The sequence below is a fragment of the Lampetra fluviatilis genome, chromosome 63 (assembly GCF_964198595.1).
Source record: "Lampetra fluviatilis chromosome 63, kcLamFluv1.1, whole genome shotgun sequence".
Classification (NCBI taxonomy): domain Eukaryota; kingdom Metazoa; phylum Chordata; class Hyperoartia; order Petromyzontiformes; family Petromyzontidae; genus Lampetra; species Lampetra fluviatilis.
In genome coordinates, this window is record NC_136337.1 from 7,401,419 (window position 1) to 7,544,570 (window position 143,152).

The 143,152-nt window shown below is 52.8% G+C and overlaps 5 protein-coding genes and 1 long non-coding RNA gene across 10 annotated transcripts; 4 read left to right on the forward strand and 2 right to left on the reverse strand.

Moving 5' to 3' along the window:
- Positions 1 to 12,811: 12,811 nt before the first annotated feature.
- Positions 12,812 to 41,593, forward strand: SLC7A9 (solute carrier family 7 member 9). Of its 3 annotated transcripts, none has more exons than XM_078881999.1 (13): positions 12,812 to 12,913; positions 13,763 to 14,119; positions 18,944 to 19,091; positions 25,668 to 25,910; positions 27,692 to 27,817; positions 30,748 to 30,847; positions 35,504 to 35,548; positions 36,404 to 36,527; positions 36,679 to 36,782; positions 37,621 to 37,717; positions 38,203 to 38,352; positions 38,859 to 39,027; positions 39,769 to 41,593. In XM_078881999.1, exons 2-13 carry the CDS (start codon positions 13,985 to 13,987, stop codon positions 39,831 to 39,833), a joined length of 1,506 nt encoding a protein of 501 aa, XP_078738125.1. In that variant the 5' UTR covers positions 12,812 to 12,913; positions 13,763 to 13,984; the 3' UTR covers positions 39,834 to 41,593. The 3 variants fall into 3 exon arrangements, with proteins under 3 accessions (XP_078738125.1, XP_078738128.1, XP_078738126.1); XM_078882002.1 differs by having other exon boundaries at positions 39,725 to 39,794; XM_078882000.1 differs by having other exon boundaries at positions 12,825 to 12,913; positions 13,817 to 14,119.
- Positions 41,594 to 45,323: 3,730 nt separating this feature from the next.
- Positions 45,324 to 65,621, forward strand: LOC144951709 (72 kDa type IV collagenase-like). The gene is made up of 14 exons (XM_078882032.1): positions 45,324 to 45,599; positions 49,287 to 49,517; positions 51,858 to 52,096; positions 53,425 to 53,576; positions 54,474 to 54,599; positions 54,934 to 55,107; positions 56,274 to 56,447; positions 56,884 to 57,057; positions 57,898 to 58,053; positions 58,212 to 58,368; positions 59,190 to 59,326; positions 60,351 to 60,510; positions 61,713 to 61,816; positions 63,309 to 65,621. Exons 2-14 carry the CDS (start codon positions 49,374 to 49,376, stop codon positions 63,410 to 63,412), a joined length of 2,001 nt encoding a protein of 666 aa, XP_078738158.1. The 5' UTR covers positions 45,324 to 45,599; positions 49,287 to 49,373; the 3' UTR covers positions 63,413 to 65,621.
- A 2,651-nt stretch (positions 65,622 to 68,272) lies between these two features.
- On the reverse strand, positions 68,273 to 83,931 carry MMP2 (matrix metallopeptidase 2). Its single transcript, XM_078881898.1, has 13 exons — positions 83,436 to 83,931; positions 82,794 to 83,026; positions 81,525 to 81,673; positions 80,644 to 80,772; positions 80,178 to 80,351; positions 79,225 to 79,398; positions 77,901 to 78,074; positions 76,882 to 77,037; positions 75,613 to 75,775; positions 75,217 to 75,353; positions 74,593 to 74,752; positions 73,754 to 73,857; positions 68,273 to 71,782 (listed from the first exon to the last, which is right to left on the reverse strand). The coding sequence occupies exons 1-13, from the start codon at positions 83,682 to 83,684 to the stop codon at positions 71,679 to 71,681; spliced, it is 2,106 nt and encodes a 701-aa protein (XP_078738024.1). The 5' UTR covers positions 83,685 to 83,931; the 3' UTR covers positions 68,273 to 71,678.
- A 9,659-nt stretch (positions 83,932 to 93,590) lies between these two features.
- LOC144951736 (dipeptidase 1-like) lies at positions 93,591 to 109,906 on the forward strand. 2 transcript variants are annotated; one of them, XM_078882074.1, is made up of 10 exons: positions 93,591 to 93,822; positions 94,710 to 94,839; positions 95,539 to 95,671; positions 100,655 to 100,805; positions 104,719 to 104,791; positions 105,623 to 105,799; positions 106,563 to 106,647; positions 107,178 to 107,253; positions 107,741 to 107,831; positions 109,594 to 109,906. In XM_078882074.1, the coding sequence occupies exons 1-10, from the start codon at positions 93,689 to 93,691 to the stop codon at positions 109,786 to 109,788; spliced, it is 1,245 nt and encodes a 414-aa protein (XP_078738200.1). In that variant the 5' UTR covers positions 93,591 to 93,688; the 3' UTR covers positions 109,789 to 109,906. The 2 variants fall into 2 exon arrangements, with proteins under 2 accessions (XP_078738200.1, XP_078738199.1); XM_078882073.1 differs by having other exon boundaries at positions 93,597 to 93,822; positions 107,741 to 107,876.
- Positions 107,757 to 115,823, reverse strand: LOC144951738 (uncharacterized). Its single transcript, XR_013640527.1, has 3 exons — positions 115,736 to 115,823; positions 109,610 to 109,812; positions 107,757 to 107,834 (listed from the first exon to the last, which is right to left on the reverse strand). It is a non-coding gene; the product is annotated as an uncharacterized LOC144951738 (long non-coding RNA).
- On the forward strand, positions 115,767 to 142,457 carry DPY19L3 (dpy-19 like C-mannosyltransferase 3). 2 transcript variants are annotated; one of them, XM_078882070.1, is made up of 20 exons: positions 115,767 to 115,911; positions 118,982 to 119,189; positions 121,195 to 121,356; positions 122,555 to 122,688; positions 123,382 to 123,472; positions 124,278 to 124,399; positions 125,550 to 125,695; positions 127,042 to 127,165; positions 128,283 to 128,417; positions 129,771 to 129,902; positions 130,903 to 131,004; positions 132,286 to 132,359; positions 132,945 to 133,103; positions 134,231 to 134,353; positions 134,921 to 135,029; positions 135,535 to 135,591; positions 136,414 to 136,496; positions 137,097 to 137,229; positions 138,345 to 138,503; positions 139,766 to 142,457. In XM_078882070.1, exons 3-20 carry the CDS (start codon positions 121,251 to 121,253, stop codon positions 140,030 to 140,032), a joined length of 2,256 nt encoding a protein of 751 aa, XP_078738196.1. In that variant the 5' UTR covers positions 115,767 to 115,911; positions 118,982 to 119,189; positions 121,195 to 121,250; the 3' UTR covers positions 140,033 to 142,457. The 2 variants fall into 2 exon arrangements, with proteins under 2 accessions (XP_078738196.1, XP_078738197.1); XM_078882071.1 differs by having other exon boundaries at positions 115,773 to 115,911; positions 118,993 to 119,189.
- The last annotated feature ends 695 nt before the right edge of the window (positions 142,458 to 143,152 follow it).

Consider the following 143,152-nt stretch of genomic DNA (forward strand, 5'->3'; position numbering starts at 1 on the left):
AAATGTAGATTAAAGACGGTTTTATGAGGACCGATGTGTCACGCTGCAGCGGCATAACCGCCAATATAAACATTTGTTCTGCTGATAAAATCGCACGCGCGCTCTCGCTTTCGTGTCGTCACGTGGCCAAAGTGTGTCCACTGAGAACCCAGGCGCACATCAACGCCCCTGGGTTCATCACCCCGAGTTACAGAATGTGGCCTTTGGAAAGTGACACTCCAGAGCTGCTCCTGATAACTTCCAAGACAAGCCTCGAAGCCTGATAGCAGAAGAAACTCAAACGCACGCGTTCGTGGCGACGCTGTGCGTGGCCTTAGAAGGGAAAAATAAACATACGACGGTTTGGGCAGTAGCCTTTTTCAGAGCATATGAAGGGTTCATACTCTTTGTTCTTTCGGTAAAGTCACGTAGGTATAACATGAAATTAAAATTAATAAAAAATAAAATAATATTAATTTGTATTAAAGTCACGTAAAATTAATAAAAATAATATATATTTTATTAAAATTAATAAAAATAAAAAAAATATTAATTTTTATTCATTTTAATTTCATTTTTTACCTACGTGACTTTACCGAAATAACTAAGAGTATGAATCCTTGCAGTCACGAAAGCTTCAAATCTAGAATCATATGAAGGGTTCTTTGCCCGAAATTGCCGACGACATTTCAACTGTGGAGGCCACAAACACGCGCAGAGCTCTGATTGGTGAATGCGGCAGCAGCGACATCGAGAATCTCGATTTAGCCTGCAAGAGGAATCCGATGAGCTATGAAGCTCTTTGTCACAGCTGCTCAGCAGGGGGCACGGCGTCTCTTCTTCTCACGTGACCTGTGACGGCTCGCGCGCGCGCGCGTGCGTGCGCGTGTTTCGGGTTGTACTGCGTGTCCGACGTTTCGCGTTCACGTGCTGGGAGCTGCATTCAGGAGCTGTAGGTCATAGAAAGCGGTCGCCTGTTGCTGCTGAAGAAGCATTCCCCTCCCCCCTCCAAACGCGTGTCGCGAAACGTCGGACACAGTACCGAACAACACGCGGCTGTTTGCTGCAGTGGAACAAATGGGATCATCAACAGCGGAACCCTGCGCACTTGTTCCCCCGTTGAACTTCGTTCGCACCGTACGCAGCCAACCACGGGCTAATCGGAGGTGCGGGAGGACAGCTCTGCAAACAATGTCGTCGTCGGTGTCAGGGCTTTAAAGTCGAGAAGCGAGGGCGAACTTTGACTCGCACGTTATCTACAGCGACGCGGCGTAACGGCTCATAAAATGTGAAGGTCGCATTTCAACACCCATCGTGGCCCGCTTCGTGCGTTCCGCAGCGGGGTCCCTCACGCCCCCCCCCCCAAAGAAGAGATCGTTGGTACACTCCAATCTGCAGTCATCGCATAAGCAGGCAGGCGGCAGTGGCCAGGCTGTACCATGCGGTGTGAGGGGGTTGTATGGGAGGGCACAGGGACACGAGGAGAAAGCGGTAACTTTGAGACGCCAAATGTTCTATCGCTATTCACAAACCCGACCATAACCCCGCACTGTGACAATGGAATCACTGATGACGTGCATCACTGATGATGTGAATCACTGTGTGCCCAGCTAATAGTTCAGCCCATCATCCCTCCGGGGTCGATAACATTGCAACTCTCCTTCGTCGAGTTGTGGCTGTGCCGTCGAGTGACTTCGCCCCTCGCCATGGGAGTGTGGAATGTTCACCGCTGGACTTCGGGCTGGAAGCAGGAGATTGGCACCGCCCTCGGCTATCACTTGCGCAGTGACTCACTTTGTGTTCGACTCGCTCAGAGCCGTTCAGAGCACTGAGGGCGTGGGCTCCAGTGTCGGGTGAAGCGAGTGCGGGGCCTGTCACATGATGTTTTAAAGGGGCCCTAAATAAATAAAAACACGTAAACATTAAAACACAGATTTGTTTTACTTGCATAGTAAAGTCATTGGATTTTGTCATTTGCTATACAACCAGATAATACGAGAAATCGACAACCTTAAACGCCCAGTCGTTCGTAAAGTTGAAGGCATTGTAGTACTATGGTAATAGAGCAAGTGCAGAATCACTGAACCGAAAATGACAGCTTGAAAGCATTTAGTGTGGGGCCCGTAACTACTACACATGTAGCTACTACACATGTAGCTACTGCACATGTAGCTACTGCAACACGTGTAGTAGCTACTACACGTGTTGTAGCTACATGTGTAGTAGCTACTACTACACGTGTAGTAGTAGCTACACGTGTTGTAGTAGCTACATGTGTAGTAGCTACATGTGTAGTAGCTACATGTGTAGTAGCTACTACTACACGTGTTGTAGTAGCTACTACACGTGTAGCTACTACTACACGTGTTGTAGTAGCTACTGCACGTGTAGCTACTGTAGTAGTAGTTATTACTACACGTGTAGCCACTGCACGTGCAGGAGGATGTGGTGGTGGGGGGCGACTCAGAGACGCCAGGTGGATGTGGTGGTGGGGGGCGACTCAGAGACGCCAGGTGGATGTGGTGGTGGGGGGCGACTCAGAGACGCCAGGTGGATGTGGTGGTGGGGGGCGACTCAGAGACGCCAGGTGGATGTGGTGGTGGGGGGCGACTCAGAGACGCCAGGTGGATGTGGTGGTGGGGGGCGACTCAGAGACGCCAGGTGGATGTGGTGGTGGGGGGCGACTCAGAGACGCCAGGTGGATGTGGTGGTGGGGGGCGACTCAGAGACGCCAGGTGGATGTGGTGGTGGGGGGCGACTCAAAGACGCCAGGTGGATGTGGTGGTGGGGGGCGACTCAGAGACGCCAGTTGGATGTGGTGGTGGGGGCGACTCAGAGACGCCAGGTGGATGTGGTGGTGGGGGGCGACTCAGAGACGCCAGTTGGATGTGGTGGTGGGGGGCGACTCAGAGACGCCAGGTGGATGTGGTGGTGGGGGGCGACTCAGAGACGCCAGGTGGATGTGGTGGTGGGGGGCGACTCAGAGACGCCAGGTGGATGTGGTGGTGGGGGGCTACTCAGAGACGCCAGGTGGATGTGGTGGTGGGGGGCGACTCAGAGACACCAGGTGGATGTGGCGGAGGAGCGATGCTCACAACAACGAGCGGAGCGCCGGGTGGCTAAAGCACAGCAAGTTGGCACAGTAGGGGCACAGGTGGTGCATCAGCCAGTCACCTCAGTCATCTCAGCCACCACAAACACCACCGACCAGGCGAAGGTGATGAAATGGTCTGGTGATGTGTCAGGCCGGCTTCATGATGTATCGAAGGTAATACGCGGACAGGAAACCGGGGGGGGGGCGGCGGGGGGAATGTCCTCAGAAACAAAACAAACAACTTGGTTAAAAGCGGAGACAAAGAAAGGCTTCTTGAAGTGAACGGTGGCCCTGAATCACGAGAGAAGAGATCTATTTATATTATAAACGTTTAGCTATCGCTCGCGCGGGCGGTACAAACCCTGCGAGTGAGAACGTCAACTTATCTGCACTTACCCAAGACAAACACAGAGAAGATAACTAAACAAACGCAGAGGCCTGGACCTGTACGCGTGTATGTTGAACTTCTTTTGCACCGTACCTAGCCAATCGCGCTAATCAGAGGGGGGGGGGGGACAACACACTTAATCTAAGTTGTCTTGTGGTTGTTGTTGTTGTTGTTTGACTTGCATCCCACTGGGATTTTTGCACACAGCGTTGGTGTACGGTGCTTTTTCTGCAATATTTTGATGTCTTTTCTTGGATTTTCTGTTTGCACTTAGTCACATATTCACTTTAAGATGTTTTCTTGTTCATGTTTTTGTTTTTTGTTTGTTGCGGTTGCACCCGATTCAAGAGCCAAATGGCTCACAGGGCTATACCTAATAAATGAACTTGAACTTAACACAACAAGCACTTCTAAAGAAATGAGTTTGCAATCTAGACGATGGTTTCACAGTCGCATAGCCCCAGTGTAGAATAAAAATAATACAAATATTATTTATTTATTTATTGTGTCTTTGATTGAAATAGTCGGAGAGCCCCGTGCACCCCGCGCAGGGCTACTTGTACACAAACACCGCAGCAGGGACACGGGAAACAAACGAATGATAACACATTCTGACTCAAATAAACAACACAGGCGATAGAATTAACCGCGTCTATTTCGTTCATTTCCCCTCCTCAGTTATTCTTCAACGGCACCGTTTGGCCGTTGCGCATTTTGTCGTCACCAGGATATTCCGTAGTCACCCATTCCCTGCCATATTTAGTCTATTACCTTAACGCTCAATTATGTTGTTTCACATGTAAGTTTTAAAATAAATCGGCTGCCCGCAATGTGGGCAGGAAGCCAACGAGTCGCCGCACGCAGCCCCAGAGCCGCAAGTTGCTGACCCCCCCCCCTTGCTCCGGCGGCTTCCTAACATCGGAAGGGAAGAGAGCGTTCCAGACGGCCACAGCAGCAGCAGCTTGTTGTGTTCAGCGGTGGAAGCGGCTCAGGACGAGCTGGGAGACGCCGAAGGAACGAATCTCGCGAATGTCTTCAGCGCTCCGCTCTGTCATCTTCGCGCCCTGTTTGTCGAAGCGGCAGTTTTATACAATTTATACATTTTGTTATTTGACCAGCTAAGGCCCACTGAGCTATACAGCTCTTTTGTCAGAAGCGACCTGGCCACAAACGATAGCTCAACAAAGTCGCTTATCATCGCACCTCCAATGAGCATGGATGGCTACGTACGGTGCAAAAGAAGTTCAACATACATACTACACACAATACGCTATACACTACACTATACATTGCAATACACTGCACTATGTATAGTGCAATACGCTCCTATACACTACTGTAAGTTCTACATACAGTGCATACACAAAGCAGCAGCAAAATACTCTAAACGCGTCTCTAGATGCGGAGGAGGACCCGGAGACAAATCCACGCGACCACGTGGGAGAGAGGGACACGCAAACTACAAATATATAGCAGCAGCAGGCGTCAGGGTCGGGATCGGACCCACGACCTCCTGCTAACCAGGCGAGGTAGTTAACATCTCCTAGCCACCGTGATGATGAGAGAGAGACACGCAAACTCCAAATATACAGCAGGTGTCAGGATCGGGATCGAAGCCACGACCTCCTCCACACTAGGTGAGGTAGTTAACATCTCCCAGCCACCATGATGATAATGAGAGAGAGACACGCAAACTCCAAATATACAGCAGCAGGCATCAGGGTCGGGAACAAAGCCACGACCTCCTGCGTACCAGGCGAGGTAGTCAACATCTCCTAGCCACCGTGATGATGATGTGAGAGAGACACGCAAACTCCAAATATACAGCAGCAGGCATCAGGGTCGGGATCGAACCCACGACCTTCTGCACACCAGGCGAGGTCGTCAACATCTCCCAGCCACCGTGATGATGATGAGAGAGCGACACGCAAACTCCAAATATACAGCAGCAGGCGTCAGGGTCGGGATCAAACCCACGACCTCCTGCACACCAGGCGAGGTAGTTAACATCTCCTAGCCACCGTGATGATGATGATGAGAGAGAGACACGCAAACTCCAAATATACAGCAGGCGTCAGGGTCGGGATCGAACCCACGACCTCCTGCACACTAGGCGAGGTAGTTAACATCTCCCAGCCACCGTGATGATGATGAGAGAGAGACACGCAAACTCCAAATATACAGCAGGTGTCAGGATCGGGATCGAAGCTACGACCTCCTGCACACCAGGCGAGGTAGTCAACATCTCCCAGCCACCGTGGCGCCCAATGCGAGTTTCACTTGCGGTGGGCCGAGAGCCCGAGGAGCGAACCACGCGGCTTTTCGCCGTCATCCTGGGACGCGAAGCCTCTCCTCCGCGTGCTTGCCGGAGAGACTCAAATCATTCGGCGGCTTGGACGGAGGCCCTCCTCCTCCTCCTCGTTCCCCGGACCACCGCCTCCCGCGCTCGTGCGCGCTGCGATCCACCAACAGGGCGGTGTCGTGCCCTCCTCGCCGCCACCGTCCCGTCCCGAGACGCTCAATGTGTTTTTAAACAGTCGACATCATCCATTCAGCGTGAAGGTTGTGTTGTGTGATCCACGCGTTCCTCTGTTTTTCGGTGGAACCTCAAGAATGTTTCCCTCCACGCGTCCGTCCTCTTGGGTACGCGCCTGTATGTGCGTATTTAGAACTTCTTTCGCACCGTACCTAGCCAGCCGCGCTAATCGGAGGTGCCGAGGGTGGAATACCAACAAACTAAACACAACAAGAGTTCTAAGGGAATGTTTACACTATGAGACATCTCCTTTACCAGTGGCAAAATATAGCAGTAGGTTTTTACCCTTTAAACTGGTACAAAACTGACACCTTTATACAAGGCATCATGTTTGCAATAACCACAGCACAAGCAGTCATCTGGTCCAACACCAATGGAGACTAGGCTCTAAGAAAAGCTGTATCAGGTGTGGACCAATCAACTTCAAGGACAGTGCATATTATTATCATTATCAGAGTTGTTTATTTTTGTTTGCATTTTGACTGCTTGTGTTGTGGTTATTGCAAACATGATGCCTTGTATTTTTCGATGTAAAGCTTTCGTGACTGCAGGGATTCATCTTCTTGGTTCTTTCGGTAAAGTCACGTAGAAGGGAAGTAATACAATAATAAAAATAAAACATAATAAAATAATTCTCACTAGTGAGAATTATTTTATTTTATTAGTCCAACTCTCGTGCGCTGCTCCCCGAGAGCCCGAGGCGTGAGCTGCGCTGGGCTCTCCGCTGCCATCCTGAACACAAAACACTCGGCCACGTTTCCTGCCTAGAGAGAGGACAAACAACACAGCAACAACAACAACAACGTCACCCCACTGCACCGTCACCACCGTCAACTCCTGAGATCAATTAATTACCGTGCAACTATTAATGACTGACTACCTCAATTAGGGGTGGAAGTTGGCCGGAACAGGCCGGGACACCGCGGTTATAACCCGGTGTCTCGGCAGGAGCTGGGGACAAGCGTGGTGGCAGGCCACGTGCGTGCGTTGAACTTTGTTCGCACCGTACGTAGCCAACCGCGCTAATCGGAGGTAACGGGGGAAGGGCAACACACTAAACACAAACAAGCAGTTCTAAATACATTAGTTTTAAATGTATTACGGTGGTGTCTTGTAGGGTATTGTAGTGTATAGGGTAGCGTAGTGTATAGTGTATTGTAGTGTATAGGGTATTGTAGTGTATAGAGTAGTGTAGTGTATAGTGTATTGTAGTGTATAGGGTAGTGTAGTGTATATAGTGTATTGTAGTGTATAGGGTGGTGTATAGTGTATTGTAATGTATAGGGTAGTGTAGTGTATAGTAGTGAATAGTGTATTGTAGTGTATAGGGTAGTGTATAGTAGTGTATAGTGTATTGTAGTGTATAGTAGTGTATAGTGTATTGTAGTGTAGTGTATAGGGTAGTGTATAGTAGTGTATAGTGTGTTGTAGTGTACAGTGGAGTACATACGTATGTTGAACTGATTTCGCACCATGGGATCGTGTTTTTGCAAGTATCAAAGGATGAAAAATAAGAATAGGTTTTATCCTTTCTGGCAATAAAACAGGTGTTTTCATGGTCACTACGAGTATTTGTGGTTAACGCGGACTTTATTGCTTGTGTAATATAGTAATTACGGCGGGAGACCACTTGACGGGTAGCACACTTTTATTAACACCCACTTAGCCACAATAACACGTGTAGCCAACTACAGCCTACGCTACGCGTTCCACCCGGCTACACACACACGGGCTCTCCGGCCCCGTAGCTTCCAGCGGAACTCACAGACCCACCCCGGCTGGGGTATGGGTCCCGACCACTGGGTCCCACAGCCGGCCCTCACAAGGACGTCCGGCCCCGGGTCCCACGGTCTCGCCTCTGAACCACACAGGGTCCCGGCCCTTACAAGGACAGCGGGGCTAGGGGCCTCAGGGCCCTATCTCTTCCTCCTCCGTCTTCTGTCTTCACTGGTTACCAACTCCCCGAGTGCTGCTGCACATCGCCCTAAATAGTCCTCCGCTCCAGGGGGCGGGGCCTATGCGGACCGCGATGTGGACATCTGCCTGCGGACCGCGATGTAGCCACACCCGACACGCTCTCACACGATCCCCCCTGCCAGCGCGTACCGCCACTACACTTGCAAAATGTTTCTATTTGGTGTTTGAACATCTTTACACCTCCTGTTTTATTGCCAGAAAGGGTAAAACCTCATTATTTTTCATTCCTTTTCACCGTCTGTATCCAACCAGTACAACCGTGCTCATCGCAGGTGCGATAGAAAAACAACAAACTAAACACAACAAGCACTTCTAAAGAAATTCGTTTTCAATCTAGATTATTTAAAAGTGTAAAGCTCCAGCGGCTCCCTGATATCAGAAGGAAGAGAGCGTTCCAGATGGCCGCAGAAGCAGCGCATTTGAAAGTGCAGCGCGATGCGGTGGTTGAAAAGGTCCGCCAATAGACCGCGACTCACCCGTTTCCCGTCCAAGGGCGGGCGTATTGCAGTCAATCTGAGACTTGCAAGCGAAAAGCAGAGCGCGACGTGATGTTCATTGCATCAATTCGTGTGCAATGTGTAAGGGAGCGGTGAGACAGACATATTTCATGTAAAGGTTATAATCCCTTGTTCATCGTGACGTCCTTTTTACTTTGATGTCTCAACAGCGTTACGGAGATCACGTGACGTGAGGGTTCTGCCTTTGTGGTGAGGGTTGTGAGTTGACGCCGAGGAGGGGGGAGGAGGCGCCTCGCCTCCCCCCCCACGTGGAGTGACGTCACCCGCTAATTATTAATGGGGAGGGTCTATTTGGAGGACGTCACCTGTTCATGATTATTGAGGGGGGCTGTTCGATGTGGAGTGACGTCACCTGTTCATGATTATTAATGAGGGGGGGGGGGTCTATGTGGAGGACGTCAGCTGTTCATGATTATTAATGAGGGGGGCTGGCCGATGTGGAGTGACGTCACGTGCGGGACACACAGACATTCTTGGCTCATTATAGTAGTAAATATACCGGAACAAACATCCCGTAATATACCGTAACAAATAGACGTAACATTGCTTCCTTGTTTCATTAAACAGCTGAGACTGACAACATCGTTTAATTAGTCAAGGCGACCCTCCGCCGTCCACCTTTGTGGGCACGCTCAGTTGGAACGCTCCAGATCTACGAGTTTCCCCAGGAAGTTATTCCCATTTCCAGCCCTGGCTATGCTCACAATAATTCGACTCCGGGGAGGTTGTGTGTGGGGAGTAGAAAGTTCGTCCAGGATACCATTACTAAAATAAACTATTCACTCTTTTCATTTTGTTTTACCAGGTAAGGCCCACTGAGCTATACGGTTCTTTTTCAGAAGCGATTCTGGCCACAAATGACAGCCCAACCAAGTGGCTTACCGCGTGGACATTTATAGCAGCAGCCAAAATACTCGAAACGCGTGGCGATGTTAAATGTGGAGAGAAAATTCGAAGGACCCGGAGACAAATCCACGCGACAATGGTGAGAGAGAGACGCAGACTCCAAATATACAGCAGCAGGCGTCAGGATGGAGATCGAACCTACGACCTCCGGCATACCAGGCGAGGTAGTCAACATCTTCTCGTCACCGTGGCGCCCCTGTCATCCCACTCACTCCCCGAACTAACCCACCTCGCTACACTCCCACTCACCCACCCACCTCGCTACACTCCCACCCACTCACCCACATCGCTACACTCCCACCCACTCACCCACTCACCTCGCTACACTCCCACTCATCCACCCACATCGCTACACTCCCACCCACTCACCCACTCACCTCGCTACACTCCCACCCACTCACCCACATCGCTACACTCCCACCCACTCACCCACTCACCTCGCTACACTCCCACTCATCCACCCACATCGCTACACTCCCACCCACTCACCCACTCACCTCGCTACACTCCCACTCACCCACCCACATCGCTACACTCCCACCCACTCACCCACTCACTTCGCTCCACTCCCACTCACTCACCCACCCACTCACTCACCCACCCACCTACCCAGCCATCTACCCTACGATCCACGAATCCGCGCGCCTCCCACCCGCTCGCCCGGGTGGAGTGGGAGAGCAACCGCGGCTCCGTCGCTGAGTAGTGGCCGGCACTGCCGACTCGGAGCGCCGCTGTCGGAGAGTTCGCAGCTCGGCGCCGCGGGGCTTCAAACTCCACGCTGGGCCGGCTCGTCCACCGCAGCGCAGCCGACTCGAGCTCCGCTCTCCAGCTGCCCTTCGGCTGCCCCTGGCTACAGCCGGCTGCCCCCCCCCCCCGATCTTCAAGGAGCCCCGGCAAGCGAGATGACGACGACGACGACGCCCCAGTGAGTGGTGCCACGCCACGACGCTGGAGGAGGCACCTTCACCACTGGCCGCCGCACGCAAGGACCTCAATTGTCTGCGCGACAAACTCGACGCGTCCAGTCAACAACAACGTGGCCTTGAAATGAAGAAGAGGCGATGCGGCGACATGTCGTGCCATGAAGGGCTATTGCCTGTAGCGTCGACCGTTATGAGTTTCCCTTTGAGGGCGGCAGTGATGTTGACGAACGCGTGGCGTGTTCTCGTGGCTTGTGCAGAGAGGCAGGCGTCCCCCTCCCACCCCCTAGGTCTCACCGTTACGCGGTCAAGAAGAAACGGAAGCAATCTTAAAATCGCGCGTGGGCGAACGCGCGTCCTCACCGCATGCCGACGTCACACACACGCGTATTGAGTAAATCCAGAACTAAAATTATTAAATAAAATACTTACATCTTGACTTAAAGCTTTAGTAACTGCAGGAATTCGTACTCTTTGTGTCTTTCGGTAAAGTCACGGATATATAAAAATAAATATGAAATGTCTTATTTGATTATTTTTCTATCTAGCTATAAATGCCACATGATGACGATAAGCCACTTCGTTGAGCTATCATTTGTGGCCAGTCTGTTCTGCCATAACGCTGCGTGTTGTTTTCTTGAAGCGAATTTGGATAAAACGCGATCGATGTATTTGGGAACACATTTTCACAACGCGGATGCGAATTGCAGACAACGCGATTAGCCCAATGCCTGGGGTCCCCCCCCGACTCCTGGGCCCCCCCCCCCGACTCCTGGGGCCCCCTACGATGCCAGGGCCCCCTCCGGCCCGTCGGGGGGCCGTGCAGTTGCACCGCCCGTGCACTCCACATCTCCGCCACTGCTTTGTCATTCTCAGACTGGAAGGGAGTGGGGGGGGGGCAGGGAGAGAGAGCAAAGCCTTTGGCTGCTTAATAATTAATTAGGACCAATTAAGCCGGAGGTCGGCCACACATGCGCGTTTATCAGTGCAAAGTTCGGGTGACAGGAGCACAGATGCACATTGAAGAGTTTTCATTATTGATTTATTTTCTAAATGCCCCCTCTCCCTTGCACAACCAGCGATTCGTCTAGATGGGTCAAAGCAATGGTTAACCTGTTTGAGACAGCGCGTGTCATGAAGGCGGGCAATACCTTCGCAGATACGCAGCAAGCAGCGTGAGGTGACGATCGCCCTTCTCGCGCGCCTCGCCAGTGGCAGTGCGGCAGGCTCAGGATCAGGACAGCTTCTCGATTTGACCATTGTCTACGTTGTGATCGCGCACACTCGAACCTCAAAGTATCGAATCTTGTTGGGACTTGAAACCAGAGTGGAGAGGAATGAATGAGGACAATAGACTAACACTGCCCATAGACTCAACACTACCCATAGACTCAACACTGCCCTTAGACTAACACTGCACCTCCGATTGGCACGGATGTCTACGTACGGTGCGAAAGAAGTTCACGGTACAGTACGTACACACGCACGAGCTCTTCTCGCGGCATCGCATGCATTATAGGTGACATCAGCGCAGCGATTATTTGCCGAGGCAATAAAACTATAAAGAACAGGTTGGTTTTCTGCTGAGACAATACATTTTGTACGTGGCTAGGCAGATACGCCACGGAGATGTTTCTGTCGAGTTCATTGGTCGCTATATTTTTCGAGTTACGTCTCAGATGACTCTGCGTGGAATGAGAAGCCCGCACAGGCTTCAGAGAGGAGGAACGTCCTTCTTTGCCTCTACGATTGGTAGCTCGCCAGCGATGTCTCATGCGAGCCCCACTCCGCTGGTGAGGCACTGGCGGGTCGAGGCCGGTGCAGGGTTGTGGTCGTCTTCAAGCAGTGCTGCTGGGGTGAAGCACTGCCAGGGCAGCGATGCTTTTAGTTTTGTGTGGAGATCGACGTGTGAAAGAGACACACAGTCTGCTTGTTTATCATACAAATAACAGCAAACTACAGTGTGCCCTCGTTATTCGCGAGGGGTACGTTACGAAAATGCCTCGCGAAGAGCAACTTTTGCGGATGAGAATATTGGCCTACGAAAACCTATCCTGTTGAATGAATGACCTTAAATACGTAAACAAGCTATTCAATACGTGAACATCATCATAATAACACGCTGGTTATTTTAAACAAAACTAAATATTAAAATATTAATTAATAGTTTATAAATGAACTTACCTTAAATTTCGATTTAAAGCTTTCGTGACTGCAGGGATTCATCTTCTTGGTTCTTTCTCTCTGCTGTACAATCGCCTTATCTCATCCCCTTCTCGCATCACGCTCTCTCTCATCGCTTTATCTCATCGCTTAATCTCTCTCGCTCGATACAACACGATACTGCAGATGGTGTAGAGTTCAGATGCCATTCGCGGATAGCCAAAACAGCGGACGGCAAGTTCGCGAATAAAGAGGGAACGCCGTATCTCGTTCCGCCCCCAACCACCCCACACCCCCGACCCCTATAAAACCTGCACTCGGATAATCCTCCTCGCAGGAGTAGGTCGGTGGTTGTCAGCAAGGTGATCACCGTTCGGGCTGCCAGACTTTAGACTCGTGCAAAGAACAGAAAAACACAAGTCTCTCTCTCAGGTACGTTTACTCTGCGCGATACTCCTCTTAGATCACGGCTCACCGCCGCTTTGTGTAGATTACAAGCCTCGTTTGAAGTGGAAAGGTTTTAAGAGCTCGATCAATGTTGGCACAGAGCTGTTGGGTCGCAGCGCTGAACCGGCAACCGCTTGAGATGCCGAAGCCAGGTTCCAAGCCTCCTGTGGCGAAAACTTGGCTCTGGAGTGCAGAGAGTTGATGGGGTGGAGCCCGGTCACCAACAACGGCACAACAACAATAACAACAACAAACCACCGTGTTAAGTATGGCTCTCCGCTGAATTTGGGCTTCGTTCTAGCTCCAAGAATGAACCAATATCGGTGTGGCTGCCGTGCGACTCGCGTGCACTCTGGGTTGCAGAGCGGGCGGGAAATGCGTGGCTCCAGGACTAAATGGACCAGAGGTCACTTGAACGGGGGTCTCAGAGGTAGCTCTGCAGTGTCCGCTTCCTCGGGCCGTTATCGACCCGTGTGTAGAGTCGCACTGATCCTGCGAGGAATCCGAACGGGGTCATGGTTAGTTTCGTGGCGTGACGCAGATCGCACGATCGCGATTAAATTGAGAGGGCAAAAAAGAATGTATAGCGCTGAAAACTCATTTCTTTAGAACAAATTTTTGTTTTTAGTTTGATATCCTTCCCCCGCACCTCCGATGAGCGCGGGTTGGCTACGTACGGTGCGAAAGAAGTTCAACGTACAGTACTTACATTACATGTGTGACCAATGAACACAGTGCAAATGAGTCCACAGGGCGAATAATGATTAACCCCTTTGCTGTCTTGCTTCTGGGTCGTTACTCGATTTTCATAAAACGCGGCGACAACAAACGCAGCAAGGGCGGTGCCACGATCAGGACAAAGTGTCCGCCGCGCCTGACGTGCTGCAGATCCCTCGCGACGCGGCCCGAGTCCAGCCTGCCGGCTAACAGCGAAACCGCCGCCGCCGCCACAACTGCTGCTGCTGCTGCCGCCGCCAATTGAACCGGGAGCTGGTGGCGATCGGCACCGAGAGAGAGAGAGGTGGAAGCCAGAGCCCGGGACACTCCGCAGGCGCCATGAAGGACTCACTGAAGCGGCGGCACGCGGCCGACTCGAACGGGGCGACCCCGGGGAGCGGCCCCTCCCGAGGCTCCATCAGCTCGAAGAGCAGCAGCGGAGGGGGCAGCAACACCATGCGACTCAAGCAAGAGGTGAGCGCGGCTGCACCCACCCGCTACTGCCCCTCGAGTGTATGCGGGCTGCGCCAGCAATGGTTACCACCTATTATTACACTTTTGTATTTTACCGGGTAAGATCCATTGAGCTCTGTCGCTCTTTTTCAGAAGCGACGCTGCCTATCGCACTTAACTAAAGTCCAACGAAGTGGCTTTTCATCACGTGGGCATCGATAGCGGCCGTCAAATCACTCTAAATGCGCGACGTTGTTGATTCTAAACGTGTAAGGGAAAAACCCGGAGGGGCCTCGATAAAAAAAAATCCACGCGACCAAGGGGAGAGGGAGACACGCAAACTCCAAATATACAGCAGCAGGCGTCAGGGTTGGGATCGAACCCACGACCTCCTGCACACCATGCGAGGTAGTCAACATCTCCTAGCCACCGTGATGATGATGAGAGAGACACGCAAATTCCAAATGTACAGCAGCAGGTGTCAGGGTCGGGATTGAGCCCACGACCTCCTGCACACCAGGCGAGGTAGTCAACATCTCCTGGCCACCGCCACGGTGTTCATTGTAATAAGGTCGCATTCATCACACACAAAGTGCTCGACACAAATGAACCACCACAACAGCTCGCCGATCTCGTCAGGATGGCATGCACTTCCGTCACGCGAACCCCGCGGTCATCATCGCAGCAGCAGCGGCGGCTTTTGGCTGTCAACCATCGAACAGACGAGGCGGCGGCGGCGGGCACCGCATCGCGTCTCTTTGCCAGAACGGGCGAAGCGTGTTTCTGTTATCATCATCGTGGTGCCGGCACAAAGTGTCCCAGAGATACACCGTTGGTACTATCGTGTGTGTGTGTGTCCTGTTTGTTGCCGTGGCGTTCTTACCCCGTGTCCCCACTGGACATCTGTGACGAAAGAGGTTCATATCTCATCGGATTCCTCCTGCAGTATAAATACATAATCTGACTGCGATCGGTATGCTTCGGTGCAACTCTGGAAGCCTGAAGCGATGCATCCCTTTCTAGCAGGGTGCCGTACAGCCGCTTTAAAAAAAAAATCCACTCCGCCACACAGGGACTTGCAGGGCCCTCAAGCCCGATGCCGCAGGGGACTTTACAAACACTCAGCGCTCCGCACAAACGGCCCGGTAGCCTTGGCACTGCTTCGTGTCGTTCCCCCGCACCTCCGATTCGCACGGTTGGCTCCGTCCGGCTCGAGAGAAGTTCAAGTTCGACATACGTGGTTTGGCTGCTGCTACTATAAATGTCCACGTGATCAACCACTTTCATTGAGCTGCTATTCGTGATGGCCAGGTCGCTTCTGAAAAAGAACTCCACAGCTCAGTGGGCCTCACAGCTGGTAAAATACAACTCGTTGTATAGAGTGGTGGCCCTCTCCACTATAGGGCACCGGTGGCCCTGCCCATTCACAGAAACTATGGGAATGGGATGCAGGCCACTGCTGCAAACAAGAAGACCTTCTGTGTCCAACAAGGAGCCCGTAGGGTGAAAGGATTGGCAGTTGATTCTCTTCAGATTCTTCCAGTCTGAATCAAGGTTCTGATTCAAACAAGCTCGACTCTGCCGATGGGACACCGTGTGTCGAAACCATTTTTGAATCAATGCTGCTGAAATGAGACACTCCCAGAAGGCCGTGCGGCTGATGGGTTGTGGAAGGAATCTCCAGGAAACTTGATTCCTACTCTGTATAAACCGCTTGTTTTCATCTTCTGCTAAATTGTACAGAAAAATGAATGTCTCTTTCATACATCTCTCCACATAATATATTTTAAAAATAAATAATTGCTTACACAACCCATTGGCCTTCTGCAAGTGCACACATCAGCAAAACATCACCGTCAGTGGTTCAGTCGGAGCAACCTCTGGACCCGTTTCGATACGCAGTGTCTCATCAGCAGAGTCAGCCCTTCTGATTGATAATAAATAAAGATCGGATTGGCAGTGCCGGGTGAAGCTCTGTAGCATGATGTTATAAAGGGGCCCTAAATAAAAAAACACGTAAATATTAACTTGCATAGTAAAGTAATTGTATTTTTTCATTTGCTATACAGCCAGATACTACGACAAATCGCGAAACTTAAACACCCAGTCGTTCGTAAAAGTTGAAGGCAGCATAGTACTATCGTAATAGAGCAAGTGCAGAATCATTGAACCGGATGGATAGCTTGAAAGCATTTAGTGCGGGGCCCTTGAAAGTGCGGGGCTCGTAGCATACGTAGCTACTTTTGCTGCTAGGATAATCCGGCACTGCGGATTGGACTTAATTGAGAAGAGTTAAATTAGTTGTTGTTTATTTGACAAGAGCCGTTGCTTTGACCTTTTTATCTCGTGCATCGAGTGGCCACTCAGCCTGCGCATGGTGAAGAGAAGCTCCCCTTGTCTGGGATTTCTCCATCCCCTCCATTCATCACTGTTGGTGTAAAAGTCATCAGTCTGAGGATCTCATTCTGCTCCGTTCACATCTCCAGTTCGCTCGGCATCTCATCCTCTTCTCTGCCTCTGTGCCTCTGTGTTGCGTGTCGCAGCTCTGTCGAGCAAACCGGTCAAGATTTCGCGATTGTCTGTAAACTCGCATTGTTTGAATTTAACGGCAAATGAATGCAAACGGGAGGTGTGACCTTGGAAATAAGAAACCCGAATCTTGAGAGACACCCCAGCGAGTATTTTTAGAATTGTCGCTCAGATGTCACTTGACTAAAACGACGTTTAACCTCTCGGCATCTAATTCTAAATAAAGATTACAGAGCAAATTCATCGTCACTTCTTCTAAACTAAAAACTAGTGTTTATATATTTTAAAACATAAAGATTATTAATTGTTTTAATCTTACCAGATAAGGCCCACTGAGATATACAGCTCTTTTTCAGACGTCACTTGGGCGCAAACGATAGCTCAACGAAGTGGCTTGTCACGTGGCAATGTCGAGCAGTAGCCAGCGACTCTGAACGCGCGACGTTGATTCTAAATGTGGAGGGGAAAACCCAGAGGACCCGGAGAAAAATCCACGAAACCACCTGGAGAGAGAGACACGCAAACTCCAACTATGTAGGCGTCAGGGTCGGGATCAAACCCACGACCTCCTGTATAAAAGGTGAGGTAGTTAATATCTCGCCACCGTGGCGCCCCTTATCTCATGTCAATGTTGCTATTTGCACCGTTGTAGCTCTGGTGAAAGCGTGTCTTGGGTCTTGTCTCCTGCACACCGCGCGTGCAACATACACACTCACACACACTCACACACACTCACACACATTCTCACACACACACTCACACACTCTCATACAAACTCTCACACACACTCACACACTCTCACACACACTCACACCCACTCACACACAACACACGCAACACAACAACCGCCTTTCGCCACTAAGTGGCGATGACGTCACCACGACGCTTGTGCCAGGCCATGTGCACCTTGAGGCCACGTGAAGTGTCGAACGCCCGCTGGCAGGAGGTCACGGGGCAGACCCAGGTGCCACGGGTCGACTGACTGAGATGACCGAGATAACTGGCTGATGCACCACCTGTGCCCCCTACTGTGCCAACTTGCTGTGCTTTATCCACCCGGCGCTCCGCTCGTTGTTGTGAGCGTCGCTCCTCTGCCCTCCGTTGTTGTTGGAGGGCGACTGCCTCCAACTGCCCAGTAGCGTCTTTCACGAGCCTCCTCCATAGAGGCCGATCTTAACACCACTGGTACCAGTCATCGGCAAGTCCACTCAGCTCCACGTCCTCCTGTACAACATCACTCCATCTCTTCTCTAGCCCGTGCCGCGCCCGTTTAGCCCCCTCGATCCGGACGAACAAAAGCTGTTTAGGCATGCGGTGGCTGGGCATGCGGGCTACATGACCCAGCCAACGCAGCCTTGCCTGCCGGAGAAGCTCACCGATGGGACTTTTCCCACACACACACTCTTACACACACACTCACACGAGTCTCACTCATTCCCTGTCGTTGCCCAGAACAACAACTACAATTCCGTGGCTTCATGACTCTGCTCGCTCCTTCTCCCATCTTAGCCACAATTCGATGCCGAGTTGTCGATCCTTCAAGACCACTTCCTTTGCGATTGCATTCGACACGTGCTCTCCTTGCGTACTCGCTGCAATAGTCCCCACCCGACGTCCGTTTCACATTTCCGTCACTTAACTTTTGCAACCGAACACACTCGCACCGCGGGGAATTCGTTCAGAGTTGAAAATCGTTTCGCGTTCGCGCGAAACGTTTTCAGATCCTTACGCGACGCGAGTTCTTTTTGCACCCAACTTCTGAACGTTTCACCGCTGCCAATTGATCACGTCTGGCTTTCCTCGTTTTGGCCACCCAGGTCACGCATGCGAATGAGTTCCATCGCTCTCACCATGGCCGGAGTTAGCGGGGGGCTGGGGGGCACGGGGGGCGGTGCCCCACCCCCGTTCCTTCCTCAAACTGGACACCTTTATTAATTTATATTCAGCGGAACGAGATGCGGTGGTGCCTCGTTATTCGCGAACTTGCCGTCCGCGGTTTTGGCTGTCCGCGAATCGCGTCTGGAATGCGACACGATCTGCAGTGTTGTGGCTCGAGCGAGAGAGAGATGAAGCGACGAGATGAAGAAGTGATGAGAGAGAATGCGATGCGAGGTGATGAGATGTTATTTGCTCATTTCCTGTGGTTTACAATTAAGATGAAGCACTCATTAATGACGTGCACCCGCGATTCATAGTGTGAGGAACAAAGCAAACCCCTGCCGCCCCCATCCCCAAATACAGAAGTCAAACTCCGCCTACGGCTCTCGCCCTGGCCAAGAAACAGAATGACAAAGACGACTTCTCGATTGCCAACAGGTGGGCCTGATGAGCGGCATCAGCCTGATCGTGGGCACGATGATCGGCTCGGGGATCTTCATCTCGCCCAAGTCGGTGCTCGACAACGTCGGTGCCGTGGGGCCCAGCCTCATCATCTGGATGGCGTGCGGAGTCCTCGCCACTCTCGGTACCCGCCACACCAACAACGTCGCAGTGACGCACTGAGACTCCACGCGTCTTAATTCTGTCACCCCCCCCCACATACTCATTTTCAAAACTGATCTTTTTGTTATTTTACCAGCTATGTGACTCTTTTTCAGAAGCGACGTGGCGATTACAAATGATAGCTCAACGAAGTGGCTTGTCACGTGGAAATTTATAGTAGGCAAAAACTGTTAAGGGCACTTCGATACGAAATGTTAAAGGAAAAATCGGAGGAACCAGAGAAAAATCCACGCTACCACGGGGAGAACTCGCAAACTCCAAATATACAGCAGGCGTCAGGGTCGGGATCGAACACGGCGAGGTAATTAATATCTTGCCACCGTGGCAGCCCTGAACAATAACGTTTTAAACGTGACGATCTTGTTGGGTTTGCAGAGAGTTCACATTTGGAGTTTGTGTGTGTCTCTCTCTCCACGTGGCCGCGTTGATTTTTCTCTGTGTCCTCCGGTTTTTCCCTCCACATTTAGAATCGCCATCACATGTTCAGAGTATTTGGCTACTATACATTTCCACGTGATAAGCCACTTCGTTGAGCTGTCATTTGTGGCCAAGTCGCATCCGACAGAGAGACATGCAGCTCAGTGGGCCTTTCCTGGTGAAATGAGCATTGTTTAGTTTGTTTCCCGAGCATTGCACAACGTTCTCATTTCGAGTTGAATCAACCTCGGCGAGGCATCGGAGGGGTTTGGGCAATCGCCACTCATTGTAGCTGTTGCCAAGAAATGAAATCAGCTCACCGGCTTCGTAGCACAGTGCACGAACCACTGTGCCACTGCTCGGCCCAATACAAAGATCCCCCGTATAGCCTTAACAGACTGTTGGGGCAAGTGCTGTTAACAATCAACTATGAAGGCCGGCATGGCACACGAGGGGTGGGTGACCAGCACCACGCCTCGCCGCATTTGTCTCCCTATTGGCGATGCTTACTACACACCGCAACAGGTACTCATTTGAGGCTGAGTCGACCCAGGACCAGTTCAGACAATCGTCACTGATGTTTGCCGTGAGCGAGAATCAAACTTCGGTTGTTGGGTCAATAGCGCAGCGCGCTAATGTCTACACCTACCGCTCTTTGTCCACCCAATACACCTCGACATGCACACACACATACTCAGTGTTAACAAATTGTCGGGATTAGCTAAATCCCAGTTGACTCATTATAGTAATGTGATCCTTTGTCGCCTGTGGCCAGCCTCTTTGATTTCCTGAGTGGGGATTATGCAAACACAGGAAGCCCATGACACCCCATTGTTGGCATTGTTTGGCCAGAGATTGTGGGCCATAACGGCTTGTTCAGTGGGATTCAAGCAAAAATAATAACGGGAAAGAGAGATAATGGCCATTCGTGGATTCCGAAACGTTTCCCAAGGTGTGTGCGCGTTTGTCCTCACGGGAAGTATTCAATTATCCACCACAACGTGAGGTTCGGTTACGAGCCGCATAGCCAGACGACGTCTGGTTATGCGGATGAACTCGCGAGGTGACGTCACACACACACGATTATGTCATCAACACTTTGACTGGCAAAGAAATTACTTTTAGCGCTGATTTTTTTTTATTTTGTCACTCAGGTATTGGCCAACCCTTCGATCAAAGTAGCAGGTCTCCTAGAGGGCAAGCGACTCGTAGCAAATTGACCACATCCACAATGTTTATTATTCACATTGGATCATGCTTACGAGAGGTATGCTGGTGCCCCTTACAGACAGACAGGCAGATGGACAGAGTGGAGCTAATACATTCCTGGGAATGATCAGTTCAAGTCAGGAGGGGGGTGGGGGGGGGGTTACGCTCCTGGAAGACACGACTTAAACCGATACGACGTTTACCCAATCAGCTACTTCCGACAAGAGTAAGGGGGGCTACATTCCAGCTCTCCCGTGTGTCAAGTCTTCATTAATGGGAGCGGGAGGGGGGAGCGGGGGGGGTAGCAGGTACAGAGATAAAGCCTCTTGGCTGTGCTGCGCCCAGCCAGTGAAAGATCTGAGTCCGGGTGGCGGGCGCCAGCGAGCAAACGGACCTCGGACCCAGCGCCGTGGGGACGCGGCAACTCCTCGACGCGCCGCTGCAAGATGCCCTCCCTCCCCCGGAGGTGGCGCTCTGATTGTTGTGGTTGACCTTGGACGGAGTCACGGGGCCACGGTGGGCCCATGTCACGGGGTCGAGGTCGGCCCATGTCACAGGGTTGGCTTGTGTCACGGGGTCGGCCTGTGTCACGGGGTCGGCCTGTGTCACGGGGTCGGCCTGTGTCACGGGGCCAAGGTGGGCCCATGTCACAGGGTCGAGGTCGTCCGCCTCTCTTGTAGGCTCCTCTAATCCAGACCTTCACGACGCCTGCTGTAGATTTGGAGGTTTTTGTCTTCTCTCTCTCCCCGTGGTGGTGCGGATTTTTTTCTGGGTCCCGTTTTTTCCTTCACATTTAGAAACAACATCACGCGTTTAGATTATTTAGAATATTTTGCTGCTACAAATTTCCACGTGATAAGCCACTTCGTTGAGCTACCATTTGTGTGGCCAGGCCTTACCTGGTAAAATATTTAGTTTAGTGATTTGTTTACCTTTCCTAGACTTTGCACTGCTATCGTGTTTTTGTATTGTTTGTTGTTGTTGTAACTTTCTGCTCTGCCCCAACTGGACATCTGTGAAAAAGAGCATTACAGCTCATCAGATTCCTCCTGCAGTATAAATATCGACTCTGATTCTTATTAACGTGGCCCAAATCTCAAATGCGATGAGGCGTTCAAGAACCTCTTTTGACCCTCCCCAAGCAATTCCTAAGAATCATAAATCTTTAGTGCTCATACGACCGACTTAGTAATGACCCACTTACGTCTCTTCCCGTTATGTTTACTGCGCACGCAAACTTTGTAACGCGTCGAATGCCAAAGCTGTCCCCGTGCATCTGCCCCATCCATCTGTCCACCCGTATCGATGTGACCACGAGATGACTGTCGTAAATATGATCCAATGTCAATAAAATCTGATTTAAAAATAGCATTTCTGTTTTGGGTTAACATCGGCCAAAGTGACCAGGGTTTGCCCAAAACTCACCGATTAAAAACTAAAAAAAAGTTCCGAGTGGTTAAGCCGTTGTGGCAGGACCTGCTTATCCCGCATAGGCCTCGTCAGCCACCAGCGTGCCTGCAGAAGACGTGGATGTCCTTCCTAGATCTTCGTTCGCGAAGCCAAGCCATAAATCATGAATAACGTCATAACGCGCCACTCACCCGTGACGTCATGCGCCGCGTGACGTCACATCACCCTGTGACTCTTTAATCACATCTGTAATAATCCTTCTTGAGACGGCTTCGGAATCAGTCCTTTTTATTTCCACTTCCACAATTACACTTTACTCACACACTCTCCGTTGCTGGCAGACAACGGAGAGAGGGCAGACTTCACACCAAGTCCCCACCGCGCACGTGGCACCCAGAGCCCCCGTACGCGCGTGACTCCTGCTCTTGTCGTTCCCAAGTCTGCTCTCGATCGTTCTCTCTCTCTCTCTCTTAATCCCTTCGTCACGTGGTACCCCCCAGCCAATCTTCCATAGACAGCGTTCACCGTTCCCGATGGTTCCCTGTCAATCCCGGGACCACGCCTCTGATCCGGCTCCCCATTAGCTGAGGCCCCGATTGGCCAGGCCAATCACCCCTGCTGACATGCCGAGATCACGCCGAGGCCATGCTCCCTGGCTCATCCCTTATTGGCTACAAAGCAGGACCGGCAAGCCAATCCCCACGTGAACCCTCTATGGCTGTTATTACACATCCATGCGAGCACAACCAAGACGCGGCTCCTCGGGAGCGTCGCGCCATCCTGGAACGTGCCCGCTTCTCCTCCCTCGTTGAGGTCGGAGAAGTCTTCAGTGGTTTCTCGCTCAATCGAAGGCGCGGGGTGGCAGTCATCACCTTTTTCTTCTTGGTTCTTTCGGTAAAGTCACGTAGCAGGGAAATAATAAAATAATACAAATAAAACATAATAAAATAATTCTCACGACGTTTCGGCCACAACGCAAGCAGCCGTCCTCAGGTGAAGAACAGGTCTGTCGGGAAGACAGCGTCTGAATGAAACACCACCAGGCTTGGAGCGTATATTTAGGCTGGGTTGGAGGGGGAAGAGCGCCTTAACAAAATAATTTGCATATCAAGAGGAATTTAGCATATTTATGGGAAATGCAGATATGGGATTAGTCACTACTTGTAGAATGCGTAGGAGGACAAAAATCATCACCTTTGTCGCAGCCCTGAGCCCAGCCGAGATTTTTTCCACGGAGCAACTAACGTTGACCCCCCCCCCCCCCCCCCCGGAGGGAGGAATGGCTCGGCTGACCACCGACCAGGATTTTAACTCGTGGTCCGTCAACTTCGAGCTCTGTGCTCGATCATTGCACACCACCTGGCCTATCAGCATCATCAGCCATGGTCAATCCGCTGCTGAATGAAGGCCTCCCTAAGGCACCACAATCTCTCACAATCCTTGCATGTAATAATCACACTATTCCACTATTATGTTTGTTATTATGCTACGTTTCCGCTCTCGGGAGTCAAGGCACGATGGAAGTGCACAATGGGAGCTCTTGCGGTGGGGGCGGGGGGGGGGGCAGTGAATCTCCCCATGTTATAAAAAAGCCCCACAGAAGCAGATATCAGGGAACTAATTCTTACATCTATTCAAACGACCTCTGAATCACACGAGGGAGTCTTGAAACTCAAGTCAGAATTTCCGAGGTGAACATACTACTTGGAAGACTTGATAATATCTAAATATGTATTTGTGCAACTATTGGTGAACAGGCTGAGAACCCGGGTTTAGTTACGGTCACCCAGAACCCAGATTTAAACATCGGATCTCAAACGCTGTCAGTTCAACTGCTCCGACTTCACGAGAATAATCAAGCAGCACAGTATCTCACGAGCATTGATGGTGTGCTGCGGACTTTGTACACTCACGCTCGAAGATAAACGTGCCATTAATAGACGACAATGTGAGAACAAGCACCCTGACATTAGCAAGTACACATCATATCAAGTACCGATAGAACAGACAGAGACGTGACCTGCCGGTTAATACGGCCATAAAAAAGGGTGCATCGACCTGTTCCTTCTTCTCAAATGGCTGGGGGCGCCGCGGTGACGAGGAGATGTTGACTACCTCGCCTGGTCCACAGGAGGTCGTGGGTTCGATCCCGACCCTGACGCCTGCTGGCTGCTGTATATTTGGAGTCTCTCTCTCCCCGTGGTCGCGTGGATTTTTCTCCGGGTCCTCCGGTTTTCCTCTCCACATTTATAATCGACGTCAGAGTGTTTGGCTGCTGCTCTACATTTCCACGTGATAAGCCACTTTGTTGAGCTCTCATTTGTGACCAGGTCACTTCTGAATTGGAGCTATATAGCTCCGCGGGCCTTACCTGGGGAAAAATATAATTAGTTTAAGTGAACATGCGATCTCCATAACAAAGACAAAGATCCCCTGTATAGCCTGTAACAGACTGGTGGGGCAAGTGCTGCTTGCGAGCACCTATGAAGGCCAGCACAGAACACGAGGGGTGGGTGGTCAGCACCACGCCTTTGTCTCCCCTAGCGGCGATGTTTACACACCGCACCAGGTACTAATTTGAGGCTGAGTCGATCTCAGGGAGGCCCAGGACCGGTTCAGATAATCGTCACTGGTGTTGGCCATGATCGGGAATCGAACTCGGGTGGCCGGGTTACCGCTCCACTACTGCTCGCCCCATGTGCACACACTCACACACATTGTGCGTGAACTCATTTGCCTTCACAATGAGGATTCAGTGCAATATTTGGAGCTCGACTGGGGGAAGGGAAGACGAGAGATGATAGGAGATGACACCTCAAGGGAGGAGCCAATTCCACCGTTCTAAGAGGCCTGATAAGATTGGGATGGTCCGCTAATCACCGTGACACTAAATCGGGGTTAGGAGAGTGCGCCGAGTTCGCACACACGCTCGGCTCAGCGGGGCAGCATCTCAGCTGAAAAAGAGAGATAGCAGCCTCATATCATGATCACGTGGGTTACAACAAGGGACAGATTTAGGTTTTATTCCCCCGCCACCACCCCTCGTGAAAGCACAACAACAGACGCGCGTGCGTGATTGTGCGTCATCATCGTGAAGCAAACAGCGCCGGTTGTTGTCGCCAAGTTTTTTGGCAAAACGTTGATGAATTTGGCCGGTTTTGCTCGAGGGGAAAAATCCCGAATGGGAACGCAACTTTAGAGGAACATTTCAAATTGGATCGTCGCCACGACAGCTGTCGTCGATTCTCCGTTACGCGCAGACGGACGGACGGAGCTCACGCGTCATCGCTTTTGTCCTCCGTTGGAAATGCGCTACAAAGCGAATTGGAAACATGGCAGTGTATGAAACCCACCCCCCGTGAATCTGCCCCTTCGTCTCGGGAGTTTGGTTTAGGGAGAGGGCATTGTCACTGACCGCCCATCCGTCCGTCCCTCTGCGTTGTCTGTCCGTGTCCGCGTCTGTCCGCCCGTCTGTCCGTGCGCACGTGCCGCTGCCGCGTAGGCGCGCTGGCGTACGCCGAGCTGGGCACGATGATCACCAAGTCGGGCGCCGAGTACCCGTACCTGCTGGAGGCGTTCGGGCCCATCCCGGCGTTCCTCTACTCGTGGGCGTCCGTCATCGTGCTCAAGCCGTCCTCCTTCGCCATCATCTGCCTCAGCTTCGCCGAGTACACGTCCGCGCCTTTCTACCCGGGCTGCGAGCCGCCAATGCTCGTCAAGAAGTGCCTGGCCGCTGCTGCCATCTGTAAGTTGCATGACGACAAACCACGGTGGCTAGGAGATGTTAACTCCCTCGCCTGGTATGCAGGAGGTCCTGGGTTCCATCCCGACCCCGACACCTGCTGCTGTATATTTGGATTTTGCGTGTCTCTCTCCCCGTGGTCGCGTGGGTTTTTCTCCGGGTCTTAGTCAGCTATCGCTGACTGAGCAAAGTACGAATGTGTATGTACGTTGAACTTCTTTCGCACCGTACATAGCCAACCATGGCAATCAGAGCAGCAGCCACAGCCACCGATGTACATTGTTCAGCCAATACCCAGAACACGATCACGGAATCACTTGTGAGTTGAGGGTTCACGATTCTCGATTGGTGTTGAGGACATACGTTACTATAGTAACGACTCTTTTGTAACATTTTATTGTACGGCACAAGGACAGCTTTCACTGCGCTGTTTTAGCTGTCCCCATGCCACGGATTAGTGCGGGTGGCTACGCACGGTGCAAAAGACGTTCAACATAATATGTACTCCACTATAGACAACAACACACCACACTACTAAACAAGACACCACGATCCTGAAGTGAAAACTCTTCACAACCGCTTTACGCGTTTAGTTTGTTGCCCTTCCCCCGCACCTCCGACAAGCACGGTTGCCTACGTACGGCGCGAACGAAGTTCAACATGCGCACGCACGTGGGTGCAATCGCCGTGAATACACCGCGTGCTCGTGACTTGACGGCACGACCGGCAGAGTCGTCACAATCGCACCGCCCTCGTTGGCGATTGGGCGACCGGGTATAGCAACTTTCCTCCGCTAATTGTAACTGCGAGTGTCCACCAATGGACGTCGTGCGCTGACCGGCGTCACCAGTCGAACCACTTGCTTTTGTTTCAATGTGAAGCTTCTTTCGTGACTGCAGGGATTCATCTTCTTGGTTCTTTCGGTAAAGTCATCACGTAGAAGGGAAATAATAAAATAATAAAAATAAAACAAAATTAAATTTAGATTGAAAGCTTTCGTGACTGCAGGGATTCATCTTCTCGGTTCTTTCGGTAAAGTCACGTAGAAGGGAAATGATAAAATAATAAAAATAAAACATTATAAAATTATTCTCACGACGTTTCGGCCACAACGCAAGCAGCCGTCCTCAGGCGAAGACCAGGTCTGTCGGGGAGACAGCGTCTTCACCTAAGGACGGCTGCTTGCGTTGTGGCCGAAACGTCGTGAGAATAATTTTATAATGTTTTATTTTATTATTTTATTATTTCCCTTCTACGTGACTTTACCGAAAGAACCAAGAAGATGAATCCCTGCAGTCACGAAAGCTTTCAATCTAAATTTTTTCACCTTCATAGCGCAGTTTTTTTTAATACAGTCGATCCCCGACTTACGAACGTCCGACGTATGAACATCCGCACTTATGAACGAGCTTCTGTAAAAACTGGCACTTGCGAATCGAACCGCGGGACTATTTGGTTCGGCAAATGTACAAATGCGCAATATTTCTTCTCACATATGAGCTGAACGATGGTTCCCCTTTCTTGTTGAACCGTACCACATCTTATAACACTGATCGTACGTGCATTTAAATACGGTACATTGTCGTGTTCCGACTTACGGACGGCTCTCAGGTACGGCCGCCGTTCGTCCGCTCTGGTCTGATTCTGCCGCCACTGTGTCGCCCCCCCCCATGCCCCCCCATGCCCCCACCGCCCCCCCCCATGCCCCCCCCCCATGCCCCCCCCCCATGCCCCCACCGCCCCCCCCATGCCCCCCCCCCATGCCCCCCCCCTACACCACCCAGTGCTCATCTGCATCATCAACTCGATGAGCGTGAAACTGGCCTCGTACGTCCAGAACTTCTTCACGGTCGCCAAGCTGCTGATCGTGGTGGTCATCATCGTCACCGGCATCGTGCTGCTCGCCCAGGGTGAGCGCTCCACAGGGCTGCACGGGGGCCGCACGACGCCGACAAACGCAACGTGGCCGAGATTTAAAAACTACGATGAAACTTGTTTTGTTTTTACCTTACCAGGTAGGGCCCACTTACTGTAGGTTTTGTTCAGAAGCGACCTGCCTATCACAAATGTTAACTCAAAGGTGCGGCTTATCGTCACGTGGCACTTTCCAGCTGTCACATTATCTCAACGCGTGGTGACGTTGATTCTAAATGTGGAGGGGAAAACCGGAGGACCCGGAGAAAGTCCACGCGACCACAATGAGATAACACGCATACTCAGATATACAGCAGCAGGCGTAAGGGTCGGGATCGAACCCATGACCTCCTGCATACCTGCATTCCAGGCGAGAGAGTTAACATCTCCTAGTCACCGTGATGATGAGAGAGAAACATGCAAACTCCAAAGATACAGCAGCAGGCGTCAGTCAGGAGCGAACCCACGACCTCCTGTATACCAGGCGAGGGAGTTAACATCTCGCCCTGTTATTTGTGAGCTGAGCTCTTTAAACCCACGTGCTTAAAGAGTCAAAAGAAATGGCTTTGTGTCCTTTCCCTTCGGCTAGATCTCCTCTCCACTTCTACCCCCCGGCCTCTCCCCCCACGGTGTTTACCCACCACCCCCGCCCCCTGCCCCCAGCCTCAAGTCAACCAGTTCATTCCCCCAACTCCACCCCCCACAATTGGGAACGTTGCCAAATCGGGGTTCGCTATCTGCTCGGGGAGATACTTGATCGGTATCCCAGGTGCAGCGGTGTGCGCCGCTAATTTTAAGCCGAATCTTTATGTCCGTGCCATTAAAGATAATGTTGCGGGTGAGCGTGGTGGGAGGGAGACACTCGGATTTTAGTGCCTCGTAATTTCCTGGATGACCGCGGTGCGACGTTTCACAACAACGACGAACGTCCATAGACATGCAAGATCCCCTCCAGCCACGCACTCTCCCGCCTCTCCCCTCTCATCTCACAGAGGGATACTGGGCTGTCGTAGACCTGTGTATATGCGTAAATGGGTATCTCGCAGAGGGAGATGATAGGTTGAGAGGGGAGAGGCAGGAGAGTGCGTAGAGGGGAGTAGAGCGAAATGAGAGGGGAGAGGCAGGAGAGTGCGTGGAGGGGAGTCGAGTGAAATGAGAGGGGAGAGGCAGGAGAGTGCGTGGATGGATTGTAGTATTGGGGTGATGACACCCCAGACACCACCGAAGATTGTACATTATTACAAACTAAAAACTAAACATTTATTTTACCAAATTAGGCCGATTGAGTTATAGAGGCTCTTTTTCAGAAGCGACATTGCCACAAATGATAGCTCAACTAAGTGGCTTATCACGTTGACATTTATCACAGCCAAATACTCAAAATGCATGTTGATTCTAAATGTGGAGGGGAACCCGGAGGACCTGGAGAAAAGTCCACGTGACAGGGGGGAGAGAGTGAGAGACTCCACAAATACAGCAGGCGTCAGGGTCGGGATCGAACCCACGATCTCCTGCAAACCTGGCGAGGTAGTTGACATCTCCTAGCCACCGCGGCACCTTTATTATAACAAGCGGTGGGTGACGCCTCGGCAAGATAGAAATGATGGTGCCCATTGTATCGGCTCTGGAGGGCCACGCAATGAAAGCGGTACGAACTTGTAATCTGACCCGCAGATAAAGCGCACGTTGATTGGAGATGTGCCGGCCAGTGCCACAGCCTTGAGGAGTTCGTCGTAAAGAGTCTTGTAGGGTGGGGGTGGGCAGCGGCCCCCGGCATCACGCGGTGACACCGTGATCCCGGTGGTTTACAGCGCAATAATGGCGGCGGTGGCACGCGGTCTAAAAAGAAAACGGACACGGGGTCAGCACGCCCGCACAGACACACACGGCACGCACGGCATGCACGGCACGCACGGACATACACGGACACACACAGCACACTCGCTCACACAGACACACACGAACACACTCGCTCACACGGACACACACACACTTGTGCGTGCAACGACTGAGATATAGATCAACAGTGGAGCCGTTAGCAGTGTGCTTGACAATGTGGTGTTAGTGAGCATCTCCTTCGAGCACAGTTGGCTGCGCACGGTGCGATAGAAGCATCAAAATCTGAATATGTATTGAGACATAAACACACATCGCACCTGAGAGGCTGGGTGGCCAGCACCACACCCAGCCGCCTTTATCTCCCCCCGGTGCTCGCCGAGCTGCATTGGCTTCCGGTTGCTGAACTAATGCCTTATAAGGTCATGCTCATTACACACAAAGTGCTTGCCACAAATGAACCACAATGCCTTGCTGATCTTGTCAAGGAGCATAAACTACCATCACGCCAACTCCGGTCATCAGCGCAGTGGTGGCTTTTGGCAAACCATCAAACAAAGACGGTCACCCAATTGCGCACTTTCATAAGCGCTTCTGCGGCCGTCTGGAACGCTCTTTCGATATTAGGAAGCCACTGGAGCTATCGACTTTTAAATCGTCGTCTAGATTGACAAACTCATTTCTTGAGAACGGATTTTAGTGTTTGGTTGTTTGTTCTTCCCCCATACCTCTGATTTACACGGTTGGCTACGTACGGTGAAAAAGAAGTTCAACATACAACATACGTACTACATACAACGTACATACTGCCACCGCTACCACGCTCTGCGAACGAGCAGTTCACTCAGGAAAGTGGCCAAGTTGAACAGCGCGTCCATTCACCGTCGTGACCGAAATCCAATTTGCCCGAAGTAAACATTCGACTTACGGAACTTGGCTCGCCCTCTTGTCGACCCGCTGCTGGGGTCCGTCGCGGGGGTCCTTGTTGGACCATACTTCACCACGCTGGGCGTCGCGGAGGGGGCTCGCCGGTCGTTTCGTTATCTTCAAGAGGCTCCCGGTCCTTCCCCCCCCCCCCCCCCCACCACAGGACACACGACGAACCTCCAGAACAGCTTTGAAGGACAGCAGTTGTCGTTCGGCTCAATCGGGGTCGCCTTCTACAATGGCCTGTGGGCCTACGACGGCTGGTGAGTGAGCCCCTCGTGGCGGGGAAGTCCGTCGCCCGCTTGGGCAGCCACGGTGGTGGCAGTGGCAACGCACGTGCCTGGCTGGCTAGGAGATGTTAACCACCTCGCTTGGTATGCAGGAGGTCGTGGGTTCGATGGCGACTCTGACTGCCGGTATATTTGGAGTTGCCGTGTCTCTCTCGTTCTCTCTCCCCGTGGCCGCGGGGACTTTTCTCCGGGTCCTCCGGTTTTTTCCCTCCACGTTGAGAATGAACATCAGGCGTTTAGAGTCTTTGGCTGCTAGAAATTTCCGCACGATAAGTCGCCAATTGGTTGAGCTGTCATTTGTGGCCGGGTCCCTTCTGAAAAAGAGCTACATAGCTCAAGTGGGCCTTACCTGGTAGAATGAAAATAGTTTCGTTGCGGAGTTTCGTTTCTGTACATTCTCTCCACCGTTTTACAGAGTGTGACGGAGTGTGTGGCACTGAGCAGTAGGGAGCGGTGGTGCAGCGGTTAGCGCTCTGCGCTACGAACCCAGCATCCCCGAGTTCGATTCCCGCTCACGGCCAACAACCAGTGACGATTACCTGAACCGCTCCTGGGCCTCCCCTAGGTCGACTCAGCCTCAAACAAGTACCTGGTGCGATGTGTAAAAACATCGCCACTAGTGAGACAAAGGCAGCCGGGCGAGGTGCTGGCCACCCACCCCCTCGTGTGTCGTGCTACTCACTAATAGCACTTGCCCCAAAAATCTGTGAAGCCTATAAGGGGGATATTTGTCTTTGTTTGTGTGTCAGTGGGCATAAAGTATCGGCTGTAAGAGCCGGTTAATAGCCGGTTAACAGTCGGTTAAAGGCAATACGGGAATCTATTCGTTGTCGGTGACCGAGTGCGTGATGGAGTGGACTTTGTATGTTCTCCCTCTGTTCTGGGTTCTCACCTTTCCTCCCAACGTTAACAAAACAACACGGCGTAACTGCTGATAAATATTAATAGATGTTTACCCTCTCTGGCACTAAAGCAGTTGTGTTAAGATGTTCAAACACCAAATAGATTAAACCTCTAGTAAGGAATCAAGTTCGCATTAGGCCACACGTACTTGTGGTGAGCATGCAAACAGAAAGGGTAAACACCTATTCTCATTATTCTTATGTTTCATACTTTGATACGAGCAAACAGGCATCCCGTGACATCGCCGCTCTCCGCGAGCTCTCGATGCCGTGACGCGTGTGGCATGGTCCTTGTGCTGTCCGCCACTGGGCGGTGTCCTCTGGTCTGACACTGGTGGTGAGACGAGGCCTCGAAGACGGCTGCTGATGTCTCTGGTGTAGACAAGTCAGTCTCAGGGACAATGACCAGCACTCACGAGTTGGCCGATACCACCTTGGCATGTGAAGGACCGCAGAGCTTAGGCCAGGGGTGGGGAACCTTTTTTCTGCCAAGGGCCATTTGGATATTTATATATCATCTTTCGCGGGCCATACAACATTATCAACTTAAAAATTAGCCCGTTATATTTGGTCAAACATTTAATTGACTCGCCCCTAATGCGATGACTGGAACTGCTTCTCTTTGGTGAGGTGTGTGATGTTAGCTGGTATTGATGATGTCGCTACTCGCAACTGCTTTTGCAGGTTTGCTCCTAGATTTATTGAATTTCGAGTCCCGCCTGCGGTTGCCTTGGCAGGGCCAGACCAAATGATTTCGTGGGTCTTATACGGCCCGCGGGCCTTATACGGCCCACGGGCCGGACGTTCCCCACCCCTGGCTTAGGCAATTGCTGCGTCTGCTCACCGCGTGGCTGCTGCTGCTGCCTTTGTGCTCATCTGTGACTCATCCTCGCACCTCTCAGTTGGCTCCCATCCTTCAGGCGCCGCGGTGGCCAGGAGATGTCATCTCCCTCGCCTGGTGTGCAGGAGGTCGTGGATTGGACCCCAACCCTGACGCCTGCTGCTGTATATTTGTAGCTTGCGTGTCTCTCTCCCCCGTGGTCGCGTAGATTGTTCTCCAGGTCCTCCGGTTTTCCCCTCCACATTTCGAATCAACGCCACGCGTTTTGAATATTTGGCTGCTATATGTTTCCATACGATGATGATGATGATGTTTGGCTGCGACTATAAATTGCCACGTGATAAGCCACTTGGTTGGGCTATCATTTGTGATCAAAAAGAGCTCCACAGCTCCGTGTTGGTGATGTTTGACGGTGTGGTGTTTGACGGTGTGATGTTTGACGGTGTGGTGTTTGACGGTGTGGTGTTTGACGGTGTGGTGTTTGACGGTGTGGTGTTTGACGGTGTGGTGTTTGACGGTGTGGTGTTTGACGGTGTGATGTTTGACGGTGTGGTGTTTGACGGTGTGATGTTTGACGGTGTGATGTTTGACGGTGTGGTGTTTGACGGTGTGGTGTTTGACGGTGTGGTGTTTGACGGTGTGATGTTTGACGGTGCGATGTTTGACGGTGCGGTGTTTGACGGTGTGGTATTTGACGGTGTGGTGTTTGACGGTGCGATGTTTGACGGTGCGATGTTTGACGGTGCGATGTTTGACGGTGTGGTGTTTGACGGTGCGATGTTTGACGGTGCGGTGTTTGACGGTGTGGTGTTTGACGGTGTGGTGTTTGACGGTGTGGTGTTTGACGGTGTGGTGTTTGACGGTGTGGTGTTTGACGGTGTGATGTTTGACGGTGCGGTGTTTGACGGTGCGGTGTTTGACGGTGCGGTGTTTGACGGTGCGGTGTTTGACGGTGCGGTGTTTGACGGTGTGGTGTTTGACGGTGTGATGTTTGACGGTGTGGTGTTTGACGGTGCGGTGTTTGACGGTGTGGTGTTTGACGGTGCGCTGTTTGACGGTGCGGTGTTTGACGGTGTGGTGTTTGACGGTGCGGTGTTTGACGGTGTGGTGTTTGACGGTGTGGTGTTTGACGGTGTGGTGTTTGACGGTGTGGTGTTTGACAGTGCGGTGTTTGACGGTGTGGTGTTTGACGGTGTGATGTTTGACGGTGTGGTGTTTGACGGTGTGGTGTTTGACGGTGCGATGTTTGACGGTGCGATGTTTGACGGTGTGGTGTTTGACGGTGCGATGTTTGACGGTGCGGTGTTTGACGGTGTGGTGTTTGACGGTGTGGTGTTTGACGGTGTGGTGTTTGACGGTGTGGTGTTTAACGGTGTGGTGTTTGACGGTGTGGTGTTTGACGGTGTGATGTTTGACGGTGCGGTGTTTGACGGTGCGGTGTTTGACGGTGCGGTGTTTGACGGTGTGGTGTTTGACGGTGCGATGTTTGACGGTGTGATGTTTGACGGTGTGGTGTTTGACGGTGCGGTGTTTGACGGTGCGGTGTTTGACGGTGCGGTGTTTGACGGTGCGGTGTTTGACGGTGCGGTGTTTGACGGTGCGATGTTTGACGGTGTGATGTTTGACGGTGTGGTGTTTGACGGTGCGGTGTTTGACGGTGTGGTGTTTGACGGTGCGCTGTTTGACGGTGCGGTGTTTGACGGTGTGGTGTTTGACGGTGCGGTGTTTGACGGTGTGGTGTTTGACGGTGTGGTGTTTGACGGTGTGGTGTTTGACGGTGTGGTGTTTGACGGTGCGGTGTTTGACGGTGTGGTGTTTGACGGTGTGATGTTTGACGGTGTGGTGTTTGACGGTGTGGTGTTTGACGGTGCGCTGTTTGACGGTGCGGTGTTTGACGGTGTGGTGTTTGACGGTGTGGTGTTTGACGGTGCGATGTTTGACGGTGCGGTGTTTGACGGTGTGGTGTTTGACGGTGTGGTGTTTGACGGTGTGATGTTTGACGGTGTGGTGTTTGACGGTGCGGTGTTTGACGGTGCGGTGTTTGACGGTGTGATGTTTGACGGTGTGATGTTTGACGGTGTGGTGTTTGACGGTGCGGTGTTTGACGGTGTGGTGTTTGACGGTGTGGTGTTTGACGGTGTGATGTTTGACGGTGTGGTGTTTGACGGTGTGGTGTTTGACGGTGCGATGTTTGACGGTGCGGTGTTTGACGGTGCAATGTTTGACGGTGCGGTGTTTGACGGTGTGGTGTTTGACGGTGCGGTGTTTGACGGTGTGGTGTTTGACGGTGCGGTGTTTGACGGTGTGGTGTTTGACGGTGTGGTGTTTGACGGTGTGATGTTTGACGGTATGGTGTTTGACGGTGTGGTGTTTGACGGTGCGGTGTTTGACGGTGTGGTGTTTGACGGTGTGATGTTTGACGGTGCGGTGTTTGACGGTGCGGTGTTTGACGGTGTGGTGTTTGACGGTGCGCTGTTTGACGGTGCGCTGTTTGACGGTGTGGTGTTTGACGGTGCGGTGTTTGACGGTGCGCTGTTTGACGGTGCGCTGTTTGACGGTGTGGTGTTTGACGGTGTGGTGTTTGACGGTGCGCTGTTTGACGGTGCGCTGTTTGACGGTGTGGTGTTTGACGGTGCGGTGTTTGACGGTGTGGTGTTTGACGGTGTGGTGCACGTCGCCGCCTCTCGTGGACACAGGAAACATCACAGGCGACCACAATGACAACGACGACAAAGCACTTGAATCGTTACTTTAAAACAAAACGTCGATTGTCACACGGGCGGTTCCTCGCGCGCGAATCGCGGAGAGCTCGGAGATTGGGCACACGAAGTCTTTGCCCCGCTGTCTGTTGACGCCAAAAACACAAAACCTGCGTCTGTCCCACAGGAACCAGCTGAACTTCGTGACCGAGGAGCTGAAGAATCCCTTCCGGTAACAAAACATGCGGTTGCTTTGTCTTCTTCTCATTCTGGTGCTGGTGATTGAAAGTCGCTGGCGGATTGTACTCCCAGAGAGTTCCTCCTGTGCGCGGTGATGCGGTGATGTGTGGGGACCAACATCCACGGGGCTTAGCCGCCAACTTACCGCGCATGAATACATTGCGGATAATCTCCGCAAGAAAATGCAGAGTACCGGGAAACCGTCCCACGGTGAGCAGCGGGTGTCTGTACTGAAGAGGGGAGAACAGCTTGATGATCATAGTCGTCTTTCGTGGACCCAACGGCGTCTGCGGAGAATAGGTATCATGCGTAACATGGTAACGGATAAGAGGAGTTTCTCCTGTATTCTACGTCGGTCGTATAGAATAGCGACATTTACAGGCGTAGACTGCGTTTATATTACCAGTAAGGCACATTCTAGGATGTGGATCGGGATCGAACCCGCGACCTCCTGTGTATCAGGCGAGGTAGTTAACATCTCCTAGCCACCGTGGTGCCCACGTCAATGCTATCGTGTGTGTGTGGGTGTGTGGGTGGTAGCGTAGCGGTTTTCATGTTGCTTTAGAACCCGGCGACCCCAGTTCAATTCCCACTCTCATGGCCAACACCAGTGACGATGAAATCTGAATTAGTCATTGGCCTCCCCTAGGTCGACTCGAGCCTCAAATGGGTCCCGGGTGCGCTGTGTAACCACCGGGGAGACAAAGGCAGCCGGGCGTGGTGCCGGCCACCCACCCCCTCGTGCGCCGTGCCGGCCTTCATAGCCTCTGCTCGCTAACAGCACTTGCCCCAGCAGCCTGTTGACGCTATCCGGGGGAATCTCTGTCCGCCGTGGTGTGCGCCGCAGAAACCTGCCTCTGTCCATCATCATCGGCATCCCGTTCGTCACCGTGTGCTACATCCTCATGAACATCGCCTACCTCACCACCATGACGGCCACCGAGCTGCTGCAGTCGCCCGCCGTCGCCGTCGTGAGTGCCCCCCCCCCACCACCCCCACCGCCGTCCCCCCTTCCTGCTGCACCACCCCCACCACCACCACCCTCACCTCGGCCCAGGCACACACGTGGACACAACGCTCGTGACCCCGATTCTCCACCACCGCCGCCCGGTCTGTCACCAGACGTTTGGGGACCGCACGCTGGGGGTCATGACCTGGATCGTGCCGCTGGCGGTCGCCTTCTCCACGTTCGGCGCTGCCAACGGATCGTGCTTCACGGCCGGACGGTAACGTCACAACCGCCACCACCACCACCACCGCCACCACCGCCACCACCACCACCGCCACCACCACCACCGCCACCGCCACCACCACCACCGCCACCACCACCACCGCCACCGCCACCACCACCACCGCCACCACCACCACCACCACCGCCAGCACCGCCACCGCCACCACCGCCACCACCACCACCGCCACCACCACCACCGCCACCACCACCACCGCCACCGTCACCACCACCACCGCCACCACCACCACCACCACTGCCACCGCCGCCACCACCACCACCGCCACCACCACCGCCACCACCACCACCGCCACCACCACCACCGCCACCACCACCGCCACCACCACCACCACCACCGCCACCACCACCACCGCCACCACCACCGCCACCACCACCACTGCCACCGCCGCCACCACCACCACCGCCACCACCACCGCCACCACCACCACCGCCACCGCCACCACCACCACCACTGCCACCACCACCACCGCCACCACAAGAATCAGAATTTCTATTGATTCTGGGAAAGCATACGAAGAGCTGTGAAGCTCTTTTTCAAAACCGCCACTCGCCAACGCAGCCACCGCCTGCACCACGCACCACCCACCGCCTGCACCACACACCACCCACCGCCTGCACCACGCACCACCCACCGCCTGCACCACGCAGCCACCCACGGGATGCACCACAGATGCCAGCAAGCAGGCAAACACGTGCACCACACTAACGATGCCGGACTCAACGGTGATTATTCATAATTACGGGAACGTAACGCTAGCACCACTTTGCCCAAATACACTGAAGAGGCTACACGGGGGATCTTTGTCTTCGTGTAGGCTGACCTACGTGGCGGCGCGCGAGGGTCACATGCTCGAGGTTCTGTCGTTCATCAACGTGCGGCGCCTCACCCCGTCGCCCGCCATCCTCTTCAACGTGAGTCCTGGCTACGCGTATGTGTGTGTGTCTGTGTGTGTGTCTGTGTGTGTCTGTGTGTCTGTGTGTGTCTGTGTGTCTGTGTCTGTGTGTGTGTCTGTGTGTGTATCTGTGTGTGTGTCTGTGTGTGTATCTGTGTGTGTGTGTGTCTGTGTGTGTCTGTGTGTGTGTGTCTGTGTGTGTGTGTCTGTGTGTGGGGGGGAGTGGTATTGGTGGTGGTTAGCGCTATCCTGTGCCATGAACCCGGCGACGGGATTTCTATTCCCGCTCACGGCCAACACCGGTGCCGATTATGTGAACCGGTCCTGGGCCTGCCCTAAGTCGAGTACCTGGTGCGGTGTGTAAACATTGCCGCCACTGGGGAGACAAAGGCGGCCGGGGCGTGGCTCAGGCCACACCACGTCCACGTGCTTGCATCTCTGTTTTTCTCTCTCGAACTTCGTCGCTTCTCGCTCACTCCTCTCTCTCTCTCTTGTCACCAACAGGGCATCCTGACGATCATTTACATCATCCCGGCGGACATCAACACGCTCATCAACTTCTTCAGCTTCGCCGTGTGGATCTTCTACGGCCTCACCATGCTGGCCTTCATCGTGATGCGCTTCACTCGCAAGGAGCTTCATCGGCCCGTCAGGGCGAGTGCTGCCAGGGCCCCCACCACTCCCCACCACTCACCACCGATCACCACCGCTCACCACCGCTCACCACTGCTACACCAAGCTCCTCAGCACTCTCCACCGCTCCGCACAGCGCCGCTCATGGTCTTTCTCCCCGTGGTCGCGTGGATTTCTCCCCGGGTGTTCCGGGTTTTCCCTCCGCATTTAGAATCAACTTCGCCACGCGTTTAGAACATTTGGCTGCTGCTGTAAATTTCCACGCGATAAGCCACTTTGCTGAGCTATTATTTGCGACAGCCAGGCCGCTTCTGAAATAGAGCTACAAAGCTCAGTGGGCCTTACCTGGTAAAATAAAAAATAGTTGTAGTTTTAAAAGACCCCCACAATGGCCCGGCTGCTTTGTCTCTCGCGAACCAGATGAGTCCTCCCCCCCCGCCCCCCCAAGTAAATCTGGACACGTGATTTGAAGGACTCGCTCCGAAATCGCGGTGCGATTTCTAAATTCTGTCGCGGTCCGCGCGCAGGTCCCCGTGGTGATCCCGGCGCTGGTGATGGTCGTGTCCGTGTACCTCGTGTTCGCACCCATCATCGACCTGCCCGAGTGGGAGTACCTCTACTGCGCCATCTTCATCCTGGGCGGTCTCATCTTCTACCTGCCCTTCGTCCACTTCAAGCTGAAGATCGGATTCATTTGTGAGTTTGGAGCAGGCAGAGTGCGGGGGTGGGGGAGGGGAGGTACGGAAGGGCCGAGCAGCGGGCACTTGAATGCTGATCGCACCTCCGCGTCCTTGATCGAACAATGCGTCCTATTCGTGAAATATGAGTGCGTTACAAAATTGTGTGTGGTGCCACGGTGGCTATGAGTTGTTAACTACCTCGCCTGGTAACACGGAGATCGCGGGTTCGATCCCGACCCTGACGTCTGTTGTATATTTGTTTTTTTCCTCCACATTTAGAACCAATATCACGCGTTTAGAGCATTTGGTTGCTATACCTTTCCAAATGATAAGCCACTTCGTTGAGCTATCATTTGTGGCCAGGTTGCTTCTGAAAAAGAGCTACTCAGCTCAGTGGGCTTTCACTGGTAAAATAAAAAATAGTTGGGGAAATGTATAGCAGCAGCCAAATACTCTGAACGCGTGATGTTGATTCTAAATGTGGAGGGAGAAACCGGAGGACCTGGAGATAAAATCCACGCGTCCACGAGAAGAGAGACGCCGACTCCAAATATACATCAGGGTCGGGATCGAACCCACATCCTCCTGTATACCAGGCGAGGGAGTTAACATCTCGCCACCATGGTGATCTACTTGTGGCGTACCCACCTAATTGTGGCGATTATGGTGGTCACGTGTGGTGGGATAGATTAACCCTCCGGCCGCCGCTGCAGGCTACACAGGAGACCTCTGCCTCTGCCCTATCTCTTCCCCGCAGCAACGCTGACCAAGCACATGCAGCTGCTGTTGGAGGTGTCCCCCCCGGAGCAGTCTCCCGAGTGAGCAGCGCGACACCGCAGCGGCCTCCGCTGCCTCCACGGCCGCCCCCCAACGCCGTCGCCGCCGCTTGGAGCAGGGCCCACCGGCCACCACGACCACCGCCCACCCACCACGACCACCGCCCACCCACCACGACCACCGCCCACCCACCACGACCACCGCCCACCGGCCACCACGACCACCGCCCACCCACCACGACCACCGCCCCACCCACCACGACCACCGCCCACCCACCACGACCACCGCCCACCGGCCACCACGACCACCGCCCACCCACCACGACCACCGCCCACCCACCACGACCACCGCCCACCCACCACGACCACCGCCCACCCACCACGACCACCGCCCACCGGCCACCACGACCACCGCCCACCCACCACGACCACCGCCCACCCACCACGACCACCGCCCACCCACCACGACCACCGCCCACCCACCACGACCACCGCCCACCGGCCACCACGACCACCGCCCACCCACCACGACCACCGCCCACCGGCCACCACGACCACCGCCCACCCACCACGACCGCCGCCCACCGGCCACCACGACCACCGCCCACCCACCACGACCGCTCGGGCCGCCGCCTGTGCTGATTTTCCGAGGAGCGTCCGTCTTCTTTTTGAGGCAGCTGCTGTCCCAGGAAATCTGTAAATCTTCCTGGGACGTTAAAGTACTGTTCTTCTTCAGTGACGTGACAACAGCAATATGAGTAATACACCACTGCGAGACGATGCCTTTGCGTGTGGTTCTCCACTCTTCCGCTACTGTGGGATATTCTTCTTCTGCTGCCCATGATTAGTCCTAGTTTTGCTTGTACCTCAGAGGAGGTGACACGTGGGCCACACCGACTCCACCAGCCGTGGCTTCACCTGGTTTACATTTTGCGACGCCGCGCCGAAACAATGGAAATCAGCTTCCGGGTGTGCGTGCACCATTTAAAAAAAAAATATTAATCTACTTTGTTTGTTTGACCAGGAAAGGCCCACTGAGCTACGTAGCTCTTTTTTAGAAGCGACCTGGCTATCACTAATGATAGCTCAACGAAAGTGGCTTATCGCGTGGACATTTATAGCAGCCAGATACTCTAAACGCGTGACGTTGATTCTAAACGTGGAGGGAAACCCCGGAAGGCCCGGGGAAAAATCTACGCGTCCACGGGAAGAGAGACGCAGACTCCAAATTTCCATCAGGGTCGGGATGGAACCCACAACCTCCTATATACCAGGCGAGGAAGTTAACAGCTCCTAGGCACGTGGCGTCCCGGAATAAAATCACGCAAATTGCCACGATTCCAAGCTGTGCCTCGTTTAGCTTAAAGGTGACGGCTCAGTAAACATACCACAACATTGGCCCAACAATGTTCCACGTTTGTGTGGGGGAGTGCCTGCTCCTTTCACGCACGATGCCCCACAGAGCCTCACATCGTCACGAATGGTTTAACGATTGCCTACGGTGGCAATGATGGCGAGTTAAAATGACACAATCCGTAATTTTTCACGTGCATCGTTCTCCAAATGTAATGTTATTTTATTTGTTTCCGCAGAGGGCAGCATTTCAAAGTACACAGTCGAGCTCAAAATGCGTTGTGGAATATGGGGTGTTGCACAACGTTGGGCTAGCGAACGAGATCCGGGTGATATTTAAAAGTTGAATTTGTCCCCGGAAGCAAGAGAAAAGACTTTGTACGATGTTGATAAAAAAAAATGTATATGTATACAGTAACATGTGTGAATACAGTACGCAATACAATAAAAACAGCCGCTGGATACACCTCAATATTTCCAAACGGTGTTTTCGGTCTTTTTTTTCTTCGTCCATGCCTGGATCTGAATGGAGGATCTCAGTGGTGGCCACTCTCTGATGCGCTCCGCTGAGGCCGCTGCTGTTGACCCACGGCGAGGAATTGAGGTGTGGCGTGCCGTCGGCAGCGGCTTTTCATCTCAAAGTTGTTGGAATGTGAAACCATGCGAGCACTTGGCCAGAGCACTGAAGTACAGTGGTTTCGTTCTTGCAAATTATACGTACGTGTGTATGTTGAACTTATTTCGCACCGTACGTATCCAACTGCTTTCAACGGATGTGCAGGGGAAAGACAACAAACTAACCACAGAAATCAGTTCTAAAGAAATGAGTTCGTCATTCTCGATGATTTACACATTCCTGCGGAGGGAGCTGGTAGGAACGTTGGGTTGCTCGGTCAATGGCCAGGGCCAACGGCGGCGTGGTGTATTCTGCAAATATGCCAGATTGTGAGGGCGGGCACAAGCCGGCGTGAGTAGGTTAAACGTTGAGTTTTATAAGGGCACCACGGGGTGACCAGCCCCTCCCCACCCAGCTCCACCCCTCCCCACCCAGCCCCTCCCCACCCACCCACCCCCTCCCACACCTACCCACCCTCCCCTCTCCACCCAGCCCCACCCCCACCCTTCTCACCCAGCCCCACCCTCCCCACCCAGCCCCTTCCCACACTCCCCACCCAGCCCCTCCCCACCCTCCCCTCTCCACCCAGCCCCACCCCTCCCATTTTTGGATGCACGACGGACGGACGGACACAATAATCCCCTGTGGGCTGGTGTAACCAGGAGGTTCCTACCAGTAAAAAGTGCAACGCTCCAATGGCTTCCTCCTCGTGCGGGAAGGAAGAGCGCGAGCTGACGGTCTCAGCTCGCGCGCCAATGACTCACACGGAGCCTCGGGGGGTACCGCCGACTGAGTTGCGATGACATCGGAGTCTCAAGTGCTCAGAGTCCACCGGCCCAGCTGGGTAAGCAGTGACTGCACGATAGAAGTACCGTATTGTCATGATGTCTTGCACTTCATACGGATAAATTAGAGCTCTGTGAAGCTAAAGTAGATTGGCTCGACTGTCGTGTTATAACGTCGCACTCAGTGCACACAAAGCGCTGGCCACAAATGAGCCACAACACCGCGCTGATCTCTTCCAGGAACATGAACCACCATCACGCAAACTCCATCACCCTCACAGCAGCAGCAGCAGCGGCGGCAGCAGCTTCTGGCTCACCGTCGGACAAAGACGGCGGTCACTGCATCGCGTGGCGCTTTCAGATGCGTTTTTGCGGCCGTCTGGAACGCGCTTCCTTCTGATATCAGGAAGCCACTGGAGCGATGCACTTTTAAATAATTTAGATTGAAATCTCATTTCTTTAGAACTTCGTTTTGTGTTTAGTTTGATGTCCTACTCCCGCACCTCCGATTAGCACGGTTGGCTACGTACGGCGCGAAAGAAGTTCAACACACATACATGTGGCGATCTATCTCGTAGCAGACTGTGCGAGAATGTGTGCGCCCTCGTGTGCAAAGATAACGAGGTCAAGTTAAGTCCCGGGTTCTTATTAAAAAGTGCTTTGAGCATCTCTTGCCCAGCCGTATCGTAGCACCCGGGGTGATACGCACTGCTTGATGAGAGCTAAGAATGGGAAGTAATTCAACTTTTGACGAGACGAAAAGGAATCAAGGGGGACTAGAGGGCCTGCGAAAGGGTGTTTTGGCCAACTCTTGCACGCTGGCCAGCAATCGTGGAAAGGTCGGAGTTACCCACACTTTACCCACCCCCCCACACGTGACCTGCCCATCAAGTGTGGTGTACACCACGATTCTATACAGCTGGATGGACAAGAGGCAGGGGGGGAGATTTGCTCAATGTGCGTTTTTATTTCAACTGCCAACACCAGGGAACCAGGTGCAGTGCGCTAACCATGACAGCATGGCAACACCACAACGCCTCAATACCTCATCCATCAGCCATGGTCAACCCACTGCTGCATGAAGGTCTCCCCCAAGCCGCCGCAACACCACGTGCGTTGGATTTCTTTCGCACCGTACGTAGCCAACCGCGCGAATCGGAGGTGCGATGGAGCACGACCGTGAAAGCGATCGTCGCTTTCACTAAATAAAAATAAATAAATAATACTCCCAAAACAACAACAACAACAACGGTATCAGAGCGGCGCTGTGTCACGGAGGCGCTCTTGAATGTTTTCCAGATTAAACATTTATTTCGGATGTCGAAATCTTTCCTCCCCAGAATAAAACAGTGGCGGCGGCGGTGGCTGTTGGATGGGGGCCAAACCCGCGCAGCCCGAAACTCGAAACCCCGCGCCGACAACAGCGAACGCTCTGAGCGCGGCCACGGCGGATGTTTGTTCGCCCCCCCCACCCCCCGCGGCTCTGTGCCCTCGTTTGTCACGTCGCAGACAGAGGGGGGAGGGGTAGAGGAGGCGATCTTCTTATTTTGGTACGGCAGATGTCGATGCGGAGCACCAACTGCAATGTCAAATTTGTACAATAAAATAGACTTTGTATTTTACCAGGTAAGGCCCACCCACTGAGCTGTACTGCTCTTCATCACAAGCGACCTGCCTATCACAAATGATAGCTCAACGAAGTGGCTTATAATCAACGTGGACATTTATAGCAGCAGCAGCAGCAGCCAAATAGTACCTTAAACGCGTGATGTCGATTCTAAATGTGGAGGGGAAAACCGGAGGACCGGGAGAAAACTCCACGCGTCAGGGTCAGGATCTAACCCACAACCTCCTGTATACTAGGGGAGGTTATCAACATCTCCTAGCCACCGTGATGATGATGAGAGAGACACGCAAACTTCAAATATACAGCAGTAGGCGTCAGGGTCAGGATCTAACCCACAACCTCCTGTATACTAGGGGAGGTTATCAACATCTCCTAGCCACCGTGATGATGAGAGAGAGACACGCAAACTACAAATACACAGCAGCAGGCGTCAGGATCAAACCCACGACCTGTACACCAGGCGAGGTAGTCAACATCTAGCCACCGTGATGATGAGAGAGAGACACGCAAACTACAAATACACAGCAGCAGGCGTCAGGATCAAACCCACGACCTGTACACCAGGCGAGGTAGTTAACATCTCGACACATTGAGGTGGGCAAGCCAGATAACCGCGTCAGGAGCAGCGGAGTGTATCATCATCATCGTCGTCGTCGTCGCTCTGATGTCTGCTTCGTATTTGTGGCTCGGGGCATTGCGTCGCTGGACGTTGCACGGCCTCTGCTCTGGATGACCTCAGTCGCACCGCTGCTACTGGAGGGTTTACACTTTCAATCTGTGCACCAGGGTATCCGCATCGACTGCTGCGATGGTGGATGCGGTTCAGGGGTGCACCGTGAGCTTCGTGGAAGATCAAAACCCAGGGATCTTCTGCGTTGGGTCTGTCACACCAGGGCGGTGTTTGCGAGTTCTTGTGAACTCCATTCAGCTCTCCAAGCTGCACCGGGGGTTGTGAACTCAAGTGCGAAAGAAGAACACTTCAAGGTCCGCACAGACGGATTCACAAACCCACGCGCACCGCTGCCATTGCCATCTCGCAGCTCGTGGCAAAACGCACAAGAGGGCTGGGAGACATCGTGCGGTTGAAGAAAAAAATAAAATCAACACGCTGAGCCGTGACCGTCCAACTGCACGTGACGCCGGGTCACAGAGGGAGAGATCGCGCATGTGCCGCCCACGTGGGAACGCTCAGCCGCCCCGTGCCAGGCGACTGCAGAGTCGGCGTCTCACGGAGCCCTTCGTCTGAAGCCCTTCCCCTGAAGCCTTCCCCTGGAGCCCTTCCCCTGGAGCCCTTCCACTGAAGCCCTTCCCCTGGAGCCCTTCCCCAGGCGCCTCCTCGCAGGGGGACGGAGTCGACAGATTCCGCTCGCCGCCCACAGTCCCCGCCAGCCGCAGCCCGGGGGCAGAGCGACTCGCGCGGCGCCACAGGCGGTGAGGAGCTCCTCACGTGGCTCACCACCCTCACCACCCTCACCACAGCCACCCTCACCACCCTCACCACCCTCACCACAGCCACCCTCACCACCCTCACCACCCTCACCACAGCCACCCTCACCACCCTCACCACAGCCACCCTCACCACCCTCACCACCCTCACCACATCCACCCTCACCACCCTCACCACAGCCACCCTCACCACCCTCACCACCCTCACCACAGCCACCCTCACCACCCTCACCACCCTCACCACAGCCACCCTCACCACCCTCACCACCCTCACCACAGCCACCCTCACCACCCTCACCACCCTCACCACAGCCACCCTCACCACCCTCACCACCCTCACCACAGCCACCCTCACCACCCTCACCACCCTCACCACAGCCACCCTCACCACCCTCACCACCCTCACCACAGCCACCCTCACCACCCTCACCACCCTCACCACAGCCACCCTCACCACCCTCACCACCCTCACCACAGCCACCCTCACCACCCTCACCACCCTCACCACCCTCACCACAGCCACCCTCACCACCCTCACCACCCTCACCACAGCCACCCTCACCACAGTCACCCTCACCACCCTCACCACAGCCACCCTCACCACCCTCACCACACTCACCACCCTCACCACAGCCACCCTCACCACCCTCACCACCCTCACCACAGCCACCCTCACCACCCTCACCACGCTCACCACAGCTACCCTCACCACCCTCACCACCCTCATCCTCACCACCCTCACCACCCTCACCACCCTCACCACAGCCACCCTCACCACCCTCACCACAGCCACCCTCACCACCATCACCACCCTCACCACAGCTACCCTCACCACCCTCACCACTCTCATCCTCACCACCCTCACCCTCACCACCCTCACCACCCTCACCACAGTCACCCTCACTACCCTCACCACCCTCACCACAGCCACCCTCACCACCCTCACCACAGCCACCCTCACCACCCTCACCACCCTCACCACAGCCACCCTCACCACCCTCACCACAGCCACCCTCACCACCCTCACCACTCTCACCACCCTCACCACAGCCACCCTCACCATCCTCACCACCCTCACCACCCTCACCACCCTCACCACAGCCACCCTCATCACCCTCACCACAGCCACCCTCACCACCCTCACCACACTCACCACAGCTACCCTCACCACCCTCACCACCCTCATCCTCACCACCCTCACCCTCACCACCCTCACCACCCTCATCCTCACCACACTCACCACCCTCACCACCCTCACCACAGCCACCCTCACCACCCTCACCACCCTCACCACAGCCACCCTCACCACCCTCACCACCCTCACCACCCTCACCACAGCCACCCTCACCACCCTCACCACCCTCACCACAGCCACCCTCACCACCCTCACCACCCTCACCACAGACACCCTCACCACCCTCACCACCCTCACCACAGCCACCCTCACCACCCTCACCACCCTCACCACAGCCACCCTCACCACCCTCACCACAGCCACCCTCACCACCCTCACCACAGCCACCCTCACCACCCTCACCACAGCCACCCTCACCATCCTCACCACCCTCACCACCCTCACCACAGCCACCCTCATCACCCTCACCACAGCCACCCTCACCACCCTCACCACACTCACCACAGCTACCCTCACCACCCTCACCACCCTCATCCTCACCACCCTCACCCTCACCACCCTCACCACCCTCATCCTCACCACACTCACCACCCTCACCACCCTCACCACAGCTACCCTCACCACCCTCACCACAGCCACCCTCACCACCCTCACCACCCTCACCACCCTCACCACAGCCACCCTCACCACCCTCACCACCCTCACCACAGCCACCCTCACCACCCTCACCACCCTCACCACCCTCACCACAGCCACCCTCATCACCCTCACCACAGCCACCCTCACCACCCTCACCACCCTCACCACCCTCACCACAGCCACCCTCACCACCCTCACCACCCTCACCACCCTCACCACAGCCACCCTCACCACCCTCACCACCCTCACCACAGCCACCCTCACCACCCTCACCACCCTCACCACAGCCACCCTCACCATCCTCACCACCCTCACCACCCTCACCACCCTCACCACAGCCACCCTCATCACCCTCACCACAACCACCCTCACCACCCTCACCACACTCACCACAGCTACCCTCACCACCCTCACCACCCTCATCCTCACCACCCTCACCCTCACCACCCTCACCACCCTCATCCTCACCACACTCACCACCCTCACCACCCTCACCACAGCCACCCTCACCACCCTCACCACCCTCACCACAGCCACCCTCACCACCCTCACCACCCTCACCACCCTCACCACAGCCACCCTCACCACCCTCACCACCCTCACCACAGCCACCCTCACCACCCTCACCACCCTCACCACCTTCACCACAGCCACCCTCATCACCCTCACCACAGCCACCCTCACCACCCTCACCACCCTCACCACCCTCACCACAGCCACCCTCACCACCCTCACCACCCTCACCACCCTCACCACAGCCACCCTCACCACCCTCACCACCCTCACCACAGTCACCCTCACCACCCTCACCACCCTCACCACAGCCACCCTCACCACCCTCACCACCCTCACCACAGCCACCCTCACCACCCTCACCACCCTCACCACCCTCACCACAGCCACCCTCACCACCCTCACCACCCTCACCACAGCCACCCTCACCACCCTCACCACCCTCACCACAGCCACCCTCACCACCCTCACCACCCTCACCACCCTCACCACAGCCACCCTCACCACCCTCACCACCCTCATCCTCACCACCCTCACCCTCACCACCCTCACCACCCTCACCACAGCTACCCTCACCACCCTCACCACCCTCATCCTCACCACCCTCACCCTCACCACCCTCACCACCCTCACCACCCTCACCACCCTCACCACAGCCACCACAACCACCCTCACCACCCTCACCACAGCTACCCTCACCACCCTCACCACCCTCACCACAGCCACCACAACCACCCTCACCACCCTCACCACATCCACAACAACCACCCTCACCACCCTCACCACAGTCACCACAACCACCCTCACAACCCTCACCACCCTCATCCTCACCACCATCACCCTCACCACCCTCACCACAGCCACCCTCACCACAACCACCCTCACCACCCTCACCACAGTCACCCTCACCACCCTCACCACCCTCATCCTCACCACCCTCACCACAACCACCCTCACCACCCTCACCACAGCCACCACAACCACCCTCACCACCCTCACCACCCTCATCCTCACCACCCTCACCCTCACCACCCTCACCACAGTCACCTTCACCACCCTCACCACCCTCATCCTCACCACCCTCACCCTCACCACCCTCACCACAGTTACCCTCACCACCCTCACAACCCTCACCACCCTCCTCACCACCCTCACCACCCTCACCACAGTCACCCCCAGCCACTGCTGCCTCTGATGTGATGATGGTTGTGCAGCCCCCTGTGGGCTTGCGTTGTTTGTCGCGCATTCCAGCACTTGCGTGACACCTCCGGCAACCACTTGTTGTTGTTGTTGTGGACTCTGTCTCTCTCTGTCTCTCTCTCTCTCTGTCTCTCTCTCTCTGTCTCTCTCTCTCTGTGTCTTTCTTTCTGTCTGTGTGCTGCCAGGATTTGTGTCGTCGTCTCCACTGAGTTGGGGCCAGCGGTGACAGGGCGGTGCTGTCTGCTCCACGGGGAGTCACCACACTCTTGACCATGCGGCTGCTGCTGCCGCTGCGGCTGCTGCTGCTGCCTCCACTGCTGCTGCTGCTGCTGCCAGAGTCGGCTCGATGCGCGCCCTTCATCGCCTTCGAAGGCGAAGAGGAGCCCAGCCGGCCCACGGACCTGCAGGTGGCCACGGTATGACGCCCTGTGGTATGACCCCCTGCGGTATGATTACCTACGGTATGACCCCCTGCAGTGTTATGGACATGGGCCGTCAGGTGGCCGCGGTATGCCGACTGACGGTATGACGGCCTCAGCTGGCCATGGCCAGCACTAGGAGGGGCCCTGCCCCCCATTGTGAGATTCACAACAGCACGGTCGGCAGGTCTGGGATGATACGAGAGGGCCACAGTGTCATCGTACTACGTAGTCTGCACAAGCGAGACGACTATTATGTTTGATCTTCATAGCAATCATCAAAATAATACATGAGTCGAGTTTCCCGGCTGGCTGCTGGCTGGGCTATTGTCTACCCCACAGCAACTTTCTTATAAGTGGCTACGGGAAGTTGCCACCAAATCTAGCTGCATAACTGGACACACGGGGATTTACCATGCAACAAATAAACATTGATCTGGATTGAAACGGTGGAAGAAGCTAGGAAGATATAATAATCATTGTAAACTAAACTATACTTTGTATTTTACCAGGTAAGGTCCCACTGAGCTAGACAGCTTTTTACTGGTAGGAACCTCCTGGTTGCACCAGCCCACAGGGGAGTATTGTGTCTGTCCGTCCGTCTGTCGTGCATCCAAAAATGGGAGGGGTGGGGCTGGGTGGAGAGGGGAGGGTGGGGAGGGTGGGGCTGGGTGGGGAGGGGCTGGTCACCCCGTGGTGCCCTTATAAAACTCAACGTTTAACCTACTCACGCCGGCTTGTGCCCGCCCTCACAACCCAACGTCCCAGCTGCCTCTGCAGGAATGTGTTTTTATAAGCGACCTGGCTATCACAAATGATAGCTCGCCGAAGTGGCTTATCACGTGTAAATATACTCTAAACGCTGCCGGGCAATGTAGAAGAGACATTGCGTGAAACGTCGCCTGCTTTATATACACATATGTTTCCCTTTCAAGGCCGTGTTTCTGCATAACGCAGGCCAGTCTTGCAAATGAGACTCATCCCGGTCTCTTTGAGTTCTTAGCTGGTTAAACAGAAGCAACAACTTTGAGTCCACACCTGGTGAAACAGAAACAACAACTTTGAAAACGTGAGAGTTTATGGCCAGGCAGACACGTGGACATAGAGCGGGGGGCACAGTGGCTACAGCCAGAGATTCTGGAGTCCTTTGGCCTTGACAAGAATGCGAACTATGCAACGTCTCCTCCCATCTGTGCCTCTTTTGGCAGTCACACGAGGTCTATCAGCCAAGAGATGGGCTCCCGTCACTGGCGATTTTTAGGACTGCGTCTCATTAGAACTTGCTTACTAATAACATGGATTTTAAAAGATCTCTGGGGTTTGATCTTCCACGATGCTCATGGCCCACCCTAAACCGCATCCGCTGCACAAACCGTGGCAGTAGATGTGGATACCTCATGATGCACAAATGGAAAATGGAAAACTCTCCAGGAGTAATGTGCGACTGTGGTCATCCAGAACAGAGCGTACAACGTCTAGCGACGCAATGCCCGATCCACAAACACGAAGGAGACATCACAGCGGCGATGCACTCCGCTGCTCCTAACGCGGTTATCTGGGCTTGAACCAACTGAATGTGACATTTGAGCTCTTGCTCTGCATCTACATGAGCAGCTGTACGGAAGAAAAGCGAACGGTGGGTTGGTGGCAGCCTTGTAAGAGCACTTGTACCATGAATCCAGGACCCTGAGTTCATTTGCCGGCTAACATCAATACCCAATGAAGGACCTACTCCATACCGACTGCTTCAGCCGACGAGACTAAGGAAACACGAAGTGAAATCCACAGTTGAAGACTAAAATTCTACAGGTTGCCATCGACTGAGACTACGACTTGAGAAAGATAATTCTGACTTAATTCAGATTCAAAGTATTTATTTATACTGGAGGAATCAGATGAGCTATAAAGCTTTTTATCACAGATGTCCAGAAAGGTGGTTTGGGGAGGGGGGTCAGAACGTTTAAACAGCGAACGATACAAACATTTTAAACTAAACATTTTTTTCTTATCAGGTGAAGCCCCACCGAGCTATTAGCTTATTTTATATATATACTGGAGGAATCCGAAGAGCTATGAAGGTCTTGTTCACAGATGTCCAGTAATGAACACTGCAGCCCACCTTCTACCCCACCCCTCTCGGCCAGCAGCGAACCCCAACATGGTCGCGATGTCGCGTCGTGACTCGATTCAAAATTAGATTCGAGTCCAATTACTTTTCTGTCCCGTTGTGGCTTGAGTCACACATCAGACGCTGCCTCAACACCGACAGCAGTGACGACGACGACGACGAGAACCCACGACCGCCGGTTACCCCCCTCTCCCCTTGACGCGCCGCAGCGCTACCTGCGCGACTTCGGCTACTACGGCAGCGACGAGGGAGGGGCGCCGGAGGGACGCCGCTTCGCCGACGCCCTGCGCAGGATGCGGAGTCGTCTGGGCGTCGCGGCGAGCGCAGGGGCCGCCCTGGACCGCGCCACGCTCGACGCCATGGCGCTGCCGCGCTGCGGGGAGGTGGACGAGGCGGGCTCCCCGCCGGGGATCGAGCGCGTGTGGCCTCGCACCGAGCTCACCTACAGGTGAGGGGGGGGGGCACCGAGCTCACCTACAGGTGAGGGGGGGGGCACCGAGCTCACCTACAGGTGAGGGGGGGGCAGGGGGGGAGCACTGATTTCACCTACAGGTGAGAGGGGGGGGGAGCAGGGGGCACTGACCTCACCTACAGGTGAGAGGGGGGGGGCAGGGGGCACTGACCTCACCTACAGGTGAGAGGGGGGGGGCAGGGGACACTGACCTCACCTACAGGTGAGAGGGGGGGGGCAGGGGGCACTGACCTCACCTACAGGTGAGAGGGGGGGGGGACAGGGGGCACTGACCTCACCTACAGGTGAGAGGGGGGGGGCAGGGGGCACTGACCTCACCTACAGGTGAGAGGGGGGGGGCATGGGGCACTGACCTCACCTACAGGTGAGAGGGGGGGGGACAGGGGGCACTGACCTCACCTACAGGTGAGAGAGGGGGGGGGCACTGACCTCACCTACAGGTGAGTGGGGGGGGGGGGCAGGGGGCACTGACCTCACCTACAGGTGAGAGGGGGGGGGGCAGGGGGCACTGACCTCACCTACAGGTGAGAGGGGGGGGCACTGACCTCACCTACAGGTGAAAGGGGGGGGGGGCAGGGGACACTGACCTCACCTACAGGTGAGAGGGGAGGGGGCAGGGGGCATTGACCTCACCTACAGGTGAGAGGGGGGGGCAGGGGGCACTGACCTCACCTACAGGTGAGAGGGGAGGGGGCAGGGGGCACTGACCTCACCTACAGGTGAGAGGGGGAGGGGACAGGGGGCGCCGACCTCCCCTACAGGTGAGAGGGGGGGGGGGGCAGGGGGCACTGACCTCACCTACAGGTGAGAGGGGGGGGGCATGGGGCACTGACTTCACCTACAGGTGAGAGGGGGGGGGCAGGGGGCACTGACCTCACCTACAGGTGAGAGGGGGGGGGCAGGGGGCGCCACGCTTCTAGGAGGCTCAGCCAGGACGCCGCTGCTATTCTGTCGGCCGTGTGGCGGTAGGCTGGGAGATGTTACCTCCCTCGCCTGGTACACGGGAGGTCGTGGGTTCGTTCCTATATGATTGGAGTTTGTGTGTCTCTCTCCCCGTGGTCGCGATGATTTTCTCCGGGTCCGTCCTGTTTTTCCTTTCACGCTTAATATCAACATCACTCGTTCTCAGAGTATTTTGCTGCTATAAACGTCCACATGATGATGATGATGATAAGCCACCTCTCATTTGTGATGGGCAGTTCGCTTCTGAAAAAGAGCTACACACATCAGTTTGGCCTTACCTGCTAAAGGTAAAAGGTAAAACATTTCAAGACTAATTATGTATTGGGCCGTGTTGCGGGCAGGGTGGTTGGCGAGACGGACGACCTGGAGCGGGCCGTCGTGGAGGGCATGGTGGCGCGTGCCATGGCGGTCTGGTCGTCCCCGTCGCTTCTCCGCTTCAGTCCGGCGCCCCACGGCCAGCGGCCGGACATCTCCATCAGCTTCCACACCAAGGGTCAGAGGGCACAGGGGGTCACGGGTTGGAGCGCAAAGGGTTGGGGTCACGATGTGGTTTTGGCTGGGAAAGTGTCTTAATGGTGCTTTTTAATATTTTTATTTATTCAATCGCACAATCAGGATAAAACTGCGGGAGGTATTTGTTTAAGAGAAGAAAAATCACGCACACGCACATAATTTTGTATTGCTTTCCAAAAAGGTTTCCCCATGGCAAGTGTTCAATAGGCGTCAACGTTATGTCGCAGGCCGTTCGATGAGACGCCGCACGGCACGTGACAATGGGAGTACGACGTCTCGGCGGTAATGACATCCAGCATCATCGGGCAATTGCGCCCGATGATGATTTAGTTTGTGACGTGGGCCGCGAGAGTGAAGACGCCAGCCACGTTCCTGGGAGGCTCAACGGGGACGCAGATTTTCAACCCCAGTTGGAAATGGTGAAACGCGCAGGCGGGCGAGAGAGAGAGGGCCAGAGACAGAGAGAGACAGAGAGAGCGAGAGACAGAGTGAGAGACAGAGAGACCGAGAGAGACAAGAAGGTTAACCTGATGGGTTCAGTGATGACGTCGTCCTGCTCTTTTTAATACCGGAAGCAGGTGGATTGCTTCACTATTCTGGCAAATCGCCCGAAGATGCTGGATGTAATTAGCAGCGAAACGTCGTATTTACATTTTAAACATTGTGGATTTACTCTCCAACACGCCGGTGGGCTGAAGTAGTAGCTGATTGGCGCGTTGTTTACGTGACAAACCTCACCGGCTGTGTCGGGTGGTGGAGGGTTACGACACATTTACACTTCACGCAATCTAACCCAACAAACGTCATCATGAATGACGCTGCTCGCGAAAGCCTGCTCCGTGTCCAGCTGGCGGTGACGGCGCGTGCTCTGCCACAGAACACGGGGACGGGCGGCCGTTTGACGGGCCGGGCGGCGTGGTGTCCCACTCGGCGGGCGACTCGCGCGACGGCGTGCACATCCACGTGGACGACGACGAGTTCTGGACGTTCGGCGAGGGGCGAGGTTCGGTTTGCCGGTTACGCTCCGGGACTCGGGGGCCGTGCTCACCCACAACGTTCGCTGTGGCCCAGCATGTTCAACTAAAACTAAACTATTTTTTGGTATTTTAACACGTAAGGCCCACTGAGCTGGGTAGCTCTTTATCAGAAGCGACCTGGTGATTACAAATGATGGCTCAACGAAGTGGCTTATCATCATCACGTGGAAATCTATAGCAGCCAGATGCTCTAAACGCGTGATGTCGATTATAAATGTGTGTGCGTGTGTGCGTGTGCGAGCGTGTGCGTGTGTGCGTGTGTACGTGTGCGAGCGTGTGCGTGTGTGCGTGTGGCTGTAGTGGTGAAGACGCGGTTTGGGACCGCGCGCGGCGACTTCTGCATCTTCCCGTTCACGTTCGGGGGCCGCCTCTTCCACACCTGCACCGCGTCGGGCCGCGACGACGGCCTGCCCTGGTGCTCGGCCACCGACGACTACGACCGCGACCGCCGCTTCGGCTTCTGTCCTCACGAGGGTGAGCCGCCCGCCCGGTCGCTGCAGAGGTTCGCGGTTCGAATCGCGGAGGACGCCCCAGTGAATGCCGCGGTGCGTCCTGGTTAACGCAGTGTCTCCCGGACGGGGACCTCGCTTCCCCATCAAGGATAGTTTCGGTTTTGTTGTCCGCCCACCCGGCACCTACGATTAGCACCGTTGGCTATGTACGTTGCAAAAGACGTTCACCGTACATACGTTTGTACACATTGTGTTTCATTAAAGCTTTTGTTTAACAACACGCGAGTCCACTGCAGCTAGTGGCGCGATCCAGCTTGCGGGTCACCCGTCGCAATGAGCCGTAGCGACGCGGCTGCGCTGTGTACCAGGTGAGGGGTGAGCAGACCTACAATGTAACACGTCGGCTTTTGCGACCGATATTAGTTCTCAATTGTAAACGTCGTGGGCTTCCTCGCCGTCACACCGATTGTGCCGAAGCGATAGCAGACGTGACTAATTGCCCGTGTTGGGTGGTGGTGGTGGATTAACGACACATTCACATTCATGCGAAATAAACAAAATATCTTTATTGTGGGTGTGTTAACCATAAAGACCACGCGCCATCTGCTGTCAAGTGGACGATCAAGATCCTGTCTAAAACTAAAACTTCCATGCGCCGATTCTCGGTGGCTGCCCCCACAATCTGGAGCGCCATCCCCTCTGCACATTCGCAGCATCGCCTCAATCGCCTCATTCAAGAGACACTTAAAGACTCACCTCGACAGCCACGTGCTCTCGAGAGAGAGACTCTGAGCTTGGCTCCGCGCCTCTGAGTTGCGGTCGTTACGTTCGCAAATTTGCGCGCGTTACAAATTGTATTATTATTTTTATTGTAACCAGGTTTGGCCCACTGAGCTGTGTAGCTCGTTTTCAGAAGCGACCTGGCCACAAATGATAGTTCAACGTAGTGGCTTATAAATGGAAATTTCTAGCAGCCGAATACTCTAAACGAGTGCTGCTAACTCTACATTTGGAGTAAAAAACCGGAGAACACAGAGAAAAATCCACGCGACCATGGGGAGAGAGAGAGAGACACGGAAACTCTTCAATATAGAGCAGGCGTCGTCAGGGTCAGGATCGGACCCACGACCTCCTGCATACCAGGCGAGGTAACTAACATCTCCTAACCGCCGCCTCCATCGCCCCCAGAGGCGTTCACCGTGGACGGCAACGGAGAGGGGGCCCCGTGCGTCTTCCCCTTCGTGTACGGCGGTCGCGAGTACAGCGCCTGCACCTCGGCTGGCCGCGACGACGCTGAGCGGTGGTGCGCCACCACGGCCAACTACGACGCCGACCACAAGTACGGCTTCTGCCCGCCCTCCGGTGAGAGCACCTCCGATTAGCACAGTTAGCTAGTACGGCGCGAACGAAGTTCAACGTGCGTACACATGCACAGACCGCGTGTTAAAGGCCATCATCAGTCCACAGGACAGAGCGCAAATTATAATTTGGAGATTTTTTAAAATCAAATTCATCGTTTCAGAAAGCAAACAACGCAGGCCGAAAAAAACCCCCATTCCTTTCACACAACACTCGGTCACGTATTGCAAAGAGCTCTTGTCCTTCATGCATTATCAGAATCTCTATTCATCCAGGAGAAATCCGATGAGCAACGAAGCTTTTTTCCCCCACAGATGTTGAATAAAAACAAGAATACGTTTTACCTGTAGCGGGGGGGGGGGGGTAAGTGGCTTGAGCAACGTCCAGAAGGCTGTCACGTGTTCGCGTGCGGCGTGTGCCCCCCCTTCCCACCGCCTAGCCCTGACGACGGTGGGGGGCAATGCGGACGGCGCTCCGTGCGTCTTCCCCTTCCGATTCCTGGGGCGCAGCTACGAGACGTGCACGGCGGAGGGTCGCGCCGACGGGCGGCTGTGGTGCGCCACCACGGGCAGCTACGACGCCCACCGCAAGTGGGGCCTCTGCCCCGCCGCCGGTATTGCTTCACGTTCTTTTTGGGGGGAAGGGGGGAGGTACATTTTTTTAAGAAGCGACGACCCGAAGGCAACGGCGACCTCCTTCGCGGTCGTTCACCGTGGGAATATTTGCTGACGCTGGAGGAATGCGGTGAGCGCTGAGCCTCTCTTTTCACAGATGGCCAATGTATTTTATTTGGCCCAACAGTAGCGTGTTTAAACTAAACTATATTTAAACTAAAAACTAAACTAAGCTCTTTTGTTTTAAACTAAACTATTGTTCATAATAGAGGTTTTTGGGTTAGATCGCGTAAATATATAAATGTGTCGTTAAAACCCGCCACCACCCGACAAATCCAACTAGTAAGGGATGTCACGTAAACAGGACGTGCCAGTTGGCATGGATTATATTGTTCGCGAAAGCCTACGTGTTAAACTAAACTATTGTTGTTTAACCAGGTAAGGTCCACTGAACTTTGAACCTCTTTTTCACAGATATCCAGTAGGGGCACGGGGTCAGAATGTTACAACAACAAACAATACACCAACACGATAGGAGTGCAAAGTCTAGGAATGGTAAACAAATCACAAAAAATATATTAACCAGGTGAGGCCCACTGAGCCATTAGCTTCTTTTTCAGAAGCGACCTGGCCACCGATGATAGCTCAACGAAGTGGCTCATCACGCGGACATTTATATCAGCCAAATAATCTAAATAATATAAACAAGATCCATCGCTAGGTGCGACGTCGTGCGCGCGTGTCGCGGACGTGGGGATCGGCGCGTAGTGGACGACTTCGACGCGTCTCTAACGCCCGCCGGGCCCCCCCGATGCCGTCCGCCGCGATGGTGCCGCCAGGCCTCAGCCTCTTCCTGGCGCTGGTGCACGCCGTGGGCGACGCGCTGGGGCTGGGCCACTCGCAGCAGCCCGGGGCCGCCGCCTTCCCCGTCCTCTCGTACCGCCGCAACTTCCGGCTCAGCCCCGCCGACGAGAGCGCCGTCCGTGACCTTTACGGTAAGAGAGGTCGCAAAGGTCACCAAAGTCACGGAAGTCATCGCCACCCAGATATTAAACTTTGGCGCCCCCCGTGCTCGTCTCGATTGGCGGAGACAAAATAAAACCAAACGGATGAAGGAGACCGACGATCCGATTCACTCTCGCCGTGCGGACAGGGGAGCCGCGGGTCGCCGCCGCCGCCGCCGCCACGGACGACGCGAGTGCCCGGCGCGAGGGCCCCGAGGGCCCCGAGGGGCTCGGATTGTGCGACGGCGCCGTGGCCGTCGGGGCCGCGGTCCAGCGCGGAGAGACGACGATCGTCTTCAAGGGCAGGTGAGGGTCGGGCTCTCCCCACCACTCCCCTCCCCACTACCCCGCCAACGTTCCCCCTTGTCACCGGTTTTGCCAACTTAGCAGCGGTTTTTGGGTTTCCCACGATGACTACTTTACCACACGCATAGTCACACAGTGAGCCGTAGATAAGGACTCGAATGGTGCCTCATCGTGTCAAGCGCATTAAGTTGTCGCGCCAAATCTAGCGGCACGCTGGGACGAGGACATTATGCAGAGTTTGCAACGACTCCCGCTATGAATTGACGATCCCTCAACATAGCGGTTTGCTCTCTTGGTAACTCGGAAAATTAATTGTCTGGTCAAGCAGGTCCAGGTGTGGATTCGTGATCCTCAATTCACGTCCTGTTCAAGTTCACACTGGATGGGTGTGAACTTGTTCAGGTTCACACCCTGTTCAGGTTCACAGCCTGTTCAGGTTTGCATCCGAGTTCGATTCCCACTCGCGGCCAACATCAATGACGAATATCTGAACCGGTGCCGGGCTTCCCCTGCGTCTTCGCAACCTGGACCCGAGTGCCCGGTGGGACGCGTTGCCATCGGCATCTTACTCCTTCCGTGCCCGTACGGAGCCGACCGCGCTCACCGGCGGTGTGCGGGGGAAGGACAACAAACTCAACACACGCACAAAACCAACTCTTCTAAAGAAATGGCTTTTCAGTGATTTAAAAGTGGGTATTCTAACGATCAAGTGACGCATGCACAGCGCACCTTCACGCACCGCTTTGTAGACACCTCGGTGTTGACGGACCCTCCCACCCACCCTCCCCGCGTGTCCCCCACCGCCCCTCCGCCGTCGCCAGCCTCTGCTGGGAGCTCGTGGGTCCCGGGGGAGTCCCCAAGGGGCCGTTCCCCATCGCGCGGCGCTGGCCAGGGGCACCCCCCGCGGTGCAGGCGGCCAGCGGAGGCCCCGGGCCCGACGACGTGACCCTCTACGCAGGTTCGCCAGCGTCACCCCACGTGTTGCTCACTTCGCTGTGCCCCTAGGCAGTGCTGTTGTCAGTATTATTATTACGACAGAGCCCCCCCCCCCCTCCTCTCAAGCACGGCCATTGGTTCCACAAAACCGGTCGTGAAGTGATCCGGTCGTTAAGCAGGTTAAGGACATAGACGTCAAAGGCTTAATTCGTTCCGAAAACATCGAAAGTTGCCATTTTCGCCCCAAAAACATACATTTTAATATTTAAACAATGGATATTAATGCATAAAGATACTAACAACACAATACTAAAATAAACATGGTTAATCACTGCATTAATTAATATTTACTACACCTACAGCAGCACGTCGTTTTCTACCCACGTGACTTTACCGAAAAAAACAAAGAGTATGGATTCCTGCAGTCACGAAAGCTTCAAATCAAGATTAATAGTAATAGCTTCATCATCAGAGCTTTTCTCACGTAAATATGTCTTGACTCACGTAGAGAAGCACTGACTCATATAGAGACCCATAGACATAGACACAGACCTGCAAACTCACACAAAAACCCGCAGATTTAAGAGATCCGTGAGATTCACAGACAAATAGAAACCCATAGAATTACGCAGAGACCCATAGACACCCATACTCATATAGAGACCCAAAGACTCACAGAGACCCATAGACTCACAAAGAGACCCATAGACTCACATTGAGACCCGTAGACTCACCTTGAGACCCATAAACTCACAATGAGACCCATAGACTCACCTTGAGACCCATAGACTCACAATGAGACCCATAGACTCACCTTGAGACCCGTAGACTCACAATGAGACCCATAGACTCACATAGAGACCCGAAAACTCAAAATGAGACCCATAGACTCACCTTGAGACCCGTAGACTCACAATGAGACCCATAAACTCGCATAGACATGCGCTCAATGCTTTTCCCGCGTAGCGTCTTTAAAAGAAGAAACATAAATCAGCGCGTTCAAGAATCTAAGGCCGCTAACCCAGCCACGTGACGTGCGGCCCCAGGCTCGCTGGCCTGGAGGTTCTCCGGAGGGCGCCTCGTGGGGGCCGCTCCGAGGCCGCTGCCGGTGGCCGACGGAGCGGAGGGCCCCGTCCACATCGACGCCGCCTTCTACAGCCGCCGCTGGCAGAGCCACCTCGTGTTCTCGGGACACCTGCTCTGGAGGTCTCCGTCAGACGTCACCCTTCCAGACGTCACCCTTCCAGACGTCACCCTTCCCCACCAGACGTCACCCTTCCCCACCAGACGTCACCCTTCCCCATCAGACGTCACCCTTTGTCATCAGACGTCACCCTCCCCATCAGACGTCACCCTTCACCACCAGACGTATCTCACCCTTCTCAGTAAGACGTATCTCACCGTATCTCACCTTTCCCTGCCACACGTATTTCTCACCTTTCGCCCAGCATCTATCATCAATGAGCATAAACCACCATCACGTGAACTCCGGTCATCCTCGCCTCGTGGCGAGGATGACCAAAGGCTGTCACCGAATCATCGCGCGGCATTTTCAGATGCGCTTCTGCGGCCGTCTGGAATGCTCTTCCTTCCGATATTAGAAGCCACTTAGAGCTATGCACTTTTAAATCATCATCGTCTAGATTGACAAACTGACTTTAGTTGTCCAGAGCACTCGGCCTTGTTGCAAAGAGCACTCGGCCTTCGTGCATGATCAGAATCTGAATATTTGGTCACACTGGAGGAATCCAATGAGCTATAAATCTCGTTTGCACAGATGTTCCAGTACGCCTGTCAGACGGTCACGTTTGCTCAAATGTATTTGACGGTGACCGAAGACAAGGATGACCAACGATGCTGTTCTTCAGGATGGTCTGTGCATAAGGCGCGGGTGCCCGAGCGCCTCTTGTGCACGTTTCTGGGAGTTGTTTGAAATCTATGAAGGCCTCCTCTTGCCGGATTAGTCGAGGGGGTTTGTTTGACCATATTTCACCACACCAGTCAGTGTGGGTCGGTGAGGAGTGAGCCCAGGACAGGTTCAGATATCTCGCACGTTGTATGTACTTACGTGTGTTGAACTTGTTTCGCACCGTACGTAGCCAACCGTGCTAATTGGAGGTGCGGGGAAGGACAAACTAAATACAAAAATTAGTTTTAAAAAAATATTGGGTGGGTGGGTGATCGGATGGGTGGGTCGGTGCTTGGGCGGGTGATTGGGTGGGTAGGTAATTTTGGAATATCGCCGTAGTCTGGCGAGTCTCGGCGTGATACATTCTTGGCGCTGGGACAGACCCGCATTCCGTGTTGTTATCATGTTGACAGGGAGCTGCCTCAAAGCACCGAGTCGTGAACTTAATGGCTTTTCGAGCTTGGCCAGATGTGTCTCTGTGCTCGGGCGGTTTGTGCAGGTACGATTCTGAGATGAAGACGATGCAGCCCGGATCGCCGCGCAGGATCCGGGCGACGTTCTCCGGCCTCCCGGCTTCGATAGACGCCGCTTTCGAGCGCGACGGTAGGATTGTGCGCACGCATACCGAACTCATTTCGCGCCGCAGGCAGCCAGCCGTGCTAATCGTTTCCTGCCGTGCGTGACAAAAGACACGCAGGGCAATTTGCAACGCGTGCTGGTTTGAGTCTCACTCTCTCAGGACGAGTCGGAGGTGTGGGGGAAATCGCAAACAAGCGGCGAATGCGGCCAGAACTGGCACCAAACCATTGCCCGTGTTCTGCAGCCCACGACTTCAATGTTTCGTAAACGAACGAGTGTTTACGCACGTGCGAGCTAAACCGGAGCACCTGGAGAAAACTCGCGTGTGTGCCAAGGGCGGTAACACTCAATCGCTGTACAGATGGAAATGTATCTACTTGCTGTACTGCCAGCACACACAGACGCACATGCAAAGGTAAAGGTGCAGCCCTGCAACTGCTTGGTCACACCACTGCCTTCATTCGAGGTCAACTCTTCGAGACCAGCGGTCCCCAACCGGTGGACCCCGGGCGATTCGCGAGGCTACTCCGGGCGGTGGGGGAGGAGGGGTCCGCGGAAAAATAAAATCGCATCTCAGCCGAGGAAATGTCCAATTTCAAATCACTACGAGTAGCGGCAGCAGCAGCGGCAGCAGTGGTAGCGCGTGGTGGTCAGAGAAATGTTTGGGGGTTTAAAAGGGGTCCGCACGCTCAAAGGTTGGTAACTGCTGCTCTACGGGGGTGTGTGATCCCCCCTCGATATCAGGGGTCCTTAACCTGGGGCTCACGCAGCCCCGCGGGGTGCCAGGTGCCCTTTCTGGGGGTGCGAGACATGGCCAGGTTTGTTTAGAAGGTGAATCGTTGAAAACACAAATTAAGCACGAGGCACGCAAGTAGCAACTACCTTGTTTCATCAAACTCTGTGTAGTTATTATTGACGTTGTACAATGTGTTTACGGTCGAGAACCAGAGGGGTGCAAGGCTGCAGCGCTGCTCTAGAGGGTATGTGACTATGTGTGATCTGCCCTACAGAGGGTGGTGTGTGTTTGAAGAGGTGGGAGTGCGCACACTTTACCCCACCACACGGTGGACCCATTTAGTCTGCGCCAGGAGACGGAATCGAATCGACCACCTCTAGCTTGCAATTTTTATTTGTTAACCATTGCACCGCGGCAGCTCCCATTGCAAGATGATGTGAGAATATGAATGTCTGTGTGTGTCGTGTAGCGGTTAGGATGCGCTGCGCTAAGAACCCGGCTACCCGAGTTCGATTCCCGCCAACGACCAATGACAGCGGCGAATATCTGAACTGGTTATGGGCCTCGCCGAGGTCAACCCAGCTTTAAATGAGTACTTGGTAGGTCAATATCAGCACTGGCGAGACAAAGGCAGGTAGGCGTTGTGATGGCCACCCACCCCCTCGTGTGCTGTGCCGGCCTTCATATGTGCTGCTCGCTAACAGCACTTGTCCCAACAGTCTGTTACAGGCTACACGGGGGATGTTTATCTTTGTGCGTGTTTGTGTTCTGCTGCTCTAGGTCTGGCGTATTTTATCAAAGGCCACCGCATCTGGCAGTACGACGGGCGGACACTGACACACCAAGGCTTCTTCAACTCCGATTGGCTTGGCTGCATCACTTGACCTGGGCGCCTCCGTCCCACTCCGTGCCCCAGTGCCCTGTGTCTGAGGGGCAGGGCGAGGGTGAATTATTTTGGTGACCCAAGCCGGAAAATGATTCTCCCCCGAGATGTGTGCACAAAGGGCAGGGTTCACTAATTGACGGGCAAACGACAACCGCCGCTCAGAGAGGCAGAATTTAGAAAACTCAACTAAACTTTATCTTTGTTTTACCAGCTCTGCGTGTGATGCGGCTCTCGAACTATTTTGGTCAATGACAAAGACAAAAGCACGTGGCACTTCTTCTTTGAAAGGTTGTCCATCCCTGGTCTATCCCAAGACGTCTGGCCAACTTGGAAGAGTAGTAGGCCCATCAGAGAACGCTCTGCAAAATGCGAATAGTTTCCTGGAGTAAACTCAACTATTGTTTATATTACCACGTAAGGCCCACTGAACTATGTAGCTCTTTTTCAGAAGCGACTTGGCCACCACAAATTATATCTCAACGAAGGGGCTTATCGTGTGGAAATTTACGGCAGCCAAATACTCTAAACGCGTGATGTTGATTCTCAACGTAGAGGGGGAAAACCGGAGGACCCGGAGAAATTTCCACGTGACCACGGGGAGAGAGACGCAAACTCCAAATATACGGCAGCAGGCGTCAGGGTCGGCATCGAACCCACGACCTCCTGTGTACCAGGGGAGGTCGTTAACATCTCGCCACCGTGGCACCCGGTGTCCTTCCGCTAACGCCAGTCGAGTTTATAAACAGCCTGTCGAGATGTTCCCCAGGGTGTCACTGTAAGCCAGGCTTCTTCATTGCGATGCCCCGCGAGCCACTGGCGGCCCCTGGTGGCCTTTAGTGCGGCCCCCGACAATACACAACACGTGACAACACCACCCCCATCATCATCGTCGTCGTGCTGCTGTCAACCCCCCAATGGTTTCAAACGTGTGGCAACCCTCAACACTGACGATGTCTAATCGGCGAGAGTGCCCCCCTCCACTGAAAATTAGTGAAGAATACTGCCGTGCATGCAGAGATTCTCCGGTACTATTTTTTCCACTGCTGCGTCCCAACCGAGCCAGCTTGAGGGCCCTCTCGGTGCTGTTTACCGAGCCGAGCCTGAAGCAAACCGTGATACATTGGCCTCACAAGACCTATTTGAAATTTGGCTCGGGTCGCAAGCGTTGTATGTACGTACGTGTGTTGAACTTCTTTCGCACCGTACGTAGCCAACCGTGCTCATTGAAGGTGCGAGGGAAGGACAACAAACTAAACACAAACAAGCAGTTTTCAAGAAACGAGTTTTCAATCTACATTTAAGAGTGCATAGAGCCAGTGGCTACCCAATAGCGTCCATTCGTGTGACGTCAAGTCGGCGCGCACTGCGAGCACGAAGCGCCGCTGCCTCGTCTGCACGCGGCTCAACTCGTTCATTGATTGCGAAGTCGGCAGCACGGGTTCAGGATTTGCAGTGGAAAAGCAACCTGGCGTCTCCTGATCCGTGCGGGGCTGTCTTGGCATGGCTCGGTTGCGCAGTGGAAAAGTCGTACGTGAGACGTACCAGGTTGCAATTACGCACCACTCTTTGGTTCGTATAAAGAAAATTAATTAATTACTAGAATACGACGTTTCGATTGCAACACAATCAACCGTCATCAGGTAGAACTAAATTTGAGAGAGAGACAAAACACAGACACGTCGACACACAGACAGACACAAGCAGAGAGAGACAACACAGAGACACAAAGAGAGACACACAACATAGACACACAGAGACCCAATGCCTCTTTTTCGAGGCCCCCTCTCTCTCGATTTAAGGCCTCGACAGAGAGGCATTGGGTTTCTGTGTCTATGTTGTGTGTCTCTCTCTGTGTGTCTGTGTTGTGTGTCTCTCTGTGTGTTTCTCTCTGCTTATGTCTGTCTGTGCGTCTCCGTGTTTGTGTTTTGTCTATCTCAAATTTGGGTTCTACCCGATGACGGTTGCTTATGTTGCAATCGAAACGTCGTATTATATTATTAAATTTATTTTCTTTCTACGTGATTTTACCGAAAGAACCAAAGAGTAATTCCTGCAGTCACGAAAGCTTCAAATCAAGTTTTAATTACGCACCGATTATCATGTTTGGTCAATGGCTAAAAATTGGTCGAATCTCTGCAGTCAGTATGCTGCCAAAAAGTGGCCGATTTGTTCAATTACTTTTGTTGATATTAAAATTTCGCACATTTTGTTTTATTCTTCTCAATCTCAAAAAACAAACAAACTATTATAGCCATTGGCAAACGGCAAAGTATTTATACAACGGCCCACAGCAATTACGAGCCAGCAAGCGTGCATTCGGGGAAATAATCGGGCAGATTTCAAACCCATGGGACGAAATAAAACTCCAAAAGCAAATTAGGCAAAAATTATGGATGACGCAACGCGTTTACAAAGTGATTTTGTCTTCGGAAGTATTTAATTAGCAGACCGAAAACTGAGAATGGCTAATTTGCGTTCGCATGTTTGTAAAAGTATTTTTTTGCGCTGGCTTTTTTTCTTCAATCTTTGGGCAACCCTTTCATGAACGTGGCCGGTTTTCAATCGGGCAAATTCCCCGCAACTTTATTCTGCGGCTGAGATCTGATGAGAGAGGGGCGCATTCCGAGTGGCTTGGTCCTAGGCCAGGTCGACTTTGTAAGTTTTTCTTCGCGTCACCAGGGCTTCTCAAGTTAATTTCCCGCACCTCCGATTAGCACGGTCGGCTGTGTACGGCGCGAAAGAAGTTCAACGTACACACAACTCCGTGGCGCAGTAACATTATCAGCTCAATATTGTATTTGTGTCGCATGGTCGCATCCAGGCTAACATATATCGCGGCTCTACTTGCCTTTTAAAATAATTACATGGAGCGTTGTTGTTGTTCTTTTCCACCACTGCTGCTGCTGTTGTTGTTGAAAACAAATGTCATCACGGTGGTTGTCAAGAGGGCCCCCCAAACTCGTAGCTGTGGTCACCGGGGGGGGGGGGCAAGGCACCCCCTGCTTGCCCACCACGCTCGTTACACTACTGGTGACCATACTTCACCACGCTCGTTACGCTACTGGTGACCATACTTCACCACGCTCGTTACACTACTGGTGACCATACTTCACCACGCTCGTTACGCTACTGGTGACCATACTTCACCACGCTCGTTACACTACTGGTGGCCATACTTCACCACGCTCGTTACGCTACTGGTGACCATACTTCACCACGCTCGTTACACTACTGGTGACCATACTTCACCACGCTCGTTACGCTACTGGTGACCATACTTCACCACGCTCGTTACACTACTGGTGGCCATACTTCACCACGCTCGTTACACTACTGGTGACCATACTTCACCACGCTCGTTACGCTGCTGGATACAGCCCAAGAGGCCCGGACTAGTGTCGCTCGCGACAATGACCCGGGCCGAGTGGACTGGCACCGCCGTGGCCTCCCTCTGTGAACCGGGCCCAGCCGTCGGCATCTTTTTGTGATTCTCAACGACGTGGGCTCGAAAGAATAAACTCGGTTGGTTTCACTTTAAATTGGCGCTCCTGTTCCGTTTTCTCGTTTCCGTCTTTCTTTTACCCACGAAATAATTCACTGTTTAACACATTTGTTTTTGTTCCTGGGTACTAAGTGTTATTTTCCTAATTGTTTATGCCTCAAAAGTACAGAAAGTGGCTATTATTCCCCACAAACTTTGCTTTTGTGACCAGGACAGTCATATTTAGAAATGTTCCTATTTTCAAAGAGAAAACTTGGTGTGCATGTGTCATTCGTTCACATAAAGTCCTGGTCACAAAAGCAAAGTTAGTGGCTAATAATCGCCAATTTTCTGTACTTTTGAGGCATAAGCAATTAGAAAACAACACTTAGTACCCAGGAACAAAAGTCGTGTTACAACATAGTGTCATTCCCGTAGAGGAGCAAGCGAGCGGACAGACGCGTTGTGTTCCAATAGTTTGGTTTTTATTTGTTTTTAACCAGCAAGCCGGGCTTAACGAGCAGAAATATAACAAAAAAAACTCCGGAACGAATCGGGGCAAGGAGGGGAGGGGGAGAGGGGGGGGAGAGGTTTCCGTGGCAAGGCAGAGCGCGGCTGAGTGTGACCACTGCTTCTATGGGAGCGCCCCTTTAGTCAATCCACTGCTGGATGACCCCCCCCCCCTCTCCCAGCACGCGTGGTCAGCGCAGAAGAGTAGAGGCCGAGTGCCCTCTGGAGCTCGCGCTCACGGGAGGCCCATCCGCCAGCAGTGGCGAGAGAGAGAGCACCTGCAGGGCTGCGCCTTGACCGGCTCACGTGCGTGCACGCGTACAGTACTGGCATGCGTGCACGCGTACAGTACTGACATGCGCCGCTTGGGATGGGCCCCACCCACACCGGGCGGGTCGGGGGGGGGGTTATTTGACCATACTTCACCTCGCTCGTCAGTGGAGGTCTGTGTAGGCAGGGAACAGGGACCGTGGGAACATAGGAGTGCAGTGCAACAATGGGAGGTCCTGCACTGCCCACGGCGTCACGCCCCCGTGTGTGTCATCTCCCGAATGTTCACTCGCGTTGAATCAAGATTAGTTCCCCAACATCAATGTTCGGGAAAATTGTGGCTCACTCTACGAAATATCTGTACAGCCCTTTTTTCACGTTTTGCTTTAAACAAATTCTGAATCTTCCCTCGCGCAAACGTAGAAAGCCTGGAGCGGTGACACTTTCACCAACGGCGGGGCGGGGGGGGGGTCCGTCGGTGGCACGCTCTCCGTGTTGTTTTGGGTCTAACTTTCGTCCTCACCAAATGTAGCCAATTGCTTTTTTTTGTACCCCCTAAACCAGAGCAAATAGCGGTTGCTCCGGGGCCACAAATAAGTTGGGGGTGGTAGGGGGGTGGTGGTGGGGGGTAGGACTACGAACATTCCCTGGTGGGAGAGAATTCAATTGACGGCCGCCCACTTGGCGCGTAAACGACAAAAACCAAAACAACCCCACGCGTCCGTAGATAGAGCCGCTCGTTGGCCTTGAAAGGAAAAAATATATATATAAAAATAGATGACGTTTCGGGCCATGGCCCTTCTTCATAGCACGCACAAACGAAAGGGCTCATAGTCCTACAAACAGTTGCCCTTTAGAACGTTCCTCCTTGTGAGGACAGGCGTCACACCGCCGTTACTGAGGGCCGTTGACCTCCGAGGGTTTTTTTTGTGTCTATTCGTTTTTAGAACCGCATTAAAGTCTCGACGCGACCGCCGCCATTCGCGTCCCCTTGCCGCAGCCAGGAACGCACGAGGCGCCAGCGTCACGGCGGGTTTGTCCAAACGTCACGGCGGGTGTCCGCCTCGCGCGCGGTGCTTACACTTCGCTTGCAGAGGCATGGGGGGGGGGGTTTTGACAGCGCGACGATGATTATTTAGGGGGAGTGTTTTCACTCATTGTGTCATTGTGTGTATTGTCGGGGGCCGCATGAAAGGCCACCAGGGGCCGACAGTCGCCCGCGGGCCTTGCGATGAAGAACCCTGGCTGAGCGCACACATTTGTGATATTTTAGGGGGTTTCGCTTACCCACAGTGTCCTCAGCCCCCCCCCCCCCCATTGTAGCTCCTGATGCACGACGAAGGAAACTTTACAATCTAAAAAGCGTCGCAGTCACAGCGCTAATAAACGCGACGGTGTTTCGCTTTAGCCGCACACGTGTGGTGAGCGCAGATTCAACAACAACAACACACGCTGGGCAGCAGCAGCAGCAGCCCTGCTCCGCCCAGCACCTCTGAAAGCTCAGCTGCCTGTGGGTGTTGACATCTCCAAGGGCACTGTTTATCCTCCTACGGGACCTAAAAAGCCATTTCATAGTAATCATAATTATCGACGGTTTCGAGGAAATGCTGACTGTAATGTGCTCGTTATGCATCATCATCATTATTATTTTTATTTTCAGCTTTTGGAACGAGTCGCATTCGCGCGTTGCGCCAGCCAGGCAGCCACGGCCGCTGTTGATTTTCAAAGAATTCGTCGCCGTCGTCGTGGGAGCTGAGAGGACGGGACAGCAGAGGGGAGGGTAAGGCGCAAGAACGGGCAAGAAGACCAAACAAACCTCCACGGGATGTTCGCATGAACTCGGAGAGACGACAAACAACCCCAACGCGTCACCCGTCGAGTTGGGGCCAAACGGAAGGAAGAAGGAAGGGGTCGAGAGGTCGGCCGTGGAAAAGAAAACGAAAACAACTTGATGTTGTGCAGGCCTTGCACCTCTTCCCTAGCCAAGCCATCCTAATGGGAGTTGTGGGAAATCACTTCCAATCCAGCCGCTGCCTAGACAACGACGACGATGATGATGATGGCGACCACGACGATGCTGGTCGCGTTAGTGTCGTTGTGGACTGTCGCGGTGCTTCAACATCAGCACAGGAGAGACAAAGGCTGCCGGGCACGGCTGCTGGCCACGCGACAATCCTTGCATGCTCCGTCGGCCTTAATAGGCGCTCGCCAACAGCAGTCGCCCTAACAAGTCTACGATGTTCTGTACGCCAGTCGTTGCGTTGATGTAGGCGTGTGTGTTGAACTTCTTTCACACCGTACGTAGCCAAGCATGCTAATGGCAGGTGCAGTATGAGGCTCTCCCCACGGGGGTTGTTTGACCATATTCCACAACACTGACAAGGCCATCGGGAGAGATGTGTTCTTGTTGTTGGTGGTGGTGGTGGTCGAGTGCTTGGTGATGGCGATGAGGATGCTGACAGGGATAATGAGAGGGGTGACGAGGAGGAGCAGGGGGGGTGAGCGAGGCTCGAAGCAAGCCAAGGCATCGCGGGCGAGTGCAAGCAGCAGCAGCAGCATGCGGGCTGCGAGCGCGAGAATTAACGAGAGTGGGTTGGGGGGCCTTGCTTCAGTTGGCACTGCGGAGGGCATTGCTTCACAGCAGCGAGAGAGGAGCGCCAGGTGCCAGGTGCAGGTGCCCACGTTCTGCCCCCTCCCCTGTGACTCCCCGCCCGAGCGGTGGAGGCGCGGTTCCACCGACTTGTTGCGGAGGTTCGCGGTTCGTGCCCGCCACCATTATTTTAAGTGTGTTTAGTGTTTGTTGTCCTTCCCCCGCGCACCTCCGATTAGCGCGGTTGGCTACGTACGGTGCGATAGAAGTTCAACATACATCCATGATGGTGGTGATGGCGGTGGTCATGTTGATGGTCATGTTGAGGAGGTACCTGCATGAGGAAGTGGGGGATGTTGGCGTTGATGATGGTGGTGATTCTGACGATGCGGCCGTCTGGAACGCTCTTCTGATATAAGGAAGCCACTGGGAGTTATGCACGTTTAAATCATCCAGATTGAAAGTCCTTTCTTTAGAAAGCCGATTAATCCTGCGGGCGTGTAAACCACATTAAACACTTACGCGCCGCTCACGTCACGGGGGGCGTCGATCGTCCACCGTGACGCGATGCGCGTGGTAACGACATCGTCGGCCCGCGAGGACGCGGCGTCGCGGGTTTGAAAGAGGCCGCACGCTTTGGGGAAAGAAAAAAACCACGCGGCAACATTGGCCCCTACGGCGAGACTCGGCAGGAACCCGGCTGGTAAACGAGTCCTTGAGACTCAAGTGAGGCTTTCCTAGATGTTAAATACCTCGCCTGGCATGCAGGAGGCTCGTGGGTTCGATTCCGACCCTTGACGCCTGCTGTATATTTGGAGTTTGCAGGTCTCTCTCTCTCGCCGTGGTGGTGTGGATTTGTCTCCGGATTCTCCGGTTTCCCCCCCACATTTAGAATCAACATCACCACGCGTTTAGAGTATTTGGCTGCTGCTGTAAATGTCCCCGTGATGATGAGCCACTTCGTTGAGCTGTCATTGGTGGCCAGGACACTTCGGGGAAAAAAGAGCTACATAGCTCAGTGGGGCTTCCTTGGTAAAATTAAAAAAATAGTTTAGTTTTTATCTCATATTGTATTGTACAACACAGCAGTGTCCCGGAAGAGGGGCGCATAAGAGCCTCTCGACAATGAGGCACGGCTGTCAGTGGTAGCGCAGGCAGCACCTGACACGCACGCAGAGCAGTCGGGAGGGTGGCAGTCAAGCGGCGTGCAGATGTCACACGGACCCCCACAGATGTCACACGGACCCCCACAGACGTCACACGGACCCCCACAGACGTCACACGGACCCCCACAGACGTCACAAGGACCCCATAGACGTCACAGGGACCCACAGAGGCACCCACGGAAGGGGCCCCCGCAGCGCTGCAAGGGCACGAGAGCCGGCGGAAAGGACCCGCCTCTCGCTGGGCTCATCAGCATCCCAGCCAGTCCTTGAGGCAGACCCCGACCTTGCTCAGCCTCAGGTTGCGGTCCATGTACTTCTGGTAGTAGAAGTCCTTGAAGAAGTAGACGGCACCTGCAGGGGAGGGGGGGGCAAAGGGGTCACAGTCCCCAGCATTATCAGAATTTGTATTTACACTGCAGGAGGAATCCGATGAGCTATGAAGCTCTTTCTCACAGATGTCCAGTCGGGGCAGGTCAGAACGTTACGACAACAAACAAAACACAAAAACACGGCAGGAGTGCAAAGTATAGGAAAGGTAAACAAATTACTTATGAAAAAAACTTTAGTTTTATATTTGTATATTTTTCTTACCAGGTAAGACCCACTGAGCCATTAGCTTTTTTTTCAGAAGCGACCTGGCCACAAATGACAGCTCAACGAAGTGGTTCATCATTATCATCACCACGTGGAGATCCACGGCAGCAAAATAACCCCACGGTTCCGGACTATTCCAAAACGCCGCAGCCAGGCTGCTCCTCGCACGCGCCCGCTGAACGATGCTCCGCCGCCCTGCTCGCTCCACAGGCCCCCCATCCAACACACTCGCTCGCCCTACTCAAGATCCTCCCGGTGGAGGTGTAGAGGTGTAATTGTGTATGGGCACGGATGGCTAACAAACACAAGGGGCGTGGTTAGGGCCGTTCACAGAGGAGGTGCTCACACCGACGTCCGCACCTGCATCCCCCCACGGGCCCTTCCCGGGGGCCGAGTGCTATAAAAGGTGGTGAGCCGGAGGGCTCGAGGTCGAGTGTTAGCTTTAACCAGCGAAGAGTGAAGACCAGCTAGAATAGGCCCCGGAGCTCCCCTGGCTCGCTGTCCTTGTCAGGGCCGACCAGGGCAAGCCGGTGGCGTGGCCCCGAGAGCCCAGACTGACGTTCTTATAAGAGCCGGTCTGGAGACTCAGGGTGCCGGGATCCCAGCTTGACCAGGGCTGGGATAGGTAGCCTCCCCTAGCTCCGTAGTGGAGGACTCGGGCGTAGGTTAGCGGGGTTAGATGTTGCGTCTCCCTGTTAGACGAGTGAAGGGGACGATACCCCTCTAAGTGCTGTGTGTACCCGTTACTGTGCACAAGTTGGTGTTAATAAATAAGTGTGCCTCCGACTCCGTCGTCAAAGCCTCCTGAATACTTACTACAGAGGCAACAGATACCGCGCTTCGGGTGTTACAATCTCGGGCGGTGACGTGTGCAGGTGGATTCAATGAGAAACTGAAACCTGCTGGCACGGTCACATCTCAATGTGCCGTGGTGGCTAGGAGATGTTGACTGCCTCGCCTGGTGTACAGGAGGTTGTGAGTTCGATCCCGACCCTGACGCCTGCTGCTGTATTTGAAGTTTGTGTGTTCTCCCCGTGGTTGCGTGGATTTTTCTCCGGTTTTTCCCTCCACATTTAGAATCAACATCACACATTGAGAGTATTTTTCTGATATACATAATCTGTGACCAGGTTGTTTCTGAAAAAGAGTTATACAGCTCAGTGGGCCTTACCTGGTAAATTAAAAAATAGGAGTAAATAATAATAATATCTTTGTCATCAGTGCTTTTCTCACGTAGAGATATTTTGACTCACGTCGAGAAGCACTGACTCATAGACCCATTGACATCGATACCGACCCGCAAACTCACAGAGACCCGCAGACTTAGAGATCCATGAGACTCAGACATATAGAAACCCACAGACTCACATAGAAACCCATAGACTCACAAAGAGACCCACAGACTCACAAAGAGACCCATAGACTCACATAGAGACCCATAGACTCACATAGAGACCCCATAGACTCACATAGACTCATATACAGTGGCCCAGTTGACTATGAGTGACCCCGAGTGACCTTGAGTGACTTTGAATTTCCCCTGAATAATCCAAATGACACTGAATGACCCGGAATCGCTCACATGAGCCCGAGTGACTCCGAATGACGTGGAATAACTCGAGTGACCCTGAGCGACTCCGATTGACCAGAGGGTGACCCCAAGTGACCCCCAGTGATCCCGAGTGACCCCAAAAGTGACCGTCCTGGCATCCCGCCGTCGGGACTCACCGCCGTGTGCCAAGGTGGCGTCGACACTGTCCGGCACGCCGTTCCAGTAGTCGCCGATCAGCTTGGGGTAGTCAGTATCCATCTTCTTCTTGTGCTCGTTGTATCTGAGCACAACAACGTACCCCCACACATGAACACGTGACTCTCCCACCGCTGGAATCTTTTTTTTGCGATTCATATCGTTGGACTTTCCGGGAGCATTTCCGGTATTTTGTCCAGATTCTGCGATTGCAATATTTTGCATCATTTACACGCCACGTACTAATACTGTACATTGTGGTGCGATTTCTGGTGGTGGGGGGTCGGGGAAAAACCGGACATGACGTCACTAAAATATCAGTGACATTACTTCTAATTTTCCAAAATCGTCTCAGAAAATAACGATTGGATCGTCCAAAATGTAATATATAGGCCCGATCTAACAGATGAATTCCAATTCATTGTAAAATACAGCAGGTCGTGGGTTTGATCCCGACCCCGATGCCTGTACATTGAGTTTTCATGTTCTCATGTTCTCTCTCCCCGTGGTTGCGTGGATTTTTCTCCGGGTCCTCCTGTTTTTCCCTCTACATTTAGAAACAACGTCACGCGTTAAGAGCATTTGGCCGCTGCTATAAACTTCCACGCGACAAATCCACTCCGTTGAGCTCTCAATGTGCGATGGCCAGGTCGCTTGTGAACAAAAATCTGTACAGCTCAGTGGACCTCGCGTGGTAAAAAAAAAGTTTAGTTTTATTTTCTAAAATCGCTATGAGCCACGAGCGACCTCATTCCAACGCGTCGCTCGGCACACGGCGCGTTGGCACGGTTCATCGTCGTCATCATCTCGGCGCTCACACCTCCAGTACTTGTCCCCGGCGAAGAGGTACGTCTTCTTGTTGTGGGACCAGTAGAACGCCGCGTCCAGGCCCGTCAGCTCCGCGGGCAGGCCCAGTCGCGTCACGCTCTTGGGGTAGCCCGGCAGCAGCTTGCCGCCCGCGTACGCCCAATACTTGGTGCCTGGTGGGTGAGGACGAGGTGAGAGGGGGGTGAGGGCGGGGAGACATGGGTGAGCACAGCTTCGCAGCTATCCGGCCGCGGTGCGATTAATCGTCACGCGTTTAGAGTATTTGGCCGCTATAAATCTCCAAGCGATAATCCGCTTTCGTTGAGCTATCATTAGTTATAAGCAGGCCGCTTCTGAAAAAGAGCTACAATAGCTCAGTGGGCCCTTACCTGGTCAAATAAAAAATGATTTATAGTTTAGTTTTATCACTTACACATCGTTACGTGACCGCGGGAGTAAGCAAGCCGCTCCAAGTCGAGCCCTGGCCCCCAAAGCGCTGGTTCTTAGTGGGCCTTAACCAGTAAAATTAAAATAGTTTGTAGTTTTAGTTCAGTATTAACCGACGAGAGCTGCGAGATTTTCTAACCCTGGCAGCAAAGCGGCGGTTCGATCGCGTTGGGGGGGGGGGGGTGCTCACCGGAGAAGAACACGGTGTGGTTGCTGCTGGGTTCGGCGTACGCGGCCTCAACCCTCTCGGGGAGGCCCTCCCACACGTCGGCGTTCCAGCGGGGACGGCCCGCCCGTGAGCCTGGCTGCGCCACGCGCACGTGCATCCTGCAACAGGGGCGGGCGCACGAGGAGGAGATGAAGGTGTCCCCCCCCCCCCACCCCCGCAGTGCGTGTGTGTGGCGTGCACCGGCTCTCCCATCGCTCATTAAACCCGCTCCTCACACTTCACGGCGTTTTTTGTCCTTCCCCGCACCTCTGATTAGCACGGTTGGCTACGTACGATGCGAAAGAAGTTCAACACGCGGTGCACACACGCTTGGCAATTGGTAGTTCCGACCGGCGCTGGCCGCTGGGTTGTACTCACTTGTTCTTGAAGAAGTAGACCTGCCCGTTGATCTGGGCGATGGCGTCGAATTTCACCTTGACGTCCTTACACACCTCGTACTTGGGCCCCGTGTCGGGAGCCTGAGTCGGTGGGGCAACTGGGGCCTTGGTGGGCTTGGAGGGCTTCCCGCCCTTCCCCTCGCCTGCACCAACGGGGGAGGGGACGGGAGGGAGGGGAGCGTCACCACCACCGGCATCACCTTCGTCACCACCATCAGCATCACCAGCACCACCATCACCACTATCATAACAACCATAATCAACACCACCACCATCAACACCTTCACCACTATCATAACAACCATAATCAACATCATTACCACCAACACCCTTCACCATTATCATAACAACCATAATCAACACCACCACCACCAACACCTTCACCACTATCATAACAACCATAATCAACATCATTACCATCGACACCACTGCTCATCTGGATTAACGGAGCATCTAATTGCCCGTGGGCCCTCTTATCCAAACCAGCTGTGCCGTGGCTGTGCCGAGCCAGCCCCAGCGCGGCTCAGGAGGCGCCAGCGTAGTTTTTCCACTGCACATGCCGAGCTGCGTCACACGCAGTGAAGACGACACATGATGCATGTATGTACGTTGAACTTCTTTCGCACCGTACGTAGCCAACCATGCTAATCGGAGGTGCGAAACTCGTTCTCTGACCGGTATTGAACCCGGGCAGCGGAGATGAGAGCGCCAAATCCTAACCAGTGGACCACCAGGGTATGCTGTGTCCTCAGTGTAATCACTGAAAATGATCGTGTCGGTAGCCTCGACCCTGGCCCTGCTTGGCCACGAGCCAGACACGAATGTCTTTTACACGGGCTCGTTGAGGCTCGGCACGGCCTCAACGAGCCCGTGGAAAAACCACCCGCACCGTCAGGGCCCCGCGCTGGCTCGGCTCTCGATGTGCCAGTGCCAAAAAGTGGGAATGCATGCGTGTATGTTGTTGCGTGTATGTTGAACTTCTTTCGCACCGTACATAGTCAACCATGCTAATCAGAGGTGCTAACCTGACGCGAGTAGCAAGCAGTCCCCTCGCAGTGCCAGTCCCTTCCCCAGGGACGGGCACCCTCCCTGCCACAAACCCATCTATCCACCCACTCACCCACCCACCTGTACTCCCACCCACCCGCCCTCCCTCCCACCCACCCGCCCTCCCTCCCTCCCACCCACCCACCCGCCCTCTCACCCACCAAACCCACACGCCCATCCGCCCGTCCGCCCGCCCGCCCACCGTAGAGGTACTGGATGCCGGCGATGTCGTCCGGGGTGAGCGGGTTGTCGCGCGTGAACTTGTAGGTGGGGAACATGAGAGCCTCCTCCTCTTGCGAGTGCTCCAGGCCCAGCGCGTGGCCAAACTCGTGCGCCGCCACCAGGTAGAGACTGTAGCCTGGGCACGGTGGCCGGGAGGTGGGGGGACGGGAGGGGTCACGGCGCACGGTCAGGGAGCTCGCCGGCCGGGCCCATCGTGCGTACGACCACTCGTGCCGGTCCCCTCGAGCTCTCAGCTGGGCGAGCAGAAGAACTCGACGACTCGGGCTTCATTCGTTTGCCGGTCGTGTCCCACCCCTCTCACAGGTGTCTCCCCCCACACCGGTCGTGTCCCACCTCTCTCACAGGTGTCCCCCCTTCCCCCCACACCAGTTGTGTCTGAGGGGACACGTGCGAGCGCCCACGGTGGCGAGATGTTAACTACCTCACCTGGAATACAGCAGCTCCATTGGTTTAATCCCGACCCTGACGCCCGTTATATATTTGGAGTTTGCGTGTCTTTTTCTCCCTGTTGTAAGGCCCAGTGAGTGCTCTTTTCCAGAAGAGACCTGGCTATCACCGATGATAGCTCAACGAATTTAGTGGCTTATCATCACCTGGAAATTGATAGAAGCAGCCAAATATTTGAAACACGTGATGTCGATTCTAAATGCGAAGTGAAAAACCCGGAGGACCCGGAGAAAAATCCACGCGACCACAGGCAGAGAAAGAGACACACGACGTCCTGCAAACCAGGCGAGGTAGTCAACATCTCCTAGCCACCGTGGCGCCCCGTCTGACTTGGTTTGCTTTTTCCAACAAATTGCTCCCCTCGGAAATGTTCAGCTGGGCGCGCCACTGATATTCACCTCAGCGTGGACATCTTTATTCGCCCATTTCATTTCGCCTCGAAGTGGTGTTCACCCTGCCACCGGACGGAGGCGCGCGAAGTGTGCACGAGGGGGGGCGGGGGACGGGTGAGTGGAGGTTGTGGGAGGTCACCAGCATCGGGACAGAAGCCCCACTTCTTGTCCTCGTCGAAGCTGGAGGTGGTGGCGCACCAGGACTTTCCGTCTTTGCGGCCGTTCTGTGTGCAGGCGTCGTACGAGTCGCCCAGGAACACGAAGGGGAAGATGCACGACGCGCCCTCCGCATTGCCGCCCGACGTCGCCATGGCTGCGGACGGGAACGAGTGGGATCAGGGGGCGGCACGAACCCACGCCCCACGCACGACATCGCACTCGTGAATATTATTTTGCTTCTTTAAACAAAAAATCTGAAAACAAACGCTTCCCTCTTGCTGTTGTAAACTCACTGCCCCGCCCCGGCACTGGACATCTGCAACTCCTCCTCCTGCAAGTCGAAATAAAGATTCTGAAAATCCCGGATCGAGCAATTGCCGTGGCATCTGCTGGATCGGAGAGGCAGCAGTGCCCCAACCGCTAGGTCGGTCGGGGCAAGCGGTTTCCCAGCGACTAGTTTGGTCAAACAACATTTGTATCGCGAAGATAGTACAAGTCCTGGTACTCAAGTGAAATTTATTTCTTACAAATTATACAAGTTCTTTACTTTGCCAGGTAAGGCCCACTGAGCTATACAGCTCTTTTCCAGAAGCGACTTGGCCACAAATGATAACTCAAGGATGTGGCTTATCATCGTCACGTGGACATTTATATAATAGCCAAATACTCTGAAAGCATGTTGGTTCTAAACGTGGAGGGAAAAACCAAAGGACCCGGAGAAAAATCCACGCGACCACATGGTGAGAGACACGCACACTCCATAAATACAGTAGGCATCAAGGGTCGGGATCAAACGAATGATCTCCTGTATACCACCACGACCTCCTATAGACCCCCCTTGGTCACTGGCACATCCGAGCTCTCAGCGTGCAGGGAGGCACCTCGGGTGTCTCGTGAGGCCGGCGTAGTGCAGTTTGGCTCCGCACTCGGCGCCGAGAGAAGACCATCCACACTGCGACGCGGCCTTCACAGTCCGCAGCGCGACAGCGATCACCACGGCCAGGCCGTCGATCGCACGATCAAACGACTCCCGCACCGCCGATTCGCAGCCAACTCAGAGGCTGCCGAACATTCTTCACAACCTCGACACCCGCGGAGACGACGTCCCTGGCTTCACCGTGCCATGCGAACGAAGTCTTGAGGCACGGCTCAGATAGCGCGCCAGTGGCACGGGCAAATAGCCGGCCGGCGGGAAAGACCGCCGCGTTTCAGTGAGGGCCCATAGTGGGCTCGACTCCTGCCGGACGCTGCGGCGACGCACCTCCCCCCCCCCCCCCAATGCCCCCCGCCCCCCCCCCCGTCACCGTCGGAGGGGCAGAAGCCGTAGAGCTTGTCGCGGTCGTAGTCCTCCGTGGTGGAGCACCAGCGGTAGCCGTCCTTGCGCCCGGTGGCGGTGCACGAGTCGTACGTCTCGCCCAGGAACACGAAGGGGAACTTGCACGGCTTGCCGCCGCCGTTACCGCCGAACGTCATGAGGCCTGGGGGTGCCAGCGGCCGCAAGGTGGGTAAACGCGGGGGGGGGGGGGGGGCGGCGGAGCGCGCACGGCGGGGGCAGCATGCACTGGTCAATGCGTTGTGCAATCCATTGATATATGAATTGAAAACTCGTTTTCTAAATCAAAAACTTGTTTCCTTAGAACTGCTCGTCATTGTGTTTAGTTTGTGGTACTTCACCCCACTGCACCTCCGATTAGCACGGTTGGCTATGTATGGCGCGAAAGAAGTTCAACGTACGTACGTACAAAGTGGCTTACACAGATGAAAGTACCTGGTAGGTTAGGAGGAGCAGTGAAGTTAATCATAATAACACTGAAGTACCATTGGTAAATGTGCAATTTTCATCACGCAAGGCCAACATGAAGGTGCTACGTTTCACGCACGAGTATTGTCGGCGGCGGTAGTTGCACGGTCAGCGTGCGATGTCTCTTCGTGGTTTTACCCGATTGTGAGATTTGCGTTGCCGTTTTTGTAAATGTGGCCAATGTGAATGCACAACACGTGGCCTGCTCCGTTCAGAATGACGTCGTGGGGATCTTTCACGGCCACTGTGAGTGAAGCGGACAGCGGGGTTCAGACACCCGGCACTATTAACCGGGCGGCCACTGGTCGCAAAAAACCGCCACGGCAACGGGGGACGACGAGACTCCAGGATGGGTGAGTTCGAGATCGAGCGAGCGAGCGGGTGAGTGAGTGAGTGGGTGAGTGAGTGAGCGAGTGAGTGAGTGAGCGAGTGATCGAGAGGGCACGTGGCACTCACTTTCAGAGGGGCAGAAGCCGTACTTGGCGTCGGTGTCGTAGTCGGCGGTGGTGGAGCACCACAGCATCCCGTCCTTGCGGCCCTTGGCGGTGCAGCCGTTGTACTCCACGCCCTCGAAGAAGAACGGGAAGTGGCACGTGGCTCCCTCGGCGTTCCCGAAGCGCGTCTTGATCACTGCTCGCCCACCGATGGCGTCATCGACGTTACAATACCACCACCCCCACCAACCACCGGGCGACAACACGCACCACCGCCATCGCAGCGGCGGCGGCAGTAGCCGCAGCGGCACTGGCGGCGACGTCACAAAAATGCGCGGTGCAGCACAGCGGCTCGAGACGCGCCACCACCGGCGCCTCGCGCGTGGCCACCCGGTGGCCCCGGCCGTGGGGGCCACTGGCCGCTGGGCGGCGGCGACGGCGACGCCTGCGCCGTGGGTGCGGGAGCAGTCGCCACGCCGTTGATTTACCTTTGCCCTCCCCGAGCGACCACTCCTCGTCGTCGTCGAAGTGCGAGTCTCCCCCCTCGCCGCTGCGCGGAGGGAAGGCGTGTGCCAGCAGCCCGTCCTTGCCGTCAAACGGGTAGCCGTCGCCGTGCTCTGAGAGGCGCACGCAGGCAGCGTGAAGCATCATCACGCGAACGCCGGTCATCCTCGCAGGGGCCGTTGACTGGCCACAATATAAAGAGGGTGACCGCATCGTGCACTTTCAGATGCGCTTCTGCGGCCGTCTGGAGCATTCTTCATTCCGCTATCAGGAAGCCACTGGAGCCGTGCACTTTAGCATCTTTTAGATTGAAAACTCGTTCATTTGGAACTGCCTTTTGTATTGTACTTCCCAGCCCCCGCACCCCCGATTAGCACGGTTAGCTACGTGCGGTGCAAAAGAAGTTCAACTTATGTGCATATATATGCGTGTAGGACTTCTTTCGCACCGTACATAGCCAACCGCACTAATCGGAGGTGAACCTGAAAGTTGTTGACCCCCGCCATGAACACAAAGAGCGCAATAGAGGAAAAGAGAAAACGATACCCGATGGATATTTGTTCCCATCGGTGAACATTCGTTGCCTCCTGATAATTCGTACACCCATTTTAAGGTTAGGGTTAGGTGCTGCATTGGTTAGGGTTAGGCGCTACGTTGGTTAGTTAGGCCCTACATTGGTTAGGGTTACGCTCTACATTGGTTACGGTTAGTTTCTACATTTATTATGTTAGGGCCCTACCTTAGTTAGGATTAGGTGCTACTTTAGTTAGGCTTAACTAGTGGAGGGCTGGGGAGATAGTGGGGGTGGCGGCAGTAGTGGGGGCGGGGCGGGAGGAGCAGGAGGGGGGTGGGTGGGGTGTCTCACCTCCGCGGCCGAACATGATCATGATGTCGGCCTCGCCGTCGTAAAGCCGCTGGAAGGTGAGCGGCGTCACGGCGCTCCACAGCGCCAGCGCGCGTGCAAACGCGTCGTCCACGAGGCGCGTGTCCAGGTCGGGCGTGTAGTTCAGGATCCTGCCACGCACGCAAACGCGGTCAAGCGGCACCACCGCCACCACCGTCGCCACCACCGCCGCCACCACCACCGGCACCACCACCGCCGCCGCCACCGCCCCGGTCGTCATTCAGCCATTCGGTCACGACGAGTTTTGTCCGCGGTCAAGAAAAATTGTCCGCGATGATACCGAATTGTCTGCTCTGTTTTTGCGAGGAGGAAATTACTATTTACAGTACAGGGGCATAAAGCGCCACAGTGGTGAGATGTTGACTACCTCGCCTGGTATACAGGAGGTCGTGGGTTCTATCCCGACCCTGACGCCCGTGTACATGGAGTTTGTGTGTCTCTCTCCCCGTGGTTGTGTACATTTTTCCCCAGGTCCTCTGGTTTTTCCCTCCACATTTAGAATCAACGTCACGTGTTTAGAGTATTTTGCTGCTGTGAATATCCACGTGATGATGATAAGCCACTTCTCTTTGGGCTATCATTTGTGAGAGCCAGGACGCTTCGGATAAAGAGCTACGTTGCTCAGTAGTGAGCCTTACTTTGATAAATACCAACAGTTTTTAGTTTAGTTTAACAGGAATGAAAAAAGAAATCCGTCATGACCTCAGTGGCTAACATCGACTGAAACAATTATGAATGCCATCGGGAGAACTTTAATACATCGGCTTTTGCGACCAGTATTATTTCATAATAAAGGTTTTAATTGGGTTAGATTTTGTAAATATAAAAGATCGCATAAATATAAACGTCGTACTCAAATTGTAAATGTTGTGGGTTTACTCTCCAACACACCGGTTTTGTTTACGCGACGAACCTTACTAATTGGCTGTGTCGGGTGGTGGTGGGTGTAACGACATATTTACACTTACGCGATCTAACCCAACAAGAACTATGATGGGAACTTTAATGTCCTCTGTGAGAGAACCCGACGGCGCGTAGTAGTATCGTTATTACTTCTACCATTACGGTGACTACGCCCGCGGTAATAGCCAGGGCTGCCGCTCCGATTCGAACCGCGAAACATCCGAGGCATCGCCGCCGGGCCGCGTCACCGCACCAAGGCCACGAGCGTGGCACGGACGGCGCCGCTACCGACTGCGCCGTGCCGAGCCCGGTTTGTGCGCGGCCCACCTGTAGGTGAGCTGCTCTTGGTCCCACTTCTCCTTGCGAGGGAACAGGTTGTAGGCAGCCACGTCAGGCACCCCGCACCGCGGCTTCTTCATGACGGCCACCGTGGCGGCGTCCAGCTCGCCCGTCTCCGCCAGGCGGAAGAAGCGCTGCATCTTGCGGATGGAGGAGGGCAGCTGCACCATGCTGCTCGAGTCGTTCCGCGTCTCCGTGTAGCCCAGGTTCTTCAGGTATTTCTGCGCACGTGCGAGAGAGAGACAGGGGACGGGGTTGATGGTCGGAGGAGGAGGATTTGGTTTGGTCGAGGCGGTGATCCTGCAGCTGCGAGGTAAGCAGAGGTGGAGGAGCTGGAAAGTATCAGAGTGAGATTTTGGACCGCGTGCACAGAATGTGTACGTATGATGGACTTCTTTTGCACTGTACTTAGCCAACTGTGCTCAGAGGTGGCGGGGGGGAAGGAAAACAAACTAAACACAATAAAGCAGTTTTCAAGAAAGAGTTTTCAATCTCGACTTAAAAGTGCACAACTCCAGTGGTCTTCCTAACATTGGACCGAGGAGGTGCGAACAGCCGAGGAGCGGAGTGAGATCTGGGAATGGGACGCGAGAGGTGTGACTGTGTGGGGGGGGGGGCAGGCAAACGCACCACGGCCATCCTCAGGTTGCGCATTTTCTCCTCGCTCTTCTCCTGCAGGGAGGAGGCGAGGGGCGCGTCGTCTTCCCCGTCGCCCGCCCCCCCGGCGGCGTCGTGCTCTCCGGGCTGCCCGTAGTCCTGGGGGTCCGCGCCGCCACCGCCGCCGCTCTCCGGGGCCAAGGGGGCACTCGGCACCAGCGGCAGCAGCAGCGCCAGCAGCAGCAGCGGCAGTCGCACGCCCAGCCCACGGTGGGACGACATCGCAACAAGAAACTCTGCGCGGTCTTGAGACAAAGCAAACTCGGGAGACGCAAAACGGGGGAGCGAAAACAAGGATTTAAGAAATCTTCTCTCTTTGTTTCACAATGCGCCCTGGAGCTCGGGGGTCAGCGAGCGTGCAACGCGCTGTCGCTGCTCGCAGCGCGTGCGGCGGGAGACGCTCGCTTATAGCCCCCGGCGCTCGCTGGCGGAACAGGAAACGGGAGGAGGGAGAGCGGCCGGCTGCTGGCTTGCGGTGGGGGACGAAGGAGCCGGAGGAGGAGGAGGTGGAAGAGGGAGGCGCAGCGCGGGCGGTGAGGAAATTGCACACGAGCCCCCCCCCCCCCCGAGTGCACCAGCGGCGTTTCCGCAACGGTTGGACATCGCGTCCCCCCCGACTCCCCCCTCCGGGGGAGAGAGGGCCCTTCGCTTGTTTTGGTAACTTGAGGAGTGAGGAGGAGGAGATGATGATAAGGTGAAGACGAGGAGAATGAGGAAGCAAGATGATGAATATAAAATGTACGCTGAAGTACTTTAGCAGTGTATGTGATCCGCCGTGATAATTGGAGATGTTGATAATGGCCAGGGGTCAGCAACCTGTGGCTCTGGAGTCGCGAGCGGAGCTCTTTGGCTTCCCCCTCGTGGCTCTTTGGCTGGTCCCTTGCAGCCAGCGTTTTTTTTTATATATAAATCTGAAACAACATAATGGAACGTAAAAAGATAATCGATTAAATATGGCAGGAAATGTGCGACTACGGAATGTCCTGGTGACGACAAAATGCATCAACGGCCAAACGGTGCTGTTCAAGAATAACTGTGGAGAGAAAATAAACTAAATAGACGCGGTTTATTCCATCGCCTGTTCTGTTTATTCGAGTCAGAATTTGTTTGTCATCGTTCGTTTGTTTCTGCCGTGTACCGGCTATGATTGTGCACGTGTACGAGAATCTCCGCGTGCGATGCGGCTCTCAAACCATTTTGGTCAGACAAAACATCGAAATAAAATAGCTCCTCTTCTTCTGTGAAAGGTTGCCCAGCCCTACCCACGGCAGTGGCCGCAGCAGCAGTTACCCAGCGCCCAGGTATTGCAACTGCACCCGGGGGAGAAACCTCGTCCTGGAGGGGCCCAGGCGCTGGGCTACGGATCGAGGAGGGGGGGGGAGTGTGAATTGAGAGAGGGGAGAGAAAGCCCACCCCAAGCACCCACCACTTCATTCCAGCGAGGCCCACGCCAGTCACTCGACGCCACTGCCCGACTGTGGCCATCCAGAACACGACGGCGCAATGCCCCGAGCCACAAAAACACGAAGGACGCATCGCACGGCGGCGGCGGCGATGACGATACACGACTCCGCTGGTCCTGACGTGGGTCGTCTGGCTCGACCACCAGCGGCGGAATGTGACGCTGTGGTTGTTGGCTCTGCATCGACGTCAGCTGTACGACAAGAAGAAGAAGACGGCTATGGCCAGAACTAAGAGGAGGTGGGATTCCAACCACCCCCCTGCGCCTCCTCTCTTTCACCAGCCTCGCACGTGCACTCAAGACTCGGCAATGCGTCACAGCTTTGGCACATTATTTATTTTATTGGTCGACGACGCTTGTTGACCCAAGCCGCCAAATCGGAGGACTCTTCCTGTCAGGAGGACTCTGGCCCAATGTTTTCACGCTCCGTGGTGGTGGTGGTGGTGGTGGAGGTTGAGGGCGATGTTGCCGCTGCTGCTGCCACTGCTGCTGCTGCTAAGCATTATCCCAGTTGAGTCATGTGCAGGTCTCGATTTCCCAGCACTATGGGGATAACGTTTTGGCCAACAGCGGTCAGGGTTCGCGAGTGTTTGTTTTTAACTATTGCGACGCGTCAAAACGCTCCAGCAAACAAACGCAAGCTACACACAAAGCGCTGGCACTTGCGCCTGTGATTTGTACTTATGTAGGAACTTCCCTCGCACCGTACGTAGCCAACCGTGCTAATGAAGTGTGGGTGAAGGACAACAAAATAAACACAGAAATGAATTATTTCTCAATCTAGACGAGGATTTTAAAGTGCACAGCTCCAGATGTTTGACTCTGCTGGCTGTGCACGTCACGCGATGCACACGGAGGGGCCTGAGCAAGGCACGGCCACGACAGAGCCCACGCTGTGGGTGGGGGGGGGCTGGGGGGTTGTTGGAGGTCACGTGGGGGGGAGGGGGTGGGAGGGAGACTCGCACATGTCCGTCCAGTGCTCGCCGAGCTGCATTGGTGTCCGTTGCTGAACGAATACATTTTACGTTCGCGCTCATGACACACACAGCGCTTGCCACATATGAACTGCAATACCTCGCAGCAGCAGCAGCAGCTTATGGCTGGCCATTGAACAAAGGCGGTCACCGCGTCGCGTGCTTTCAGACACGCTTCTGCGGCCGTCTGGAACGCTCTTCCGATATTATGAAGCCACTAGACCTGTGCACTTTAAATCTGGATTGAAAAATAATTTCTTTAGAATTGCTTTTGTGTTTAGTTTGTTGTCCTTCCCCCCCCACACTTCCGATTAGTACGGTTGACTACGTAGGGTGCGAAAGAAGTTCAACATACACGCACACACGTAATTCCGTTCCAATGATGTACACGCACGGCACCCGTCATTACCGATGACGTACGTGTGCGTCATACGAACGGAATCGTAAGATAAACTAAAATGCAATAACTTTATTGGTACGTCTTCAAGTCGGGGATCTGTGATACTGGACATTTGTGAAAAAGAGCTTTGCAGCTCAACTGATGCATCTAGTACAAGTAAATATTCTGATTCTGGAAGACATACCGAGGCTCCCACAAGGCCACGCAAGACGGTGTGTAGCACAGTTTAGCGCCAGCTATCGTAAAGTGCGGTCGTGCCGCTACGGTTCTCTGCGGTGAGTCACAATGTCTTTAAAAACAACGGCGCTACGCCTCTCCAAATAAAATTCACGCCGAGCCGTTCGCGCATTCCGAGATTGGGTGGTGAACGGGACATCCCACACCCTGCAACTTGGAGACGTCTCGGAACGGGAGAGGGTTTGTGAGCATTTGGCGTCGTGTGGGAGGAGGAAATCGGCGCAGCACTGCGTCACGGAGGGGCTTGGGTGACACTCGGCACTGCGACTTTTAAAGCTGCCCTCGACTGTGCAGACCACAGCTCACTGGACGAAGGGATCTCAGATGCAGTTCTGTGATGTCCGCTTCCGCGGGCACCGCTCCGCGAGGGACACGAATGGATTCTCCATCTCGTGATGACGCGACGCCGACAGCGCCGTTCACGATTACATTTGGCGATAAATGACAAAAAATGTACATCGAAATTTTGAACGCGTAGGTTTTCTTAGCGAATATCATGATTCGCAATAGATTTTCTGGTGAGGCCATGTAATGATCTGTGAAACCCTCCACCAACCCGACAACAGCCAATTGGATTAAACCGTCCCGTGTACAAGCGTTTGGACGCACCAGTCAAGAACGTTTCAGATGACTGGCCGGCAAGTTGAAGAGTAATCCGCACCTCCGAGTAGCACGGTTGGCTACGTACGGTGCCAAAGAAGTTCTACAAACGTTGCATGCAGTACAACCAAGTTAATCAGTAGACACAGCGTCCACTGCTACATACACTTGTGAGGACTGCTCAGATCAGTCCTGCGGCTTGACCCCAAAATCAACAGCGATTCAGTAAACGTGAGATCCACCAATCCCTGTTTTCAGAGCGCTGCTTCCCAGAGGGTGCAACTGCAGCACCAGACGAGGCCCACATTCCTCCTCGCTGACAAACAACACACGACGTCTGATAGCGCGACCACGTCTGCTGCCGTGACCGCGCCAAGCCTCCCTCCCCAGGCGCTCCCCACAGCGACTCAAATGAAGCGTCCCCATTGTAGACCACAGCTTTCGGAGAACCCATTATGGTTTCTTGTTGTTGCCGTCATAATTGTCCCTGGTGGAACATCTGTGTGGCTACGGGACACGCACGCGTGGGACACAATTACTCCCTTTTCAACGAACCTGTCGTCTGTGTTGACTCGCAAGTCAATTCCCGTATCAACAACAACAACATCGGAGTAGAAATGGGCAAGCGTCCACCCCCTACTGCACGGGCCGGCCACCAAAACAACCCAAAGAGATTTTTTTTTCGAATTCGATAGAAAAAAAATATTTCAAGAACCCCAATGCATGCGAATACATAATCAGAATGTGTTTCTGGAGAAATCCGATGAGCTATGAAGCTCTTCATCAAATATGTCCAGTAGGGGCAAGTAATAACGTTACAACAACAATGCAAAAACACAACAGGAGTGCAAAGTATAGGAAAGTTAAGCAAATCACTTAAAAATAAACAAACTACGTAATTTTTATCTTACCAGGCAAAGCCCACCGAGCCGCAAGTTGCCGGCCCCTGCCCTCCTGCAAGAAAACAATACTTGACAGGACCCTCCTGGAAAGAGTCACGAGGCTCAGCAAGCCCTTCCTGGGTAAACAATCGCAACAACAACAGTAAATACAATAACAGTGTAGTGCCTTTCAGGACGAGTCAAAAGTCTAAGCATTGAGGTGGTGACTTGTCTGAGTCGGGGGTGAAAATTCCACGTTCCTGTGACGGGAGCGACCCTCTACAAAAGGACGCAACTCACTGTTGATTTCACAGGAGTTGGCGGAAAAACATGGCAATCATGCTGGCATGTGCCACAGCCCAAGAAGGAGTCTCACCTCCCGGGAATGAGAGATGGCCAAGTTGGTGGTTACTGTGGTGAGGGACTGGCCATTTGTCAACGTGGAGCGATGAGCACACAAACCACCAACGGGCGGCTTCCACAGCATCCTGTGTGCAATGCAAAACAAAGCAAGTGCCTCTGACCGCTGTACACAACGTCCTGACCACGGTGATAGCACACGGGATGCCCTCGTTAGCTCGCACAAACGAGGTCTGCTTCTGTTGGGGGCCGCATCACTGTCGGGGGAGCGGTGGCGCAACCGCGAATGACCGTAGTGCCATCACCGAGCCGGCGTGGGCCAGAGTGTCAAATGAGTTCGAGTGTGGTATTCTGCGCTTGCTAATCAAGTCAAGGTGGACAGGTGAGGTCTTCGTGAATTGCAGAAGGGCCGGCTGGTTGACTGAGCCCAAGTACAGAAGCCACTTGATGGTTATGGTGAACCGTCCAACAAAGACGGTCACCGCATCACACTACACTCTCCAGATGCACTTCTGCGGCCGTCTGGAACGCTCTTACTTCCCATATTAGGAAGCCACTGGAGATATGCACTTTTAAGTCGAGATTGAAAACTCATTTCTTAAGAACTACGTTGTGTTTAGTTTGTTGTCCAACCCCCGTGCCTCCAATCTAGCACGGTTGGCTGTGTACATGCATACATGCATCCAAACACTCGAAACAGGATTTCTCTGATCTCTGCTTCTTGCGCACATATAGATTTGTTTTTTTCAGCCGTAGAAAACACGAGTTTGCGATTTGCCAGAGGCAATAATTTGGCCACCAAGTCTTCAGAAGAATGTAACACGTGCTTTGTAACCCACACATTTTTTGTGTTTTGCAATGCCAACTTTTACTGTACTACATTTTTCTAAAACTTTTTTTTTTACTCAAAGTTGGGTTGAGGCTAAGAATGGTATATATCGGGGGAGGGGAGGGGGGATATAAACAAAGATGATATTAACAGAGGTTTGAAAACACATTCGAATTTTTATTATTTTTATTTCCGAACATATTTTTGAAGAATAAGAATGACGACGTGTAAGGTTTGTTTTTTCATTTCGTTTTAAATAACTTTCCCAGAAATTTTACAATAATTATTTAATGGAACACAACGTTTTTTTTAGCACATGGCCAGGTGGTTTTAGCCGCACAGCAAGCTGCTCGCAAGAGGAAGGTCGCGAGGTCAAATCCGAGTTGGATAGGGGTTGAGCCTCATCATCATTATCCTCCGGTGTCGATACAACACCACAAGCACCGCTCTGTGGTGCTAATCCAACAGTGACTGTCATACTGATAGCCTCAACGCTACCATACGAATATGGAATTGCCACCACTTGCTCTGCAGGGCTAGAAACGGAACAACGCGCACCAACGCACTCAATTTTCAAGAGCAAAAAAAATGAAAGCAAACAGAAATCAACGGCTTTGAAATCTGTTCCACCATCACACCAGCTGTTCCACACAGCGCCTGTAAACCCTCCCTTCCCATGTAGCGTGCTGGCTACCATCACGCCAGCTGTTCCACCATCACACCAGCTGTTCCACCATCACACCAGCTGTTCCACACAGCCCCTGTAAACCCTCCCTTCCCTTGTAGCATGCTGGCTACCATCACACCAGCTGTTCCACCATCACACCAGCTGTTCCACACAGCCCCTGTAAACCCTCCCCCCTTCCCATGTAACCTCTTGCCGCTTTGGGAAGGTCTCCATTGAAAGAGAGCTTCGAAGTTCACAGGGCCTTACCCTAATAAACTGATTTACAAACCAATCAAATTGTAAAACAAACATTTTGCCTGAATTCCAGCTCTGAGACTTCAACATGAATGTTTGACTGCCGAGTTGATGAGCATTTCCCTGAAGCAAGGAGCATGGGAAAGAGCATCTCCTAAAGTGTTTATTTAGAAAACGAGCACACCTCAACACAAGGCACTATCTGCCGATCCGTTTCGTTTATAAAGGTAACTTGGAGGGTAACGTACTTGATGCACGGACAATACGCCTCTTCAAATACAAAATACTATACAGGCCCTTATAACGCAACCCATCAGCCGCACGGCCTTCTGGGAGTGCAGCATTGATTCAAAACAAGCAGTGAACCGGCTTCGAAATAAGAGTGGCTCATCAACAGCCAGGCTTGCTTGAATGCCGGTGAATCACCAGAATGTATAGGCAAGAACCCTCCCTTAAGATATAAAATAATCTGAACACATTCGTCAAGAACACCACCTTATATAACACTGTCAATAGCAGTCAATAATACTGGGCCGCCATGGTGATGAGATGTTAACTACCTCACCTGGTATACAGGTCATGGGTTTGATCGCGACCCTGATGCCTGCTGTATATTTGTAGTTTGCTTGTTTGTTCGGGTCCTCAGGTTTTCCCTTCACACACGTTTAGAATATTTGGCTGCTATAAATTTCCACATGATAACCCACTTCATTGGACTATAATTTGTGATAACCAGGTAGCTTCTAAAAAAGAGTATTATAGCTCAGTGGGCCTTACCTGCTAAAACTAAAATAGTTGAGTAGTAATATGAAAGAAAATGCATAACACTTTAGTTCTTTCGGCAAAGTCACGTAGGGTATAAAATAAAATAAACCACGATGTTTCGGGCGCAACACCAACGTCCGTCATCAGGTGGGAAATCATGATCTGCTGCTGAGGCAGACTGTTTTTAAAAGGTTTGAAATGGGTGTGCATATAACCAGGCAACATTTTTGGACATTGGCCCCTTTTTCAGAGGACAGACAAGCGAGAGAGGCGCCTCGACGCTCCGAGCAGAAGATGTTGACGCAAATGGTACCTTGGCTTCTCCAAGAGCTGTGAAAAGGGGCCATTGCTGGAAACGTCGCCCATGACCTGCTTTTACCTTAAGGCCACGGTGTTTTTGACGAATGCGCTCGGAGTGTAGTTGTGTCTCTGCACCACCGCCCAACTCAGCCGTAGCAGCAGTGGCGGCGTCACCAAATTATCTTGAGACGGGGAGAGAAGACACGATCCGAGTTCAGATACCATCGGGGGTAAGCGGTGTGTGGGTAGGTGCTGGTTACGTTGGTAAAACGTACAAAATCCAAGGGGTCGGAGTTCCAGTACAGCTGTCCAAAGTTGAACGGATTAGAGTCGCACCATAAGCTACGTCGCATCTCTCCCCTCGCCGTGGGCTGTTCTCGAATAAGCGGGGGGGGGAGGGGGGCTGATGCAACGGCCCCGAAAGATATCCTAATGGGATTTGTCGTCCCGTGACAAAGACGCCGATAGCGCGATAGGTGAAAAAAAACATTGCTGGAGGCGAAGTGAAATAGGTGAATAAGCATGTTTACGTTGATGTGAACATCAGTGGCGCGCCCCGATGAACATTTCCAAGGGAGAACTTTTTTTTAAAAAGCGAACCAAGTCATACGGGGTACGCCGCGGTGGCTGTGAGATGTTAACTACCTCGCCTGGTACGCAGGAGGTCGTTGGTTTGATCCCAACCCTGACGCCTGCTGCTGTTGTATATTTGGAGTTTGCGTGTCTCTCTCTCCCCGTGGTCACATGGATTTTTCTCCGGGTCCTCCGGTTTTTCCCTCCACATTTAGAATCGACGGCACACATTTAGAGTATTTTTCTGCTATACATTTTCACGTGGTTATAAGCCACTTGTATAAGAGCTCCGTGGGCCTTACCTGCTAAAAGAAAGATACCCGTAGCTAAATCTATGATAAAAGCCCGGCGTTACGTGTGTCCGCTTGTCTATTTGTCAGTCAACTAAATTATGAGAGCCTTTCAGAAGGCTTGAATCATACAAGTTATAGAAAGTGGACACCCCTCCTCCCCAAAGTGTGGGGGTAAAAAGTTGATCCAACAGGTTTACAATAATCCCCCCCCACCCCCTCAAAAATATAAATATTTTGTAGGCATGTATGTCTACACACCTTACATACAATTGTCAGTAGTATCATGAGACCTCCCCTGCCAGTATCAAAATATAAGAAGAGGTTTCCCTTTCGGGCAATAAAACAGTTGTGTTAAGATGTTAAAACAGAAACCTTTGGCAAGGAATCATGTCTGCATTAACCACATATACTTGTGGTGAACATGCAAACAAAATAAATGCTCTGGTAGTATGATGCATCGTCTTTGGAACTGATTGATCTACACAAGAAACAGCTTTCTTTATAGCCTAGTCTCAAACAGTGTTGGACCAGACGCCGCCAAAAGGCGAACAGCACAACAACAACGACGCACAGTCAGGACATTTACAGCTGGGGGTGACCAGATACAATATCGTGGTGCGTGGTCGTTGTGCAACATTGTAGCTGCTCACCCGAGCTATAGAGTATTACTGGTAGGAACCCACTGCTTCCACCAGCCCACAGGAGATTATTGTGTCCGTCCGTCCATCGTGCAGGGAGGGGCTGGGTGAGGAGGGTGGGGAGGGGCTGGGTGAGGAGGGTGGGGAGGGGCTGGGTGAGGAGGGTGGGGAGGGGCTGGGTGGGGAGGGGCTGGTCACCCCGTGGTGCCCTTATAAAACGCAACGTTTAACCTACTCACGCCGGCTTATGCCCGCCCTCAGTCGGGCATATTTGTGGAATGCACCATGCCGCCGTTGACCCTGGCCATTGACCGAGCAACCCAACGTTCCTACCAACTCCCTCCGCAGGAATGTGTTATAGATGATACACTGGACCGCCACCACCATAGCAGTATCCAGGGCAGCTGCTGGATTCGAAACCTTGAACCTCGGCAGCAAGCGGCGGACGCGTGGCCACCACAAAAGCCACAATTGATAGCCCAACGAAGTGGCTTATCGCCATATACTCTAAACTCACGTTGATTCTAAATGTGGAGGGAAAAACCTGACGACCCGGAGAAAAATCCACGCAATCACGAGCAGAGAGACACAAACTCCAAATATCAGGCATTTTCAGGGGTCATGATCGAACCGACGACCTCCTGTATACCAGGCGAGGTAGTTAACATCTCAAGCCATCGCGGCGCCCCAAGGGTCTAAGTGAGGAGGTTTCATCGGCCGGTCGTTTCGAGGTCAAGGGGGGGGGGGGTCTCCGTTCCCCCTTTCCGGCGAGCGTGCCTGCTACACCCCCGCCTCGCGCACGCTCAAGACATTCACAAGCGCGGACTTTGCCACTTTTGCAACGATTGCTAAATCGTTTCGTTTAACTTTGACCGACGAGGGGGGGGAGGAAACAAAAAAACCCACCCACACAATATCATGACACCGCATCAACCCTCGCTTCTGATGTGGCGTTATTCTCACACTCTGACCAGTAGCCGGAGCGGACCCTGATGGCCGGTCTCCTGAGTGTCGTGGCGGCCCTGTGGGGGGTCTTGAGCCTCGCCCGGGTGCCCCTGACGGTCAGCGGTGATGTGTACCTCGACAGAGCGGTCGCACTGATGGCGAAGGTGCCGCTCATAGACGGGTGAGTCGGGGGGGGGGGTGAGTCGGGGGGGGGGGGGTGCGTGGGACGCAGCGGCGAGCCACCGCCTCCGTCGTGGGCCGAGTGGAGGGAGCGAGATCCTCACGATCCTTTGCTCAAAATCGGGAAATGTCTTCTCATATTGCTGTACTATCATATGGTACTCACTGGTATTTGTCCCGCCATCTCATTGCGCGTACATCGTGGGACATCGTATCTCGCCAAACTTGATCATTATATCATTTATGGGGAAATGAAACCAACGATGCAAAACTTCCCATTGAAACGATGGAGGCAGAAGTTCGTAAATCCCTCCCACCTGCCTCTGTCGGCCCAGCGGTGTAAATGGGCTCACCGCAGTTCGCCAATCGGCATCGCGCGAATGTGGGGTAAAGTGAGACATCTCGTGAGCGTCGAAGAGTAGACCACATTCTCTACAGCTCCCAACAGCGGAGGCCATTCCATCAGCAGTGGCGTGAGCCAAGCAATTGCAGCGCTGCACCTTTGTATTTATGTCGTACTTCTTTCGCACCGTACGTAGCCAACAGTGCCCAGCAGAGCTGAAATCGGAGGGCTGTCGGTGCACTCAATGCGGTAAAACATTCTACTGGAATCCATCACTGGCTGCTGACCTCCAAAACCAGTGATCGATTAGGAACACGGGCAGTTGATCGGCAGTTCGCGTGTGGTAGGAAGAGTGACGGGACTACCACCAAGACACCTGGCCAGCATGGAAGAAGAGGCCAAGTATCCTTCAGAGGGGCTCCCCCCCCCCCCCCTCGAGTAAAGGACTCTTCTGCCAACAGTGGCGTCGCCAAGCAAATTGCAGAGCTGCACCTTGTCCCGGTACCCTGAGTCTTGGCTGCGTGGGGGGTTGCTGTTCCCCGCAGACACAACGACTTGCCGTGGCGCCTCAGGGACGTGTACAAGAACGAGATCTACGACAACGTGAACCTGAACAACATCACCACCACTCACACCAGCATGAGCCGCCTGCGTGCCGGGCGTGTCGGTGGGCAGGTGCCAATGCAACCCACCAAACACCACAAACACCAACACCACCACCACCACCGCCAACACCACCAACACCACCAACACCACCGCCAACACCACCGCCAACACCACCGCCAACAACACCACCACCACCGCCAACACCACCGCCACCACCGCCACCACCAACACCACCATCACCGCCAACACCACCACAACCATCAACACCGCCAGCACCACAACAGTCAGCACCACCACCACAACCGCCAACACTAGCATCACCACCACCGCTACCACGACCACCAGCATCACTATGATCACCGCCCTCAACCACAACCGCCAACACCACCACCGCCACAACGATCACCGCCAGCATCACCGCCACCGCTACCACGACCACCAGCACCAATACCACTACAAAGATCCCCCGTATAGCCTTACCAGACTTGGGGTAAGTGCTGTTAGCGAGCACCTATGAAGGCCAGCACGGCACACGAGGGGGTGGGTGGCCAGCACCACGTGATAAGCCACTTCGTTGAGCGATCATTCGTGATATCCAGGTCGCTTCTGACAAAGAACTACGTAGCTTAGTGGGCCTTACCTGGTAAAACAAAAATTGTTTCATAGTTTACTATTTTACTAAAAAAATTGTCACCATGAGAATTGGTGAGGCTTTCCTGAGAAAACAAGCCGCAATTCGTCGTTGTCTTTGTCCACCCGTCGGAGCAGTTCTGGGCCGTGTACACGCCGTGTGACACGGCCGGGCGGGACGCCGTCCGCTACTCCCTGGAGCAGATCGACATCGTCCACAGGATGGTGAAGGAGTACGCGGACACGCTCACCCTCGTCACCTCGTCTACCGGTACCTACTCAGACACGCTCACCTTCGTCACCTCCTCTACCGGTACCTACTCAGTCACGCTCACCTTCGTCACCTCCTCTACCGGTACCTACTCAGTCACGCTCACCTTCGTCACCTCCTCTACCGGTACCTACTCAGTCACGATCACCTTCGTCACCTCCTCTACCGATTCTGGCCGAGCCAAATCGATACACATGCATCAGCTCGTCATCATCATCCCTCCCTCTGAAGTCGATAAAATAAGTACCACTTTGTGGGGAAGTCGACAGTGGTTGTCCTGTGTTTAGCAAGTGGTTGTCTTATCATCGCTGGTTGATAAGCTCGTCCCGGCCATAGGAATGTGGAATTTCCACCACTGGCTCTGAAATTAGATTAGTATCGTGCCCGTTTGAGCTGGAAACAACTTTGAATGTTTTTATACTCTACAAACAAGTCTTTATTTAATTTTAATCAAATTACAATTTTATAGCTTTAAAATTATGTCCCGTACATATGAGTGGGGTGATTTTGAAAGTTTTACGTTTTCTAATTTGTGGAACTGCCGCAATGATTAAACCGATGACTCAAGTGCAGTGAGACGTTGGTCTCAGTCCGGACACCCGCATAGAGGCCCACAGACTCACACAGAGAAATCGACTCACACAGAGAAATCGACTCACACAGAGACAGACTCACACAGAGACTCACACAGAGCCGGACTCAGACTCACACAGAGACACATAGACTCACACAGAGCCAGACAGACTCACACAGAGAAATAGACTCACACAAAGAAAGACTCACACAGAGCCAGACTCAGACTCACACAGAGAAATAGACTCACACAGAGACAGACTCACACAGAGACTCACACAGAGACTCACACAGAGACTCACACAGAGCCAGACTCAGACTCACACAGAGACACATACTCACACAGAGACACATAGACTCACACAGAGACACATAGACTCACACAGAGAACCATAGACTCACACAGAGACACATAGACTCACACAGAGAAATAGACTCACACAGAGAACCATAGACTCACACAGAGACACAGACTCACACAGAGAAATAGACTCACACAGAGACACATAAACTCACACAGAGACACATAGACTCACACAGACAAATAGACTCACACAGAGAGACAGACTCACACAGAGACACAGACTCACACAGAGAAATAGACTCACACAAAGAAAGACTCACACAGAGCCAGACTCAGACTCACACAGAGAAATAGACTCACACAGAGCCAGACTCACACAGAGACTCACACAGAGACTCACACAGAGACTCACACAGAGACTCACACAGAGACTCACACAGAGACTCACACAGAGCCAGACTCAGACTCACACAGAGACACATAGACTCACACAGAGACACATAGACTCACACAGAGAACCATAGACTCACACAGAGAACCATAGACTCACACAGAGACACATAGACTCACACAGAGAACCATAGACTCACACAGAGACACATACTCACACAGAGAAATAGACTCACACAGAGACACATAGACTCACACAGACAAATAGACTCACACAGAGAGACAGACTCACACAGAGACACAGACTCACACAGAGCCACTCACACAGAGCCAAAGAGACTCACACAGAGGCAGACAGACTCACTCACACAGAGACAGACAGACTCACTCACACAGAGACAGACACGTAGACAACGATACTCACACAGAGACACATAGACTCACACAGAGACACAGACTCACACAGAGACTAACACAGATCCACCGAGACTCACACAGACCGAGTTGTCTGTGATTAGAACCTTGCTGCAGTGGCTATCGAACAGACGGTCACTGCATCGCGCACTTTCAGATGCGTCTCTGAGGCCATCTGGAATGGCTCTTCCTTCCGATATTGGGATACCAATGGAGCTTGATAACTCGTTTATTTAGAAGTGCTTTCTGTGTTTATTTTGTTGTCCTTTCCCCGCACCTCCGATTAACAAGGTTGGCTTCGTACGGTGCTGTGGCTCTTTGGGTTCTAGCCCGCTTCAAGACTCACCTTTACTGCCGCCACTGTTATATTTGTGGTCAGCCAAGTCACGCTCGTGTATCGTGTGGGTCGAGTCTAATGAGAGTAATGGATATCATCACATCCGAGGCGATGTCAGAGGGTTGGTCCGTCTTTCATTGTTCGACAAGCTGCTCCTGCCCGCTTCCACACCAACGCGTGCATCTGCACCACGCGGGGTGCTGACAGGTTACAGCCTTGCACGACACACCCCAGGACGACGCCTTTGTCCCCACACCTGAGGCTACACGTCCCCACACAAACACCCCCCCCCCCCCCCCTTAGGGCACGTTCAGCCCGAGCTGGCGTTCACCGCCCACACCTGAGGCTACGCGTCCCCATACAAACAACCCCCCCCCCCTTAGGGCACGTTTAGCCTGAGCTGGCGTTCACCGCCCACTGCTGGGCGACACGTTCACAAGGCAGCCGACTTGCAGGCGACGCGAGACGTCGTCACTCGCCCTGGGCCAACCCCGGCCTGCCGCGTGCTCCGAGTAGGAGGAGGTGGAGAGTCGGGCCCCTACCGGCCCCTGGCCGCCCCAGCTCGTCACAGCAGGCGGCGTCAGAGGCAGCCTCCCCTGCCCGTGCCTGCTCCCCCACCCGGTGTCCACTGACACTCACAGGGACTGCGACACCAAAGCCCTGGGGCATTGTGGCAATAGATCGACTTTAATGTCCCCACTAAACCACTGAAGTCCTGTCGAGCTGCTACTTACAGCTGGGCGCTTGGAGGAGGTTTGCGGGGACCGCTCCTGTTCCCTGCTGCCTGCAGCTCGCGAGCAGATAGAGCTGGGGTCGAACTCCAGCCACACACCGCTGTGTGGGGGGGGGGGTGTGGGGGGGTGTGTGTGGGGGTGTGTGGGGGGGGTGTGTTTGGGGGGGGGGATGTGTGTGGGGGGGGGGATGTGTGTCACTCGGTCATCTCGGTCAGTCGACCCGTGGCACCTGCTGGGTCTGCCCCGCGACCTCCTGCCAGCGGGCGTACGACACTTCACGTGGCCTCAAGGTGCACATGGCCTGGCACAAGCGTCGTGGTGACGTCACCGCCACTTAGTGGCGAATGGCGGTTGTTGTTGTATGTGTGTGGGGGGGGGTCCCTATTTATAAAACAGCGCTGCACTAATGGTGATTGACACTGTTTGTTGCAGGTGTCTCTAATTTCCATCAGCAGCTTTCCCTATTACAGGTGGACCCCACCCTCCATTGTGTTCTACCTTGATACGTATTGGTGCAATGTGACGTCACCCCCCTTGGGGAGTCAATGCTCCACTGGCTCTCGCCACACGTGGTACACTGGGGAGCTACTTCCTCGAGTCCACACACTCCCCATGGCTCACCTCGGCTCAAGAAATCTGCTCCTACATTGTCACAGCCCTTCAATACCCTCACGTGATATGGCTGGAGGGCCACGACTCATCCCGTCACTATTATTCTCCAGTCTAGCCCGGTCTATTTGGAGCAAAGATTGGTGGTCAGTTTCCAAGAAACTCTTTCCCATCGAAATATATCTGGAATTTCGATTTAAAACTTTCGTGACTGCAGGGATTCATCTTCTTGGTTCTTTCGGTAAAGTCACGTAGAAGGGAAATAATAAAATAATACAAATAAAACATAATAAAATAATTCTCACGACGTTTCGGCCACAACGCAAGCAGCCGTCCTCAGGTGAAGAACAGGTCTGTCGGGAAGACAGCGTCTGAATGGGCACCACCAAGCTTGGCAGCGTATATTTAGGCTGGGTTGGAGGGGGAAGAGCGCCTTGACAAAGGAATTTGCATATCAAGAGGAATTTAGCATATTTATGGGAAATGCAGATATGGGATTAGTCACTACTTGTGGAATGCGTAGGAGATGGGGGGGTTTCAAAGTCATATTATGCCCGTGCATTATGCAGTATGCAGGATTAGCAGCATCAAAGGGAGGGAGTAGGGTTAGCAGTAATAGAGGGGAAGGAATTTTAAACTTGCAGCGGAGCAAAGAATCCATTCCCTGCGGAGAATAAAAGATATATAGTCAATGCCAGTGAGTGGACTGCGGTCTGAAAGTCACCGTAAACGTGAACACAATCAGTTAAGATCCGAAATGGTTTATTATTGAACGCTGTCATGAACTCAGATCCGCAGTGTCGTAGTCCGGTGTGCTAACCACTGCGCCACCACTTCCCCATGCACTTGCATGAGTCCATGGCAAGTGTTGACACAGACTTACCACACAGACCACACAGACAGACAAAGATCCCCCGTACAGCCTTTAACACACTGTTGGGGCAAGTGCTGTTGGTTTGGGACAAGTGCTGTTAGCGAGCACCTATCGAGGCCAAAATGGCATACGAAGGTGTGGGTGGCCCAAGCCGCGTCCTGCCACCTTTGTCTCCCCAGTGCTGATGCTTTGCAGATCACACCAGGTACTTATTTAATGTTGAGTCATCCTAAGGAAGGCCCAGGACCGGTGCAAATTTTAAAAGTAATCTAAACTTGTTTTTATTTTACCAGGTAAAGCGCACTGAGCTGTAAAGCTCTTTTTCAGCTTCTCTGCAATATGGTGGCGAGATGTTAACTACCTCGCCTGGTATACAGGAGGTCATGGGTCCGATCCCGACTCTTAACACATGCTGTATATTTGGAATTTGCGGTGTCACCCCGTGGTCGCGAGCATTTTTCTCCGGGTCCTCCGCTTTTTCCCCTCCACATTTAGAATCAACGTCACCACGCGTTTAGAGTCTTTGGCCACTGCTATACATTTCCACGTGATGATGATGGTGATGATTAGTCGCTTGGTTGGGCTATCATTCGTGATGGCCAGCTCGCTTCTGAAAAAGAGCTCCACAGCTCAGTGGGCCTTACCTGGTAAAACAAAACATCGTGAAAGCTTTAAATCGAAATCGTGATTATACTCAAGAAGCGGACGAACCGCGTGTCCCCCCCCCCCTCTCGCCCCGCGGGATCAGAGCTGCGTGAGGCGTTCTCCAGCAAGAAGGTGGCGAGCCTCATCGGCCTGGAGGGCGCCCATGGAGTGGACAGCAGCCTGGCCGTGCTGCGGATGTTCTACTCGCTGGGCGTACGCTACATGACGCTCACGCACAACTGCAACACGCCCTGGTAAGCCACAAAGATCCCCCGTGTAGCCTCAACAGACTGTTGTGGCAAGGTCTGTTAACGAGTAGCACCTATGAACGCTGGGACGGCACACGAGGGGGTGGGTGGCCAGCACCACGCCCGGCCGCCTTTGTCTCCCCAGTGGCGATGTTTACACACCGCACCAGGTGCTCATTTGAGGCTGAGTCGCACGTACGCACGCAAATGAGAACGATTCTTATGTCCATGTCCAGGACGCTTGCTCTAAAGCAGGGGTTTTCAAACTACGGCCCGCGGGCCACATGCGGCCCACCGAGGGCATTTATCCGGCCCATGGTCACTAATTGGGCTGCGCTGGTGAGCACTCATTGGGCTGCGATCTGTGAACAAAACTGCAGGTGTAATTAACTTTTTAATGGCACCCGCACTAGTGTGAGCCTGGGGTAAAAGCGGAGTTCCCCCAATCAGACTCCATTGATGGGCAGTGCAGTCTGTATGTCTCTGTGTGGGCAAAGTTATTGCTGGTATATTGTTTTTGTAGCGCTGTATATATATTGGTATTTTACTAATAGCAATTTTGACTCCCTAGGAAACAATGATGTCAAGAAAGAGAAAAATTTACTCGGAGTGTAGGATATTCAAAAAACAGTGGACTTATGATTACTTTTTCATGCAGTACAAGGAAAGAGCTGTGTGTCTGATATGCCAGAATATAGTGTCTGTGTTCAAAGAATACAATTTACGTCGACACTATGAAACTCAACATAAAGATAAATATGATTGTTTGGTCGGAGAAGTGAGAAAAGATAAAATATTAAAACTGAAAAATACATTAACAACTCAGCAAAATACTTTTGTGAAGCAGAAGCAGCTAAATATTTCATCACTGCGAGCAAGTTTTCAAGTTGCCAAGCTAATAGCGTGCACTGGCAGACCATTCGTGGAGGGAGAATTTGTTAAAGAATGCCTTCTTTCTGTTGCCAAAGAGATGTGTCCAGAGAAGGCCGATTTATTTAGTACAGTGAGTCTTTCAGGACCTACAATTACACGGAGGATTGAAGAAATGGGAGACAATTTCCATCAGCATTTGCAAAACTCCACAAAAAAACTTTTCTATTTTTCCTTAGCACTCGACGAAAGCAATGATATTCGTGATTCTGCACAACTTCTAATTTTTATTCGTGGGACGAATGACTATTTCAAAGTCACAGAAGAGCTTGCTGCACTGCAAAGCATCAAAGGAACAACTACAGGAGAGGATATCTATGAAAAGGTTTGCCAAACTGTGAATGGTTTGGAGCTGAACTGGGCTAAACTAGCCAGTGTGACAACTGATGGTGCTCCTAGCATGGTGGGGTCTAAGAAAGGAGTAATTGCTCGCATTAACCAAGAGATGGACAAACATAACCATTCTCATCCAATAGCCATACACTGCCTCATCCACCAACAAGCGCTGTGTAGTAAATCACTGAAGTGGGACTCTGTTAACTTCATTAGAGCTCATGCACTAAACCACAGACAATTTCAGGAATTTCTGTCTGAGCTAAATGTTGACTATGAAGATGTTATGTACCACACAGAAGTCCGTTGGCTGAGTCGAGGGAGAGTTTTGAAACGTTTCTATGACTTACTTCCACAGATGACAGCTTTTCTGTTTTCAAAAAACAAAGAAGTACCAGAGCTCAATGATGCAGAATGGAAATGGCACCTTGCCTTTCTGACAGATGTAACAGAGCTACTCAACAGTTTCAATGTGCAACTTCAAGGAAAGGGGAAGCTCATCTGTGATATGCAATCACATGTCAAAGCATTTGAAGTAAAATTAGGCCTCCTCATCAAACAAGTGAAGGAGGAAAACTTCTGCCATCTCCCCACAACTCAAAATCTGTTAGCGGAAAAAACATTGGTTGCATTCCCAAACAAAACATGTGTGGATTCACTGTAAAATTGCGAAAGGAGTTCCAATTTAGATTTAAAGAGCTTCATCTCCATGAACAGGACATACAGCTTTTCCGTAACCCATTTTCTATTGACATTGAAAATGTGGATACAATTTACCAAATGGAACTGGCTGAACTGCAGAATTGTGACTCTCTGAAAGACGCATTCAAGTCAAGCAGCCTTCATAATTTCTATGCATTTCTCCCCTCTGAGACATATCCTCATCTCAGGAACCATGCACTCAAAATGGCAACCATCTTTGGCAGCGCTTATGTCTGTGAACAAACTTTTTCCAGAATGAAACATTTGAAATCTCCAACCAGATCGAGACTAACGGATGCACACTTGCATCACTTGTTACGACTAGCAGTGACAAATATGGAACCGGACATTGACCATCTCATTAGCCAAAAGCAGGCTCATAGTTCTCATTGAAATACTGGCAAGTTTGTTGATTTAACTTTACTTGTTCTTCATTTTAAATATTGTATTTGTTCCCGTTTTGTTTCTTCACTTCAAAATAAGATATATGCATGCAGTGTGCATAGGAATTTGTTCATAGTTTTTTTTAACTATAGTCCGGCCCTCCAACGGTCTGAAGGACAGTGAACTGGCCCCCTGTTTAAAAAGTTTGAGGACCCCTGCTCTAAAGCCTCAAGAGCTCAGACGTCTTAGTACAATAATAACTTCTGACTGTAGGCTTTCATATACTTTTCTATTTAATGATGTATATTTAGCCAAGATGATGGTATTCGTTGCGTTTAATGCGACATGAAAACACGTAACAGGTGCAGCCGTGAGTCCCTCCACCGACTCCCACCTCTAAAATAGCAGAACGACACAAACTCTCTCCTGAAGCCTTCTCGTCGCGGCAAGCGGACCTCGATACTGGCCTCGAGCTCCTGAGCCACATTGCCGTACGCCAGAATGGAATGTACCATTTGGTGTGAGTAATCATGTTGACTTCATAATAAAGGTATTTGGGTTAGATCGCGTAACTATAAATGTGTCGAAACTCTCCACCATCCGACAATTAATAAGGGATTTGTCACGTAAACAAAACCCCAAACAGTGACGACTTCAGCCCACCGGTGTGTTGGAGAGTACATCCACAACATTTACAATTTGAAGGTCAAAGGTTTGACCCTTTATGTTTTTCGTCAAGGCCACGTGCTAGTTTCGTGCCAAAATTCTTGCCAAGAAACGTTTTATATATATACTGTATAAACAGTGCGAGCGTCCTTTGTGTAGCAAACTGCATCTCTCAAGATCGTAGAGAAACCAGAGACGAGCGGCAATACAGCAGCAGCCGCCGGGCGGCGAAGACACGGCGCTACCAACAATTGTCCAAGCTCTGCAGTCCTCTACACATCAAGATGTGTTCAGCCAATTAACGAGTGCTAATGCATCACATCTTGTCCCAACCATTCCTTCGCCTTGCTACAATCTAGCAAAGGGCACCCCCCCCCCCCCCCCCCAATGGCAGCTGTCCCTCTGCAGCACAAGGTGTCTGCAGCGCCGGCCTGCAAAGAGGGGTTAGGTTCAATCATTGATTTTTGGGTTAGGCCACGTCAATTACCTGGTCAAATCTGTGTCGTCAAGACCCCTCCCCACCAAGCACACCCGAACAACGAGAGACGAGCCGAAACTGCCCGGCACGGCCCGTGGTGGCGAGATATTATCTCTCCCGCCGCTTGGTGAGCAGGAGGTTGTGGGCTCGATCCCGACCCTGACTCGTTGTATATTTGCGTTTGCATGTACTCCCCGTGGTTGCGTGAATTATTCTCCGTGTCCTCTGGTTTTTTTCCTACACATTTAGAAACATGCATTTAGATTATATGTCTGCTGCTATCAAATGTCACGTGATAAGCCACTTCGTTGGGCAGGTCGCTTCTGAAAAAAATCTACATAGCTCAGTGGGCCTTACCTGGCAAAATAAAAAATATTTAAAGTTGTTTCTAGTTTAGTTCCACTGTGCACGTGCGGTGTGCCCCAGGTCCGAGTCGTGGCGGGTGGATGGTGGGAAGGAAGAACCGACATCGTTCGACGGCCTCACCAATTTTGGGAAGGTACGAGGGGTTAGCGGATTTATGTAACCTTGGCGACGATGATGACAATGCTGATTACGATAACGATGTTGACGATATAGAATTCAGCGGTGGCCAACTGGCGTCTCCCGAGCTCCGTGCCGCTCTTTAATCCACCACAAGCGGCTCTATCGAAGGGACATAACGTAGAACGCGCTGTCACAGTAGCAAAGTTTAATGGATGTCTCCCATGCTGTGCCGAAAACTGTCAACATCATCTATACACTACACATCTCTTCACTACACTATACACTACACTATACACTACACATCTATACACTACACATCTCTACACTACACATCTCTACACTACACATCTATACACTACACTATACACTACACATCTATACACTACACTATACACTACACATCTATACACTACACTTCTCTACACTACACATCTATACACTACACTATACACTACACATCTATACACTACACTATACACTACACATCTATACACTACACTTCTCTACACTACACATCTATACACTACACTATACACTACACATCTATACACTACACTATACACTACACATCTCTACACTACACATATCTACACGTGGCTCTGGCTCTGCTACAGATTGGCCACCCATGGTATAGACGATAACCATGATGATGGCGATAATGATTATGACGCCGCTGCTACTGCCGACGACAACGATGACAATGACGATGTTGACAATATGCGTGTAACTCCTTTCGCACTGTACGTAGCCAACCGTGCTAACCGAAGGCGCGGATAACAACAACGATGATGGCGGTGATGATGACTGCGTAATGGTCTCTGTCTGGCCGTGGCCGCCCCCGCAGGAAGTGGTGCTGGAGATGAACCGGCTGGGCATGCTGGTGGACCTGTCACACACGTCTCGCGCCACGGCCATACGCGCGCTCGCCGTCACCGCGGCGCCCATCATCTTCAGCCACTCCAACGCCCACGCGGTGTGCGGGCACGGGCGCAACGTGGACGACGAAGTCCTCCAGAAGCTGGTGAGGAGGGGGGGGCACCAACGCTCCCTGCGTGCACTCGATAGCGATGACGAGTTCTGACTCATAACGCGTGGCCGCCGCGCGGTTCGTTCGCTCGCTCTCCAATTGGTTTTACGAGGAACCACAAACGAGCGGGAAAGGATAGCCAGGCGGTGAGCCGGCACCAAATCCAACCTCCCCCCCTCCCCAAGATCTGCGGTCCTCTGTATATTAAAATGTTGTCGTACGTCATCACTTACATGTACGTCATCGGAACGGGAAAGGGTTAAAGTCGCTCCTTGACCCCTGAAGCGTTGGTTCTCATCGCCAAAATTAAAAGGCAAACCCTGTGGCCAGTTTCCTCTTGGGCGAGTCCCTAATATCAACACAGGTTTACACTCAGAACGTTGCTTGTCAAGTTGCAGGGTTGCCTCGACGAGAATTATCCTGCAACCCCCCCCCCCCCACCCGCGTTACAGACAGAAGAACACGACGGGGTTAATGCAGGGGTCAACGACCGAAATAACGAGAATATCCAAGAATTGTTTTGGATTTGGTAAATAAACTCAATATTTCAAGAGCAACAAAATGAACGTGCATAACGTCACGAAGCGGCCCTTAAAGAGCCGCATGCGGCTCCAGGGCACAGAGATTGCCGACCCCCGAGGCTAATGCATGGACGCCCTCAACCTTCGCTGCTGGAAAGCTTGAAAGCGCTCCTGGCGCTCACGGCTGCGAGTTTGTGTTGAGAGCCACGGTTCTCAATTGCTGACCATGTTCGCAGAAAATCAACGGTGGGATCATCATGGTCAACTTTTACCCCAACTTCGTCTCGTGCAAGGACACCGCCACGCTCTCCGAAGTGGTTGGTGAGTAGCAGTGACCACGGATATTTAATTATCCTCATGCCCCATGGTGGAAAGTGCATTTTGCAATTCTTCATTATCCACGCTACCTCTCTGGCTTATTTATAAACGCCAGGCGCTGAAATGTTTGCAACGCCATCATCGTCCCCGTGGCTAGGAGATGTTAACTACCTCACCTCGTATACAGGAGTTCGTGGGTTTGATCCCGACCGTGACACCTGTATTTATGGAGTTTGCATGTTTTCCCCGTGGTCACGTGGATTTTCCATCGCCATTTAGAATCAACATCACGCGTTTAGAGTATTTGACTCCTGCTTGAAATTTCCATGCAATAAGCCACTTCGTTGAGCTATCAGTTGTGGCCAGGTTGCTTCTGAAAAAGAGCTATACAGCTTGATGGAGCTTACCTGGTTCCATAAAAAAAATGTGTTTTTATTCTACTTTCAACGCAAAACAACCCAAATGTCAGTTCTTGTCTGTTTTTCATTTCCGACGCTCACAGAATAATTGTGCACATTCCTCTCCGCCCACAGGCCACATGGAGCACATCAAAAAGCACATCGGAGTGGATCACATCGGCATTGGGAGTGATTTTGACGGCTACGATGGGTAAAAAGACAAAGATCACCTTTATAGCCTTAAAAGACTGTTGGGGCAAGTGCTGTTAACGAGTAGCACTTATGAATGGGTGGGTGGTTTATCAGTTTAAATATATTTGGTCGGAGCACGGAAGCCCACGTTGTATTGCATAACTAATAATAAACAGTGTACTATTTGTATTTTATCCATGTAAGACCCTCTGAGCTATCTAGATATTTTTCAGAAGTGACCTGGCCACAACTGATAGATCAACGAAGTGGCTTATTGCATGGAAATTTAAAACAGGAGCCAAACACTCTAAACGCGTGATGTTGATTCTAAATGTGGAGGGGAAAAAACAGAAGGACCCAGAGAAAAATCCACATGACCCCCACGGGGAGAGAGACACGCAAACTCCAACTATACAGCAGCAGGCGTCATCGTTTAGTTGAAATGGAAAATTGGAGGCCTGACCCTGTTGGCTCAACGTGGCCCCCGGCCGCGTGGCGTGGTGCAGGGGCACGGAGGGGCTGGAGGACGTCTCCAAGTACCCGCAGCTCATCGCCGAACTGCTCCGGAGAGGCTGGGCAGACAGCGACGTCTCCAAGGTGCTGGGGGAGAACATACTGCGCGTGTTAGCCAAGGCCGAGGAGGTGAGAAGGCGCCGTCGTCTGGAGGCCACACGGTGGCGGTGGTGGTGGTGGCGGTGATGGCGGTGGCGGTGATGGCGGTGGTGGTGGCGGTGATGGCGGTGGTGGTGGTGGTGGAGGTAGCGGCGGTGGTGGTGGTGGCGGTGGCGGTGGCGGTGGCGGCGGCGGCGGCGGTGGCGGTGATGGCAGTGGTGCAGTGGTGGTGGCGGTGGTGGCGGTGGTGGTGCCGGTGGTAGTGGCAGTGGCGGCGGTGGTGGCGCCAGTTGGCACAGGGGTTGATCCCGTCTCAACGGTCGCTGTATCACATATGTACCTACGTTGAACTCGTCGTCCACCTCAAACCCCCCCCCCCCAAAAAAACCTAAAAAACCCTAAAAAAACTAAAAAAAACCTTGACCACCGCACAAACGATGGCAGTAGATGCGGATCCCTGATGCACAAATGGAAAATGTAAAACTCTCCAGGAGTAATGTGCGACTGTGGTCATCCAGAACAGACCGTACAACGTCTAGCGACGCAATGCCCGATCCACAAATACGGAGGAGACATCACGGCGATTCACTCCACTCCTCCTGACGCGCTGATCTGGCTCGAGACCACCTGAATGTCGCATTGTGGTTGTTGCTCTGCCTCGACATCAGCCAGACGGAAGAAAAATAAGAAGATGTTGAACCTCTAATCGAAGGTGCAGGGGAAGGACATCGAATTAAACACAAAAAGCAGTCCTAAAGAAATACGTTTGTCAATCTAGATGATTTAAAAGTGCACAGCTCCAGTGGCTTGCTAATATCGGAAGGGAGAGCGTTCCAGACGGCCGCAGAACCGCATCTGAAAGTGCTGTGCGATGCGTTGGGTGCAGCGGCTTCAGTTCAAGTTCAGGTTGCCACATCAGGGTTGTAACTGTAGTGCCACTACATAACCAGGCTCAATACAAGATTACGTGCTAACTTGTCTATCAAAACTTATATGGTGCTGTTTGTTTCTGCTCGCTTGGCGTTTTTGGCCATCGGGATTGCGCTCAGCAGCTGTTTGGCAGGGGGCGGCAGTGGCAACACTGCGTGGGTGCTTTGTGTGGTCGTGCTGCATGGCTACACTGCGTGGCAACACTGCGTGGGGTGCTGCATGTGGTCGTGCTGCATGGCTACACTGCGTGGGGTGCGCTGCGTGGTCGTGCTGCATGGCTACACTGCGTGGGGTGCGCTGCGTGGTCGTGCTGCGTGGCTACACTGCGTGGGGTGCTGCATGTGGTCGTGCTGCGTGGCTACACTGCGTGGGGTGCGCTGCGTGGTCGTGCTGCATGGCTACACTGCGTGGGGTGCTGCGTGTGGTCGTGCTGCGTGGCTACACTGCGTGGGGTGCTGCATGTGGTCGTGCTGCGTGGCTACACTGCGTGGGGTGCGCTGCGTGGTCGTGCTGCATGGCTACGCTGCGTGGGGTGCTGCGTGTGGTCGTGCTGCATGGCTACACTGCGTGGCAACACTGCGTGGGTGCGCTGCGTGGTCGTGCTGCATGGCTACACTGCGTGGGGTGCTGCGTGGTCGTGCTGCATGGCTACGCTGCGTGGGGTGCTGCGTGGTCGTGCTGCATGGCTACACTGCGTGGGTGCGCTGCGTGGTCGTGCTGCATGGCTACACTGCGTGGGGTGCTGCGTGTGGTCGTGCTGCATGGCTACGCTGCGTGGGTGCGCTGCGTGGTCACGGTGCTCTCGACCGTCCTGCAGGTGCGGGATCTCTTACATATGTCGAGGCCGGACGAAACCAACATTCCGCAGGGCGAGGTGCGAAACGACTGTCGCACAGACCACGGCGTCGCTGAGCAGCAGGAGGAGGAGGCGTTAGACGGACGAGGAAACATCGCGATTGGCCACTTCGTCTGCACCGTGGTCCCCGTTCTGCTGCTGCTGCTGCTCCAGTGAAGAGGGTGGCGGAGTGGAGCAGCCCTTTTCCAAAATGAAATATTAAGAGTGATATTTCCTATTTTGAATGTAATCGTTATTTTGGTCTGGATTTAGCGCATTAAAGAACACGCAGTAACGGATGCCTGTGAACTCCTTCCTTGAGACAACACATAGAAGCACCCCCTGCTGCCTCGCTCTCCCACAAAGATACCTGGAGGTTCATTATCCACAAGCCTTCGCTTGGAAAAGTTATAAAATTGGATTGACCACCACCTCATCGGAATATTTTCAAACATCATGGTAGTAAACGTTAACTTGATATAATGTTATATGATGATGTAGCTCAGGTAAAAAGGTTTAACATCACTATATTGTATATTTTCATTAACAATTACTATTACGCCATGCGGTCTGGGATAAGCATGTAAAACTTAATGATAATGCAAGGAGTGACCCAGGGAATTTCTGAAAAGCAAGGGAGGACCCATGGCAAAACACCATCGACTCGCTGCCCACCCGAGGGCAAACACAGGGCAAATCGACGAGAATGTCCCTTGCCGTGTCACTCTCTGAATTAAACAAACCCTGGTGCCTGGAAAGTTGGCATGAAACATTCACAACACACTGTTTAAACTCCTGTTGTTGTCCATCATCCTACATCTGTGTCCAAGTAGTGCCACTTCCCTTCTCATCGCTACCTGCATCATCGGCTTGTCTTCTTCTATGCTGCAACCTTTTTTCCTTACTTCTACGTTGATCAACTCTTTGGGTCCAGCTGCGATGCAAGTTGCCTTCTGTCGCGAGACATTTCGAGTGTCAATATGGGCCAGCTTTACGCGACGCAATGCCGCCATCTGCTGTCTAAATTTGGGAAGGAAAATAAACGTCCGAATTCGTCAATAAGGTTGGATGGGACGTTTCGGGCAATGGCCCTTTATCATACCTATTCATAACTATTAAGAAGGAGCAAGCTATGAAGAGCCATTGCCCAAAACGTCGCTTATATATGTTGTCCCTTATCGCTATTATCATATATACATAAAGACAAAGACCCCCCCCGTATAGCCCTAACATTCTTTTGGGGCAAGTGCTGTTAGCGAGCACCTATGAAGGCCGGCACAACACACATTGGGGTGGGTGGCCAGCACCACGTCCGGCCGCCTTTGTCTCCCTCGTGACCATGTTTACACACCACACCAATTACTCATTTGAAACTGAGTTGGCTTAGGGGAGGCCCAGGACCGGTTAAGATAATTACACTGTGTAACAAATGCTTTTTTTGTTCCTGAGTAGCAAGTGTTATTTCCTAATTGCTTATGCCGCAAAAGTACAGAGAATGGCTATTATTCCCCACAAACTTTGCTTTTGTGACCAGGACACTGATATTTTTAAATGCACCTATTTTCCAGAACATTACAGATAGATTCAGTGCTGAGTAAACTTGGAGTACCTTCTAGAACATTCTAGAACTTTCCAGTAATATAAGTAGTAGCATAAATACACGGACCTTAAGCCCACCAGTTCAGTTTAGTTCCAGCTGCCTAAGTGGATACATATCTGCATTTTTCTGAGATGACATCAAGAGGCTGCAAGCATCTGGCAGACGCATTTTGCTATGTCTGTGGCTAATTTATCAAGACAAGAACGAAAAAGTACTCTGTGGAAGCATCTGCTAAGATGTGTGAAGCCTACAAGGCACATTTCGGCATGTCTGTCGGGGATCAAGACAAACCCTGGGCACCTCATTTCACCTGCGAGCAATGCAACAAAAACTCCGGAAGGGAAAACGGACAATTGTTGCTCGAAATTTTATGTAAACAAAATTTCTTACAATTTTTTTTATTGTACAAAAATTATTTTTCAATGTTTTACAATTTTCAATGTTATTGAAAAAAGATATCATATATGAAAAATGTTGCGAGAATCTCTTACACATTAGTCATGGATGAAATAAATGTATTTTTGTAGGATGGTAGAGGGGAAAAGAGAGCCATGAAGTTCGCTATCCCAAGAATGTGGCAGGAACCCACTGACCACTCAAGCAACTGCTACTTCTGCATGGTGAACCCTTCCAAACGTCGGACTGGTTAGAATGCACCTGCTATCACGTATCCGGACCTTCCTTTGTCCATCGCCCCGGTGCCACACTGCCATGAGCTCCCTGTACCCACTCCTCTGGACAGGGAGAGCAGCCGTCTTTAGAAGAAAGCAGAAAGTCAGAGAGTGAGGAAGACGTAGATCCAGATGACAGTTTCAGAGGTGGAGCTGAGGAGAGAAACCCATACTACCCCAACCAAAAATACCTCAATGGCTTGATCAGATATCTTGGTCTCGCCAAGTCCAATGCTGAGCTTTTGACGTCTAGGCTCAAGCAGTGGAACTTGTTGGATGAAAGTGTGCAAGTCGCAGATCAGAGGAAGCGTCACCAACCTTTTTGCAGCTTCTTCACCCGTCAAGATGGGCTCTGCTTCTGCCACAATGTGACCAGTCTGTTCGAGGCAATCGGAATCGCCTGTAACCAGAATGAGTGGCGCCTCTTCATTGACAGCTCATCCAGGAGCCTCAAAGCCGTGTTGCTCCATAATGGTAACAAGTACCCGTCTCTTCCCCTGGCTCACTCGGTGCACCTCAAAGAGGATTACAACAGCATCACAAGACTTTGCTGGACGCCTTGAAGTATGATGAGTACGGCTGGGAGGTCTTCGGAGACTTCAAAATGGCGGCATTCCTGATGGGTCTCCAAGGCGGTTTTACCAAGTTTCCCAGCTATCTTTGCCTTTGGGACAGCAGGGACACCAAGGTGCACTACCACAAGCGGGACTGGCCACAGCAGACCGAGTTCTCTGTGGGGAGGAACAACGTCAAGTGGGAGCCACTGGTTGACCCCCAGAAGGTGCGGATGCCACCACTGCACATCAAATTGGGCCTTGTGAAACAATTTGTCAGAGCTGTAGATAAGGAGTCGGCAGCCTTCAAGTACCTTCAAGACTTCTTCCCTAAGCTGTCTGAGGCAAAGGTCAAAGCCGGCGTCTTCGTCGCACCACAGATAAAGAAGATCCTGGAGTGCAATGAATTCCCCAAGAAGCTCACTAGTAAGGAGAAAGCGTCTTGGGACAGCTTTGTCGCAGTGGTTCGTGGCTTCCTGGGCAATCACAAGGTCGAAAATTATGTGGAGCTGGTTGAGACTCTGGTGAAAAACTACGGCACAATGGGCTGTAGGATGTCCCTCAAAGTTCATATCCTTGATGCTCATCTTGATAAATTCAAGGAGAACATGGGAGCGTACTCGGAGGAGCAAGGCGAGCGCTTCCACCAGGATATACTGGACTTTGAACGCCGCTACCAAGGACAGTGTGACGAGAACATGATAGGAGACTACATTTGGGGACTGATTCGTGAAAGTGATTTACAGTATAATCGTAAATCTCGAAAAACCACTCACTTCTAAATCTGGTGTAGTCATTTTTGTATTACTTTAGTATAAATACATGTTCATTTTGATTCATATGTTGTTTTTTCTGACTTTATGTGAACGAAAAGATACAAATTCGCCCGTTTTATCATTGAAAATAGGCACATTTCTAAATATCACTGTCCTGGTCACAAAAGCAAAGTTTGTGGGGAATAACAGCCATTTTTTAATACTTTTTAGATATAAGCAATTAGGAAATAACACTTACTACCCAGGAACAAAAATTGTGTTACATCGTGTAATCGTCACTGGTGTTGGTGGCCGTGAGCGGCGTTCGACGCGTAGCGCGCTAACCGCTACACCACCGCTCCCCACAACAACCTCCATTCACCACTCACTCAGTGGCGATGACGTCACCGCGACGCTTGTGCCATGCTAGGTGCACTTTGGTAGGTCACCGAACAGACCCAGGTTCGTTTTCACAGAAGACACAGACACGCTCATTGTCACTCAGACACACGGATTGTCATACACACACACACACACTCGTTGCACACACACTCACTCTCACACACACACAACAACAACAACAACCGCCATTCGCCACTAAGTGGCGGTGACGTCACCACGACGCTTGTGCCAGGCCATGTGCACCTTGAGGCCACGTGAAGTGTCGAACGCCCGCTGGCAGGAGGTCACGGGGCAGACCCAGGTGCCACGGGTCGACTGACCGAGATGACCGAGATGACTGGCTGATGCACCACCTGTGCCCCCTACTGCACCAACTTGCTGTGCTTTAGCCACCCGGCGCTCCGCTCGTTGTTGTGAGCGTCGCTCCTCCGCCCTCCGTTGTTGTTGGAGGGCGACTGCCTCCAACTGCCCAGTAACGTCCTTCACGAGCCTCCTCCACAGAGGCCGATCTTGACACCGCTGGTACCAGTCATCGGCAAGTCCACTCAGCTCCACGTCCTCCTGTACCACATCACTCCATCTCCTCTCTAGCCCGTGCCGCGCCCGTTCAGCCCCCTCGATCCGGCCGAACAAAGGCTGTTTAGGCATGCGGTGGCTGGGCATGCGGGCTACATGACCCAGCCAACGCAGCCTTGCCTGCCGGAGGAGCTCACTGATGGGACCTTGCCCAGATCTTTCAAGGACTTGTGAGCTCCTCACACAATTCAGCCTGGTTAAACCCAGGATGGATCGTAGGCAGGCCAGCCTAAATGTTTCCAACCGGCGAAGATGCTCCACTAGGGGGGTCCACGTTTCGCAAGCGTAGAGAAGGGAGGGAATGACCGTGGCCGAGAAGACCTGAAGCTTCGTGCGGAGCGACAGACCAGGTAGCTTCCACACAGCGTTACGCAACCGATGAAAAGATATTGCCGCTCGACTGATTCGGAGTGAGACCTCTGCTGATAAACTGGAGCCGGTCATAAGCACACTGCCCAGGTATGGGAAACTCTCCACTCTCTCCACAACTGCCCCATCACCAATTGGGAGTTGTGGGGGTGGAGTGTCCGATGGTACAAAATACCCAGGCAGGTGCTTAGTTTTGGTGGGGTGATGGTAAGGCCCCACCTCTTAGTGGCATGCTCCAGTCTCAGCAGCAGCGTCTCCAACTCCTCTTCTGAATGAGCAGCTATTACCAAATCATCGGCATACATAACGTGGTTGACCAATAGGGAGCCATCCCTTGATCGCACCCGGGCGTCGATCAGCCTCCCATTATATCTGTACCAAATGGAAATTCCCCCGGTACAGCTATTGAAGGCTTCACGAACTACGCAGTCGAAATAGATGTTAAATAATGTGGGAGCCAGAGGACATCCCTGTCGCACCCCAAGGTGTACAGGGAAAGGCTCCGACTCCCGGCCAAAGAGTTTTACCCGGGCCCGCTCACCATCATGAAGGTCCTTAATGATCGTGAGCAGAGGGTCAGGGACTCCGAAAGCACGAAGAACAACCCAGAGCCCAGTCCTACTGATGGTATCATAGGCCTTGACCAGGTCAATAAAGCACACACACACACTTTCTGTCACACACACACACACACTCACTGTCACACACACACTCACTGTCACACACACACACTGTCACACACACACACTCACTGTCACACACGCACGCATTGTCAAACACACACACTCACTATCACACACACACACTCACTGTCACACACACACACTCACTGTCACACACACACACACTCACTATCACACACACACACTCACTATCACACACACACTCACTGTCACACACACACACACTCACTATCACACACACACACTCACTGTCACACACACACACTCACTGTCACACTCACTCTCACACACACTCACTCTCACACACACACACTCACTGTCACACACACTCACTGTCACACACACGCACGCATTGTCAAACACACAAATTCAATGTCACACACACACTCATTGTCACACACACACGCACTCACTCTCATACACACGCACACTGTCACACACACAGACACACGCATTGTCATACGCACGCACACACTCCACCGCACGTCACCCAACATAGCCAATCGCTGTTCACCGTCGCCTGCTGCTGCTCATGTTGTTGATGCCGCTGTTTGTGCCCCGCACACCGAGAGGAAGAAGCTCCCTGCGTGCTAGCGGCGTCCCTCCAACATCATCAGCAGCAGCAGCCGCCATCCATCAGCAACATCAACAACGACCACGACCACTGATGACGGAGGAATGAGATAGGCGGTGAGGCTGTTGAGTGTTTGTTGAGTGTTTGCATTTGGCGCAGTAGTAGCATTGAACGCGACGGGGGTGGGTGGATGGATGGGGGAGGCATTGGCCCAATGCATCCGATGCCCTGATGAAAATCTAACGCGTTGTTACCGTGCCCCGAGGGCATTTAATGGGATTTAAATATCCAGCTGGGCGTGAGGGCATTTAATTCGGAGTGCGGCAGCAGTGGCGGTCGTAGTCGCAGCACGGCAGAGCACTGCTGAGCAATCCCGGCACCAGTTCGAGTCCAGACTGGGCTGCACCAACCCGCACTGCCCCAGCGCGTGGTGGTGGTGGTGAAGTATGACCAGCAACAAAGATGCCTTTGTGTGGCCAACACCGCGCCCGGCCGCCTTCGTCTCACCCAGTGGCGCCGTACAAGCACCGTGCACCAGGGACTCAACGGAGGCTGAGTCGACCTAGGGGAGGCCCAGGACCGATTCTGACAATCGTCGGTTGCCGTGAGCGGGAATGGCACTCGGGTGGCCGCGTGTGGGGGAGACCACCACCACCACCTGCTCCACCACCACCATCATCATCATCCAGCACCACCACCATCATCATCATCCAGCACCACCACCACCACCTGCTCCACCACCACCATCATCATCATCCAGCACCACCACCATCATCATCATCCAGCATCACCACCATCATCATCATCCAGCACCACCACCACCACCTGCTCCACCACCACCATCATCATCATCCAGCACCACCACCATCATCATCATCCAGCACCACCACCATCATCATCATCCAGCACCACCACCACCACCTGCTCCACCACCACCACCACCATCATCATCCAGCACCACCATCATCATCCAGCACCACCATCATCATCCAGCACCACCACCACCACCTGCTCCACCACCACCACCACCATCATCATCATCCAGCACCACCACCATCATCCACCACCATCATCATCCAGCACCACCATCATCATCCAGCACCACCATCATCATCCAGCACCATCATCATCATCATCCAGCACCACCACCATCATCCACCACCATCATCATCATCCAGCACCACCATCATCATCCAGCACCATCATCATCATCATCCAGCACCACCACCATCATCCACCACCACCACCATCATCATCATCCAGCACCACCATCATCATCATCCAGCACCACCACCACCACCACCATCATCATCATCCAGCACCACCATCATCATCATCCAGCACCACCATCATCATCATCCACCACCACCATCATCATCATCCAGCACCACCATCATCATCATCATCCAGCACCACCATCATCATCCAGCACCACCATCATCATCCAGCACCACCATCATCATCATCATCCACCACCACCACCATCATCATCATCCAGCACCACCATCATCATCATCATCCAGCACCACCACCACCACCACCATCATCATCATCCAGCACCACCATCATCCACCACCACCACCACCATCATCCACCACCACCACCATCATCATCATCCAGCACCACCACCACCACCATCATCATCATCCAGCACCACCATCATCATCATCCACCACCACCACCATCATCATCATCCAGCACCACCATCATCATCATCATCCAGCACCACCACCACCACCATCATCATCATCCAGCACCACCATCATCCACCACCACCACCACCACCATCATCCACCACCACCACCATCATCATCATCCAGCACCACCACCACCATCATCATCATCCAGCACCACCACCACCACCACCATCATCATCCAGCACCACCACCACCACCATCATCATCATCATCCAGCACCACCACCACCACCATCATCATCATCCAGCACCACCACCACCACCATCATCATCATCATCCAGCACCACCACCACCACCACCATCATCATCATCCAGCACCACCATCATCATCATCCAGCACCACCACCACCATCATCATCATCCAGCAGTGGATTGGCGAAGGCACGGACGGTGGCTTGGCGTTTGATGGGTAGATCACTGCCCTGAGGGCGTTTGATGGGTAGATCACTGCCCTGAGGGCGTTTGATGGGTAAATCACTGCCCTGAGGGCGTTTGATGGGTAGATCACTGCCCTGAGGGCGTTTGATGGGTAGATCACTGCCCTGAGGGCGTTTGATGGGTAGATCACTGCCCTGAGGGCGTTTGATGGGTAGATCACTGCCCTGAGGCGTTTGAAGTTGACCCGAGCTCTGAGGGCGTGCGCTGTCTAATTTGCTCTGAGGGCATTCGACGCGTAATTCCCTGTGCCTCGAGGGCACGTATGTACACCATCTTGCCTTCAGGGCATTTAATGGGTATTTTATCGTCACCGTGCCATAAAGCTCCTCTATCTATGCATGCCCTGGGAACTGTCTTAGGGGCCGTCCATAAATGACGTCACGCACCTGGGGCGGGGGGGGGGGTCAGACATTTGTGACGATGTGTGATGGGGGGGGTTTGAGAAATGTGACGTCACATCAAAATGCGCAACTTTAAATAAATATAGACAACACGTTCTACTTAATTAAATAGACTTTGTAATAAATGTTTTCTCCTACAACATCAGAGTGCAGCGCCTAATTAAATACGCACTACAATGACAACAGTTTAAAGCGATTTGAAGCATGTTTTATTTTTGGGGGGGGGGGGGGCAGAGCTTTGTGACGTCATATTTGAGGGGGGGTTTGACTTTTTGTGACGTCGTGTGACGAAGGGGGGGGGGGTCAAAATCGTCAAAAATCGTGTAACGTCATTTATGGACGGCCCCTTAGCTAATGCCTCACCATTCCTCACCATGCCCTCACGTACCCTCATATACCCTTACCATGCCCTCACGTACCCTTACCATGCCCTCACATACGCTTACCATACTCTCACCATGCCCTCACGTACCCTCATATATCCTTACCATGCCCTCACGTACCCTTACCATGCCCTCACATACGCTTACCATACTCTCACCATGCCTTCACGTACCCTCATATACCCTTACCATGCCCTCACGTACCCTTACCACACCCCTCATGCGCTCTCACCGTTGCCCCCCCCCCCCCCCCGTGTTCTCACCAAGTGTGTGCCCAGGCGTGAGACGGGAGCTGGTGGGAGTCTGCTACGAGCCTGCCAGCGGAGGGCTCTGCCGTGGGTCCTGTCGGTGTGTCGCCTGAGCCGTGTCCACCCACGCTGAGACGTGTCCACCCACGCTGAGACGTGTCCACCCACGCTGAGACGTGTCCACCCACGCTGAGACGTGTCCACCCACGCTGCTGAGACGGGCGAGGGTGAGTGGGGGTCGTGTGGTCGTGAGGGCGATTGGGAGCGGTGGCGCAACGGTTAGCGCGCTGCGCTACGAACCCGGCGATCCAAATTCGATTCACGCTCACGGCCACCGACACCGATATCTGAATTTGACCTGGGCCTCCCCTAGGTCGACTCAGCCTCAAATGAGTTCCTGGTGTGATGTGTAGCCATCGTCACTGGGGAGACAAAGGTGGCGGGGCGTGGTGCTGGCCTCCCACCCCCTCGTGTGCCGTGCCGGCCTTCATAGGTGCTCGCTAACAGCACTTGCCCCAACAGTCTCTTATGGCTGTGCGGGGAATCTTAGTCTCAGCTCAGCTCTACAGAGCCCCTCTAAGAGGTGATTTTGGTCAACTCTTCCAGGGCTGGTCAGGCAACCTGGCAGAGGTGGGAGTACCCACACTTTACCCCACTGTGGTTTATCCCATAGTACTGCTGGAGGCAGGCTGACGATTGATCAGGCAACCTCTGGATTGCAAGTCCAGTGTGCTTGCCAACTACACCCAGAGCCGTCCCTAGGGTACTGCGAATCAAGCGACTGCCCCGGGCCCTGTGCTTTGGGGGGGGGGCGCACTTCTATGTCACGGTATCAGTTGCAATACGGTTTTGTTTGAAGGCGTTGGGGGGCCAACATCGAGTGCTTTACCCCAGGCCCTGACTACAGCATTCAGCTATCTCAAGAACTTTGAGTGAAAGCACTCTATACATATGATTTATATTCGGTTATACAACCTTTCATCGATAAATCCACATATTAAGTTAATTTGCGGATATTTATGGGTTTTAAGACAAGCAATTTATTAGGAAGCAAGAAAACCCACCAGATTAATGAAAAATATTTTTCAAATCTGGAAGAAAATCATTTTTAAACAGCACAAGCATCCAGGAATATCTATAGTGACAGTATGTTGGAGAAAATCTCGTAGTTTGTATAACTTCTTATTAGTAATAGCAATTCTCATGGCCTGCGTCACCGTCCCTATGAGTATAACTTTTTTTAAAGTAGCGTTACAATCAGTGGAAGGAAGTGTAATATTGCTTATATTACATTCTTTGGTGATGCATCACTAAGTGCATTATATTAATTAATACTATTGACATGAGAATTCAGCCCAGGCCATCAGCACCAAGTGAATTATGCTAATTATAATCTTGTTGAAATGAGAATTGAACCAAGAAATGCATCACTAAGTGGATTATGTAAAAAGAAATGTCAATCGTGTAACATTGTTATGATTTAATTTATCAGGCCCCATAGTTTATGAGGTGTTGTCTCCCAGCTATATCCATGCTCCCTCTTGTGACTGTTATATACATTTTAACGCAGTGTTATTAACAAACATGTTGAATAATTCTGTATTAGATTCACCAGCAGATGATCATTTCAGTGTTGTCACAGTTAAATGCTATAATATTGTCATTGCAATGGTTAATTGATATTCTGTCTGTTATTGTGATCATCTCTGTAGCAAATTGCAATTGGGCAGCTGCTTGCATGATGTAAGGGACTTCCTTTATCAGGTTGGGAATGTTCAGAAATGCAAATGCACCATAGTGGTGAAGTATGGATGATAAACACCCTCAAGGTAGTTTGCACCTAAGTGGGTAGTGTAGTGGTTAGCGCGCTGCGCTACGAACCCGGCGTCTCGAGTTCGATTCCCGCTCACGGCTAACACCGATGATGATTATCTGAACCGGTCATAAACGCGGGGACTGGCTGTATCGCCAATTTTAAAAGCAGATATAAATTTAGCTCGATGGTTTTGTGCAGTCATTGGTGTGCGAAATGAAACCATAAATTCGCTGCATGTGAAAACCCAGTTTCATTGCAGGATGCTGAAACCCGGATTCGAGGCCAGCATCTGAGCAGTGCCAGCTCAGCACCGACCTCTGACCCGCCCGGCCACCCCGATGTTAAATATTTCTCGGAAGGCAGTGTTAACCACGCAGCTTCTCCCCGCTCCGCCCCCTCCCTCCTTGCGTGCGCAGCGCACGTCTCCCTCTCTCGCGCGCGCTGCCGGCGTTTACCGGCGTTTGCCGTCGCGATGAGCCAGCTACGCTACCGCAAGCCGCACAGGGAGCAGGGCAACGGGCGGCGGCACAACGATGACGTTCGGCACGGAGCGCCGCCGACCGGGATGGACAAACGAGGTGAGGACCGCTTCGTCGAGAACGAAACCCGGGAGAGGCTCGACGGAGAGACGAGAGGCGGCAGCGTGGCTCAAACCGTCGGGGCCGGCTGTGGCAAAGTGCCAACAGCCCCGTCCGCTGCCCGTAATGTTTCCTTTTATGTCGCCGGACGTCGGGAGTACTTGTAACGCCCGGACAGGGTAAGTGTAGTCCTGACGTGGTTTCAAAACGGCGTCTGAGAAACGGTCGTTTTGAGACTGTCCTCGCGACTGCAGATGGCGAATTAAAAATTCCACCGCTCTGGGATTAGAGGCTCCTTTGTGAGGCTTTGTCACCATGGGGACTTTGAAGACAAAGTGAGTGTCAGCCCTCGCGCTATGCGCCGCCAGCCCAGGACTTTTGTCCGGAGGGGGCCGTCTCGTTGCGTGATGCGCTGCGAGCGTGAGGCCCTGTGAAATTTCCGCCCCCACTCTGGGCATGCGTACGTGTGTGTGTACGCGTGTGTGTATGTACGTGTGTATGTACGTGTGTGTGTGTACGTGTGTATGTACGTGTGTACGCGAGTGAGTGTGAGAGTGCTGTTGGCCACCCACCACCCCGTGTGCTGTCGGCCTTCATAGGTGCTCGCTTACAGCACTTGCCCCAACAATCTGTTAAATCTATACGGGGTATCTTTGTCTTTGTGTGTGGGAGTGATTGTATCGTATTTAGCACCAGTAACGATTATCTGAACCGGTCCTGGGCCTCCCCTCGGTCGACTCAGCCTCAGATCAATACCTGATGCGGTGTATTGCCATTGCGGATAGGCAGACACATGCGGCTGGGCGTGGTGCTGGCCACCCTCTCCCTCGTGTGCCATGCCGGCCTTCATAGGTGCTCGCTAACAGTTCGTGTACCTACAGTCTGTTAAGGTGAAACAGGGGATCCTTCATGGTGAATAATCCACTCTGATGCTAACCCGATGAGCCAAGTGTGAATCATGCTCGCAGCTAATATCGGTGATTCACTTTTGAACCATTCCTGGGCCTCCCCTAGGTCGACTCAAATGAGTGTCTGATATGGTATATAAATATTACCGCTGGGGAGACAAAGGCCCACTGGCTGTGGTGCTGGCCACCCACCCCACTTGTGCCGGACTTAATAGGTGCTCGCTAACAGTACTTGACCCAATGGTCTGTTAAGGCTATGCGGGGGATCTTTGTCGCGTCTCCCCACCCAGATGGGGCGGTGGTGTCGAAAAAGCGGACGCTGGGGCTCGTCCTCGGCTGCCTGGTGGGAGTCGCTTCAGGGCTGTGCCATGCCAAGTACCTGGGCACGCTGCACGAGAATGAGCTCTGGTTCTCCAACATTCAGGTTGGTGCACTCACAGTTACTCACCCTGCTTGATTCCATGACTGCTGGGAACCCAGTCTAGGAATGGTGCAGTTCAGGCACAAGGTCAGCTCTAGGATCCGGGTTCGCGTCCCCACGTTCCATAAGCTACGAGGCTACGTTGGCTCACCTCCCCCCAAAATCGCACCTCCAGTTAGCACGGTTAGCTACGTACGGCGGGAAAGTAGTTCGACATACGTACATACAAATGGTTGTGGTGTCACAGTGCGAGAGTCTCACTGCGGCATTGAAGCCACGAGCTCGCGACGCGTAGCCCCTTTTGAAAGTAAGCCATGTGGCGTGTGGTATAAGAGTGCCACCCGGCCTGGTGAGAGTTCGCTTGGCCTGGTGAGGCTGCCGTGTGATGTGAGGCCCTGAGCACTCTCCAGCTTTGTGAACGTGACATGAGCATGCGGCATCGGTGAGAGGTCACACCCAGTTAGGGTTGCTCTCGGACTCAGCCCAGTGCCAGCAGCAGACCAGTACGAGTTCTCACTGACCATGCCATCTCAGATCATCTCCTGAGAACCCCTCTCTTCTACGTTGGCCATACGTTTTTGAAAGATGTGGGTGGGGAGTCCCCACATTTTACCCCACTGGCCATGCAAATGGTACGGCACCCTTGCACAAGCTGCGCCGCACGATGTCCTGGGGCTCACAGAGGTTTCCCTGCAGGATGTGGAGCGTGAAATCTCGTTCAGGACAGAATGCGGCCTCTACTACTCCTACTACAAGCAGCTGCTGCAGGCGCCCTCGTTCCTGCAAGGTGAGATGGTGGCCTGGCGAGCGATGTGGCCAAAACCACCCCCGGTGAGCTCGTCCACATTGCAGAAGCTAAGCGGGTGGAGCCGAGTTGGAAGCAGGATGAATGAACACTCCTGCAAGGTGGTCAGGAACTGGCAGTGCTGAGTATATGTACATTAGCTGTGTCTATTTCAAAACATAATCTGTCCCTCTATCTCTCTCTGTGGGTCAGTCTGGCTGTCTTGTCTGCATATTTATTGGCCCATCTGTATGTATAGCTCAACGAAGTGACTTGTCATGTGGAAATGTATAGCAGCCAAATACTCTAAACTCATGTTGTTGATTCTAAATGCGGAGAAAAATCCACGTGACCACAAGGAGTCCATGCAAACTCCAAATATACAGCAGGCGTCAGGGTTGGGGTCGAACCCACAACCTCCAGGCGAGCGAGTTAACATCCCGTGACCGTGGCACCCCAGACGTGAAATGCGTGCGTGGTTTCACTTGTAAGCGGTGACAGCCTCTGCTTCCCCTCCATCAGCTTTAGCGTCACTCTCCAAGGCAGCTGCCTTATTCCATCCAATGATTGGGGAATGTTTTTATTTAAGCGCTCGGCATGAGATTTCGAGAAACGTTGAACTTCAGGCTGAGCCTGCCTTATGAGTGAAACCAAGGGACTGTGAAACCATGATCGGGATCAAAGCCATGACATCCGGCATACCAGGCGAGGTAGTTAACATCTTCCACCATGGCACCCAATCGTGTGCGGTGGGATGATCATGCGCCGTGGCCGTGGCTGCTGCTGCTGCTGCTGCTGTTGTTGCCAGGCATTCGTGAGCTGGTCTACGACAACCGCACTGAGTCGCTACGGACCATCAATCTCCTGCAGCGCATGAACATCTACCAGGAGGTCATCATGGGCCTCCTGTACTGCACCCTTCCCCTCCAGGTAAAGCCTCGGACCAAGTCAACAAAATCAGCTCGTCCGATCTCACAAGCTAAGCGGCGGTTTAGGCTGCTGTTGTGGGCAGCAGATGGCAGTTGAGCGAAAAATCCATTGTTGTAATGTACATCTATGCTCACCAACGCATACTGGCCAGCATGGTGAAGTATGGTTAAATAACCCCAAGGTGTGGGGAGGCCCTCGTCCGGCGATGATGTTCGAATGTTGCACTAAGCTAATGGAGTGAACAAAATTGTACCAACTGCAGCAGTAAGAGAATGAGGACGGATACAAGCGAGACGATGAAACAGAACGAGATCAGTTTCGATTCTTGCATAAGATTTTGACCCCGAACCGCGACAAATCATCAAATCGCCGGGCGTGGGCTACATCGTAACGGTGTGTACTCACACGTAACCTACAAACGCCAGACTCGTGCGTCCGTTCTCACACGCGCTCTTACAAATCAAATACCCAAACAAAATGGACGCTCCCTTGAACGACCTGGCTTACCGGCTTGCTTCAGTTGATTCCAGCTCGCTATTGGCTGTTCACCGGTGTGGTGATGAGTTTATTGGACTCTTCTTGTGTACAAAGACAAAGGAAAAGATACCCCGTGCAGCCTTAACTGACTATTGGGGCAAGTGCTATTAGCGAGCACCTATGAAAGCCGGCATGGCACACGAGGGGGTGGATGGTCAGCACCACGCCCAGCCACACTTGTCCCCCAAGTGGCGATGTTTACACACCGCACCAAGTACTTATTTGAGACTGAGTCGACCTATTTATGTTGAACATCTTTCCCCCTGTACATAGCCAACCGTGCTAATCGGAGGTGCAGGGAAAGGACAACAAACTAAACACTAAAGCAGTTCTAAAGAAATGAGTCTTCAATCTATAATATCGTCGGAAGGAAGAGTGCTTCAGAGGGCCACAGAAACGCATTTGAAAGCGCGCGATGCAGTGACCGTCTTTGTTTGATGGTGAGCCAAAAGCCGCTGCTGTGAGGATGACGAGACCAAGACAAAGCCACACACACCTAACGCGTGCGTCCATCTACACACGCGTTCGTACAGTCACCATTGCCACGACCTTACCGGTCCGTCCTTGAGCTCTACTCTGTTGTGCCGCTACCGCCCCCCCCCCCCCCCTGCAGGGTTGGCTTGAGCCCGTCTACTTCTACATCCACGCGGTGTTCCAGCTGCAAGGCCTCTACGTGGTGGCGCTGCACGTCACCGCCTGGTTGCTCAGCGGCACGTGGTTGGCGGGCCTTTTGGCCGCCACGTGGTTCACCGTCAACAGGTGAGGGAACGATTCCCCTCCGGCGTGCGTCCAGGCCGTGCCAGCCGAATGTTGTTTGTCTTCACCAAGAAGGAGCTTCTCAGGAGCGTGGAGTGAAACTTCGTGGTACAAACCCTGGAAACACCGTTGGGAGAGCGATTGCAGCGCGACCGTGAAAAACCCCCGCGGTCGATGAGAATTCTTGTAAATGGGCCGGCTACGTGAGTGGCCGAGGTGGAGGCTCAGAGGGTGAAGCACTGAGCCAGTGACGCCGGGAGCCTGAGTGTGAATCCAGCCGTCCGCCTGTGAGTATCCGCTTGAATCACAGGCAGCCGCGACACTCGAGCAGACTCACACCCAGGGTCGCAGTGGCTGCCGGCTCAGTGTTCTGACCCCTGTTTCCATCCACCTTTGACTGGCCTTTTACACTTAATGCCATATACTTTAACTGTTAACCATTTTTTTATTTTCCCAGGTAAGACCCACTGAGCAATGTCGCTCTTTTTCAGAAGCGACCTGGCTACAAATGATAGCTCAACGAAGTGGCTTATCACGTGGAAATGTATAGCTTCAGCCAAATACTCTAAAAGCATGTTTCTAAATGTGGAGTGAAAAACCGGGGGACCCGGAGAAAAATCAACGCGGCCACGGAGAGAGGCATACAAACTGCACACGTACAGGTGTCAGGGTCAGGATCGGACCCACGACCTCCTGTATACCAGGCGAGGTAGTTGACAACTCGCCACCGTGGTACCTTAACTCGCCACTGTGAGTTGCTAAGGTGGCTTTTATTGTATCAGATCACCGAGTCAGTAATACTGAGAGCCTGGTTTCAATCCCAGGTTTCAGCCACCGATGAGTAAAACAGCTTCTCAAGTGTAGTGAGTTGATGGTCCCAGCAAAGTCACCAATGACCGCACACATTTAAGTTTTGTCCTGAACTTAATTTGGCTAAAACGCAACCTTTGGGAACAAAAAGTATTGTGGTTTTTTGGTTCGGACACTTGGTCGTTTTATGCCAAAATTCTTGCCATGAACCCTCGACTACCCAACATGATTTTCACGTTTACGAAGATATTAGTGATACATGCCAATACTTTGATTACATTCTAATCAATAAAGCTCCTCACCGGTGATCAATGTGATCAATACATTAGCCACACGTGTGAACGATAGCTTTGACAGTGTGACAACCTTGTCGCGTGGCGGAGGGGTTAATGACGATAATTTTTGCATAAATCTTAAGACCATGCGTCCTAACCAAAAAACAAACGTGGATCAACATTATACAGCGGTGAGAAATTATGAAGCCGTGGCACTAAAGCTGCGTGGCGGGGCGGACGGTGGTGGTGGCTCGTCTCCCACAGGCTGGACACGACCAGGGCGGAGTTCACCATCTCCCTGCGCGAGAACTGGGCCCTGCCCTTCCTCGCCTGCCAGGTGGCCGCCGTCACCTGGTATCTGCGGCCCAACCTCAGGCCCCGGCAGGAGGTAAAGTGCGGCCACCGCACCACCCTGAGCAGACGGTGGGCCTGTGGCGACATGCACCCTCGTGGGGAATGTTGACGTCCTGCAACGAGATTGTTGGACACTATGATTGGAAGGGAACTTTCGGAATAGCATTTTAATAAGCGCGTGTGTAATGGTTTACATTTAATTGGTCGTTCTTGTGAGATCATTATTCACTGTGCTATGCACCTGATGACCATAGTTTAATTCCCACTCACAGCCAATGAGTACTTTGTGCGGTAACATCAGCACTGGGGAGACAAATGTGGTCAGGCATGGTGCTGGCCTCCCACCACTTCGTGTGCTGCGCCGACTTTAAGAGTTGCTCGCTAAAAGCACTTTTCCCAACAGTCTGTTAAAGGTTACACGGCAGATGTTTGTCTTTGTGCGCGTGTGTGGTTAGCGCGCTTTGCTACGAACCCGGCGACCGGAGATTGATTCCCGCTCATGGGCACCAACACCGGTGATGATTATCTGAAACGGTCCTGGGCCTCCCCTAGGTCGACTCGGCCTTAAATTGATACCTGGAGTAGTGCGTGCATACGTGCATATGTGTGTACGCACTTGTGTGTGGGCGTGGTGCTTGCCACCCACCCCCTCGTGTACCGTGCTGTCCTTCATAGGTGCTCGCTCTTGGCTTACCATCGAACCGTGGTCACTGCATCGCGTGCTTTCAGATCAGCTTTTGCGGCCATCTGGAATGCTCTTCCTTCTGATATTAAGAAGCCACTGGAGTTATGCACTTTTAAATCTCAATTGAAAACTCGTTTTGTTAGAACTGCTTTTTGTGTTTAGTTTGTTGTCCTTCCCCCCGCAGCTCCGATTAATTAGCACGTTGGGCTACGTACGGTGCCAAAGAACTTCAACACACATACAAAGACAAAGATCGCCTGTATAGCCTTAATAAACTGTTGGGGCAAGTGCCGTTAGCGAGCACGTATGAAGGCCGGCAGGTGGGTGGCCAGCACCACGGCCACCTGCCTTTGTCACCCCAGTAGCGATGTCTACGCACTTGTTCTACATACATATATACATGCTAACAGCACTTGCCCCAACAGTCTATTGAGGGGGATCTTTGTTTTTGTCTTTGTGTGCCCAGAGGCCGGTGCTCGCTGCAGTGTGGCTCAGCACCTTCGTGTTTAGCCTGGCGTGGCAGTTCAACCAGTTCGTGCTGCTCATACAGGCGCTGGCGCTCTACGGCCTACGCTGCCTGCAGCTCGCGCCCGCACGCAAGGCACGTGAAACCGCATCATCATCATCACCATCATCATCACCATCATCACCGTTATCGTCAGCATCGTCACCATCGTCATCATCATCATGGATGGCCATCGAACAATGGTGGCCAATGCATCGCGCACTTTCGGATGCGCTTCTGCGGCCGTCTGGAACACTCTTCCTTCCGATGTTATGAAGCCACTGGAGCTAAGCACTTTCAAATCATCTACTGTCCTCCCCTCACACCTAAGATTAGCACGATTGGCTATGTACAGTGCGAAAGAAGTTCAACGTACATACGTTTATCTTCACCATTATCGTCATCATCGTCACCATCGTCACCATCGTCATCATCATGGACATCGTCTTCATCACCATTTTCAGCATCACCGTCATCTTCGTCATCATCACCATTATCGTTATCGTCATTATCGTCACCATCGTCATCATAATGGACATCATCATTGCCATCATAGTTATCCTCATCATAATCGTCATTACCATCATCATCACCATGGTCATCATGGTCATCGTCATAATCGTTATCACCTTCATCATCATCATCATTGTCACGTCATTAATTATCACCTCCATAACCGATCCTAGCGGTCGAGTTTGCTTTGTTCTTGCTGTATTGTTTAAATAAAAAGGAAGAAGAATCATGCATATGCATGGATTCTGTGACGTTTTGCAACATCATCTTCAGCTACGGGATATGGGGGAGTGAAACTCTGGGATGTGGGAAGTGAAACTCGCTGATCGATACGAGCAGTGAGATGTCTGTCCCTTCATAGGTGATCGCTAACAGCATTTGCTCTAAAAGTCTGTTAAGGCTGTGCGGCGGGGGGTATTTGTCTTTGTGTCTAGGGAGGGGGAGTGCAGTGGTTAGCGCGCTATCTTATGAACCCAGCGACCCGCGCTCACGACCAACACCAGTGATGATTATCTGAACCGGTCCTGGGCCTCCTCCCCTAGGTCGACTCAGCCTAAAATTGAGTACCTGGTGCGGTGTGTAAACATCGCCACTGGGGAGACAAAGGCGGCCGGGTGTGGTGCCAGCTACCGACCCCCTCGTGCCGTTCCGGCCTTCGCTGGTGCTGCTCACTAACAGCACTTACCCGAAAAGTCTGTTAAGGCTATGTGGGGATTTTTGCATTTGTGTGTAAGTGTGTGGGGTGTGTGTTTACGAATTTATCGTGGGGAGCAGAGGTGGGGCGGTTAGTGGACTGTGCTACAATTGCAGCATCCTGCGTGCCATTGATCATCTACCCCAGGAAGGCCTCGCTCCCCGAGTCTCAAGCCTCGTTGTCAGGAGGGTGCTGCTGCATCGGGGGATGATCTTCGTCTTTGTCCGTGCGCCGGGGTACAGGTGGACTGGGTGCTTGCGGGCCAGACGATGTCCATGCTGCTCGTGTGCCTGCTACAGTTCCTCAATCCCATGATCCTTGGTTCACTCACGCTCAGCTTCCTGCTGGCCACCTTCCTGGCGAGGCGACTGCAGGTAACGAACAGTCGGCTGACCATAACTTCCGTTGTATCCAAGTGCGGTTTCCCAGCTTTGGCTGTGTATGTACGTATGCAAAGTTATTTCGCACCGTACGTAGGCAACTGTGGTTCTCAGCGGTGCGGGAGAAGGACAACAAAGAAAACACAACAAGCAGTTCTAAAGAAAATAAATGTTTATCTCGGTGATTTTAAAGTGCATAGCTCCAGTGGCTTCCTAATATCAGAAGAAAGAGCATTGTGTTTTTTTTAAAAGCACCACGTTCAAGCTCACCGAGGTTAGAATACTATTTATTATTTGAACTCACTGGGGTCAGAATACTCTTTATTTTTTGAACCTTGGGGTACACATTTTGTGTATGTACGTTGAACCGTGCTAATGCAACCGTGCTAATCGGAGGTGCCAACCGTGCTTATTGGAGATGCCAACCGTGATAATCTGAGCAAAATGACTCCCCCCCCACCCAGCCCCCCTGGGGTCAGAACACTATAATGGGTGAGTGCGTCTTGCGACCTTGTTCACACTGGCTTGTGTCTATATGTAGGTACAAGACTAAGTGGCTAACTCCCAACATGATAACAACTATCAGCTTAACTGGCTGGGGGGGCTGTTAACTAGCACAGCCAGCGGTGTTCAAATAATACTGCAGGGGTCAAAATACTCTCGAGGGATCGAACGCGGCGGCCGTCTTGATTGATGCTGCAGGTCTATTATGCGTGGAATGTGGAATACGCGTCGCCTGCTTCACATTGGATGTTAAAGACCCCGTGATGTCATTCACAAGAGTAGTCCATTGTGTGTTGGCACCGTGGTACAAATTTTGCCGAGTTTGAAAAATGACACCACAGCTTATCAATTTGTAATCTACGTAACAATCATCACCCCCAACTTCGAAAACTTGGCAGGAACCCTCCTGCAAAAAGTCATGAGTCTCAAGTGAGACTTTCCCCGTGTACACGAGTGAAATAAATAAATAACTTTTACTGCCAATTTGCAGCCGGACCTGGAAATGGGCGGGTTCTGGCGACGGATCTCCGGCCTCGCCCTTCACCTGCTCATCGTCACCTCTCTCACCTTGGCCATCAACTTTGGTGCCAAGGTACGACGGGCACGGTCCGGTTAGCGATTCTGTGGTCCTCTGGAATCTGAATACAAATGCATGCCGAGGCGCCGTACAGAAACTGCGTGACGTGCCCGCCATCTTCTTCTGCTTATACTTCCGTACGGCTGCTAACGTAGACGCAGAACGACAATTTCACATTCATGTGGTCCAGCCAGATATCTGCTTCGAGAGTAGGGGAGTCTTTCGCCACGATGTCTCCTTTGTTTTTGTGGATCGGGCATTGCGTCGCTAGACGTTGCACGGTCTGTCCTGGATGACCACAGTAGCACATTACTCCAGGATAATTTATCATTTTCCATTTGTGCATCAGGTATCCGCATCTACTGCCATGGTTTGTGTGGTGGATGCGGTTTAGGGTGTACCATGAACATACATGCGCACCATGGAGACAGTAATGTATACACTAGAGAAGATGCAGTTGGTTATAGGCAGAAAAGAAGAGGAAGTTCTTGAGTCTGGACTTTAACAGGGGCAGCGAGTAGCCGGCACGGATGGCTGGGGAAGGGCGTTCCACATTGGAGAAGTTTATTTTCCAAGTAAAGTCCAATGAATTGTACAACTCCTCTTCAAGAAGCAAACTTCCCATCGAGTGGAGATTCCACAAAAAACTACTTGTTGCTCACACGTAGGAATGGATATTTGTGAATACTGTCCGAACCAATGTAGTGTCACCCAACCCTGATGGCAGGACTCTTGAGAGATGGCGACCGCTACGAGCGGTGATTAAGACAAACTACAAAGTGACAGCCAACGGACAGAATACGACTGACAGCCAGAGCGATGACATCAAGTCATGTGCAGGAGCTAGATAAAGTTTAAAGATGTATTTCGTTTAATTAGTCGATTACTCAATAGAACAGGATATTGTCTATTTTGCAAGAGCGACCTAGGTCACCGAGAGGGATTATTGAATCACGAGATCATGAGAGATGGTGACGACTTTGTGTAGGCCTTCATCTAGCAGTGGATGTTTTTTATATATATATACTAGGTTAAGACCCACTGAATTATATAACTCTTCTTCAGAAGTGACCTGGCTATCAGCATGTGGACATTGATACAGCCACATACTTTAATCGCAAGTTGATTTTAAGTATGGAGGGAAAAACGGGAGGACCCAGAGAAAAATCCATGCAACCACGGGGAGAACATACAAATACCACATGTACAGGCGTCAAGGTCGGGATAGAACCCACGACCTCCTGTGCACCAGGCGAGGTAGTTCACATCTCACCACCGCGTGTGCCCGGCCCACAGGTGCTGCTGCAGCTGCAGTCAGACGAGCACATCTTCAAGTTCCTCAAGGCCAAGTTCGGTCTGGGTAACACCAGGTAACGCAGAGTGCACTTTGCATATTCCTGAGATAGGCACACAGAGGTAGCCGTGGCATGCAACTTTGCCTGTGTGTGCGTGCCGTAGTGCAGTGGTTCGTGCACTGCACTACGAACCCGGCGACCCGAGTTGGATCTCGCTCGTGGCCAACACCAGTGACGATTATATGAACCGATTCTGGGCCTCCCCTAGGTCGACTCAGCTTCAAATGAGTACCTGGTTCGGCGTGTAAACATCGCCACTACAGTTTGTTAAGGCTGTACGGGGGATCTCGGTTACTAAAGCAACCTTCGTCGGTCGCCATAACCTCTTGCCAAAAAGCCTTCAACACTTTACGTAGCCTCAAAGCGCATCGATCTTGGCACAAGCACTGTGATGAGCACCTCCGATTAGCACGGTTGGCTACGCACGTACATTGCAAAATAAGTTCACCATACATACGTACTGCCACTTAGTGGCAAATGACGTTGATAGCGACACCACCACCTCACGTGCCGTGCCACCCTTAATAGACGCTCACGAACAGCACTTGCTACAACAGTCCGTCAAAGCTGAGCGCGGGGGATCTTTGTGCGTGCCCACAGGGACTTCGATGCGAAGCTTTACCTGTGCGAGGAGGCGTTTGGCTGGCTCCCGCTCGACACGTTCGTGCGCCTGTCCCGCACCGCCGTGTTCCCCGTCTACGCGCTGGCACTCGCCGTCTGCACGATTGGCGCCGGCGCCGCCGTCTTCAGAAAGCTCAGGTGCCCGTGACGGTCACGACAGTCGCTCTCGGGCGCGGGTAGGGTTCACGTGGCTGGGGCTGTTCTTCCCCCCCTTGCATTTTTATATCTAGATTGCGCGTGTGCCTGGTCAGTGCGCTGCCCTACGAACATAGCGACCCACGTTCGATTCGCGTTCATGGCCACCAACACCGGTGGCGATTATCTCAACCGGTCCTGGGCCTCCTCTAGGTCAACTCAGCATCAAATGAGTACCTGGTGCAGTGTGTAAACTTAGCCACTTGGACGTGGTGCTGGCCACCCACCCCCTCTTGTACCGTGCTGGCCTTCATAGGTGCTCGCTTTTGGCTAATCGAACAGCCGTGTAGATGCTCGACGGCGTGGGTGCGCTAATTGTCCACCGCAGTTGCCGCTGGAGGACGGCAGTCAGCGCTGTGTCACTGCACATGCAGTGAACCCCCCTCTCTGTCCGCAAGGGTTACGTTCTTGAAAACGCTCGCGAATGCAGGAACCTCATTCCATTGGGAAAAAGTAGGTTACGTATCTGGTAGGAGTGAACATGGGGGGAAATTATGAATGTTTAATAACAATGATAACATTAAACAATTAAATAATTGTGAAGAACAATGTTCCTTTGAATTACCTTTGATGACGATGGAGGTGGTGGTGATGTTGATGAATTCAGGAGGATGACTCCTCGGGAGAAGCGTGCGATTGATAACAATACACAGTTATCATTTTAGCGCAACGCTCTCCCTGATTGCATTCGCCTTCTTTTTAATGGACTTTAAGGTCGACTCGTTTATATCGAAGCGTATAAGCGAGTGGACTGTCAGTGAAAATGCACATTTGCGAGTGCAGAGCGGGATAATCACAAGACTTGAGGACGAAGCGGGCAGCCGATGGGGACGTGCCCAATTTTCGCGGGCAGTTTCCGATGCAGTAACATTCTGCACCTCCCCGGCCTCGGTGGTCTGTAGGCACGCAGACGGGTCGCGGATGCCGGGGTGCGGCCGGTCGTGAACAGGGAATGAGTTTCCATTTTAGTAACTCATTATTACGCGAAACTCACGAATCGAGAAGTCGCGCATAGCGGGGGTTCACCGTCCGCACGGTTCGTCTGAATCCTGGCGTGGTGCTGCGCGCAGAGGGCCTGGCGGCGGCGAGGTGCGCACGGCGCTGGGCGCGAGGGACGTGTTCCTCCGCCCCGACCTCCTCTACAACCTGGCGCACACGCTGCTCTTCTTCCTGCTGGCGCTCTCCACCATGCGGTCCGACGGCGAAGGGAGACGACGGGACACGGGCGTGCGCGCGCGAGCCGCGTTTATTCGAGCGAGAGTGATGCCGTACCACCGTTGCTTCGTGGAAAAGCAGCCGTAGCCGTTTCGAGCACGGCTCCATCCCGCTGCCACCGACTATCTGGGTTGGCCGGGCAAAAGCATGAACTGGGCGGTGACAGTTGTGTGTACGCACGTAGAACTTCTTTCGTGCTGTACGTAACCAACCGTGCTAATCGGAGGTGCGGAGGAAGGACAACAAATATATCGGATGCATTCTTTCACAATGATCAGAATTAGCCATGACCAGGGGTTGGCAACCAACGAAACATGAACTCGATATTTCAAGGGCCGCAATGCACGTCGGTAACGTCACGAAGCATTCCCTTAATGAGCCGCATGTGGCTCTGGAGCCGCAGGTTGTCAGCCCCTGGCCATGACCAATCCACTGCTGGATGAAGGCACCCCCCCCCCCCCCCACCACTGAGCCATCGTCATCTCTCGCGGTCCTGCGACGGCGCCTGCCGTGTTCTAACGAGGCGGACGCTGTGCCCGCCGCAGGATGAAGTACCTCTGGACGTCGCACATGTGCGTCTTTGCGGCGTTCGCCGTGAGCGACGGTGGACTTTGGGCGGCGACTGCGCAGGCACTGGGCAAAGCGCCCGAGAAGGTGCCCAGTTCTAACAACAACAACAACACACCCGACATTCGCCACAAAGTGCTGGTGACCTCACGGCGCCTGTGCCAGGCCACGTTTACTTCGAGGCCTCGTGAAGTGTCGAAGGCTCGCTGACAGGTCACGGGACAAACCCAGGTGACATGGGTTGACTGAGATGACTGGCAGATGCACCAGCTGTGCCCCCTACTGTGCCAACTTGCTGCGCCGCCCAGTTCTTACACACACACGTGTACAAAGACAAAGATCTCCCATGTAGCCTACACAAGTTTCTGAGGCAAGTGCTGTTAACGAGCACCTATGAAGGCTGGTATGGCATGCAAGGCGGTTGGTGTGGATAACACCGTGCCTGGCTTCCTTTGTCTCACCAGTGCTGATGTTTACACAACGCACAAGACGTATGTACGTTGAACTTCTTTCGCACCGTACGTAGCCAACCGCGCTAATCAGAGGTGAGGGTATGGTGTCTAACCGTCGACTCTTCTGTGTCCCGGAGCAGCTGAGCAAAGCTCGATACGTGGTGCCCGCCCTGCTGCTGCTCTACACAGTTGTGCAGGTGGGTTCATCCGCGCAGCAGTGGCGACTTTTTGATAACCGTCGAACAAAGATCGTTACCGCATTGAGACGCGCTTCTGTGGTCGTCTGGAATGCTCTCCCTTCCGATATTAGGAAGCCACTGGAGCGATGTACTTTAATAATAATACTTTCATTTTATATCGCATCGTTCATGCCAACAGCATCCCACAATGCTGTACATCTTTTATATCTGAATTGAAAACTCATTCCTTCAGAACTTATTTTTGTGTTTAGTTTGTTGTCCTTCCCCCGCACCTCCGATGAGCACGGTTGGTTACGTACGGTGCGGAAGAAGTCCAACATACGTACGTAGATGATCAATCCGCTGAAATTCCAACAATGAGCTCTGTAGGACCGGTGACATCGCGGGCAGTGTGTTTATTGTTGGAACGTAAATTGTTTCTGTATATAAAATAAGTCAATGAAAGCCACACGAACGAGCTGAGCCGGGCGTAGCCGACTTGTGATCTGGCGCTCTTGAAGGCGTAAGGGTTGGTGGATCGCATTTGGATTAAAAATAGTTTAGTTTTATTCGTATATTTTTTTGTTATTTGTTCACCTTTCCTACACTTAGCACTCCTATCGTGTTTTTGTGTTTGTTATAACATTCTGACCCCGTGCCCCTACTGTACATCTGTAAAAAAATCAGCTTCATAGCTCATCGCATTCATCCTGTGCACATACATCTGAGTCAGAATACGTACAAGGATGGGGCTTCGTTTGTAGGCGACTCGAATCGTCGATTCTCATGGGCGAATCTTTCCCTCCCACCACCCCCCGCCGCCCGACTGTGCGAGAGCAGGCGGCGCCCCGGGTAAGGACGGAGATGGGGGAGCTGCGGGAGTTTTACGACCCCGACACCGTGGACCTCATGAACTGGATCAAGTGAGTGGGAAGCTGGGAAGCTTTGTTATGTTGACACCCTTGACATCGTCGCTGAGATATTTCATCGACATGGATTGTCGAAGTCAAAACGTTTAATAATTAACTGATGAATGCCACACGATCATCGGAATGGTGACATTACTGGTTCAGAGCTGCGTGACCCCATCGATTTAGTCGTATCTTTTACTTAACCAGGATACGACATCAACCGATTAAAACACATCAAACAACATCACGTCTCTTGCCAGGGCGAGCTGGCTTTCATCAAGAACAATAAACGAGCGAATGATTCATGATCTTTCTCTCCACGCGCATGCATGTGTGCGGGGAGCGGTGGCGCAGTGGTTAGCACGCTGCGCTATGAACCCGGCGGCGACCTGAGCTCGCGTTCCCGGCCACGGCTAACGTCGGTGGCGAGTTCGGTTCCAGTTCACGACCAAAAACACGGATGAATATCTGAACCGGTCTTGGGCTTTCCCTAGGTCAACTCAGCATTAAATGAGTAACCGGTGCGGTATGTAAACAGCAGCACTTTGCTTAACAACCGTGTTGAAGGCTATGCGGGTACTCTTTGTCTGTGGTGGTGCGTGTGGGCACCAGGCAGGCCACACCCCCGGACGCGGTGTTTGCGGGCACCATGCAGCTGATGGCCGGCGTGAAGCTGTGCACGGGGCGGGTGCTCACCAACCACCCGCACTACGAGGACAAGACGCTGCGGGAGAGGACACGGCAGGTGCGCCAAGACCTCCTCTCGCCTCCTCTCACCGCCCCCCTCCCACGTCCTGCCACGTACCGCAACGTGGGATGGAGCGGATTACATGGGCTCTTGTGCGGCCGTGAGATGGGGCGATTACATCCAGGAGTCGTAGGAGGATCGTCGGAGATGGGCGGAAGCATTGGGAGGCCTTTATCCAGCGGTGGAGAGACGGTGGCTCTCGTGCGCTATCGCCAGTGACCCCCCCACCATGCACCTGCCCCCACTGGTGGGCGGCAGTCAGAGTCATCGCCTTGCTTCGTGATTTGTGTCCGTTCGGCCATCGTTTAGAGTCATTGGGCTGCTCTAAATTTCCACGTGATGATAATCCGCTTTGTTGAGCTGTCATCTTTGACCAAGTAGATTGTAAAACAGAGAGATATAGCTCAGTGGGCCTTACATGGTAACATAAAAAATTGTTTAGTCGTTTAGTTTAGACAAACTATTTGGAAAATAATATTTGCGCAACTACTTCTCTTCACGAAATGAACCCTGACATGCTCATTGAACTACAGGGAGGGGCGGTGGGAATGTGTAACGATTGACAAATCAGAAGCTGGTGGGGTGGAGCCAGTTTTTACCAGTGAGCAGAACGGGAGAATACAGATTTACTCACTCGCACCCACCGGCTCGCCGACTCGTCCTGCTTGAGCCCAACAGCAATCCGGTTTACCGTCAAGCGTGTGCCCAGGTGTGTGACGAAGTGTCGCTTAAACATTTTACTTAAAACTATGACGGTTTATATGTCTTGGTTTGTACCGGAAATGGCTTGCTGCTGGACATAAAACTTTACATTAAAACTAAGAGGCAAACAACCGTACACAAATGGATACACAACAGAAAATATATTCTCAGACAAGCCCTAAAAACCTCGACTGATGGAGCATCCCTAATGCTCTGGGGCAAGGCCTTCCACAAACGAGGCGCCTGACTCCAGAACGCTCCGTCACCCATTGAAGTCCACTCTCTGCTCCGCTATTTCGCCTCCTCGACGCCCACGGGAAAGGAGTTTCGCGACATGTGCCATCACCGCCCCCGCCCCCAGCGTATCGACCGACGGCCGTTGTCGTCCTGCGTGTGCGACCGAGGTCCAGGTGTACCAGGTGTACGCGCGCAGGTCTCCCGCGGAGGTGCACGCGGTGCTGCTCTCGCTGGGCGCCCACTACGTCGTGCTGGAGGACAGCGTCTGCTACGAGCGGCGGCACGGCCGCGGCTGCCGCTTGCGCGACCTGCTGGACGTCGCCAACGGCCAGGTGAGCAAGCGCCAGCCGCCCGCTCGCGCCGCTGCTGCTATGTCAGTGCCGCCCCGGTGCCGCCCCGGTGCCGCCCCGGTGCCGCCCCGGTGCCGCCCCGGTGCCGCCCCGGTGCCACGCCGGTGCCGCCCCGGTGCCGTGCCGGTACTGTGCCGGTGCCGTGCCCGCGTCACACCTGTGCCACATCCATGCCACACTGGTTCTACGCCGGTGCCACACTGGTGCCACAACCGGTGCCACCCTCCCGTCCTGCGTACCCACACACACAGAGGCAAACGTCCCCCCTATAATCTTAACAGATTTTGGGGCCAGTGCTGTTAGCGAGCACCTATGAAGGCCAACATGCCACACGAGTGGGTGGGTGACCAACACCATGCCTGCGCCGGCTTTGCCTTTTCAGTGGCGATGTTTTCACAGTGCATCAGGTACTCACTTGAGGCAGAGTCGACCTAGGGGTGGCCCAGAACTGGTTTAGATAATTGTCACCAGTGTTGACCGTGAGCTAACCACTCCACTACCGCTCACCCTCACGCACGTGTACGAGCACACACACACTAACAGGTACGCACTAACATCCAGACGCATACACTAACACTGATCTGCATGCACTCACTCGCCTCGTGTCTCGGCTAAAGCACGGATTTGACCCCAAGGTCTCAGCTACTTCTACACTGCATCATTAAAAATTGTATCAAACTAAATGTCAAAAACAGTTATTTTGATTCCACTTGTTTCCCCGAGAGCCCCTCCCTGAACGTCATGACTGGTTTTTCAAGAGGGTCCTGCCGAATTTTCACAGTCGTGGGTGATGATTGCTGTGTATAATCCCAATTGAGTAATTAGTGAGTAATTGTTTTAAGTTCAACATATTTCTCTAAGTCTCATGCTGAGCAGTTACAAAAAACATTTCCTATCATTGGATTAAGTAAGATTAGCACGGTTGGCTACGTACGGTGCAAAAGAAGTTCAACATACATAGATTGGATTTTAATTAGGATGCTTTTATTATGTGTTTAATTACACTTTTAGTTCATTATACTGTGATGTTATTTTTTTATGTATCATTCTTATTGTTTACCGTGTGTCAGTCCCTACATTTAGTCCTGTAAAGCACTTTGCACGAATTGTGCTATGTACATACATTTTTATTTGCTCTGATATTTACAACTGTCACTGGCCAGTTAGCGCTTTGGCCCAGCCAGCCCAGATAGTCACCGGAAGTATCATCTGTGGCGGGGCGGGGGGCTTGGATGACCGTGCAGGTGATGGAGGGAGAAGGCCCCAATGACGCCGATCTCACCGTGCCGACGCACGGCCGCTTCTGCCACGAGATCAAGGCACAGTCGCCGGCCTTTGCACGCCAATTCCGCGCCGTCTTCTCCAACAACACCTTCCACGTCTACCGCATTCTGCACCCTGCGGAGCCGGGGCCAGACCAAGCGGACTCCGTGGACTCGCGAGCCGAGCAACCGGACGGGACTGGAGCTCGTACAGATCGCGCCGGGAGCCCGACCAGGACTCCCGGCTAACCACACGTCCATGCCAGACCCCACTCGACCATTTAACTGTTAAAGCAGGCCTCAGTGCGACACACTTAAACCATTTCATCGTCCTGTGCCTGCTAAACCATGCCGCGCTGATTAAACGGTTTAACCGTGCTCGTTCAACGATCGATTGCACCGGGCCCATTAAACTGTTGAACTATTGAACCGTGCCGGACCCGTTGATCTGTTGAGCCGTGCCGGACCGAGTCTTAGGAAGTGGCAGCCGCGGTCATGGTTGTGGTTGTTAAATACACCGGTGGCCGTGTCCCGCTGAGTATTTGCCCTGCTGGAGTTGTGTTTCTTGAGGCACGGAGGGAGGGAGCGTCTGGCTCTTGCAACACCGTCACCCCGTGCGTCTGCAGGGTAAGTTGGGAACGTGACTGGTTTATGAGGCAGTGTACGTTTAAATAACTCACCTCACAGATGAATGCATTTCCACAATTCGAGGTCCTGTCTTTTGTACGGTCCATCATGGCTCGTCTCTTGTCGTCTCGTACATTCCATTTGAGGTAAGAGTGTTTTGTTGTTTTGTTTGCGTGTGTAATGTTACAGCCCTTTGTCAATGCACTGCTGGATGAAGGCCTTTCCACACCATACAGGTCATGTAGACTATACCTATATATAGATTATAGCTATACATCTATATATTACCATACTTTACCATGATGGTCAGTGTGTCATCGTGAAGGTGTGAATTATAGTAAAAAGTACTGTGAATGTATGTACTGTATGTTGAGTTTCGTTCGCACTGTACGTAGCCAACCGTGCAAATCGGAGGTGCGGAAGGAATAACAACAAACTACACACAGAAAGCAGTTCTAAAGAAGTTTTAAATCTAGATTTAAAAGGACGTAGTTCCAGTGGCTCCCTAATAATGGAAGAGCGTTCCAGACGGCCGCATAAGTGTATCTGAAAGCGCGCAATGCGGTGACCATCTTTGTTCGATGGTGAGCCAACAGCCGCTGCTGCGAGGATGATGATGGTGATGATGATGGTTTATATTCCTTGACGAGATCAGCAAGGTATCGTGGTTCATTTGTGGCCAGCACTTTATGTGATGAGCGCGACCTTTTCATGTAAAACAATACCTATTACTATACTCCCCTATTCTGCCTACCGCATAGCCACCTTCTGCATGTAACTTGCATTCATTATGCCATTGAATTCTTAAATGCACAAATCGGTGCCGTATGAGCATAAGAATCAATTGTAAATCGGGCTCCTTTTCAGACCTCCGCCCTTAATCCCCCAAACCCTTCCGCTGTCTTAAAGTTGGGACTCACCGACGCCTCGCAGAATTAGAATCTTTATTTATCCTGGAGAAATCCGATGAGCTATGAAGCTCTTTTCACATTTGTTCAGCAGTCGCAGGTGTCCCACCATCTGCACGAATGTCACGCGCAATCGCTACTGTCCATTTTCCGTGATGCTCGAGTTGTTAGCGCTACACTGGAGTTTGCATGTCAGTAGCCTGCTTACCATTCACGCGGTGATATATTTTATTGTTGAATTGGCTGAAATGAAGTCCTGGGGATTGTGCCGACGTCAGGCAGATGAGCTGGCCGCCCAGAAGTGGCCACCATCGGATGTCACCCGTCAATATTTGGGCGGCCAAGGTCAAGGCTTTAATAATGGCTCTTCGAATACACATGCACAATTGTGACTTTCAGTGATGCAATAAAGTCAGCGATTGTCTGCTCATATAAGAATGAGCATTCAGGTGGCGCTTATCTTCCCGTTTACTGCTCTGCACCAGTGGCGGAAATTCCACATTTCAAAGGCAGGGGTGAGTTTTATCCATAGGACACCACGACTTACCACTACAAAGTGGTACTGATTTGATCGACCCCATAAGGATGATGGGTTGAGTCAACCCCCAACCAGGATTTGAACTGGGCAACCTTCCGATTTCTAGCTGCTCGCCGGAGTGACTAAAGTAATCAAATTTTGTTCTATGAAGGAAAGAAAGCTGAAATTTGGCACAGATACACCTCCGAATATATTTCGCCATTCCAGGGGTTGATATCTCTCTTAGAGCAGCATCAGGCTAATGTCTATATTATTCTAAGCCTCGTGTTAAACGGTCCCATGGCTTCACTCATAAGGCAGTCTCAGCCAAAAGTTAAACCTTTCTCGCAAGTCTCATGCTGAGTGCTTACAAAAAACATTCCCCATCATTTGATGAAGTAAGGCAGCTGCCATGGATTGTGACGCTAAAGCTGATAGAGGGAAAGCAGAGGCTGTCACCGGTTACAAGTGTAACCATGCACGCATTTCACATGTGGGGTGCCACAGTGACGAGATGTTAACTACCTCGGCTGGTATGCAGGAGGTTGTGGGTTCAACCCCGACCCTGACGCCTGTATAATTGCATGTTCTCCCTGTGGTCGTGGGGATTTTTGTCCGGGTCCACCGGATTTTCTCTCCACACTTAGAAACATGCGTTTAGAGTATTTGGCTGCAATACATTTCCACGTGGTAAGCCACTTGGTTGAGCTTTCATTTATGGCCAGGTTGCTGTGCGCCTTACCTGATAAAATAATGTTTAATTTTAGCTCACATCTGTAAATGATTACAAAGCCTCATCATTACAGAAAACTTACTGCAAGCCAGAAAACATTCTATAGTTTCAACAACACGGAGAAATGTGCACTGAACGTGCAAAGGCTTGCGGCCAGTCTAATGGTGGATCGGTCACAATTGCTCCATTGTCAATTGGTTTGGTGACACTGCTGCATTGGCAGCGGTGCGCAGGCACAGAAAACAACACTCACAGTCGTCAATAAGACTATGGCCCTTAAAAGGAAGAGTATATAATTGGTGGCGTTTCAGGTAATGGTCCTTCAAAAGAAATGGTTACTTGAGACAAGTTGATGACAACGTGGTTCTACAGGAACTGGTGTTTTTTGCACAATGTACGATGCGGAGTTTGTGTACGTGCAGTGCACGTGTTGTGTTGAGACGATATGCACTTGATGTGAATCGTCAAACGAGTTCCATGATTATTTGGCAGTCGACTTAATCCCGAGGATCCAAGAGGAACTGAAAGTGCACTTCGAATTATATGTTCAAGTAATTGTTTTCATTGAACAAAGATCCCCCGTA

What these genes read in the sequence shown, in the direction of transcription:
- LOC144951709 (XM_078882032.1), top strand. Translation starts at nt 49,374, where the DNA reads ATGCGGCTGCTGCTGCCGCTGCGGCTGCTGCTGCTGCCTCCACTGCTG. An exon ending in CGCCGTCCGTGACCTTTACG is followed by an intron (nt 58,054 to 58,211) that starts GTAAGAGAGGTC and finishes CCGTGCGGACAG; the next exon opens with GGGAGCCGCGGGTCGCCGCC. An exon ending in CGCCGCTTTCGAGCGCGACG is followed by an intron (nt 61,817 to 63,308) that starts GTAGGATTGTGC and finishes CTGCTGCTCTAG; the next exon opens with GTCTGGCGTATTTTATCAAA.
- SLC7A9 (XM_078881999.1), top strand. Translation starts at nt 13,985, where the DNA reads ATGAAGGACTCACTGAAGCGGCGGCACGCGGCCGACTCGAACGGGGCG. An exon ending in AGTCGCCCGCCGTCGCCGTC is followed by an intron (nt 36,528 to 36,678) that starts GTGAGTGCCCCC and finishes GTCTGTCACCAG; the next exon opens with ACGTTTGGGGACCGCACGCT. An exon ending in CGCCCGCCATCCTCTTCAAC is followed by an intron (nt 37,718 to 38,202) that starts GTGAGTCCTGGC and finishes TGTCACCAACAG; the next exon opens with GGCATCCTGACGATCATTTA.
- MMP2 (XM_078881898.1), bottom strand. Translation starts at nt 83,684, where the DNA reads ATGTCGTCCCACCGTGGGCTGGGCGTGCGACTGCCGCTGCTGCTGCTG. An exon ending in CGGCATCCAGTACCTCTACG is followed by an intron (nt 75,776 to 76,881) that starts GTGGGCGGGCGG and finishes CCGTTGGTGCAG; the next exon opens with GCGAGGGGAAGGGCGGGAAG. An exon ending in GTCTACTTCTTCAAGAACAA is followed by an intron (nt 75,354 to 75,612) that starts GTGAGTACAACC and finishes CCCCTGTTGCAG; the next exon opens with GATGCACGTGCGCGTGGCGC.
- DPY19L3 (XM_078882070.1), top strand. Translation starts at nt 121,251, where the DNA reads ATGAGCCAGCTACGCTACCGCAAGCCGCACAGGGAGCAGGGCAACGGG. An exon ending in GGCGCCCTCGTTCCTGCAAG is followed by an intron (nt 123,473 to 124,277) that starts GTGAGATGGTGG and finishes TGTTGTTGCCAG; the next exon opens with GCATTCGTGAGCTGGTCTAC. An exon ending in TGCTCTACACAGTTGTGCAG is followed by an intron (nt 135,592 to 136,413) that starts GTGGGTTCATCC and finishes GTGCGAGAGCAG; the next exon opens with GCGGCGCCCCGGGTAAGGAC.
- LOC144951736 (XM_078882073.1), top strand. Translation starts at nt 93,689, where the DNA reads ATGGCCGGTCTCCTGAGTGTCGTGGCGGCCCTGTGGGGGGTCTTGAGC. An exon ending in CCTCGTCACCTCGTCTACCG is followed by an intron (nt 95,672 to 100,654) that starts GTACCTACTCAG and finishes CCGCGGGATCAG; the next exon opens with AGCTGCGTGAGGCGTTCTCC. An exon ending in ACGAAGTCCTCCAGAAGCTG is followed by an intron (nt 105,800 to 106,562) that starts GTGAGGAGGGGG and finishes CCATGTTCGCAG; the next exon opens with AAAATCAACGGTGGGATCAT.